The sequence below is a fragment of the Mesoplodon bidens genome (assembly GCF_964165515.1).
Source record: "Mesoplodon bidens genome assembly, chromosome: 1".
Classification (NCBI taxonomy): Eukaryota; Metazoa; Chordata; class Mammalia; order Artiodactyla; family Ziphiidae; genus Mesoplodon; species Mesoplodon bidens.
Window position 1 is genome coordinate 108,351,871 of NC_138176.1, and position 134,448 is coordinate 108,486,318.

At 44.8% G+C, this 134,448-nt stretch overlaps 1 protein-coding gene across 1 annotated transcript; it reads left to right on the forward strand.

Annotated features, from left to right (window-relative positions):
* Positions 1 to 67,017: 67,017 nt before the first annotated feature.
* On the forward strand, positions 67,018 to 120,743 carry RAB4A (RAB4A, member RAS oncogene family). Its single transcript, XM_081225599.1, has 8 exons — positions 67,018 to 67,239; positions 99,955 to 100,035; positions 102,130 to 102,244; positions 107,556 to 107,618; positions 108,752 to 108,906; positions 110,316 to 110,411; positions 114,158 to 114,292; positions 119,038 to 120,743. The coding sequence occupies exons 1-7, from the start codon at positions 67,209 to 67,211 to the stop codon at positions 114,271 to 114,273; spliced, it is 657 nt and encodes a 218-aa protein (XP_081081725.1). The 5' UTR covers positions 67,018 to 67,208; the 3' UTR covers positions 114,274 to 114,292; positions 119,038 to 120,743.
* The last annotated feature ends 13,705 nt before the right edge of the window (positions 120,744 to 134,448 follow it).

Genomic DNA, 134,448 nt, shown 5'->3' on the forward strand with positions numbered 1-134,448 from the left:
GGAGATGGGAAGCTGTGTCCAAAGGCACGTGTGCTGGGAGCGGGGTCATACAACAGTTTCCATCAGTGTTCCCAGGACAGACTCCCTAGGCTTACAGATGACAAAGTACTAGGAGGAGAGTGAGAGATGAGATCGAAATTCATCTTCAATACATTGGAGAAGCAGGAAGCATCAAAAGCAATTTGGTAGAGACAAAGGCAGGACATCATGCTTGAAGAAAGAAAACCAGCTGTAAGAAGGAAATGCCTGCTGTCCTCTCCGATACCGCAGGGAGCTGTCCGGGTCCAGCCAGTACCACAGATCTTATCAGTGTAGGGCAGATAAAATCCCCACATTTCAGGGCAGGTTCACCTGGCACATTTCTGACTTCCTGACTTCCTGCAGGCAGCCCAGTGCAGAGAACAAGGGATCAGAGTTATACATGGCCAGCATGGGCCACATGGCTGCCCGTACCTCGTGGAACTGGCAAGGGGGTGACAGCATGGTGGGGGTGGACCACATCCAGGCAGCTGACATTTGCATACACCCAGAGTTTAAATGAAAAGAAAGCCTAAGTGACCTTGACGTGAACTCCACCCTAAAGTCAAAACAATATAACCTTGAAATATATGAAACACCAACTAACAAACTGGTGAAGAGAAATCAGTAAGTCAGCAATGGGGGGTGGAGATTGAGTGCACATTTCCCAAACACTAGAGCCTCAGTAGACAAAAATCATGAACCAAAATGCACCATACACTTCAACCATCAGCTCTAAAAAGGATTCAACACCTGACAAACAGAAGACACACTCTTTCAAGCAGGCATGGAATATCTATAAAAATCAACTCTGTACCTCAATGGGGTCTAAGGAATCAATACTATATATATATATATATATATATATATATATATATATATATAATTTTATATATAATATGTTATCTCATCATATAACAAAATTAGAAATCAATATCAAATGAGTATCTCTTAAAAATCCCATATATCTGGAAACCAATTAACATAATAATAAGTAAAGTTTCGATTAAAAATAAAATCAAAAGAGAAATTACAAAATACTTAGCAACGAACTAACAATCACAATACTGCATATCAAATCCTTGTGGCTTTGGGCCCAGACTGTGCCTATGTCAGTTCTGCCAAATTTTCTTTTTTTTTCAGTGCTTTTAAATTTGTAAAAATATATGCACCACTTACAACATTAGGTTTTTAGTAGCTATTCAAATAGATATTCAGGTTATTTCATCTTATACGTGTATCACATTTTATTTAGTTAAGAATATTTAGATTGTTTTAAATTTTTTATTATTTCAAATAATGCGGCAATAAGCCACCTTTTATATATATCCAAGTATTTATGTGAGGGCAGTTCTATGTCATAGATAACTACCAGTGTAATCCTTCAGTTAAAGGTTGGGCCCATTCCATATTAATTACAAAAAATAATTACATACAATTAATTACAAAAATTAATTGATGCAGCAAAAATTTTCTACAGTATAGTTACTGATTTACACTCCCACCAAGATTGTATGCAAAAACTCATTGCCTATTCCCCATTCAACAAGTGATGTAGTTGGAATTTAACATTTAGAAATTTTGCCAATCTAAGATGCTGAAAATACTCACTGTCTCCTCTTGCCACACTGAGATGATTAAATTGTTTTCCTCCTATAACCTATTATGTAGTTACTGTGTTAAAAGATTTTCTAACCTGAAATAATGCCTGTGTTCCTGAAAGGTTCTACCAGATTTTCAAGGAATAGATAATATATTTCATAATCTGACTCTAAGAAGGTATTAAGAATAATTATAACTAACTAGGATTCATCTCAGAAAAGGTCTAGGTTTAACATTACTAGAATGAAGTAGTTCTATCATCTCAATTTTCCCAGAAAACACACTCAATAATATTCAATACCTATTTGTAACTGGAAATAAAAAAAAAACTCTTAACTAACAGAAAAAAAAAGCTGCAAATGGAAAGGAAATGCCTTTACTTAGAAAAAGTCATACACAGAACACACACAGCAAGTGTTACAGGGAATGGTTGCCTATGAAGGGAGAAAAATGGGAGTGGGAAATACCTATAAAAGGATGAGTAATGGAAATTAGAAACTAGAGTGGGATCTTCCACATGGTGATATTGTGGCCTGAGTCAAGAAGTGTGATTAGCCCAGCCCTCTGTATCTTTGGTTAAAAAAAGTCCAAAACTATGAAACACAATTAGGGACTGATAATTTGTTTTACACAACGGAATCATCTACTATAAGGTCCCAAGCTTCTCTTATCTATTTAGACTATTTTGCCTAAAAAATTAGGTTTCCAATAAAACAATTAAATAATGCATCTGTTGAATACTGCTATGCCCACAGGCCTTTGGGGAGATTTAGGGTTTTCTTTTTGAAAAACAAGTGTATATCAGACGTGTTTGCTATCTTTGTCTTGAAAAGGGACTTTAATCTAATGTTTAGAGCAGATGGTCTCCAAAGTAGGTACACATACCTTAGAACTAGTCACAGCCATCTGCTGGGGGATGGAAAGAAATCTTAGAAATTTAATATTTATCTTACAAAATGAGGAGATTAAGCTTTATGCTATTTACTCTATGGTGGAAACAGCTGCGTTTCCTTTTTCTACACTTCAGATCATCACGGGTTGGAGGCAACATGCGGGCCTCCTGAAGGACCCTGAGGGTCGGGCTTGGGCTCCTATCCACTCCCACCTTCCGATGGTGCTGCCGGGGGTGCCGGGATGTGGGCCCAGGTAGATTGTCTGGTTTTTAACTAGATTCACTCTTACAAAATGGCCTTAGAAGGTTCCTGCCAGAAGACTACAGTGAGGATAGAGACAACCATGCAGCCCAGCAAATGACCTTCTTCCTATCCCTGACACAAACCTTTCATCAGCCACATTAACAAGTAAAAACAAAGGCAATCTAATCAGACCTGATGGAAAATCAGCCACAAATATTGCAATAATCAAGAAGATGAGGGACTTCCCTGGTGGTCCAATGGTTAAGACTTCTCCTTCCAATATGGGGGGGGTGCAGCTTCCATCCCCGGTTGGGGAGCTAAGATCCCACATGCTTCATGGACTGAAAACCTAAACGTAGGGGGCTTCCCTGGTGGCGCAGTGGTTGAGAGTCCGCCTGCCGATGCAGGGGACACGGGTTCATGCCCCGGGCCTGGAAGATCCCATATGCCGCGGAGCGGCTGGGCCTGTGAGCCATGGCCGCTGAGCCTGCACGTCCAGAGCCTGTGCTCCGCAACGGGAGAGGCCACAACAGTGAGAGGCCCGCGTACCGCAAAAAAAAAAAAAAAAAAAAAAACCTAAACGTAAACAGAAGCAATGTTGTAACAAATTCAGTAAAGACTTTTAAAATGGTCCACATCAAAAAAAAATTTAAAAAGAAATCAAGAAGATGATCTGAAGAATGAATTTCCCTGAAGGGTATATTGTGCTGAGATATTGGCTAATGATCATGTGAAACCATCAGGATTAGCAAGACATTTAAAAACTGAATGAGAATATAGATGCAAGGACAGACCTCTGCCAGTTCTTCAGCAATGTTTACAGTGAGGAAATATTTAATCCACTGCCTTTGAAAACCACACTGAACTTAATGATAAATTTTAGCAGTAGACAAAAAAAAAGAATCACATTTGAAAAACACCTATTTTTCCCCTGCTGGGGAAAGAATAACTGAAATAAGATATGAAAAACAACATGGCAACAAACCAAAATGTAATCCTGTGTTACCAGATACTATTGAAAGACACAAGTTCAAATCCCGGTGAGCATTTGAAGTAGCAAAGCATTAGAACAAGTGAATTAGTCAAGGAGAATTTTTATACAATTAGATGAAAGTACAGATGTCCCTCACGTGTCTCAGCTTATAGTGTGTGTTAGATTCTGTAACAATAATAAATCAATCAATAAATAAATCTTTTAAAAATAACATATCAGAATAATTTTTCTGTGTGTGAGCTACTAAAAACCATCCTGAAAAGATGTACTAGTGTTGGAGGGTCTCCTGCAGAAGTGAGGGGTGGCTGTGCCTCATCATGGGGACAAGGGCACTGGCAACAGAAGTTCTGAGAAGTACTCCTTGGTGTGAGCCCTCCCGGAGCCACCATTAGCCCCACCAAAGGATCTGTAAGGCTCCAGTGCTGGGTTGCCTGAGGCCAAACAACCAGCAGGGAGGGAACTCGACCTCACCCTTCAGCAGACAAGTGGATTAAAGTTTTACTGAGCTCTGCCCACCAGAGCAACAGCCAGCTCTACCCCCCACCAGTTCCTCCAATCAGGAAGCTTTCACAAGCATCTTAGATAGCCTCATCCACCAGAGGGCAGACAGCAGAAACAAGAAGACCTATAATCCTGCAGCCTGTGGAATGAAAACCACATTCACAGAAAGATAGACAAAATGAAAAGGCAGAGGACTATGTCCCAGATGAAGGAACAAGATAAAACCCCAGAAAAACAACCAAATGAAGTGGAGATAGGCAACCTTCCAGAAACAGAATTCAGAACAATGATAGTGAAGATGATCCAGGACCTTGGAAAAAGAATGGAGGCAAAGATCAAGAGGATGCAAGAAATGTTTAACAAAGACCTAGAAGAATTGAGGAACAAACAAACACAGATGAAAAATACAATAGCTGAAATGAAAAATACACTAGAAGGAATCAGTAGCAGAATAACTGAGGCAGAAGACGGATAAGTTACCTGGAAAACAGAATGGTGGAATTCACTGCTGTGGAACAGAATAAAGAAAAAAGAATGAAAAGAAATGAAGACAGCCTAAGAGACCTCTGGGACAACATTAAGTGCAAAAACATTCGCATTATAGGGGTCCCAGAAGGAGAAGAGAGAGAGAGAAAAGACCCGAGAAAATATTTGAAGATATTATAGTTGAAAACTTACCTAACATGGGAAAGGAAATAGCCACCCAAGTCCAGGAAGTGCACAGAGTCTCAGGCAGGATAAAACCAAGGAGAAACATGCCGAGACACATAGTAATCAAACTGAGAAAAATTAAAGACAAAGAAAAGTTATTAAAAGCAACAAGAGAAAAATGACAAATAACATACAAGGGAACTCCCATAAGGTTAACAGCTGCTTTCTCAGTAGAAACTCTACAAGCCAGAAGAGACTGGCGTGATATATTTAAAGTGATGACAGGGAAGAACCTACAACCAAGACTACTCTACCTGGCAAGGATCTCATTCAGGTTTGACAGAGAAATCAAAAGCTTTACAGACAAGCAAAAGGTAAGAGAATTCAGCACCACCAAACCAACTCTACAACAAATGCTAAAGGTACTTCTCTAAGTGAGAAACACAAGAGAAGAAAAGGACCTACACAAACAAATGCAAAACAATTAAGAAAATAGTCATAGGAACATACATTTCAATAATTACCTTAAATGTGAATTGATTAAATGTTCCAACCAAAAGACACAGGCTTGCTGAGTGGATACAAAAACAAGACCCATATATATGCTGTCTAGGAGAAACACACTTCAGACCTAGGGACACATACAGACTGAAAGTGAGGGGATGGAAAAAGATATTCCATGCAAATGGAAATCAAAAGAAAGCTAGAGTAACAATACTCATATCAGATAAAATAGATTTTAAAATAAAGAATGTTACAAGAGACAAGAAAGGACACTACATAATGATCAAGGGATCAATCCAAGAAGAAGATATAACAATTATAAATATATATGCACCCAATAAAGGAGCACCTCAATACATAAGACAACTGCTAACAGCTATAAAAGAGGAAATCGACAGTAACACAATAATAGTGGGGGACTTTAACACCTCACTTACACCAATGGACAGATCATCCAAAAAGAAAATTAATAAGGAAACACAAGCTTTAAATGACACAATAGACCAGATAGATATTGACAGATATTTAATTGGTATTTATAGGACATTCCATCCAAAAACAGCAGATTTCACTTTCTTCTCAAGTGCACATGGAATATTCTCCAGGATAGATCACATCTTCACAAATCAAGGCTCTGCATCTATTGAGTTGATCATATGGTTTTTATTCTTCAATTTAGGAAAATTGAACTCATATCAAGCATCATTTCCAACCACAATGCTATGAGATTAGAAATAAATTACAAGGAAAAAATGTGAAAAACAAACACATGGAGGCCAAATAATACGTTACTAAATAACCAAGAGATCACTGAAGAAATCAAAGAGGAATTCAGAAAATACCTACAGACAAATGATAACGAACACACGACAATCCAAAATCTATGGGATGCAGCAAAAGCAGTTCTAAGTTTATAGCAATACAATCCTACCTCAAGAAACAAGAAAAATCTCATTGAACAATCTAAAGGAACTAGAGAAAGAAGAAGAAGAACAACAACAAAAGTTAGTAGAAAGAAAGAAATCATAAAGATCAGAGCAGAAATAAATGAAATAGAAACAAAGAAAACAATAGCAAAGATCAGTAAAACTAAAAGCTGGTTCTTTGAGAAGATAAACAACATTGATAAACCTTTAGCCAGACTCATCAGGAAAAAGAGGGAGAGGACTCAAATCAATGAAAGTAGAAATGAAAAAGGAGAAGTTACAACGGTCACTGCAGAAATACAAAGCATCCTAAAAGACTACTACAAGCAACTCTATGCCAATAAAATGGACAACCTGGAAGAAATGGACAAATTCTTAGAAAGGTATAAGCTTCTAAGACTGAACCAGGAAGAAATAGAAAGTATGAACAGACCAATCACAAGGAATGAAATTGAAACTGGGATTAAAAGTCTTCCAACAAACAAAAGTCCAGGACCAGATGGCTTCACAGGTGAATTCTATCAAACATTTAGAGAAGAGCTAACACCCATCCTTCTCAAATCTTCCCAAAAATTTGCAGAGGAAGGAACACTCCCAAACTCATTCTATGAGGCCACCATCACCCTGATACCAAAACCAGACAAAGATACTACAAAACAAGAAAATTACAGACCAATATCACTGATGAATATAGATGCAAAAATCCTCAACAAAATACTTGCAAACAGAATCCAACAACATATTAAAAGGATCATACACCACGATCAAGTGGCATTTATCCCAGGGATGCAAGGATTCTTCAATATATGCAAATCAATCAATGTGATACACCATATTAACAACTTGAAGAATAAAAAACCATGTGATCATCTCAGTAGATGCAGAAAAAGCTTTTGACAAAATTCAACACCTATTTATGATAAAAACTCTCCAGAAAGTGGGCATAGAGGGAACCTACCTCAACATACTAAAGGTCATATATGACAAACCCACAGCAAACATCATTCTCAATGGTGAAAAACTGAAAGCATTTCCTCTAAGATCAGGAAAAAGACAAGGATGTCCACTCTCACCACTATTATTCAACATAGTTTTGGAAGTCCTAGCCATGGTAATCAGAGAAGAAAAAGAAATAAAAGGAATACAAATTGGAAAAGAAGAAGTAAAACTGTCACTGTTTTCAGGTGACATGATACTATACATAGATAATCCTAAAGATGCCACCAGAAAACTACTAGAGCTAATCAATGAATTTGGTAAAGTTGCAGGATACAAAATTAATGCACAGAAATCTCTTGCATTCCTATACACTAACAACAAAAGATCAAGAAACAATCTATTTATCATTGCATCAGAAAGAAAAAATTACCTAGGAATAAACCTACCTAAGGAGGTAAAGGACCTGTACTCAGAAAACTATAAGACACTGATGAAGGAAACCAAAGATGACCCAAATAGATGGAGAGATATACCATGTTCTTGAATTGGAAGAATCAACATTGTGAAAACAACTATAATACCCAAAGCAATCTACAGATTCAATGCAATGTCTATCAAATTACCGATGGCATTTTTTACAGAACTAGAACAAAGAAATCTTAAAATTTGTATGGAGACAAAAAAGACTCCAAATAGCCAAAGCAATTTTGAGGGAAAAGAATGGAGCTGGAGGAATCAGACTCCCTGACTTCAGACTATACTACAAAGCTACAGTAATCAAGACAGTATGGTACTGGCACAAAAACAGTAATATAGATCAATGGAACAGGATAGAAAGCCCAGAGATCAACCCATGCACCCATGGTCAACTAATCTATGACAAAGGAGGCAAGGATATACAAGAGAAAAGGCAGTCCCTTCAATAAGTGGTGCTGGGAAAACTGGACAGCTACATGTAAAGGAATGAAATTAGAACACTCCCTAACACCATACACAAAAATAAACTCAAAATGGATTAAAGACTTAAATGTAAGACTGGACACTATAAAACTCTTAGAGGAAAATCATAGGAAGAACACTCTGACATAAATCACAGCAAGATCTTTTTTGACCCACCTCCTAGAGTCATGGAAATAAAAACAAAAATAAACAAATGGGACCTAATGAAACTTCAAAGCTTTTGCACAGCAAAGGAAACTATAAACAGAATGAAAGGACAACCCTCAGAATGGGAGAAAATATTTGCAAATGAGTCAACGGACAAAGGATTAATCTCTGAAATATATAAACAGCTCATGCAGCTCAATATTAAAAAAACAAACAACCCAATCAAAAAATGGGCAGAAGACCTAAATAGACATTTCTCCAAGAAGACATACAGATGGCCAAGAGGCACGTGAAAAGCTGCTCAACATTACTAATTATTAGAGAAATGCAAATCAAAACTACAATGAGGTATCACGTCACACCAGTTAGAATGGGCATCATCAGAAAATCTACAAACAACAAATGCTGGAGAGGGTGTGAAGAAAAGGGAGCCCTCTTGCATGGTTGATGGGAATGTAAATTGACACAGCCACTATGGGGAACAGTATGGAGGTTCCTTACAAAACTAAAAATAGAATTACCATATGACCCAGCAATCCCACTGCTGGGCATATACACAGAGAAAACCATAATTCAAAAGGACTCATGTACCCCAGTGTTCATTGCAGCAATAGCCAAGGTCATGGAAGCAACCTAAGTGTCCATCGACAGATGAATGGATAAAGAAGATGCGGTACATGTACACAATGGAATATACTCAGCCATAAAAAGGAATGAAATTGCATCATTTGTAGAGATGTGGATGGACCTAGAGACTGTCATACAGAGTGAAGTAAGTCAGAAAGAGAAAAATACCGTATATTAACGCATATATGTGGAATCTAGAAAAATGGTACAGACAAAGTAGTTTGCAAGGCAGAAACAGAGACACAGATGTAGAGAACAAACATATGGACACCAAGGGGAGGAAGTGCGGTGGGGGGGGATGAATTGGGAGATATGGGATTGATATATATACACTAATATGTATAAAATAGATAACTAATAAGAAACTGCTGTATAAAAAATAAATTAATTTAATTTAATTAAAAAAAAAAGAAATTCTGGGGTTAGGTTTACAAATAGCACCTCACTTGAAATTCATTTGCAGACAAGTAACTGTGGCATAGAGGTTGACATCAATTCATTAAGTTCTGCTCATGTCACCGATGTGAATAGTTTTATAAAAACAAGACCTTTAAACTTTCAATTTGAGTAACCATGAAATTTTTGTACCACAATGGCTGCCTCATGGCAAGATGCTTAAAAGCTGTGACAAAGTGAAAGAGCGGCATGGACATATATACACTACCAAACGTAAGGTAGATAGCTAGTGGGAAGCAGCCGCATAGCACAGGGAGATCAGCTCGATGCTTTGTGACCACCTGGAGGGGTGGGATAGGGAGGGTGGGAGGGAGACGCAAAAGGGAGGGGATATGGGAACATATGTATATGTATAACTGATTAAATTTGTTATAAAGCAAAAAAAAAAAAAAAACTGATGTTTGGAACTGTTTCCCTCATGACATGACGTCATTCCTGAAAACCATCTAAGTGTGATAACCACAGAAACCCTCGTATCTACATGCTTTAAAAACTCAGAAACATCAAGAAAATGAAAAGACAACCCAAAGGATGGGGGAAAATATTTGCAAATCATATATCTGATATCATATGACATACTGAGAACACTTACAACTCAACAGTAAAAAGACGAACAGCCCAATTTTAAAATGGGCAAAGGACATGAGTAGACTTTTCTCTAAAGAATATATACAAATGCCCAACAAGCCCAGGAAAACATGTTCAACATCATTAGTCACTAGGGAATTGCAAATATGTATTATGGTATCACATGATCCACAGTCGGACTATATGCAGTGTTTTGACTGCACAGGAGTCAGCATCCCCAACTCCTGTGCTGTTCAAGGGTCAACTGTATTTTGTTGAGGACTTTTTCATCTATGTTCATCAGTGATATTGGCTGTAATTTTCTTTTCTTGTGGTATCTTAGTCTGATGCTGGCCTCAGGGTGATGGTGGTTTCACAGAATGAGTTTGGGAGTGTTTCTTCCTCTGCAGTTTTTTGGAATAGTTTCAGAAGGATAGGTGTTAACTCTTCTCTAAATGTTTGGTAGAATTCACCTATGATGCCGTCTGGTCCTGGACTTTGTTGAGAGTTTTTTGTGTGTGTTTTTAAAATTGCTGATTCAATTTCATTACTGGTAATTGGTCTGTTGATATTTTTTATTTTTCCTGATTCAGTCTTGGGAGATTGTACATTTCTAGAAATTTGTCCATTTCTTCTAGGTTGTCCTTTTTTTTTTTTTTTTTTTTCGGTACATGGGCCTCTCACTGTTGTGGCCTCCCCCGTTGCGGAGCACAGGCTCCGGACAAGCAGGCTCAGCGGCCATGGCTCACAGGCCCAGCCGTTCCGCGGCATGTGGGATCTTCCCGGACCGGGGTACGAACCCACATCCCCTGCATCGGCAGGCGGACTCTCAACCACTGCACCACCAGGGAAGCCCTAGGTTGTCCTTTTTATTGACATATAATTGTTCATAATAATCTCTCATGATCTTTCATATTTCTGTGGTGTCCGTTGTAACTTATTTTTCATTTCTTAAAATGGACCCTCTCTCTTCTTTTCTTGACGAGTCTGGCTAAAGGTTTATCAATGTTCTTTATCTTTTCAAAGAACCAGCTTTTAGTTTCATTGAAATTTTCTATTGTTTTCTTAGTCTCTACTTCATTTATTCGACTCTGACATTTATGATTTCTTTCCTTCTACTAACTTTGGGTTTTGTTAGTTCTTCTTTTTCTGGTCCTTTAGGTGTAAGGTTAGGTTGTTTATTTGAGATTTTTCTTGTTTCCTGAAGTAGGCTTGTATGGCTGTAAACTTCCCTCTTAAAACTGCTTTTGCGGCATCCCATAGGTTTTGGATCATTCTGTTTTCATTTTCATAAGTCTCCAGGTGTTTTTTATCTCCTCAGTGACCCGTTGGTTGTTTGCCTGAGCATCTTCACAGGTACCACATGTGAGTTGATTGAGAACTAACTGGTAGGCCATAGGCTCCCACGAAACCAAACAGGTCAGGTTTTGGCCACACTTTGCTGCCTTAGCCAAAGACACAGCTGCAGTGCCAGCCTGGGATGGGCCTGACCGGCCCCATCCAGCTGCCCCCTCGGCCCAGCCTCACTGGGATCCCGAAGACCTTAGGGGCCTCAGTCCCCTGTGCCTCTCAACAGCAGGGCGTGTGCTTCCGGGGCATTCCTCACACCTGCTACCCTTCCAGGGGTGCCGCCTTCCACATGGGCGGAGGGGATGCGAGCCCGGGGATGGATTCAGTTCCTGAGACAGAGTGGAGGAGGTGACCCTGTACCTCCTCCTTGCTGTGGCCTTCCTGGTGCAGCAGACCGTGGGCAACAAGGGAGTTCAGCATCGCCATGGCTCACACTCCACCACACCAACTGCGAGGGAGCGTCTGTAAAGGGATTTGCTACAAATATTTCTTCAAGCAAATGCGCCACTGGCGAGGGCTTGAAAGTTCGTTGGGAATTTAAGAACTGACCTTACAATGCCAGAGTACAGACCTGCTCAGTCCTCTAGTCCAGGGGCCACAGACTATGTCTGTAAAGGGGCAGAGAGGCAACGGGACGGCTTTGCAGGCCAGAGGCCCCACCACAACTCACCTCTGCCGTGAGACAGCGGATGGGAGGTAGGCTGTGCGCCCATGAAACCACAGCCACAGGCATGGCCAGGGCCCAGGGGACCCTCTGCTGCAGGAGTCCAGCCCCATTCCAGTTCAGTCCCCTCTCATTATGGATCTGGAAACCGACCCGCAGGAGGGAAGCATGGCCAGGTCCCCCAGGAAGTGACCTCCAGGTAAGGACAGCCTTCTGAACCAGATGGATGCTCGAAGCTGGACCGAGCTTCACTCTGGGAGGCCCTGTCTCGCCCACCCCCAGGACAAGCCGTTTTACACTGGTCAGAAGCTTGGGGGTGGGTCTCAGAGGCCAGGCAACCAATGAGCCTTTGCCCCCATGATGTAATGCTTCCAATACGGAATCTGACTGGCTGCAGGACTTGTCACTGACTCACTAAGCTTTACAGGGATGAAATCTGTGGCATCCAGGGTTTTCTCCCGTAATGGGAGGCTGGGTTAAGCCCCGGATGAACTCGATTGCTGTTCTCCTGTCCTTCAGTTCACTTCTGAAATTACACACAGTTTGTGGGGTTCTTGCGCTTTCATGCATTTTACTTTCATTAGCATATATAGTCCTTCGATTGATAGATTTTCCAAAGCAGTAAATGTTTTCTGGACATTAATGTTCCATACTTTTAAGAGTCCTGCTGTTATTTTTATTACTTCCATTTTATTTTATCCATGGAAACAGACAGCCCGGAGCAGAAAAACTTCCCAATTGCACTGAGTCTAGGGGCGAGGACTCTTGGCCCCAGATTTTAAAAACAGAAAGAAAGGTAAGAAGCCACAAGTCTGAGAGTGGCTCTGGCACTATTTTCTGGGCTATCAGTCCCTCCACTCCGGCTCCACATGTCCCATTTCCTGTGTGTGCATCCACTCTGCAGCCGGCTGCCAGCCAGGGGCCTGTGTGCAGGGCAGTGCACTGGGAGACTTGGCTCCGGGGCCAGCTGGGCTGGGCTCCACCCCAGTGGCCCCGTGGCCTTGAGCAAGGCCCATGCTTGGGTGAGTATCAGCTTCCACGTTGTAAAGCGAGCCTAACAGAGTCTCCCTGACAGAACAATTGTCAAGATTCAAGGAGGGGACGTGTGCAAGTCCCTGGCACAAAGCTGGTGCTCGAAAAACAGTAGGCTGGCTTCACATGGTGTCCGCCCCAGGGAGTGGGCTTGGGGAGGGTTGGGGGGTTGGCCAGCATCCACAGGAGGCTGGGATGAGGTGACTTCCTGGGCTGGCAGGGCCAGGAGCCCGAGCAGCCTCACGCGGCGTGGAGAACCCCTTTCCAGGAACATGGGCTCAGCCTTGCCCGTGGGAACCTCTAGTGTCCCCAGGACAGAGCAGCCCCGCCTACACAGCAGCCACACTTCCCACGAAGCTGTCAGGGGTGGGGCGAGGGGACAATGCATTGTCCACCCAGGAGGGTGCCCACGGGACTCCGCTGAGCCAGGTGCTGGGCCCCTGAGACATCTCCCTGGCACATGTGGGGCTCCCTCTGCTTTGACCAAATACACTTCTGCAGTTTGGTATGACTCTAGATCTGGGATACTCAAAAACACACAGGCAGATGTGGGTTGTATGTGTATCTTTCCTACAGTATGAGGACAAGACAGGCCACAACTTTTTTTTTTTAAACCAGAGTTTAAACTTCCATTTGGCAATTTCTTATCACTTGAAATGTCAACATTTGCTAACTTTTGGATATCCTTTTGGTTACACCAAAGAAAAAGTTAATGCTATTTTTCCTTGAACTGCCTGCAGTATCATGTCCTCATTTAGAAAGATTTATCAAAATCTATTATATATTATCTTATTTTGAAGAAAACGCTGAATAGCTCTTTTTGGTCAAGAAAACTGATAAAAATTGGCAGGGCTTAGCTCTTAATTAGCCCTGGGAAATGAGTTTTTAGATTAAAAATTTTTTTCCAACAAAAAATAAAAGAACACGGAGAAGACGTGTTTGAGACAGAAGAGCCCCAACTCGGGGCCTCCTGGGAGACGGAGGGGCACCGGCAGGAGGGCACATGTCTGGGCTGGGGAGGGGTCTGGGTTCAAAGCTGGGTCCTCAGCCTTCTGTCCATCCCCCCTCCACGCCCCCTACCCAGCCACCAAGATGACAGCTGTGCTCGCCCTACACCAGCTCATGCAGCCCCAGGGAACAAAAGCGCTGCGATCACAGAATCATCTTAGCAACAGGAGCGCTGCCAGCTTTCACCCAGGCTGGAGGAGAAGCGAGGCAGAGAGGGCAGCCCGGCCCCTCCCCGCACCATCCCCCACTCAGGGCCCGGGATGTGTGAACCCCTCGCCCCGGGATCGCAGACCACAGGATGAAGCCGCAGCAGCGCGCACCACTCGGTGTCTGAAAATTCCAAGATGCTGTCTTTAACACACTCATCTGGATACGAGGAGCCTCCATAACTTCCCCGAGTGACACCCTTAGTCACGCTTCACTATAAGGCTGTTTCCAATTTCCAGCGCGGCTCACAGCCCAGCCTCCCCACATTTGGACACGCACATCTGAGAGCCTTCTGCCTCTGACAGTGTGTCTCAGAGGTTTACGACTTGGGAGGCTTCATTTCTCACTCGGGGGAGACACAATGACAGGACCAGGGTCTCTCCTGCATCCTAAAAGCCGCCCCGGTCATGCCCTGCCATTCTGAGCATGGGCGTTCATATGGGCCCCTGACAGTTGGAGAATTTCCCCAGGCTGCCAGATGGTAAGTGATGGAACCTAGATCTCAGCAATCTCCCTCCAAAGCAGAGTCTTTTTCTCCTCTGTAGCCACGAATCCAGAGGCGGAGCCCGGTCCCACGCCGGGTGGGTCCCACGGATCCTGAGCCCCTCCGCCCTCTGCCGCTGCAGGGATGCTGGGCAAACCCGCCCCCTCCACACCTCAGCACTGTCAGTGGGTGGGTGGTGGCCGTGCACTAAAAGAGAGGTAGCTGGGTGTCAAGTGGCGGCTGGCGTGTCCCCTCCCCTCTGCATCAGCAGCAGGGGAGGGGCCCAGAAGCTGGTCTGAAACGACTGCCCACTTCCTGCCCCTTCCCCCGCTTCACCTCCCCCATGTCATCTGTTGGCTGAACCCCCCTGAGGTCCGCAGTTCATCCACCCTAAGCCTGAGCCCCCTCCCCTCCTGGCCGTCTGCCACAGTGTTCAACATGCTCTGAGTCTTAGACCTACATCTGGAGTCCAGAACTCCAAACCTGGGAAGAGCCGTCCTCGGCAGCTGGCGGAAGAGGTGAGCGCCCACCGTCTTCCCCTTCACCTTGATAAGCTGAGGGGGAGCAGGGAGACAGGTCACCACACGCAGGACCAGGGATGCGAGGGCTCCCACAGGTCAGGCCCCAGCAGCAGGGCAGATTTCTTCTGGGGCCCTTTGCCCCTACCCTCTCCAGGTCCTGAGCAGGTCTTCCCCTGGACCACGTCCTGAAATCTTCCTGTGGATTCCAGCCAGGGGTCTTAGACTCTGAAACAGCAAACCCTCATCCCTTTACAGAGCATCACTCCAGTGCCCCACGCTGCATAGAATGTGCCTGGGGCCGGATGTCACACATTGCAGCGGGAACATGCAGATCGCTAAGCACGCTGGGCTGCCCTCCACACCTGCAGGCCTGGAGAGCAGGGGGTCTCCTCTGACATTTGGCTGTGACCCTGCTCCTCCCCTCATCCAGGCAGAAGGTGCTCTTGAAATGGACATTAGTCTCTGCTGCAGAGAGAAGCCATCCACTGTATGAGGTCCCCTCACGTTACAGCTTTCCCTGGGGTGAGGGCTACACCCAGCACAGAAAAGACCAGCCTCCCCTTCCCGTCATCCCAGAATTAATATGGAGCACCAACTTGTCCTCTCTTCTGCCCGGTTAATTAAGTTCTGCTCTCAAAGCCTCAGGAAGGAGCTTTATTAAAGAAGGTCAGGTCCGGCCAGCAGGCACTCGTGGTGACAGAGGATCTGGGGCAGGACTTTTTTCCAATGAAAAGGCTGAAACAGGGCTTCCCTGGTGGCGCAGTGGTTGAGAGTCCACCTGCCGATGCAGGGGACACCGGTTCGTGCCCTGGTTCGGGAAGATCCCACATGCTGCTGAGCGGCTGGGCCCGTGAGCCACAGCCGCTGAGCCTGCGCATCCGGAGCCTGTGCTCTGCAACGGGAGAGCCCACAACAGTGAGAGGCCCGCGTCCCGCAAAAAAAAAAAAAAAAAAGAAGCCTGCAGCAATTTATTCCTGGTCAGACTCCTACTAAACCCCAGGAAATGCTGCTGCCTTCGGGGTTGTAAACGGTACCCTGATGAAGACATTTTGCTGGGCCCTGCGCAGTTCTACAACAGGAATTCTAATTTATTCACGCTCTAAACTTTCCAGCAACAGGGATGGCATGTCCTGCCCCCCGTGCTGACTGCCCAGTGACTGTAAATTAAGGCTAGAGCCCAAAGAATGTCTAAAGATCAGTGAGTTCTTTCTAAAGACTTTTTCTTAAGTAAGTAGGACTTTTCAGTACTTTCCAAATCTCTTGACTGTGGCTCAGAAATGGACTCTGTCCCTTGCTATCAAGGAAGGAGAAGGTGGGGGGAGGGAAAAGGAGGAGGGAGGGCTGGTCAATACTCTCCCCCACTCTGTAGCAGGAGGACCAGCCACTCCTGGACACTGTCAGCTCCCCACTGTGGCTTAGGGACTTGGTGGCTTCTCAAATGCCCATTTTAGAGGCAAGTGAGAAAATCCCAAGGAGGCTGAAGGACTCCAAGATCAGAAAGTCACCGGGTGAGTCCAGAAATAAGCCTAGGAGTCCGAGCTCAGGCCAAGGCATCTCTCTTTCCTCCCAGGATGGATTTACTTAGAAGACCTGATTTTGCTAAGCATGCCCACGAACAGGCGGAGACTGTGTGGGTGGCGCTCAGGGCTGAGGTTCTCGGCATGAGAGGTCCAGAGACGGCCTCTTTCCTCAGACAGTGCAGAGACACACCAAGCTCCTGAGAGCTGAGCCCCACTCCCGACACCACTGCTGCCGGGAGGGGTCTGAGAACAGTCTGGGGGCCGCCCCTCTGAGGCTCAGCGCCCCTTCCTCCTCCTGGGGCCCCAGAGCTCCTGCTGGGCAGGACGTGGTCTTGGGCAGCTTCGGGGTTACCCTTCCCAAGGAAGGGGCGGCTCAAGGGTGCTTCAAGTCCACGTCTTGAAGGTAACCACAATAAGTGAAGTGAAGAAAGGGGCTGTGGCTTCCGTCCTCAGCTGGAATTAAACTGGAAACAATGGAGAGTTTTTAATAATGAGCCCGTGTCACTTCTCGGCCTCTAGATGCAGGTGCGGCAAGAAACCTGTTGCTCAGGAAAAGCAACTCTGGCAGTGATAGCTTACTGGATCTAACACCCTTGACCCCAAGCCCCAGCTCTCTCACCTGACCTGAGCACCCACCTGAAACGTGGGGTGGAGAAGTCACTTAACCCATCTGGGGTCAGCCAGGCAGAGGGAGCCCTGAGGAATTTATGCTTCCGCAGTGCTTACTAAGTTCCACGTCTCATCTCAGCACTTTACAGGCACTGATTTCCAAAACCTTGAAAGAACTCTACTGGGCAGATCCCATTATTGTCTCCATTTAAAAAGTAATGGGGGACCACCCTGGCCGTTGAGTGGTTAGGACTCATCGCTTCCACTGCAGGGGCACAGGTTTGACACCTGGTCGGGGAACTATGATCCTGCATGCCATGCGGTGTGGCCAAAAAATAAATAAAATAAATTTTAAAAATAAAGTAATGAATCCCTTCTCACCACTTGTTTTCAGTGTCGTACTAGACCTTCTCACCACTCGTTTTCAGTGTCGTACTATAAGTCCTAGCCAATGCAATAAGAAAAGGAAATAAATGATCTAAGCTTGAGAAGGAAGAAACAAAGCTGTCTTTGTTCACAGAGGGCATGACTGTCCATGTAGAAATTTAAAAGAATCAAAAACAAACAAACAAACTCCTGGACCTAAGAAGCAATTATAGCAAGATTGCAAGATATAAGGTTAATATACAAAAGTCAAACACCTTTCTACATACCAGTTATGAACAAGTGGAATTTGAAACTAAAAACCCAGTGCACCCCCAAAATGAAATACTTAGGTATAAGTCTAACAAAATATGTGCAAGACCTCTAGAAGAAAAGCTATGAAGAATGATGGAAAACTGAGTCAGAGAGAGGTTGATTAACCTACCTAAGTTCACACAGCTTATACTGGGGAAGGAAGGATATGAAACTAGGGAGCCCTGCTCTGATGTCCATGTTATAACCGCCATGCCAGGCTGTCTTGCTGGTGAGGTTTGCTGGCATCTGGGTCCAAGGTAGTGAAGATTTATACATATCCACTACTCTCTACTGAATCTAAGATGTTAAGTGTGAGAGCTGGGAAGGACACCTGGGTTCACTGAGCCCTGCACTCCCACTTAAGAGATGAGGGTGCCGAGGCCCCAGGAAGGGGCTTCCCAAGGTCACTAAGGAAGCCTCAGATCAATCTTAAACCTGGAAAGAGCACATATGCTTTTAGAGTGCCTGCAGCACTAACTACACCCTCATATTGGTGAGAATGGGCTTGGCCATACTGTCCAAACCACAGACCCTGAAATCTCAGTGGCTCACCACAACAATCCACTTCTTGATCTAGTATGGTCTGACATGGGCTGGACATAGGGTGAAGCTCCTCTGTGGAGGGAGGAGGCTGCTTTTGGGGTTCACATCCCCAGAACATCTCAACACATGATCCTGGTATTCCCCATCCCAGTCCCGACCTGAAGAAGGTCCAGCAGGTGATGCAAGGGTTGGTGCAACTTTGAATCAAGTTAGAAGCTCTCATTATTACGCAGGCCTGGACATTATAATCACCTCATTGAGATGGAGTTTTGTGATCAGAAGTCACCAAAGGACCTTTGATTATCTGAGAGAAACTAGAGAAGCTCGGGGCCTATGTAGGTGCAGAGGTGCTTTGCACGAGGCTTGGGAGGCCAGGCCTGCACCAAACTTCCGTGGCCCAGGAAGACCTTTAGCCTTCATGTGGTTGTATGCTATTGAATATCGGCAGAGATGAGATATCATTACCGCAAAGAGTTAGGACCACCATCTCTGTCCACTCTGTCTTGGAGCAGGTGGCTGTAGAATGGACTCCTATGTCCCTGAGTCAGCCACAGAACTAGCTGTAAGATATTCCTGGGAGCCGGTCATCACCAGACACCAGCAGGAACTGATTACACACTGAAGTGACTGCAAACCACTAAACCCAAATTGGATGAGTCCCAGCTCTCAGCAGGGTCCCAAAATGCACTGTCTAAACCCTGCCACATGAGTGAGCAATGTGGTAAAGGGCCTACAATGTATTTTCAAACACAGGGAAGAGACACCAGAACACACAAAAAAATGCAAAATGTTTATTAAAAGCTTATTAAAACTTAAATTTGCCATTATAACTGCCACTGAAAGCTGTTTTGGAACATAATTACAGATTTCTGATGTGCATGTATATGAAAGAGATTTTCTTTTTTCATCTTTAAATTTATCTACTCAAAAACTGAGGGAAAATCCAGATACAAATTAATGAAACATGAAATAAAAGTGACAAATAGAAGCAAAGAAATTGTACTGACATCAAGCAAATTATAGCCAAAAGAAATTTCAGAACATACCAAAAACAGTCATTAAATAAGAAGAGATCAATTTCTGGTAGAAGTAATGGATTATAATGAATAGGCTCTTCTACTGTTTGATAAATCAACTAGTGAAGAGAAGTGAATCAGAGAATTCACTGGAACAATATTTAAATTTTTTGCTGGGTTGACAAAAATACTGGCATCAATATAAATGACATAAAACCCCTGATACACCAACATAACTAGAGCTCACAAATCAGCAGCATATAACTGACAAATCAGTTAATGAGAATAGCACTCAACATTAGTCACGGGAAAACTTGAATTGACCAGTGATAGAGAAATAATTTATCCCATGAATAAATATTAGTGGGAAGAGGTAAAAAACTAGTTTCTAATGATTAAAACTCCTGCCCAATGTTTCTTATTCACTGGCAATAGGAAAATTCAGTAAGGAGACTGAATTTTAAATTAATATACAGAAATAATTAACAATATCCTTCAACATATACTAATCACAGTGAGTTACAAGGCGTATTAAAGAGTAATTTACAATAGAAAAAAGAAAAGTTACTTGGGAAACAAGCTCAAGAAATAAGTAAAAATCTCTATAAAAAATTAAAATGTTACTGTAGGACACACACAAAAATAACCTGAGCAAATAGAAAAGCCTATCATATTCTTAGAATGGGAAACATCATAAATGTCATTTCTCCCTAACCTACTATATAAATAAATAGCCCATAAGTTAACAATCCTAATAAAATACTAACAAGATTGTTTAGATAAACTGATCCTAAGGATCAAGCACAGAAATAAGAAAACAAAGCCATCTGGACCTTTTCTGAAAAAGAAGGGTGATGATGGGTGAGCCCAGGTAGATATTGACATGGTGTAATTAATCATTGGAATAGCGTGGTAACGATGAAAGGTAGGCAGATAAATGGGACAGAATTAAAAGTCCAGGGCTTCCCTGGTAGTGCAGTGGTTGAGAGTCCACCTGCCGATGCAGGGGACATGGGTTCATGCCCTGGTCGGGGAGGATCCCACATGCCGCGGAGCGGCTGAGCCCGTGAGCCATGGCCGCTGAGCTTGCACGTCCGGAGCCTGTGCTCCGCAACGGGAGAGGCCACAATGGTGAGAGGCCCGCGTACTGGAAAATAATAATAATAATAATAATTTTGATGAGCTTCCCTGGTGGCGCAGTGGTTGAGAATCTGCCTGCTAATGCAGGGGACACGGGTTCGAGCCCTGGTCTGGGAGGATCCCACATGCCACGGAGCAACTAGGCCCGTGAGCCACAACTACTGAGCCTGCGCGTCTGGAGCCTGTGCTCCGCAACAAGAGAGGCCGCGATAGTGAGAGGTCCGTGTACCGCGATGAAGAGTGGCCCCCACTTGCCACAACTAGAGAAAGTCCTTGCACAGAAACGAAGACCCAACACAACCAAAGTAAAGTAAAAATAAATACATAAATAAAATAAATGCATTTCCATTAAAAAAAAGAATTCACTTACTTTGTGGCAGTAGTTAGTATCCTGGAAACTTTAAAAAATAATAATAATAATTTTGGTATAAAGAATATCTTCCTAACCATGAAACAAAATACAGAAGCCATAAAAGAAAAAAACTGATCAACCACATACATACAAATGTTTTAGAATCTGCATGGCAAAAACCAGCATAAGTACAGCTAAAAGACAAATAACAAACTGGAAAATACATTTTGCAACTCACATCACTAATAAAGAGCTAACCTGGCCTGATATATTATAAAGAACTCCTTTTCAATAAAAAACATAAACTAATTGAAAAAGACAATGGCCAAGGGGAAGTTCTTCTAAAATAAAATGAAAATAAAGATGAAAAGATGCTCAGATCTACTTATAGTAAGAGGAATGCAGGTTAAAATATCATTGGGGCTCCATTTTTTTCACCTACAAAATTGCAAGTGTCAAAAAGTGATAATTATTATGGTGAGAAGTGTGGGGTAAAAATAGGCACTCATAAATGGTCGGTGGCCATGTCAATCGGGACTTCAATGGAAGGAAACCCGGCAGGATCCATCGATATACTTTCACTCAACAATTCTACTTTTAGGAATTTCACCTGCAGTGTATTCATATGTGAATTATAATGGGAAGAGTTTGAAAACAACCTAAACAACTATTAATGGGGAATCAATTAACTAAAACACAGGGCATGTGTATAATGGAATACAATGCAGTCAGAAAGAATGTGGGTGCTCCTCATGTAATGATGGGGCATTATCTCCAAGATATATTTTATTTTTCTATTGAAGTGTAGTTGATTTATATGTGTGTTAGTTTCAGGTGTACAGCAAAGCAATTCAACTATAAATATTTTTTTTCAGATTTTTTCCCCATATTCCAAGATATATTTTAAATAGGTGAAAGATGCAAATTACAAAACAGTATCTAAAAGGTACTAGAATTTGTTCTTAAAAATGAAGAAAAATCCATTACTTAATATAGAGAGACTATATCCGGAGAGATACACAAGAAACATGTCCTCTGGGAAGAGTGGAAGGGCAGAGCCTTTATGTTCATGTACCCTTTACACCTTTTATCTTTCAACTCTGTGAGGGCATTACCTACTCAACAAATAAATGGTAAATAAAAGTAAGTAAATAAGAACCAAACAGGGGCTTCCCTGGTGGCGCAGTGGTTGAGAGTCTGCCTGCCGATGCAGGGGACGCGGGTTCGTGCCCCGGTCCAGGAAGATCCCACGTGCCGCGGAGCGGCTAGACCCGTGAGCCGTGGCCGCTGAGCCTGCGCGTCCGGAGCCTGTGCTCCGCAACGGGAGAGGCCACAACAGTGAGAGGCCCGCATACCGCAAAAAAAAAAAAAAAAAAAAAAAAAAAGAACCAAACAAGTGCATTTCCTTCTGGAGAGGAGAGGGAGGGGGTTGAGACCTTCCCTACACGGGGCAGCCAGATGCAGCCCGGAGTCCTGAGGGCAACAGGGAGCCGGAGGGGAGGATGGGCGTCACTCACCTAGTGGAAGAGAGGGACCTCTGGGGCCCAAAGCGGGGAAGGGTCCCACGGCTCTGGATCCCCTGATGATTCCCAAGGCCACTGGTGAGAGCTGGAGATGAAAAGCTTTGAGTTTTTAAATAGTTACTATTATTGGGACACACAGTCTTTCAGGCTGATGGGACCTGAAGAAAAGTGGGTTTCCTGATATTCAGGAATTCCCTCCTCATCCCCCTCCTCTGGTGCTAAACTTCCTAAACACTACTATTTCCCACTCACTATTTCCTTTCATGGGTCACCCTTCCCGCTGTCCTAGTCCCCGCAAGCGCCAGGAGAGAGCAGGCTGTATCTGCTACTACACTCTGCGCCTCGCACAGTGCCTGGCACACACGTGGTATGCAGCCATAGAATATCTGGGGGACAAACACACTCAACCTCAAAGACGTTTTGCGCTCCACCCTCCCGCCCTGCACCTGTCTCTCCCTTTATCTGGTGTCCTTTATACCCTCACTCCCTTCTCCTTCCCTGCCCAAGCTCATCATTTACTGATGGTTCCATCACCTCCACATCAGCAGCAACACCTCCACCGCCTTTTTTTTTTTTTTTTTTTTTTTTTGCGATACACGGGCCTCTCACTCTTGTGGCCTCTCCCGTTGTGGAGCACAGGCTCCAGACGCGCAGGCTCAACGGCCATGGCTCACGGGCCCAGCCACTCCGCGGCATATGGGATCCTCCCAGATCGGGGCACGAGCCTGTGTCCCCTGCATCGGCAGGCGGACTCTCAACCACTGCGCCACCAGGGAAGCCCTCCACCGCCTTCTAAGGAGCCCTCCCTTGGTGTCAGCACTATCACCTCTGGGTTCTGGGAGGTCTGAAGGACTCTGAGACCGTCTCTAGGGACACCATGTCCACTGTGTCAGTGAAGAGACACAGGGAAGAGCAGGGCGTCCAGTCAACGTGGGACACCCCTGGGTTTGGGTGGGCGACTTAGTCCTCATGCCTCAACAGGGTGAGCTCGGAACTGGGTCTGCACGTTGCAGACACAACTCAGATGAGCCAGGGACATCAGAGGTGGGAGGAAGAAGCTCTGCAGGGCACACCTGTCCTCTGCCCACCTGGATTGTAAGCACAGCTTCCTGGAGAAGGAATGTTTCTTAAAGTGGCAGCTGCTGGCCTCAGGCTCACCCTGAACCTGCTGGAGCGGATTTCCAGGGGTGGAGCCTCTGCATCTGTACCTTAACACCCAGGGATTCTAACACAGACAGAGGAGAAACACATCCCACAACGTGGTCCTGAAGAGTTCCATACCTTCTGCTTTTTTATTTTGTAAGTTCTTATTTTGAAATAATTTCAAACTTTAGAGAAGTCATTCAGGAATAGTACAAAGGACCCTCCATACCCCTTATTCACCAGTTACTCAGATTTTGCTACATTCTCTCTCTCTCTCTCTCTCTCTCTCTCTCTCTCTCTCTCTCTATATATATATATATATATATATATATATATATATATATATATATACATATATATGTATATATATACACACACATATATGTATATATTTACATATTTAATAATTGTTATTTTCTGAACCATTTGAAAGTAAGTTGCAAAGACATCATTCCCTTTTATCCCTAAATATTTCAGCATTTTCCCCTAAGAACAAGGATAGTATCTTACATAATAACACTATAAAAAATTCAGAAAATTGAAAACTATCTATTCTTCATCCAAATACCAGCTTCTTCAAAATCGTCAAATAACGTCCTTTACAGCCATTTTCCCTGCCCCAGGATGCCATCCCCGCTACTTGTGGATTCAGCTGCACGTCCCCTCTCTCTCCACTCTCCCACATGGACCCCTGAGTACGGGCCTGGCTGCTGTCTCCCCTCTCCCTGGGCCCGGACCCTGCACCCCTGAGGACAGATGGACACTCAGGCGGGGACGGGAGTGGGACAAGCCCGGGGCCCTGAAGACGTGCCGCCATCCGGTCCTGCCTGATCTCTGCGCCTGAGCGGGCAGTGTGTCTTCTGGAGGCCAGGGGCCTGGTTCCCAGGGCTCCAGGAAGACAGACAGACGCGATTGTGCCCCGGAGAGCTGGGCTCCAAGCACCCAGCTGAGCTCACTTGAAACCACACGCTCTCATGAGTGGGATCCCATGAGTGAGCTGCCAATTTCCCCTTGGTGAATGCTGCAGCCTCCAGCCTCCTGGTCAGGGAACCAGGGAGAGTCTGAAACCGCTGATTTCTCCGTTTCTTCCCACACCAAAAAGGCAGATGCTCTGCTGCCCCCTTCCCACCCCACCAGCCACCACTCTCAGCCCCGTAAGCCCTCTCCCTCTGTCTTTCTTTCCCCTCCCACTGCTGCCACTGTCGCTGGTTTTCTCATCTTTCTACTTCAAGACCAGAGCATTTGGATTTGCGACGAAAATATGCTTTTCCTGGCAGTTGCTTAGACCGGTAAAGACAGGGAGGGGCCAGGACCCGGGGTGAGTATCCAGTTCTGGCTGCCGGTTACCATGACCAGTGCTTCGTCCCCATCAGGGAGCCTCTGATCAGGAGCCCTCACAGGGACCACACAGGCCTGGACCTGGTTTCCAGGAAGAGAGACATCAGACCTCAGGCTTCAGGCCAGAAGGGGGGGCATGGTGGGAGGGTTGAGACATGTGCTAACACAGTCATGGTTCTGGAAAATTTTGCAATGTAAGATTCTTTATGTTTTTTCTTTAAAAAAAGCCACTCAGATTTTATAAGCTACCACCCTATGAAATTGGTATTCATTCCTGTATAGACAGATAATATGTGTGTGTGCCTGCAGTAGGAGATGCAGATAAACGATGCATAGGTACGTAGACAGATACAGTATATAATAATAGTGGCCTCCAGTGAGTTCTTTTAGGGAGAATCCAAATTTAAACAAAAACCATTACTTTGGAAAAGAATATAAAAAGTATGTATATATATAACTGAATAACTTTGTTGTACAGCAGAAAATAACACAACATTGTAAATAAACTATACTTCAGCTTTTACATTTTTTAAAAGTTAGAAAAAACATTACTTTGACATTTCTGTTTTCAAGTAGGTGGGTGAGGTTCTATCGAGCTGACCAAACCATGTCTACTAAAGACCTGTGCTGAATCTTTTAAGCAAAATTCCAGATTGAAGGAAGTTTTTTATTCTTTCTCTCTCTCTCTCTTTTTTTTTTTTTTTAAGATTACTGGATTCTTTCTGGTTTTCTAATCCAAAAATCACTTCTCTGGCTTTCTCTTTACCAGACACAGTCCATGTGGTACAGAAATCTGCAGCTAAAATGCAAGGCCTTTGGTTGAAGGAGCAGAGGGCACAGCAGAACGACCCCAAGGCTGAGCTGAGGACCAGCACCCAGAGCACACTGTGGGTCCCCTCTTACCCCTCCTCCAGATGTTACAGTCATGGAAGAAATACCCCTCAAGCCAACCATCTTCCCATCTAAGCTCATATTCATTCTGTCCTTTTCTTCAATATGCAGCCTCATTCAAGAATATAAAGACCAGGGCTTCCCTGGTGGCGCAGTGGCTGGGAGTCCGCCTGCCGATGCAGGGGACGCAGGTTTGTGCCCCGGTCCAGGAAGATCCCACATACCGCGGAGCGGCTGGGCCAGTGAGCCATGGCCGCTGAGCCTGCGTGTCCGGAGCCTGTGCTCTGCAACGGGAGAGGCCACAACAGTGAAAGGCCTGCGTACCAAAAAAAAAAAAAAAGAATATAAAGACCATTTTTCATCTTACTAGTTATTCCATTTAAAATACTCTAAATAAATTGACCAAGTGTTAAATACAGTCATTTTCCAACTTTTCCATAATAAATCAAAGAAAAACCTTGTGCTTACTCACCATACCTCTTCTTGGAAGTTCATGGGACATAAGCAGGATATTCTCATTGCTCCTCTGTTTATAGAAACAGCCTGTGTTTTCTAGGCCAGGTAATAAAACCAGCAAGGCTGTGGGAACTCAGGCAAGAAAAAGACTCTAAGAAGTGACACAGAGAGGATTCCCCATTCTGGGGTGCCCTAAAAGCCACACTGCTCCCCTTGAAAACCTCAAAGCTTAACATGACCCCAAGCCCCTCAGGGCCTTTCCAGAGCAGAGGTGAATCCACCATTCCTGCCCAAAGCACACCCTTGGAGTTGGGGCCAGTGATCTGTGAGGTGACAACTAGGCATCTGGGGGGCTTCTGGGAAAGTGATCACTTACTCTGCTCCCACAGAATGAGAAGCAAAACCTGAGACACCGGGCTTCCCTGGTGGCACAGTGGTTGAGAGTCCACCTACCGATGCAGGGAACACAGGTTTGTGCCCCGGTCCGGGAAGATCCCACATGCCACGGAGCAGCTGGGCCCGTGAGCCATGGCCGCTGGGCCTGTGCATCCGGAGCCTGTGCTCCGCAACGGGAGAGGCCACAACAGTGAGAGGCCCGCATACCACAAAAAAAAAAAAAAAAAAAAAAAACCTGAGACACCAAAAGCAGTTCTGTTTTACTGAGCCAAGACTACATATGTGCTTTTCATACATTCTCTCATCTAACCCTCAAAAATAAAATTCTGGAGGGCTATTATCAAACAAAAAAGACACAGAAAATAAAAAGTGTTGTCAAGGATGTACAGAAACTGGGACCCTTGTGCATTGCTGGTTAGAATGTACAATGGTGCAGCCACTATGGAAAACAACATGATGGTTTCTCAAATAATTAAAGATAGAATTACCAGATGACCTAGGGTGTCCACTCCTGGGTATATACTCAAAAGAATTGGAAGCAGGGACTTGAACAGATATTTGTACCCTTGTGTTCATAGTAGCATTATTCACAATAGTCAAAAGAGGGAAATAACCAGATTAACGGATAAACAAAATATGGTATATACACACAATGGACCATTATTCACCTTTATAGTGGAGGGAGATGCTTTTTTTTTTTTTTTTTTTTTTTCCAGTACGCGGGCCTCTCACTGTTGTGGCCTCTCCCGTTGTGAAGCACAGGCTCCGGACGTGCAGGCTCAGTGGCCATGGCTCACGGGCCCAGCCGCTCCGTGGCATGTGGGATCTTCCCGGACCGGGGCACGAACCCGTGTCCCCTACATCGGCAGGCGGACTCTCAACCACTGCACCACCAGGGAAGCCCTGGAGGGAGATTCTGACACCTACTACAGCATGGATGAACCTTGGGGACGTTAAGCTAAAGGACATAAGCCAGTCACCAAAGGACAAATAATGGATGATTCCACTCATATAAGGTACCCAAGAGGAGTCAAATTCAGAGACAGACAGTAGAATGGTGGTTCCCAGATGCTGGGGGAGGAGAATGGGAGTTAGTGTTTAATGGGGACAGAGTTTCAGTTTTCCAAGATGAAAAGAGTTCTGGGGATGGAGTGTAGTGATGGCTACACAACATTATGCATGTATTCAATCCTGTTGAGCAGTGTACTTCAAATGGTTAAGACAGTACACTTTTTGTTGTGTATATTTTACAGCAATAAGAACAAAATCCTAAGAGTGAGGTGCTATTATTTTGCAGATGTAGCAACTGAAGCACAGAGGTGGTGAGGTAAGTAGGAGGTACAGCCAAGATCCCCAGCAGGCAGGTGGACTCCGAGGTCTGGGACCCAGCACTACCATCAGCCATTGGTCATGGACACTGACCACTGATCATGTATTTGGTAAGAAAAGAAAAGTAAAAATAATAAATAAAAAATATCCACCCTTGCTCTGGGCAATCGGGTCCAAGTGGCCTGAGGCTGTTGACGTGGTCTTCCCAACGTGGCTGGTTCCAATCAGAGACGAGCCCTCCACCCTATCAGTTATAATGTTGTCTTACTCTACACCATGAATGGCATTTGAACCCAGAACTTACAAAGCAGGAGTAAATTCAAGTCATTCTTGAGTCAATTCCCTGATTTCCCAGACTTCAGTCAAGTCATTCCCAACATGGTCCCTCCTCACACACAGCTGTGCCAGCCCCTCGGGCAGTCACGGAAGGTGCCGTGTGGGTCATCTCGAGGCTATTGAGACTTGATCATCTCCAGAAGGTCACCCAGCACTTGGTGGCTTGATCAGTTTCCCTGATTGAGGGACAGGTGGCTGGCACCCCACCTGGTCACACCTCACAGCCACGCACCTGTCTTTCCAGGTCCCAGTACTGGCTCTCCCCGCCCTCATTCCTGACAGAGGAAGGGGCCAGGGGCTGCACGTCTGCAAGCCAGCCCCTCACCCCTGCCCCAGGGCCACAGCACAGGCAGCTGATGTCAGCTGTGGAGCTTAAAACCCAATGAAAGAGGGAAGGAGTCAAGCAGAGAACCTGAAAAGTAAACATTACAAAACCTCCAAAACCAGAAGGTCAGAGGCACAGTATCTGTGGGGACAGGCCAGCTATTTGCTCTTCCTCTGGACAGTGTGATGTGTATTTAACTGGAGGACAGAGCATGACTGGATCATGTGTGTGTGCATGTGTGAGCGTGTGTATGCATGTGTGTGCACGTGTGTATGAGTGTGTGCGTGCATGCACGTGTGTGAGAGAGAGCGTGTGTGTGTGTGCGTGCACATGTGCACAGGCCCATGAAAGCCAGGAGGGCTGGGGGTCTCTGTAGCCACGCAGAACACCCACTCTTTGTGTCACAGGCGGGCCAGCGCTCTAAGGCCTGTGACTGAACACGGGTCCAGTCATGTTTCCAGAAAGAAAAGAAGGAGGGGCATAAACCACCCTGTTAAATGCCTGCTCTAACTGGGCAGATGGAGGCCACTGGCTTTAAACATTTTAAGCAACAACTCACAGAATGAAACACATTTTGCTGTAGCCCCACGTGCACACACACACACTTCATAAAAACAATGCTCGCCCTTACTACAGGTGAGGTACTCTGATATTTTCTATTCTTATTTTTATATTGAATTTTTAATTGAGGTGTAGCACACCATAATAAAGTGCACAAATCTCAAATGGACAGCTTGAGGATTTTGTAGGGCTGCCAATCTTGTTTTTTATACATAGCTTTATTGAGATATGGTTTACATATCACAAAATTCACCTGAAGTGTACAACTCGATAGTTTTTAGTATATTTTCAGTGTGTGCAACCATCACCATAATCTAACTTTAGAACTTTTAGAATTTTAGAATTTTCATCAGCTCAAAGAGAAAACTCACACTTAATATCTATTCTATTTATTTATTTTTGTAACGCTAGTCACAACTCACCAAGTTTATTTCATTAGTGGGTCACAACTGCAGGTGATAAAACCAGTGTCAGACGTTTTACTGAAATGTCTCATTTACTCTTCACAACAGCCCTGAAAGACAGGTACCACTGTGCTCATGTCGCAAGAGAACCGAGGGGTAGAGCATCACAGGAATTCCAAGCTTCCAGCACTCACTAGGGACAAAGTAAGATGTCAAAGTAAGACGTCAACGCCAGTCCGCAGGCTCTTGAGAGCTGCTGTCCATTCCTGAAGGATGGAGGCTGGCCCGGAGGGCAAACCAGCACCCTCCCCCATCACAGGGAGATACTGGACTTGGTCAGCAGGGTGACCTACTGCCCAAAATGTATCACAATCAGAAAGGTTGCCTGACAAGCTAAATTCAAACTCCACTGACGCAGAACTCTGCGATGGCCTTCATAACCTGAGCGGGGCCCGGTGACGCTTACCATAGCAGGATTTGGGAGATGAGCTTAAGAAGCAAACTAATAACATAAAAAGAAGCCTTCAGGGATGTTGCTGCCTCAAATTCCTTAAACAGGTAGCAGACGCCATGTTGCAGAAGCTGCAAACCATAAAAAGTGTATCTATTTTTATAGCATTAAACTATTATTAGTAAAATGTAGAGCAGTTTCAATCAGACATAGGTTGAAAAATCCTCCAGAACGACTGGTGTACAGCATGTTGTGAATAAGTACAAAGGACAAGTTCACGTCCTCTCTTATTACCCAGCCCCTCACCAGTGGGAGGATATGGGGTCTGAGGGATGGGGGATGGGGAGCATGTACGTGTGAGTGTGTGTTTGCATGTGTGTGTGTGCGTGTGTGTGTGTTTGCATGTGTGTGTGTGTTGAAGAAAAAGGGAGCACTCAATCCTCACCTCCACCCCAAAGGATCCAGAAACTGGAGATGTGAAGCAACAGACAGAAACATTGCAGCCCAAGATGGTGCCACGAGTTATGTGGACACAGATGCCACATACTTGCCCACTGGCCTCAGGAGAGGCTCAGCCAAACACCATGGGAAAGGAAAACCCAGAGGGCCTGGGTTCTGGATCTCTGACAAACTGAGCCAACCTGAGGCAATCAAGGCAGAGGGCTGAGGGGCAGAAGACAGGCTGGGGGCAGGGGGGAAAAGGCACTGGCCAGCCTTCCACTGCTCATATCAGAGCATCAATGAGCGTATCTTATCCTCTTCCCTTAGGGCAGTAGAGGAGAGTGGAGGTCATTAGGGGAAGGAAGGTGTGTTAAAATGAGCTTTCCCAGGGCTTCCCTGGTGGCGCAGTGGTTAAGAATCCTCCTGCCGATGCAGGGGACGTGGATTCTATCCCTGGTCCGGGAAGATCCCACATGCTGCAGAGCAGCTAAGCCCGTGAGCCACAACTACTGAGCCTGCGCTCTAGAGCCTGCAAGCCACAACTACCGAAGCCTGTGTGCCTAGAGCCCGTGCTCCGCAACAAGAGAAGCCACCGTCATGAGAAGCCTGCACACTGCAACGAAGAGTAGCCCCCCCTCGCCTCAACTAGAGAAAGCCCGCACGCAGCAATGAAGACCCAATGCAGCCAAAAATTAATTAATTAGTTAATTTTTTTTAATGTCAAGAAAGTACATAAGTGCCTGGAAGAAAGAGGGAAAATAGTATTTAAAACCCACACTGTAGCCACTTCAGCCTTCCTGTCTGAGGAAAGTAAATTTAAAAAAAAAAAGAGCTTTCCCTTCCACGCTAGCGCTATCCTGCTTCTAGATACCCATAAGTAACTAAACCAGGTTCCCTTTGGAGATCTCAGCTTCTTGTTCCATAAGTGGAGTTTATTCATCCATTCAACAAGCATTTCTTGAGCACTTTGTTCTGGGACAGAGGGCACGGAACTGTTTCACTGTCCCCTAGAAACTCTCTACTGGTCTTTAGGGTAGCATTAAAGATGTTGGTGCACAAACAGCACGAGATCCTGCAAGCCCTGCTCCCACCCGGCACACAGCTGTGCCTGGGACGCCCCATCACACCCGGGGTCCCAGGTCCCGCAGAAGAGCAGGAGTGAGGTGGGTGTAGGGCTGTGCAGGGAGCGTCTGGCCAGAGCGGGGCCCAACTGACTCGCCACGGCCCATGTGTTAGGCTCGTCACAGACCGATGGGATGTGATGCTTGACATCCCGTTGCTCTGGGATGGGACTGACATCTGTTTCACAGCCCCCGTGGCCAGGAGGGTTCCTGCTGTAAGACGCAGTGCGGGGTCAAAGGGCACAGCCTGACTCCATAAAACAGGACAGAGCTGGTCTTGGCAGGTTTGGGTTTCCCTTCCCCCAGAGCAGGGGACACTGACACCGATGGGCAGTACAGGCAGAGGGGGGCACCCAGAGTCCTCAGGACCCTCAGATCCAGGTGTCTCTACGGCCGGATATCCAAAGGATATGGGTTCTTTGAACTTTTCAAAGGTCTGGAAGAAAGCCTGGCTTTTTACAAGCTCTGCCGCTGGCTGTGTGTGGAGGGGCAGCCGATTAGAGGCAGAGGTCAGCGAGCTGCCATTCGGCTGGCCCTGTTCCTGAGGCCGGGCCATTGGGCAGAGCAGGGGCTCCCAGACAGAGGCAGGAAGCCATTGCCAGGCGCTCTCTTTGGGGACTCGTCTGTCTCTGACCCCCTCCCTGCCGTTCTCTGCTGGATGGAGGCCCAGCCCGGCTGCCCTTCACTGGGCGCTGTGAGATGCCCAGGCGAGGCAGCACCGGCTCGGGGGCTGGGGGCGGATGGCACGGCCTTCCTTCCTGGTGCCCTGTCACCCGAGAGCCACACGGCTCTCTTGCAGGGACCTCACCCGAGATGGATGCCTTATGTGCTATGTTCCACGAGGTGGCCAGGCCAGGGTGCCCTCGGATGCAGGACTTGCAGGGCTACGACCAGCACAAGTTTAGTCGCTGTACCCACAGGGACCTCATCCCTCCACACAGAGATCCAGGGTTTCAAATGGAAACAAACTAAACCTACCCTTGGTCAGAAAGCATCAAGACCAGCCCCCCAGCTGCAGGGCAGGCCTGGCCTCACTTGGGTTTAGAAGACAGGACGCTTGGAGACTTCCAGACCTGTCCCAAAGCAAACCACCAGCGTGGACCCAGACCTAAACGGTCCCCCGAGCCACGCCGAGCCTGGACGCTATGCCTGACCCTCCTCTGACCCAACTGCCACCATCAGGCGCCTGGTGCCCTCCAGCAGCCCTGCTCCTAGCTGCCTGGCTGCCCAGGCCTGGGGAGGATGGACGCCACTCAGGGTGATGACCCACTCACTGCCAGTTCTGTGCACCGGGCCGAACGGATCGCTGTCCTGGGGTTAGACTCTTGTGACATCCCCTATTCCTGGCAGGGTGGGGTGGGGATGGGAAGAGGCTTGTGGCTAATTTTGCCTTCCAAGTGACCAAAAGCGCAGAAGAGGTCTGCAGAATGCCCCTGAGGGGTGAAGCGAGAGCTGGAAGGGGTTACCTGGCCTTCCTTACAGCCCTCTGGCGGCTCGGCCCCTCCTCTAGTCCATCTGGCCCTGTGGGATGGGCCGGGGGCTTCAGCATTACTGCAGGCGGCAGCCCTAAGCCTCACACACAGGCAGGGGGAGCAGAGCCCTGGGAGAGGAAAAGGAGGTGAGGGGCCAGGAGAGAAAAGATCAGCGCCAACGGTCCGGCCCAGAAATCACCCTGGTGACTGAGATCTCTGCCAGCCACCCAGCGACTCGCACAGCTTGTCCCGCCCCACCGCCCCTGCCCCTCCAGGGCAACCTCCCCAGTACCTAGGGGGCTGCAGCCCGAGGAAGCAGAGCCGAGAAGCCTCATCACGGGGCCGTCTGCCTGCAAAACTCTCAACAGCTACAACACACAGCCTTCCTCCTCCACAGCTCTGCGTGCACAGGTGCGCAGCGGGGCCCCGAGCCAAGGGTGGGTCCAGTTCCCCCGCAGCAGGTCGGCTGGTGCCTCGGGACCCCGCCCCGGCCTGGAGCTGGGATTGGCCGCTTAGCGCCCCCTGCCGGCCCCGCCGAGCACCGCGCACGCGGGCTGAAACCGGGACGCAGCGAGGATGCTATCACAAAGCAGCAAGGACAGCCCTGCTTGACCCTAAGACGCGAATGACCTTTCAGAGTGAAAAGTCTCGAAGGCAGGTGCACTGTGTCCCCGCAGTCTGAATTCAGGACACAAAAGACCAGAAATGAGATCTAATCCTTGACTAAAAATAAAACAACAGTAAAAACCATACATCGATGGACAGGAAATGTCAACAAAAAGAGAATTTGGTCACTTTCTTGTGCCAGGCACTGTTCTAGGGCTTTGCCTTTGCTGTCCCAACCTTCACAGAGTTCCTGTGCAACGATGCTGCTCGCAATTAATTCAGCAGCTGCAGGAGCGGGGGGTGGGGGGGAAGGTGGGAAGTAACCTGTGCGAGGCCACATGGCCAGAGTGGCAGGGCAGGGCAGACACAGCGGCAAGGGCCGTGTGGGCAGAGCACCTGCTTAGGGAGCGTCGGCCCCCGGGAGTGCAGAGACCGCGACCCCACCCCAGCTGTGCGGGGACAATGACCCCGCCCTGGATGCGACCCCAGAGCGGCAGGTCCTATCTGTCTACTTCTCCTTCCTGTTCTTAGTTTCCTGGTGACCAAAACCCAACCAGCCAACGAAGCACGTGTGAGTCCACGGTCAGGTGGCCGAAGTCCGCCACAGCACACAGGAAGCCCCAGGTCCCCTCCCAGAAGGATGCTTCCTGCCCCTGCGCCATGAAGCCCAGGGAGGGGGTGAGTGGAGGACCCCGGGGCAGGCAGGGCAACTTTACTGCCATCAGTGCCTTTACGGGTTTGGGATTCGTCCTCGAGGTGCAGGGTCACCCGAATCTCCCTCTTCGGCTCCAGAGTCACTGCTGCCAGGTCTTCTTTCCCACTTGATTTTCTACTAAGAAATGAAGTTGTGCCTAACTGCCTAGCAGGAGAGGCCAATGAGTTCAGGGGGCAAAGTTCACCCCAGCTGCCCTGAGCCCAGCTCTCCATGCTGCGAGGAGGGAGAACAGGTGATCTGGGTGGAGACTAGGACAGGGAACACGTTTAAACCTTCAAACTGACAGCACCCGGGGACCCTGGCTGGGTTTCAGCCTGTCCTCTGCCCTCGGGGAAGGGAGAGGGCTGACCTTCGACGTGTCCCCATCTTACTCAAGGGCAGAGCGGAGCTTTGGCAGCTCGCTGGGGCACAGCCATGCCTGGCTGTGCCAGGGACACGCCGGGAACAAAGCACAAAGGAGAAGGAACAAACCGGGCTTGTCCCCGGTTCAGAGAGTGTCACTGTGTTTAACCAGCAGGACAGAACTGTTGCATTAAAGACACATCACCATGACCAGCAAAGTCAAATCTTCCCCGACCAGACCCTGAGCGCCAGCCTGGGCCCAGGACTCTGGGCTGGTTCCTCTAGGGGCTGCCGGAGGGCAGGCGGCCTGGGCAGTGCCCACCGACCCGAGGACTCGCCTCCTGTCCCCTGTGAGAGCGGAGTGGGCAGGGGGCCTCCAGAGACCAGCTGGAAGAGAGTCTGCGGGGTTTGTACTGATTTATGGGGGCCTTTCAGGGCCAGGATGACACCATCCACCCCCAACCTACCTTCTGCTAGTTCATATTCTCAGGGCTTTAAATCATGGTAACAGCCCTGCAGGAGCTCTGAACGCTCGGGGGCTTCCAGGACCAGCTGGGCTGCTGGCCACCTGGAGGGAGGGGCGCGACTGCACTGCACTCCTCTCCCCCACCTGCTCAAAACCACACCCGGCTCCTGCCTCTCGGGCCTCCACTCAGGCAGATTATCAGCAGAGCAAGGACCTTCTTTTCACTGACTTAGAAGCTTCCTCAACAGAAAAAAAATACAGAAGCTAGAAAAAAATGATTGACATGACGGCTCACACTTACCTCGGATTACTAGTAAGCTTCAAAGCAAACACCTGCTACTGTCAAGAGAGCAAACGCTAAAGCACTAGGATGGCTGAGTTCTTTCTTTAAACAGAATCTACCAACCACTTCAGTGTTGCTGGGCTGGAGAAATTCCTGACTGACCAGGGAATCTGAGTGCCCACCCCAGCTTTCAATGCCAGACCAAACCTTTGAAGCCTACGGCCTCTTGTAAGGGAAAGAAATAAAAACCACAGCACACTAGAAAACCTGCTTGTTTTTGAGGACTCCACAATAGCTCGCTCTCCATATGGTAGCTATAGAGTCAAGAGCACGAAAAACAAAGCAGGTAGAAGCAGAAATCAGGCAGGAAATGAAAACCAGGCTAGCTAGAAACTGGAGGAAAATTTTAGGAAGCCATGTGACAAGGAAAAGGGAAATGGGTGGATGATTTCTTCTCTGAGATCAGAACTACATTCCCCAGCTAATGTTTAAGGCGAGCCATGCAATTACCAGACAGCCAGCAGGCGTTGATTATGCTCCCACTGTGTGCTTGCCATTGTGTTTGGAATTAGAGGTTGTCTCTGAGATGATCTAGGCTCTTCTAGAAAAAGAAATCCAGCATTATAAATCTAAATCATCCAGAGATGCCCATGGAGCCCTTCCTGTCCTGCTTCTTACAACAGAAGAGATTCTCTTTCTGACACAGGGAGGCCGGGAATGAGCTGTGATCCATCAATTCAACTCAAGTGAGGCGCTCAGGAACCCGGGACTCACCCCGCTACCCCCAACTTGCTTTATGTTCGATGGACTGTCCCATCGCTGTTTTCTCCAAACCTCCAAACAGGAGGTGAGGGCCGTAATTTCCTTCCAAGGGTACAGTGGGTACCAACACCGCCCGTACAACGCGCTACTTGAGGAAAGTTTCTAAGTGCGCAGCCCCTGATAGCCGCCTGGGGAGTTTGGTTTTTGAGTTTTATTCTCTTATGATCAAAGCGGTGATTGGAAAAGGGGGACATTGTAAAATGGGGCTCTGATTAGGACTCTCTGAATTTATATTCCAGCTGGCGAAAAACACATCTGAGTCATTGACAAACTCCAAAATTCTATGATAGTACTAGCTATTGGAATGAATAAGAGACACATCATACCAAGAGTAGTGAGATGAGCAACTACAGACAGCATGGGACCCAGATGAAGCAGAGGTCAGAGTGGGCAGGGATGAGCTTGGCCTTCTTGCTGGGGGGACTGGGCTGATTTCAGACAAGAAAAGGCAAAGGCATCACTGTCATGGCACCATGGGCAAAGATGGGAAGTGAACATGAAACCAGCAGGTTTCTGAGGATGTGTGATCCACCCAGCAGGCAGGGAACGTTCACTGGAGGAGGAGACGGAGGATGAGGTCATCAGTCATACGGGGGTCACTGGGGACCTATGAGGGGAAACTAAGATATTGAAATCAGTCTTTTACAAAGTTTCATCCGGTATCAAAGGGTAGAAAGGATAGGAGAAAAGAGAGAAGAGAGACAGAGAAAGTCTCTAGGAAGCCCGTATAGTGAGGTAAGAGCCCCTGGACAACAGAAAAGGCAAGACTCAGTGTCCAGGTGACCACGGAAGGCAGAGGGGTGGTGGAGACATGTGGAGATGGTGAGCTCTGTGTTTCCAGCTAACTCGGTAGCACTTCCCTCGAAGCTCCTCTAGCTGCCGCCATTGTCACATTCAAATTCTGCCTTCAAATCAGAGTCTGATCCTGCAAGTTGGGGTCTCTCCGGGGGCTGTTTTCATTAGGAAAAGTTTCAAGTGTTCTCACAGAGACCCCAAGCCATCAGGATTCAAGGTAGACATGGATTTCTCTCTCCTGTTATCGTCCACATGTGATGGTCCCCATGTGATGGCCCATGGCCGGTACGGCAGCCGCCCACGTCTCAGACCAGGCCCCACCTCCCCAGTCGCTCTGCCATCCCTGTGGTGTTCCCTTGTTGGCATTCCCCAAACTCGCTGCTCCCCGCTCCATGGTCTGGGCGGCAGGATGGAAGAAGGGATGGAAGGAGAGAGCACTGCTTCCTTTTAAGGAAATGACCTAGAAGTTGCACCTAATAATCTCACTCACAGCCCTTTGGCCAGAGCCCAGTAAGTTGCCACACCCAGGGGCAGGGAACCTGGAAGGTGGAGTCGGGGTCCAGGGCAGCCCCGGTGAAAATCCCATCACTGTGAAAGAAGGAACGGATGGGGCTTCCCTGGGCTTCCCTGGGCTTCCCTGGTGGCGCAGTGGTTGAGAGTCCGCCTGCCGATTCAGGGGACACGGGTTCGTTCCCAGGTCCGGGAAGATCCCACATGCCGCAGAGCGGCTGGGCCCGTGAGCCATGGCTGCTGAGCCTGCGCCTCCAGAAGCTGTGCTCTGCAACGGGAGAGGCCGCAACAGTGAGAGGCCCGCGTACCACAAAAAAAAAAAAGAAGAAGAAGGAACGGATGGTTGTTGGCGGGTTGCCTGCAGCATCTGTTACAAAAGCAATTCACCTAAAGTAATAAACCGGACCTTTCTGAGCAGTGTGGAAAGAACGGTTCCAAGAAAATGATGGAAACTTTAACAGAAACAAGGGGAATGAGGACGGGTCAGCAAGTCAAGTGAGATGATTAACTCATGTGGGGATGTTGTTTGTTTGTTTGTTTGTTTGTTTTATTGAAGTATAGTTGAGTTACAAGGTTGTGTTAGTTCCTGGTGTACAGCAAAGTGATTCAGTTATACATATTTTTTTTCAGATTATTTTCCATTATAGTTTATTACAAGACATTGAGTATAGTTCCCAGTAGGTCCTTGTTGTTTATTTTATGTATAGTAGTATATACGTGTTAATCCCAGACTCCTAATTTATCCCTCCCACCACTGCACCTTTGGTAACCATAAGTTTGTTTTCTATGTTTGTAAGTCTACTTTTTGTAAATAAGTTCATTTGTATCATATTTTAGATTCCACATGTAAGTGATATCATATGATATTTGTCTTTCTCTGTCTTACATCACTTAGTATGATCATCTCTAGGTCCATCCATGTTGCTGCAAATGGCATTATCTCATTCTTTTGTATGGCTGAGTACTATTCCATTGTATACATGCACCACATCTTCTTCATCCATTCATCTGTCCGTGGACCTTTAGGTTGTTTCCATGTCTTGGCTACTGTGAATAGTGCTGCTATGAACATTGATGTGCATGTATCTTTTCTAATTAGTTTTCGTCTTTTCTGGATATATGCCCAGGATTGGGATTGCTGCATCACATGGCAACTCTATTTTTAGTTTTTTAAGCAACCTCCATACTGTTCTCCACAGTGGCTGTACCATTTACATTCCCACCACCAGTGTAGGAGGGTTCGCTTTTCTCCACATCTCTCGTGGGGATGTTCTCACGAGCCTCCCGAGAGGCACGGCTCCTCCATTTAGAGAACAGGCCCTGGAGCTCAGGGAAGAGGATGGGTTTGAAGACCCAGGTGACAGTCCTGATGGCAGAGACCAGGAATGCCCTCCCTGGGACTGAGAGATGGGCCTTATCCGGCCCTGTCCAGCAGGCTCACAGTACTGTGGGCAAGTTCCTAGATTGTCTCCAAAATGACTCTGTAAATCCCACTCTTTGTTGGTATTGCTTATTCCCAGTGGCACTGGTGATTAACCTTGGGGGGAAAAAAAGGTCTGTATTCGAACCTTTGATTGACAATGACTTCTCGTTACTAAGCAAGCTGGCACTTTCTTGATGCCAGTCCCTTGTCGCATGTGTGCACCCTGGTGGGGAGGAGAGGCAAAGACAAGAAGAACAAAAGCACTGAGAATTTTCAAGCCACCTACCACAGCGCCAGCTGCCTTTTCTTTGGCAGTTGCCAGCATTTTTAAGCATCCGGAGTGTTTCATCCGCCCCCCACACACCGGTCAGTCATCCATTTTTTAAGTGTTTGCATCAATAAGTAGGGTCGGGGTCAAGTGGATGGGTACCAGCACCTTCACCTGGTGGCAGAGATGGATCTCTGGCTGGTAAGAGTGAAGTTGGGTCCAGAATACAAAGTGGTCCCCTGTTCCAGGCTGCTTGGCAAAGCTCTAACTAAACTAGGGAGCCAGCAGCCCACCCCTCTGGAAGACAGATGTAAATGTCAAGTGCTGAAGAAATGCGGCAAATGTGGCCAAAGGGGGGACAGAGGCAGTGTTCCAACCCACAAATCTGCAGAAGGCTCTCAAAATCACAACTGTAAGAGCACTATTTTGTCTGGTGACACTCCACACATCAAAAGATAAAGTTTTATATTGAATAATTTCTGTCCTGGAGCAAGATCAGGAATGTCACACAGGATGTTTAGATGTACATGGAGTGCAGGGTAAACCAATAGTAAATGAAGTCCAGGCGATGCTTAGCAGTGTGGGTTTCCTGCCAGCCAGAGAGGTACGGTTAGCAGAGAAGTGAAGTCATGCCCACTTTTAATAGTTTTGTGAACTAATGAGGCAAATGTAACAAAGAGGCACCTGATGCCTTTGCTTCCAGCACGGAAGGAAACTAATATTTATAGAGTACGTAGTACATTTAGGACACTTTATATATCATAAGGGTTGGATTTTGTTATTCCTACTCTACAGATGGGGAGCCGGAAGTTCTGAGAGGTTAAGTCACTCACCCAAGGTCACACAGCTAGTAAGCTGTGTGGCCAAGATACGAGCCCAAGTCAGTCTTCACACTGTAACTTACATCTGAAGAAAGGAGATTTAAGAACAATCCATGCTGAATTTACTCCAGCTTAATATTGCTGCCATGTTATTTTAATAGAGCAGAATAAGACAAAACTTAAGAGTGAGGTATTGGATACTATTTTGTAGGACGAATGAGAAGTGGTTAAAAAAAAAACACTGTCAAAAAGAAATGTGCAGCATAGACACGAAGAAGAATTCTTTATAGGTAGTAGAAAAGGGTGAAAATCATCATAAAGGGACTATACCCAGAATTTTTTATTAGAAAGTGTTGTATAAAATCTTGAACATACAGTGTTTCCACAAAATGTAATAGCTATAGATTAAAAAGATTAAAATATCTATCTTAAAACTAAACTAGCTGGAGAGGGTGTGGAGAAAAGGGAATCCTCTTGCACTGTTGGTGGGAATGTAAATTGATACAGCCACTATGGAGAACAGTATGGAGGTTCCTTAAAAAACTAAAAATAGAGCTATCATATGTCCCAGCAATCCCACTACTGAGCATATACCCAGAGAAAACCATAATTCAAAAAGATATATGCACCCCAATGTTCATTGCAGCACTATTTACAATAGCCAGGTCATGGAAGCAACCTAAATGCCCATCGATAGATGAATGGATCAAGAAGATGTGGTACATAAATACAATAGAATATTATTCAGCCATAAAAAGGAATGAAATTGCGTCATTTGTAGAGATGTGGATAGACCTAGAGACTGTCATACAGAGTGAAGTAAGTCAGAAAGATAAAAATAAATATTGTATATTAATGCATATATGTGGAACCTAGAAAATGGTACAGATGAACCAGTTTGCAGGGCAGAAAGAGAGACACAGATGTAGAGAACAAATGTATGGACACTAAGGGGGGAAAGCAGCGGTGGGTGGTGGTGGTGGTGGGATGAATTGGGAGATTGGGACTGACATGTATACACTAATATGTATAAAATAGATAACTAATAAGAACCTGCTGTATTAAAAAAAAGAAAACTGAAGAAAAACAAAAAACAAAAGAAAAAAATAGTAATAAAAATAAACTAAATGAGAACAGAAAAAGTAAAAATATTATATGTGGCATCAAATTAGCTTCTTAAAAGCTATATGAAACCTACCGGAATACTTAAAATTCGAGGACTGAAAATACCAAAAGTCAGTAAAGGTCTAAAGCAGCTGAGCTCTCAGACACCACTTGGCTGGAGGTTAAACTGGGCTTTTTTGAAAACTGTTTAACATTATCTACTAAAGCTAAACATACACCTACCCTCTGGCCCAACAATTCCACTCCCAGGCAAATACCTAACACAAAGCAAGTGCGTGTGTCTGCCAAACACCTGGGCACTCATGGCAACTCTATTTACGATGGCCAATAACTGGATACAACACAAATGCTTCAGTAGGTGGAGATATCCAATCTCTTGGCTTTAAGGTCGTCCATGATTTCCTACTGTTTTACTGAACCAACTTTATCCTCCGTTCCTTTTACTTAAAAGCTCACAGTTCCAGAAAGGCAAAGTACCTCAATACCAGACCCGCACTGGGTACGGTAGGGAAATGGCGTGAATACGTTGGGACTTGTACAGTCAGGGCAGCCCGGGTCAGAGGATGAAAGATAGAGAACAAGACTTGGGAGTCAAACTACTATATCCAAAATAGATAACTAATAAGAACCTACGCTATAGCACAGGGAACTCCACTCAATACTCTGTAATGACCTACATGGGAAAAGAATCTTAAAAAGAGTGGAGAGATGTACATGTATAACTAACTGAGTCACTTTGCTGTACAGCAGAAAGTAACACAACATTGTAAATCAACTATACTCCAATAAAAATTTTTAAAAAGGCTTGGGAGTCAGAGACAGAAAATTTATTACCCTGGGAAGGTTTGCCTGTGCTTACATTTCAAAGGGTAATAAAACCTGGATACACTCACTTCCATTCCAAAGGGCTATAGCAATCCAGGGACACGAGTGTTTTGATTTAAAGAAGGAAGCAATTCACAAAAGGGCTAATAAACATATTAAAATGTCCAAGCTCATCAATACTCAAAAAAAAAATGCAACAAAACCTGGTACCATTTTTTGCTTATCAATTTAGCAAAGAGTTTTTAAAGGTTTTCATATCAAGTGTTGGTAAAGATGGAGGTAAGCCTTCTCACACGGGGGGAGCCAAAGATGTGTCGGTAATAAGTCATTAAATACCTGAACTCACACACACGCCTTGTCCCCTTTTTGAATCATCCAGGAAATGAGAGTGGATCCATGCAAATCACAGGGTTATTTCTGATAGAAAAACCTACTAGTCCAACCATAGGAAGCTGGTTAAATAAATTATGGTATATCTATCCATTTTGAAATATTTAATGACACGAAAATATTCACAATATATCATTGGCAAAGTTTATGAACCTATATGTAAATATATGCATAGACACATACGTAGACGCACACTGGAAGTCTGTATACCAAATATGGGATATTTAATTGTCCTTCCTTCTGTTTATCTGTATTTTGTAAGTTTTCTAAAATGAATTCTCATGACAGCTGGATTAAGGAAAACAATAAACCAACGTTATTATGTTTAATAATATCAAGGACTCAACTGAGAACTGGATGCAGCCTGGTGGTTCCTGGGCAGGACCCTGTCCCACACCAGCTCCCACCCACCCACTTCCTCCTGCCCCTGGGCTTCGGGGCCTTGAAAGCCACAGCCAGTCTCTCTGGGGCATTGGTTGGGAAGGGAGGGAGCTTCTGATGCTCCTGGGCGGGGATGAGCCCCCAGTGTCTCCTGAGCCCCCAATGCTCACTACACACCCGTCAGTCTTTGCAGTATTAATAGATGAGTTTACTGTGGGTTGAATAGGTATAAGTGAGCTGGCAACCAACTTATCACCATAACACAATCGTTTCTATGAAATACACTCCAGGTTCCAAAAAAACTGACTTATAAGCAACTTTTGGCAGCTAACGTACATGTAAACTGGGAACTGCCCATTGACGACTTTTGCCAATTTGGGATTCAGAATTCCTGGAGGAGAGCTGCCTCAAAGGTTCCACCGCCCATGACCACCTCTTGCTACTGGTCCCGTGGCTGTAAAGTAGATCCACGCTGAGTTACGTGGGGGCCTGTTAACTCTGCTCTCATCTCCACCTCGATGGAAACAACTTATTGCAACAATGATGACATCACGTGACCCCTTCGGGGCTGCTGTCTCGGGAGGGCTTGTGCCCTGGCCAGCAAAGCCTGCCCTAAGGTCACCGCCTGTCAGAGAGCAGGGGATCCCAGTCCCCGCCCACCTCTGCCCACCTGCAGGGCTGTGACATTCACCTCCAACTGCAGCTCTCTGAGACCGCCCCCACCTCCCCCGAGGGGCTCCTACAGGACCACTCACCCACATGAAAACAATGAAAATCTTCTTTTTTCTCCAAAGAAGGTGAATGTGGAAAGCAAAGTTGGATAGCGGTGTGAAGTGAAAAGGGCCGGAGACCAGAGGTCTGTGACTGGGAGGCTCTGCTCACTGCAAGTGTCTGGCCTGGCCCTGTGCCTTCACCACATAGGTTGTATTCTTCCCAGTTGACTGTTAGTTAGCTGATCAAACCTCGGATCTTAATTTCTGTCATTGTTTGAGAATGAATAAACCTAGACCTACCCATCGTTATCCTAAGAAAACCCCATTTTCTCCAAAGAAGGAAGAAAGTAATTATTCAGTCCCTGAAGAAGGAATCCCTGAGGACCCCCTAAGTGTGAACATGTCTCCCACACCTGGTTGACAAGGGCTCATGAAGAGGAGAGCCCAGGTCAAATCAGGGCCTAGGAACAGGCCTCTAGACCACAGAGCCGGCAAACTATGGCCCAAAGGGCCTCTCTGTAAATAAAGCTTATCAACACACAGACACCCTCATTTGTTAGCTATTGTCTATGGTTGCTTTATGTGCTACAAAGGCAGAGTTAAGTGCTACAAAGACAGAGGTCATGCAGCCTGCAAAGTCTAAAATATTTACTGCCTGGCCCTTTCCAGAAAAAGTGTGCCAACCCCTGCTCTAGGCAGTAGAGTCATCCTTTGCCCTGGGCACAGTCCCCAAAGATCCGTCCCAGTACCCACATCAGTTTAGGGGAGAAACAAGTGTGAGAAAGCCAAGGACAATTGAAGATCTTCAGTAAAAGAGAAGGCATCTCAAAAAATTACATAAATTCATAAGCATATATAATTAGATGTACAAAATTATGATCCTACCGTAAAGTTTTCGCCAGGACCTAAATCGAATACATCTGTTACAAGCCAGCAGGCATTATAAAGATTATAGTAAGAATAACAAGCCACCTTAGCTTCTAGAGTGACTCCTTGTAGCAAGTTCAGAACACTGCCTTCTACCCTTTCATCCATTGTCACAGCATATACGAGAGCTCTTAGACTTCGTTCAACAGATGAGAAAGCAGATTAAGCTACAACAAAATTGGATTTGAGGTTTCTTAACTTCAGACGACCCTATAGTTTTTCATTTAATAAGAATTTTTGTGAGTGAATGGGGGTATAATTAATGATTACATTCAGGCAACAGGTGTAAACCAGAACTGTCCCCAGCACACAATTATTCTCACTTAATAAACTGTAGTCCAGAGAGAAACTGGAATGAGGAAACTTCAGTGCATATGATTTTCAGCAAGTCAAATACCACCAACCAATTTCTTGGGACTTTGGAATGTAGAAAACAGAAAAAAGAGGTGATGATTCAGAAACCTCACAGGCCCAGAATCCTAGGAAATGTCTGAGCTGCCCAGTTCCAGGCCTGGGGCCACAAAGAAATTAGCCCATCAACTTGGCACTGGAACTTCCAAAGCAGGAAGACTTCTGAGGAGGAAAGGGTGGGGAGGCCGGGGAAGGGAAGCAATATCTATTAGCCAAAGGCACTCTGAAATCAAGCAGGGGGGCGAGGAAGGGGGCAGGTCCACAGCTGCAAGCTTATATTCTGGGGGTGGGGTGGTACCAGCCTTTGTTAGCTATTTATCCTTGTATCTCTTCCTGGCACACAGGAGATATCCCATAAATGTTTGATGAATGAATGATTGGTTGAATGTATTTCCTTGAAAGGGACTTAAGCAACAGAATTACCAGGTTCAATATTGGAACAGCATTTGTAGTCATACACCAAGGCTTCAGAAGCCTCCACAACTTGTACTAATTTCCTCTACATTAGTCCAGATAACTCTCCCAAGTCCTGTAAAATCAGGATAATAGTAATGTGTATATAATTATATTATGGAGTTGATGTGATGACTAAAAGAGTTAATATATGTAAAGTGCTTAGAATAATACCTGCCCCATAGTAAGCATTGTATAAGTGGAGGTGAAGGTGGAGGTGGCAGAGGTGGTGAAGGTGGTGGTGATGGAGGGAGTAGAGGTGATGGTGGTGGAGGTGGCATAGGTGGTGAAGGTGGTGGTGATGGAGGTGGTAAAGGTGATGGTGATGGAGGTGGTAAAGGTGATAGAGGTGGTGATGGAGGTGGTAGAGGTGATAGAGGTGCTGATGGATGTTGTAGAGGTGATGGTGATGAAAGTGGTAGAGGTGATGGAGGTGGTGAAGGTGATGGTGATGGAAGTGGTAGAGGTGATGGAGGTGGTGATGGAGGTGGTAGAGGTGATGGTGATGGAGGTGGTAAAGGTGATGGAGTTAGTGATGGAGGTGGTAGAGGTGATGGTGGTAGAGGTAGTAAAGGTGATAGAGGTGGTTATGGAGGTGATAAATGTGATGGAGGTGGTAGTGGTGATGGTGATGGAGGTGGTAGAGGTGATGGAGGTGGTGATGGAGGTGGTAGAGGTGATGGTGATGGAAGTGGTAGAGGTGATGGAGGTGGTGAAGGTGATGGTGATGGAAGTGGTAGAGGTGATGGAGGTGGTGATGGAGGTGGTAGAGGTGGTAGAGGTGACGGTAATGGAGGTGGTAGAGGTGATGGTGGTAGAGGTGGTAGAGGTGATGGTGATGGAGGTGGTAGAGGTGATTGTGGTAGAGGTGGTAGAGGAGGTGAAGGTGGTGGTGATGGAGGTGGTAGACGTGATGGTGATGGAGGTGGTAAAGGTGATGGAGGTAGTGATGGAGGTAGTAGAGGTGATGGTGATGGAGGTGGTAGAGGTGGTGGTGATGGAGGTGGTAGAGGTGGTGGTGATGGAGGTGGTAGAGGTGATGGTGGTGGAGGTGGTAGAGGAGGTGAAGGTGGTGGTGATGGAGGTGGTAGAGGTGATGGTGATGGAGGTGTTAGAGGTGATGGTGGTAGAGGTAGTAAAGGTGATAGAGGTGGTGATTCAGGTGGTAAAGCTGATGGGGGTGGTGATGGATGTGGCAGAGGTGACAGTGATGGAGGTGGCAGAGGTGATGGTGGTAGAGGTAGTAAAGGTGTTAGAGGTGGTGATGGAGGTGGTAGAGGTGATGGAGGTGGTGATGGTGGTGGTAGAGGTGACGGTGATGGAGGTGGTAGAGGTGATGGTGGTGGAGGTGGTAGAGGAGGTGATGGTGGTGGTGATGGAGGTGGTAAAGGTGTTGGAGGTGGTGATGGAGGTGGTAGAGGTGATGGTGCTGGTGCTGGATAATTTGAAACAGTCTAACATACATGCAGTCTGAGTTCCAGAAGGAGTGAATAGAAAGAATAAGATGGAAGAAATATCTGAAGACATGATGCCCAAGAATTTCTAAAATGATTGAAGAACCACAGATCCAAGAAGTCAGAGAACACCAGGCAGGATCAACACAAAGAAAAATACACCTGACACATCATAGTGAAACTGCTGAAAATTAAACCAAGCCTTTCTGTGTTCCCTGTTTCTTATTTGCCGGAAAAGGGCTTCAGACTCCTAGACCTCCCTGAATACCAAAAGGCAGATTCAAACAGTTGCTAATCAGGGATTTAAGGGGAAGCAGAAACAAAGGAGGAACAGTCAAGAAACAAAAGTGCAGGGCTTCCCTGGTGGCGCAGTGGTTGAGAGTCCGCCTGCCGATGCAGGGAACACGGGTTCGTGCCCCAGTCTGGGAAGATCCCACATGCTGCAGAGTGGCTGGGCCCGTGAGCCATGGCCACTGAGCCTGCGCGTCCGGAGCCTGTGCTCCACAACGGGAGAGGCCACAACAGTGAGAAGTCCGCGTACCGCAAAAAAAAAAAAGTGCAGCAATTAAAGCAGGATCCTGATTCCTCTTCAAGGAATATACATAACAATATTTGAGTTCTTCTGCAGGAACTAAGGCCCTCACCCAGGTGAAGGATGGTAACTTCAGGCTGAGCAAAAGATTCCTGGAGCCCCACCCTGTTACCGCATTAACAACCAATCAGAAGAAAGTCACATACCCTACAGCCTTCACCCCAAATTCTGCCTATAAAAACTTCTCTCCAAAAAGCATCAGGGAGTTCAGGTTTTTTTGAGTATGAGCCACCCATTCACCTTCCTCAGCCCTGCAATAAACCTTTCTCTGCTCCAAACTCTGATGTTTCAGTTTTTTGGCCTCACTGTGCATCAGGAACATGAACTTGCATTCAGTAACAAAAATTCAAAGATAAAGAACAAAATCGTGAAGGCAGCTAAAGAAAAAAATTACTTATATAAGGTAAGAAATGATAAAAATTATAGCTGCCTTCCTGAGAAACCATGGAAGCCAGAAGACAAAGTGTAACAGGGAAGGGCAAAATCTGATTCCATGTTGGATCTGTTTCTTTTACTTTAACCTTTGCTTTTTATTGCTTTTGTTATTATAATCACTGAAAGGTTGCTGTCTATAGCTGTAAGCATACATAATGGCCTGCCACAGGGAACCCACCTGTGAATGGCTGCAGAAAAGAAGAAATTGACACATCCCCTCCCTGATGCGGGCCAAGCAAGGAGATATCTTGCAAGATTAATGGCCTTTTTACTTTACTTCCTCACCTCCTCCCCCTGTCTGTTCTATAAGAGAAACTGGCATGCAGACCCCAATAAGATAGTTATTGGGGACACTAGTCCTCCATCTTCTTGGTCTCCTGGCTTTCTGAATAAAGCCACATTCCTTGCTTCACCACCTCGCCTGTCATGCAATGAGCAGAGTGAGCTATGACTTGGTAACAAGATGAAATACATCTTTACAAGAATGAAAGAAAAAGCTTATCAACCTAGAATTCTATACTAAGCAAAAATATCTTTCAAAAATGAAGGCAAATTAAAGATTTTTTTCAGACAAACAAAGGCTGAGATGATGTATTATTAGCATACCTGCTGTACAAGAAATGCTAAATTTCTTCAGGCAGAAGGAAAATGATACCAAAGGGAATTTGGGATCTCAAGGGAAAAAAAAAAAAAAGTAAGAAGAGTGACAGGGTAAATATGTGGGTAATTTTTAAAAATCTTCTTCTTTAAGACATAAGTTTTGACTGTTTAAAGCAGGGGTTACAAACTATAGCCCACAGGTCAAAACCTGTCTGCTGCCTGTTTTTGTAGTTGAAGTTTTACTGGAAAACAGTCACGCTCATTTATTTACTTTTTACGGTTGCTTTTGTGCTACAATGGCAGGGTTAGATAGTTGCAATAGAGACTATACAGCCCTCAAAGCTTAAAATATTTACTATCTGGCTCTTTACAGAAAAAGTTTGCCAACCCTAGTCTAAAGCAAAAAAAACTCCAAAGGATTATGGGATTTATAACATATGTGGACATAAAATACATAGCAATAATAGCAGAAAGGATGGAAGGCAGAAATGGACTGTTGTATGATTCTTATTGTAGACCCTAAAGAAACCACCAAAGAATAATAATAAAACAAACACTTGGAAACTGTGTGAGATAATACTTGTTGTTTCAAACTGCTATATCCTGGGGTAAATTGTTGCACAGCAAGATGACTAATGCAAGAGAAAGAAGGGAGAAAGCATGAGGGCTGCAGGTGGGGATTATTTTCTTTTGTCTTGACTTCAGATTCGCTTCCTCCCCTCACCCCCCAGCACCTTGCCTGTGCTCAGGGACAAGACTGAAGGGGAGAAAGAAACTCAGTGAACCGACGTAGGGAGGCCTGGGGGACACATCTCAACACAATCATGAGCCCCACCTGCTGGAAACAGGAGCCCAGGTCCTAACATTTGAGGCTGTCAGGGTAGGGAGGTCATTCATTCATTCAGTAGCATGTACTGAGCACAGGGCAGTCAGTGCCAAGCTGTCCCCTGGAGATACAGAAAGAACAGCAGACCCAGGGCCTCTCGTGACATTTCCAGGCCAGCGTGTGGAAGTCCCAGGCCTCTCCCGTGTCTAGTCATGAGCACGCAACAACCCACAGACTGGGATGCTGTTCCAGATTTAAGGATGGGCGTCTCAGCTGCTGGCTGCCTCCTGGTTCAAACAGGGCTCCACAGCAGTAGAAGGGCGAGCATGTTTTATTTTCTAGATCAGGACTTGATCACAGTATCTTTGGAGGCAGAGACATGTCCAAGGGCTTCATAGGAGGAAGCAGCAGGAAACAACTCAGCACGTGGGCTGCTGCTTGCTCCCTCGAGACCCCTCCCCAGCCCCGCTCGGGTCCACACACCTATCCCTTCGTGCTCCAGTTCAGCGTGCTGCCAGGGAGTGAAGAGGATGCTGAGCCCAAACACTGGCGGGGACGTGACAGGACACAACTGCCCGCCGGGCACCAGAAGCCAGGCCACCCCCTCTGCCCGTTAGCATCCGATCAGTGTCAAGACAAGGCTAAGTCTTGCTGAGCAAATGCTGGGCAGCCTCATGTCTGGCCCCAGCTTCTCCCACCGGCTCTGGCCTCACTGATTCCAAGTCTACCCCCATCACCCTGCGCCCTTCACTCTCTCCCTACAGACTCTCCCCAGTTCCTTCCCCATTTGCACGTGGCCCTTGGCTTCCTAGCTCCGCACGTGCTCACCTGGCTCCTCACCAATCGCGTGGGCTGCCGCATCTCCCAGCGTGTTGGTTGGCAACTCCTCAGAGGATGGAGGGCCACCAGGGCTCCAGGGAGGCTCTTGAGGTCGCCTGAGAGCCCAGGGAATGAGCAGGCGGGGATGCAGTATCTTTTGAACCGTGAGAGATGATCTCGTCACCCACACCAGGACCCATGGGTGGAGACCAGAAATGTTTGCATTGCTGTAAAGGGGTCTGTGTACCTCAGACAGCCCTTCACTGATCTTGTAGGACAACGACAGAGGAGGGGAACTCCTTGTTGCTCTTCGGATAAGAGAAGCATCTCTTTACTTCTTAGTAGTGACAGACATTGAGAGACACAGGAAGGGAAGTCTCTGGCACACCTGCTCCCTCCCACAAATCTTCAGTCTCCCGGAGACAGCTCTTGCCACCCACGCACAACCAGAGGATATTATTTGGAAGTCCTAGTAACTGTCTGCAGTAACTGTCACACAGGGATTTCTGCCATCATCCCTTATGATAAATGGAGCTTCCTATCAAAAAGTTATACACACCTCAGTGTTCATAGCAGCACTACTCACAATAGCCAAGATGTGGAAACAACCTACAAGTCCATTAACAGATCAATGAATACAGAAGATGTGGTACATACATACAATGGAATATTACTCAGCCATAAAAAAGAATGAAATAATGCCTTTTCCAGCAAGATGAATGGACATAGGGATGATCATACTAAGTGAAGTAAGTCAGAAAGAGAAAGACAAATACCACATGATATCACGTATATGTGGAATCTAAAATACGACATGAACTTATCTATGAAACAGAAACAGACTCACAGACATAGAGAACAGACTTGTGGTTGCCAAGGGGGAGGGAGGGTGAGAGAGGGAAGGACTGGAAGTTTGGGGTTAGCAGATGCAAACTATTATATAGAGAACAGATAACGAGGTCCTACTGTAGAGCACAGGGAACTATATTCAATATCCTGTGATAGACCTCAATGGAAATGAATATAAAAAAAGAATGTATATATAATATGTATAACCAAATCACTTTGCTATACAGCAGAAATTAACACAACATTATAAATCAAAAAATTTAGAACAAACAGAGCTTCCTATAGGCAAGGTCATGTGTTCTAACCGCCATGTCACTTTCACAAAGTACTACAGTATACATCCCTCTGCGCTTTTTCTTCAAGCTTCTTAAAACTACATTAGGACCAGCTTCTGTAGCCTATGCATTTAGTTAGTCAAAATGATTTGTTAAGCCCATCGATTCCTGAGAGTTCAGGTTTTATGAACAGGAGTCAACAGACATTGCACTATGGCAGCTCAGGATAAGAGCCATCCTGCCAAGTGACCTGGAAATTGGTGAGTTTGTAGGGCTCCCTCACCCGCATCTGTGAAGCAGGGAGAAATCAAGCCGAGTTTGGGGACAACACTGTCCTCCTGTCCAGGCTGTGGGGCTGCCTTACAGATGAGGGACCTCAGCAGTGGGGTCAGACCTCCCTCAGCAGCCACTCAGGCAAGTCTAGAAGGAACACCAAGAAATTAGAGGGGAAACGAAGTGCTTTTCTTCACCAAAGTGCAGCGTTATAGTTTTAGTGTATCCATTCCAAAAGCAAAAAGTATAGCGATTATCTATTCTGTGTCTGGCATTGCTGGGTGCCAGAGCTGCAGAAAAGAGTACCCTGGATTACAGCCCTGAAGGAACTGACTCTCTGTTTGGGATAAACATTACAGGACTACCAAAGACTAGGGACACCTGTTTTGTAGGGCAGAGGACATTTAAGCTGGACTTTGAAGGATGCATAGGAGTTTGCCAGGAATAGAAAAGGGCAGCAAAGCCCTGGAGAGGTGAGCAGGTGTGGCAGGTTTGGTGATTTGAGCGGAGTAACCAGAACATAATGGGGGTTGGTATCACATGAGGTGGGAAAGGGAAGGGCCAGATTATGACAGTTTTATGCACCATGCTAAGAAGCTTGTGTTTCACCCTTTTTTGATAGTCTGGCATTTAGTCTGATCACAAAATAAAGATCTCCTGATGCTTCACTAGAGCTTTGCTTCTAAGCTTCATCTGTTCTTCTCTTAAGGATGAAAAGTGGCTTTCTTCACTCATTTCTTTTCTTTCATTTTTCATTTTTTTAACCTCTAGTGAAGGTTAAAGTTTTTATACAAATCTGAATACTCATGGCTATTGTTATGCAGGGGAAGCCCAAAGGCACTGCAAAACACAGCAGAGAGGCCAGTTTCCTGGGGACAAAAGGAACTGTGTTAGATCTGACCACGGGGCTCTGGCACCAGGGGCAGCTGGGAGGGAGATAAAAGTGCAGAGTCAGAAACTGAGCTGAAATGGACGCTAATATCAGCAGGAAGCCCAGCTGCATGGTCTGCACAACGTGTCTTCCACGATGCAGAGTCTATATATCCACTCAAGGCACAGTAAGTAATGCCTTGCTTCACAACCCCCTTCTTCTCTCTCCACTCATCCCCGAACAGCTGTATATGGCAGCCTCCACATTGTATTTCTCTGACTTGACCTCACTTGACTCGTGCATCCACCTACCTACTCAGCATCCCCACTCACACTTGACAGATCCTGGTCCCCACATCCCTCATGTGGCAGATTCTGTTTCCCACAGATAAGCACCAGGGTATTCCCATTCCGTACACTCCTCTGCAATGCGATGCTGGCACCCTCCCACGGAGAGCCGGGTCCGTGTCCCCTCCCCTTGAGCCTGGCCGACCTTTGTGACTCCCTCAAACAATAGAGGACAGTAGAAATGAGCTGAGGGACTTCCGGGGCTGGGACCTTACATGCCATGTGCTTCCACCTTGTCTGGGGAGGCTCAGTCTTGGAGCCCAGCCCCCAGGATGTGAGGGAGGTGAGATGTGGGGTTTCTCGCCGAAGTTCTCAGCTGAGGGTCCTGCCGACAGCCAGTATCAACAGCAGGCACGTGCACAGAGTCTCGGATGGTCCAGCCAGCGTGTGAGCCGCAGCGCCCACGAGGTCCACTCTAAGCTCTGCCTACACGGCAGACTTGTGAGCAGAACTGACTTTGGGATGGTCTGTCCCTCAGTGATGGACAGCTGGAACCTCCAACCTGCTCCCCCCGCAGGCTCCCTTTCTCAGAGAATAGAACCGTCCTTTATCCTACAGCTCAGGCCAGTACCGGATGCACTGTTGGCTCACTTCTCACGTCTCAGATCCAGATCCAGTCGATTCTACCTTCAAAATACACCCAGAGTCCATCCACTTCCCATTACTTCATTGCCCCACCCCCAAGCCTCCATCATCTCGGGGGATGGTGGCAATAGCCCCCTCTCTCCAGCACGCGGGGCCACCCTCCCTTCTTCCACTGTACGTATCACTCCTGGCATACTCCACACTTACTTATTAATTCCCTCAAGTTCTGTCTGGAGACAGGAGGCAGGAACGTGACTTTGTCCACTGCTGCAGCCCCAGGAACAGAACGGAGCCTGGAATTGGTGGGCATACGGCGAACGTTTGCTAACCAGGTGAATGAACAGAACCGGCAGCAAAGGGCACCGTCAGCACAGATGTGAGTGAATCAGAGGAACCCACCTTTGCCTCCTTAACTCAGACTTTTTTTTTTTTTTTTTTTAACTGGACAACACAACCCAAACTGACTTCTTTCAAAGATGTGGCCTTGGACCAGCCACATCTCAGCCCCGAGATTTCCCTTTTCTCCAAAATGGGAATACTAAAACCCAGTCCTTGCAGGGGCATTTGAAGGATGAGAAAGAGTATGAAAGTCCCTGCCACACAGAAGACACTCAGTATGATGTTAGCGTTCTTGTTGTTGTTAAAAGTAAATTGGGGGGCTTCCCTGGTGGTGCAGTGGTTGAGAGTCCGCCTGCTGATGCAGGGGACACGGGTTCGTGCCCCGGTCCGGGAAGATCCCACATGCCGCGGAGCGGCTGGGCCCGTGAGCCATGGCCGCTGAGCCCGCGCACCGGGAGCCTGTGCTCCGCAAAGCGAGAGGCCACAATAGTGAGAGGCCCGCATACCGCAAAACAAAACAAAACAAAACAAAAAGTAAATTGGAGTCAGATTAGGATGTGCTGAGGGGTTTTTATCCTGGGGCACTGGGAGTCATGAAAGGATTTTAAACAGGGAGTTACACAGTTAGATTTGTGTTTCACAGAGCTCTCTGTGGACCTTGAAGCCTTCTGAAACTCTCTCTAGGGCATTCTGTGTACATGGATTATGGACCTCACTGGAGGGGGGGTCCATAGGTCTCTTTAGGTCTCAGTGAGTCTGCAGGCCCATAAAGGTCAAGAACCACTGGGAAGGGAAGAAGATGGTGAGGTAGGCAGGAAGGGGCAGTGAGAGGGATTTCCATGTCATGAAAACATTCAAGCAGACCTCCGGAGGGGACCATACTGAGGACCTGAGGCCTCTGGCCAGCAGCCGCATGAAGGCACCATCCTGGAAGTGTGCCCGCAGCCCCAGTCTAAACTTCAGATGGTGCAGCCTCACAAGAGACCCCAGACCAGAAGCACCTAGTTAAACTGCTCTGGGTTCCTGAGCCACAGAAACTGTATGCAGTAATATACAGTTACTGTATTCAGACCCTAGTTCTGGTGTAATTTGTCACAGAGCAATAAATGACAGATTCCTTCAACTTTCTCCAACTCTCCTGGGCATCACTGCCCTTGGCTCACTTGATAATCCGGTTTCCATGATATTCTCCTTTATGATATTTCCCTACATGGACCAAGGCAAACTGACATCAGAGCCTAGCTCTTAGCCTCTGCACTGCATGACATCCCAGCTTCCCTTGCATAATAATGTAACACTTGCACAGAGCTCTACAGCTTACGAAATGCAGCATCACACTTCATCCTCGTGGGAACCTTGGGGTAAGGAAACACTTTTGCATTTCTCCATTTTGTAGTTTAAAATAATGAGGCTCAAAGAAACTGAAGTGATTTGCCCAAGGTCACAGAGGTAGCGCGTGGTAGCTGGAATTCCAAACAGGTCTTCTGACTCCAAATCCCCGCCTCTCTCTATTAGTTTGCTGGGGCTGACATAACAAAATAGGGCAAGTGGAGCGACTTAAAACAGTAGAAATGCATCGCTCACAGATCCAGAGGCTGGAAGTCCAAAATCAAGGAGTCAGCAAAGTCCTTCTGGAGGCCCTGAGGGAAGATGTGCTCCACACCCTCCCCCAGCTCCTGGGTTGGTGGCAGTCTTGACCACAAGTCCCCTGGTTTGTGGCTGCACCATCTAACCTCTGCTGCCATCCTCATGTGGCCTTCTCTCCTGGTGTGTCTCTCTCCTCTTCTTATAAGGGCAGCAATGTTATTGGATTAAGAGCCCACCCTGAAGACCTTATCTTAACTTACTTCTTAGCTACATCTGCAAAGATCCTGTGTTCAAATAAGGTCCCGTTCACAGTTACCAGGAGTTACGTCTTCATCATATCTTTTGGGCGGACACAAATTAACCCAGAAAACCTTCATAAATTACATGCTTTCCTAGTAGACAATCCATAGACAATCATCCAACTGGGCCTAAACTGGGAATTCCTGGGATTGTCCTTGCTTTGCCCCAAAGTGCAGCCTGGGGCTCAAGCAGCCTGGGAGAGTCCACAAAGTGCCCACCAGGGGGCACCACTTGACCAGACAATAACTCCAATATACCTATGGGTTTATTAAATTCTTCCCTGAATTGTTTCTCAATTTTATTTCTTAAATTATGATCTTCAAATTTGCTGGTCCAGAGAGATTCAAGGATTTACTGGTTTTCCAATCACAGATTTCTGAGCAGCTTTGAAACTCATTGCACCCACGCTTGTAGCCATGGACTTGGAGCCACCCTGTGCTGGTAGGTTCTTCAGGCAGACAGTAGGTCTCCGCGGTCCTTAAACTGGGCACTCCCTTGGGATAAGCTCAGTTAGAGGAGCCAGGAGCCCCCGCTGATTCTGAGATTCAAGTGAACAGGAAAATACATGGAGGAGTAGGATGGCTGTCCCGCCAGGACTGGCTCAAGCTCCTATTTCGCTAAGGTAATTTCAACTCTCAGCAAAGTTGCCCAAGAGAAGTCTGCTTTGGCCACCACTTCCCCATGGGCCCCGTCTCTCTATCCTCCTTCCTGCTCAGACTCATGTGCCACAAACTTGCCCCCAAACCCACTGCACATTGGTTCCCAAAGAGCCCTCAAGTTCCAAGACCGCGTCTCCCACAAACAAAATCTCCAGTTCCCTGAGGGTCATTAGTTATGAAAGGTCCCTCTTTACTCACACGCAAAGTGAAACTCGTCAGCTGTCTGAGAAGGGGTGGAAGGAAAAGCCACAGAAGCAGCCTCAGAATAAGCATCCCTGAGTCCTGGGCCTGGGTGGCTCACCCATCCTGGGGATGCTGGTGTGCAGTCTCGGCACAGACTGTGGGCTCCCCTGGGACAGTTTAAAGGCTCATCATCATCTCCGTGCCCGTCGTTACTGTTTCCACACAGGTGACACCAGCCTTCACTCATCCACTCACTCATCCCACACATAGTTGGGGGCATCTGAAAAGTGCTCCAGTGCTCTGACTGGGTCAGAGGCTCCAGACTCCCTGCCAGGCTGACACTGAGTCATCACTCAATCATGGGGTCAGGAGAGTAAAAGAAAGAAAGAAACCGAAGAGATTGAGCTTTAAGAAGGAAGTGGACCATCTCAACAGAGGGGATCAGGGAAAGTCCCGAGTCAAGAGCCTCCTGAGAAAGGTGAGGGAGTGAGGAGGGGACCCTGCAACCCACCCAGTCCCCCCAGCTTTGACGGCTGGTGTTGGCTGCATCCCCTGGAGAGAAGATCTGCTGACTGGGGCAGGGGTGGGGAGCCCTGAAAGAGAGGGAGCAACCCCCAACGTGGATAGCTTGAACTTTAGCCCATGGTGGATTTCCAACCTGTCTATACCTCTAACCAGAGAACTAGCTCCCAGCAAGACGTCCTCACTGCCAGACACAAAGGCCCCGAAACCCACCGCATTTAACATTCCACTCTGCTGCCCTCCATTCCATGCCCCAGAGGCAGTCAGTGCCTGAGTCCTTTAGCAATGAAGCGCTACCCACCCCAGCCCACATCAGGATTCCTCACGTGTGGGGACCACCTGCTTCAGAAGCCTGAGATGCTTGTTAAAAAAATGCAGATCCCTGGGCCCTGACCCAGGATCGGTGAATCAGACCCTCTGGAGATGGGATCCAGAGTCTGTGCTTCTGCCAGTCTCCCAGGCGTTCACAGACTCTGCAGAAGCCTGGTCTTCACTTCTGAGAAGAGAGCAGGACCTGTACTGACACACAGCATTGCTGTACTGTATTTACAGCTCTGTGGAGCATTTGGGTGATGAAAAGTGTTGTTTATGGGTTGAATGGTGTCCCCACCCCACAGTCATATGTTGAAGTCCTAACACCCAGGTCCTCAGAAACTGACCTTTTATTTAGGATCAGGACCATTGCAGATGTAATTGGTTAAGATGAGGTCATTAGGATCATTAGGCCTTAATCCAATGTGACTGGTGTCCTTATAAAAAGGGGAAATTAGGGCCTCCCTGGTGGCGCAGTGGTTGAGAGTCCACCTGCCGATGCAGGGGATATGGGTTCGTGCCCCGGTCCGGGAGGATCCCATATGCTGCGGAGCGGCTGGGCCCGTGAGCCATGGTCGCTGAGCCTGCGCATCCGGAGCCTGTGCTCCGCAATGGGAGAGGCCACAACAGTGAGAGGCCCACGTACCGCGAAAAAAAAAAAAGGGGGGGGGAATTAAAGCACAGAAAAAGGGAGAAGACCACGTGAACACGAAGGCAGAGATCACGGGGGTGCCAGTGACCACCAGAAGCTGAGAGCAGCGGGAACAGATCCTCTTTCACAGCCTCAGAGGGAGCCAGCCCTGCCCACACCTTGATCTTGGTCGAGTTGCCTCCAAGACTGGGGGACAGTAGTCTGCTGTCTAAGCCCCCCGTTCTGTGGTCCTTTGTTACAATAGAAATGGTATTGGCTACAGTTTGGGCCCAAATAAAGATGTGGAGACCAACAGAAAGAACAGAGGACAGAATTTGGAGGAGGGAAAGCAGGCTGGAAATAGAGGATATGGTTTTTCTCACAGTAGAAAAACCCACCCCAATCTCATGGCACATATTATATTTTCCCATGGGAAAGCCAGTCATCTTCTATCAGAACTTCTTAAAAATTAGCCTAGAGAAGATTTAGGAAGAGCATGAAAGAGCTTTTGGGGTGACATGAAGGTTCCATATCATGATGATTGTGGTTGTTTGTTACACGACTGTGTAAAATTTGTCACAACTCATTGATGAATTTTGTTGCATGTAAATTATAACTCAGTAAAACTGATTAAAGTGAAAAATCAGCCCAGGAAAGAAATTTCTGGTTAATTTTGTTTGGTGGTGATTAGAGAGAAAATCCAAGAAGAAAAGAAAAACAAAAAAAAACAAAAAAACCACTTGTTTTTGCAAACCATCTTTTTTTTTTTTTTTTTTTCTTCAGTACACGGGCCTCTCACTGTTGTGGCCTCTCCCGTTGCGGAGCACAAGCTCCAGACGCACAGGCTCAGCGGCCATGGCTCACAGGCCCAGCCGCTCCGCGGCATGTGGGATCTTCCCGATCCAGGGCACGAACCTGCATCCCCTGCATCGGCAGGCAGACTCTCAACCACTGCGCCACCAGGGAAGCCCGCAAACCATCTTTTAAACAAGAAACCAGGCTAAAAATAGGCCATTTGATTTGAAACACAGTATGGAAAAGAAATAGAAAAATAGAAGAAAGATAATTCTATAGCATTTTTATCAGAAAATGAAAACATGGGTATTTTAATATCCTCAGGCAGATAGTTAATCTGATATGGAAAATATAATAAAAAGAAAACAAAAACCAGAAAATTTTCTTCTCCTTTTTTAAAAAACATTTATTTATTTATTTTTGGCTGCATTGGGTCTTCATTGCTACACGCGGGCTTTCTCTAGTTACGGCGAGCAGGGGCTACTCTTTGTTGCAGTGCGCGGGCTTATTGCGGTGGCTTCTCTTGTTGCAGAGTACGGGCTGTAGAGCGCAGGCTCAGTAGTTGTGGCGCATGGGCTTAGTTGCTCTGCGGCATGTGGGATCTTCCTGGACCAGGGCTCTAACCCGTGTCTCCTGGATTGGCAGGTGGATTCTTAACCACTGCACCACCAGGGAAGCCCTAATCTTCTTCTTCTGAATTAAGAACAAAAATTCAAAGAACTCGTGAGTAATCCCTGAATACAAATGCTGTTAAATGCAGAAATAAGCAGAGAAGTGCTCCTATTAGAATGAATGGACGGTTCACTGGTAAGTTTCAAATTAAAATACAAAGTGGGGGAATGACCACATCACTGAAGTGTACCCATAGCTCCAGCCTCGACGGAACACTATGCACTGTGTACTAACATTGAGCATTTGCGGTATGTTCCGCACACGTAAACAAATCCATGTGCTTCTAGAGGAGGTCCAAAGCCTTGAGCTTGGTCATGGAGAACAGGATGTTAATTGCAGTGTTGCTTTCTATCTCACAACCGGAAGCGCTCCCACTCACATCTCTGTACATTCAGCATTGTGGTGCCTGAGAGAACCTGGGTTTGGTGCATCCTCAGCTGTAAAGGAGGGTGAGGGGAGCTACCTGGGCAGGTGTTGTGAGGGTCAAGGGAAGGGACAGAAAGCACCCAGACAGGACATCGGTTTTCTTAGGTTCCCCTACTTTAAACAATGTAATGCCTTTTCAAGTCACACCTCTGTGTTCTGGATGTTTTTATACTGTATTATTTTTTCTCTTACATATTATAGATAAAAAGGAGACATGCCTTGTTTAGTTTGGCTCTAGAGAAAAATCCCAACATTGATACATACTAGCAGTGAGAACTGGGGCAAAATATGTAATCCATCTAGACCTTTGTTTCCTAATCTACAAAATGAGATAATACCTACCTTATGAGTTTGTTGTGGGGACTAGGTTTTATAATACATGTAAAGCACTTAGCACTATACCTACTGTTTAATTAAGTCCTCAGTAAATAGTATTAGATGATACTTTTAAATGGTTTTACTACAGCCTTTCCACAGTTACATGGTGGCATATGAAACTACTGACTTTTAAATTTCCCATAAATCAACAAGTTTAAAATTAAGTTTATTATATTAAACTAAATCCAAATTAATAAAGAGCTGCTGAGTTTTATTTCATTCATTCCTCCTTCAACAGCTCCTTAATTATTGAGGGTTTTCTATGTGCCCAGTACTATTTTAAGCATGAGGTCAGAGCAGGGAATAAGACAGATAGATAGATCCCCTTTCCTTACAGAGCTTACAGCCTAGAGGGGAGCAGATGATATACTAATAAATGATGTATGGGGTAGATGCTGGGGAGACCAAAGGAGGAAGTGTGTGAAGGGCTGGCGAGGAGAGGGATCACTATTTGATGTCTGAAAGGGAGGGCCTCATGGATGAGGTGACATATAAGCAGAAAACATGAAGGCTCTGGGGGAACAAGTCACATAGACGTCTGGGCAAGAGCATTCCAGGCAGAGGAAAGAACACGTGCAAAGTCCCTGAGGCCAGAGCCTGCTTGGTGTGTTCAAGACACAACAAGAGGGCCTATGTGATCAGAGCCGTGAGACTAGTGGGGGCCTGGGAAGTGACGAGAGGAAGGGTTCTGAGCAGAGCGTGGCCACCCCCCCCACCCCCCATCCCTGGCTGCTTCAAAGGATTGTTCTTTTTGTTTTTATCTACATTTTAATAGGTTCGCTCCAGCAGCTGTGGGAGAGCAGACAGCAGGGAGGCCAGTTAGGGGCATGAGGGTGAGGGGGCAGCACAGTGAGCAAAGGTGATTCTGAAGGTGGAGCCAGGGGGACTTGCTGAGGGCCAAACACGGCACGAGTGACAGAGCGAAGCTGAGGACTCCAGGGTTTTGTCCTGAGCAAACTGCCATTTGCTGAGATAGGAGAGCCTGCAGAGGGCACAGGTTTGCTGAGAACTTTGGATGTTTGGGCTTTATTTTGTGAGTATTAAGAAACCTAATAGGTGTTCAAGTAAGAGATACCAAGTAAGCGATTGTATACAGAAGCCCAGGCAAGAAGGAGATCTGGCAGCATCAACTTTACCAGGTAGTGAAAGCCCTGCGACTGGATGAGATCAATAATGAGGAAGTGAGTGAGGATGAGAGATCACAGCCTGAGGAGGAAGCAGCACCCCTGAGCTGGGCAGACAGAGTGGGAGTCCTCGGGGCCCAGTGAGGAGGGGGCAGAGCTGTGCAGAGAGGGGGGTCAGAGCCTCCAGGGGTCCCTTCATGCCTTCATCTATGGACCCGCACAGGCCTGCGAGGAAGCTACCTGGGGCCAGGGGAAGGGTCACCTGCGGAGAGTGGAGGGGAGAATCCCCAGCACCCACCCAGGGCCCAGGAGTGTGCCTAAGTCCAGAACCACAGTGGGTCCTCAAGTTCAAGGACACTGGGTGGAGTCGTCAGAAGGGGTTGGCCTCAGTAATGGGGCAAAATGCTGCTCTGGGCCCCCCACAAAAGCTTAAAAACAGGACCTGAAAGCATCAGACTCTTTCCAAATAGCTTAACTGTATCCCAGAACAAAGTGCAACAATACTTACATATATAAACAAAGTAAACCTCTCAATGTCTGGCATCCAATCAAAAATTACCTGGCATGGAAATCATTACTCACAACAAGGAGAAAGGCCAATCAATAGAAACTGCTTCAGAAATGACTCAGATGATAAAATCAGTAGAAAATGACATGAATACCATTATTAGAACATATTCCATAGGTTCAAGATGCCAGAGGTGAGACCAAGCACTGAACATGGTACCCACACACCACGGTGAACTTCTAGAGATGAAACTACAGTATGTGAAATGGAAAATACACCGGGTGAGGTTAACAGCGGATGAAATACTGCAGGAAAGATTAGTGACTTTAAAGGCAGGGCAATAGAAATTATCCAAATTGAAACACTGAAAGAAAGACTGGCCAGAAAGGAAACAGAGTAGCCGTTAACTGTGGACAAATTCAAGTGCCTGATACATGTGCGATGCAGTTACCAAGGCAGAAGAGAGGGGAGGGGCAGAAAGACTATCTGAAGAAATAATGGGTGAAAATTTTCCAAATCTGATAAAAACTATAAACTCACACACACATAAAACAAAACAAAGAAATGTAATGAAACTGAAGGACAAAAACCATGAAGAAAACCACACCAAGGCCCATGATAGCACATCATAATCAAACTGCTTAAATCAGAGATAAAGATAAAATCTTAAGAGCAGGCAGTGATAAAAAGACACCATGCATACAAAGGAATAAAGATAAGAATGACAGCAGACTTCTGATCAAAAACAACATAAGCCAGAAAAAATTTTATTAGGGGTAAAAAAACACATTAATTTAGAAATCAAAACTTAGCAAAAATATCATTCAAAAACAGAGATAAAAAAAGATTTTGTTAGAAATACAAAAGCTGAAAGAATTCATCACCCACAGACCTGTGCTTCTAGATCCACTGAGGGAAGTCCTTCAGGCAAAAGGGAAATGACAGCAAGTGGAGATGTGCATTCACACCAAGGGCTGAGGAGTCCTAGATATGCTACCTATGGGCTCAATATGAGATGTTGGGTCTTATTGTTTAAACCTACTGAAAAGGGAATTTGCTGGAAAATGTGGTAAAAACATACAGTGGAATATACAGGAAGGAGATTCTGACACGTGCTACAACATGGCTGAATCTGAAGGACATCATGCTCCATGAAATAAGCCAGTCACCAAGGACAACCGTGTGATTGCATTCACATGAGGTCCCCAGAGCAGTCAAATTTACAGACCGAGAAATGGAATGGTGGTTGTAGGAGGCAGGGGGTGAGGGGAACGGGAGCGGAGGGTGTAGAGTTACACTTCCGCAAGATGGAAAGAGTTGCGTGGATGGAGGGTGGTGATGGTTGTACAATGTGAATACAGGTGACCCTTGAACAGTGCAGGTTTCAACTGCGTGGGTCTAGTTATACATGGATTTTTTTTCCATAAATACACAGTGGACTCTCCATATTCATGGGTTTCGCATCCACAGATTCAGCCAACCATGGATGGAAATTTCTCTGCGTTGTTGGTTGAATCTGCGGCTGTAGAACTACGGAAACAGAGGGCCAACTGCACCATACCCTCCTATCTAAGGGACTTGAACATCCATGGATTTTGGTATCTGCAGGGGCTGCTGGGACCAGTTCCCCCACGGATGCCAAAGGGACTGAATGCCTCTGAACTGTACTCTTCAAGTCAGATGATTGAGATGGTCAGTTTTATGTGTATTTTACCACAATTTTAAAAACAGAGGAAATTGCCTGCTTAAAGCAAAAATAATAACAGCATATATGGGGCATATGAGAAATATGGGGGTAGAAGATCCACGGCACCATGGGTGGGGAGAACGGTGGTGAGCTGCTAGGAATGGAAGGTTGACAGTGGTGAGCTGAAGACCCTATTATAAACCCTAAAGCAAACATTCAGATAACCTCACAAGCAGTTATTCCTAATAAGCAAACAGCAGGTAAAATAGAATCATAAAAAAAAAATGCTTCTGTCCACCTTAAAGGCCTGGAAGCAGTGACACCCCAGTAGTAGTGACCACAGGTGTACACAGATACCAGAAATTATCAAAGCGTGCACTTTAAATGTCAGTTATACTTCAACAAAGTTGTTTAAAATAAAAGCAGGATGAGCTGCCTGCACAGGTGAGACCTCCTGGGCGGGGGGGATGTCACATCTCTCCACGTACCCCCTTCTCTCCTTCTGCAGCAGTAACGACATTGTGCGCTCTGACATTAGGTGTGGCCACGTCACTTGCTGTGTCCTGCAAAATGTCAATGAAAGGGATTCTATCAGTTCCTGAAGGGGTCCTCACGAGCTAATGCACGTGGTGCCATGTCCTCCTCCTGCCCAAGAGACAGCAGGAGCATGTATATAGCTGGGACTTGGGGCACCCTGGGTCTACCAAGGCCAAGTGGAGCTGAGCCTCTGCCAGCATGAGTGCAGCTGGCAGTCTGAGTGAGAGATGAACTGCATGTATGTTGGGACACCTTTGTTACTACAGCTAACTTAGCCCATCCTGACTGAATACCCCGACACCACACAGGTCCCATTACAGTGGAAGTTTAGTTTGGCACTAGAAGGCAAACCTGTCCAGTGGCCTCCGAGGTCTCTTCCACCTTGAAGACATGAGTTACATGTCACAGGTGTCAGCAGCCTGGGTGTCTAACTAAGGTACCCTTTCAAGCCCCCACCAACCTGTGCAGAACTTGGTGCCTTCTCACAGTATCACCCAGATATTTCTGAGTCCCCAAATATTCAAACACAAGTTAGCTCCTATTCTTCACCTCCTTCGGTTATCAAGGAAAATCACAGTGACACTGAGACTGTAACCAGTGCCCCCCCCAAGACTGGCTCTGCCAAGGATGCCACATCCCTTTGTTCCCAGTGTCACCGCTCCCCAGAATGTCAGGGTCATGCTGTATTCTCATCCCGAGCCCTTTCTAAGGCTCCCCTCCAGGGGACCAGGCTGCCGTTCTAGGTCTGACCCTTGTCTAGGAGCCCATCTGTTCCCACTGGTTCCTCCAGGGATACAACTGCCCCTACCCATGTGGGCCTCTGCTAGTCCTGGGGAACAGAACTCCTTGTGAGGCTGGCAGCCCCTGAAGCTCCTAATTGTTCGTTAAATGTGACACACTGCCAGGGAGCAAAAAGGAAAGTACCACGTGCTTCCAGGCCCCACTGACCTGAGGAGGAGTGGGCAAGACCTATTTTGGAAGAAATCCTTCTCCCTTCATTTCCATTAGACAAATTTCCGATGTGCCTAGGATTTTGGAAGGCTCCCCTGAAGAGAAAGGAGAAAATAACTGGAGAGAACACAGATTAACTTTCTAGTAAGTTTCCCTTCCACACAATGAACAGTACCTCAGAATCAAAGCAGTCTCCAAGAATATTTAGGAGAAATGTATTTTCTCTCAAAGATCCAACGTTGCTGAGATGCAAATCATCTTTCACATTATTATTCAAGGAAGTTTGGCCCCTTCCAACCTCAGCTCTTGAGTACTTCCCTTTCAAGTTGTGATATTTGGCTTTATATTTGCAAACTAAAACAAAAATGGCTTCTCTGGGTGGTTTTTCCAAAACAAATAGTCTTTTCCACAGGCTTATCTAAGCATTCGTTTTCCACAGTAAAGAAAACTGCTCTCAGCTTTGAAACAGTCACTTAATTTCTATCACCCTGTCCAGGTTTCACAAATCATGAGGTCCAGTTTTGGTAACTCAGTGGTTCCTTTCTTATTATCCACAGAAGTTCCTGACAGGAAGAAGACTTAGATGTAAAGAATGGGATCACTGTCTTTCTTCTGAAATAGCTCTAATCAGAGTCAGTCTGCTATGCTCAGGAGTGTAAATCAAACCTAACTTGCACAAAGCCAGATGAGAAAACAACAAAGTGTCCCAGCCACTGAACAAGGGATATATACAAAATAATTCCAGGAAATTACAGTTCTCACCACATTTCAGCATGGGGCCTCCTCTGTGATTTAGAAGCAAGGATATCTATTTTCTGCTAGCATCAGAGAGAAGAGTAAAATGCCGAGCCAGATAGCCTTTGGAGGGGAGGGGAAGATCTCACGGAAGTCTGATGCCAATTTGGAGGACAGAGCTAAATGGGCTTGAATAAAATGCATTTCCTGGCATTTTCCCCACCATCCAAGTCGCTTGGGAGCTTAGCCAGGACATATTTTTAGTGTTCTACTGTGTCTTTTGAACAAGGTTGGGTCTTATGAGATACCACGTGGCCCTGCTCATGCTCCGATGGAGCAAAATTCCAACCAAAAATCTCTTCTCAGTAAATGTTTATCGCTGCATTTCCAACAGAAGGGGATTCTGAATTCAGTTGTGCTCCTTAAATCAAAATATTCAAACAACGACTTGTACCCGTAGAAATGCATCCGCGGCCGAGAGCCCAGAGATGCTTCCTGCCCAAAGGCCACATTCCCTAAAGTGAGGTGCAGGGGGGCCAACGTCTACAGTCTTCTGGGGACTTTTTGGAACCGGTACGTCCTAAGCTTCTGTCAGTTTCCCCCAGACGCCAGCTCGGCCCCAGCGGCGACGGCCCCGGAAGGTCAGCCTGCCTCCCCGCCCGCAGGGCTGGCCTCCAGCTGGACACCTGGGGCCACGCACGGCCTCCTAGTTACACATTCATCCCGTCCCCGGGTTGATCATTCCAGCGTAGAGGAAGTCCTTCCCCGGCCGAGCGCCCCAGATGACGACGACCAAGCCTTTACCGAGGCGGCCAACCTGGCAAAGCGCTGCCTTCCTCGCCAGTGCAGGCACTTTACCTCTTCTGCGCGAGAAAGAACCCTGCTGTCCCAGCCCCTGCGCCCACCCCGTCACCCCCAAGCCTGCGGACCGCCCTCCCCTTGCCGCCCCCCCGCACCCCGCCCTCCCCGCGCGCCGATCCGGCTCCTGGGCGCCCATCGGCCCTCCTCGCCCCGGCCTCCCCGCGCGCACGCGCGACCACGGCGGGGGCTGGGCCTCGCGCCCCCTTCCCTCCTCCCCTGCCCCCTCCTCCGCGTCCCGACCGTTGGGGGGGCGGGGCCGTGCGCCTGCGCGGAGCGGACAGTCTGGCGGGGCCGCAGCCGCGGGGTGGCAGGCAGTTGCCGTGGGGACCGCGGCCCCTCCCTCCTCCGGTCCTCTGCCCCTGGCGTTCTCCACCGAGGCGCGGCCGACGACCCGGCTTCCCTGCCGCCTGCCCGGCGGAGCTGCAGACGGTGCCCCGCGAGAGGCGGAGCCGCTCCCAAGATGTCGCAGACGGCCATGTCCGAGACCTACGGTACGAGGCGGGGGCGCGGGCCGGGGCGCGGGGTCCCGGGCTTTCGGGCCGGGGTGGGGTGCTGAGGGCCCGGGCTTGCGGGCCGGGGTGGGGTGGGCGCGGGCGGCGGGGCGCGGATCCGAGTGCCAGGGCGCCGGCCGGCCGAGTGTGGCCAGTCTACGTGATCTGCTTCTCCGAGGGTCCTCTTGCTGGTTCTCCGCGTTCACGCTGGTAGGGTTTCCCTTTCTTAGTCTGATATCAGTAGTCAGGGTTTGGGAAGCCAGTTGGAGACTCGGCTCATCTGCGATATTGTCCCTAGCAAGGGATGTGAAGGACTTGAGGCGACGCCTGCAGTTGAGTGTGCTCCTCGGCTATTGCACTTTGAGCTTTCCTAGATTGGAAGTCTTCCTTTGCACTGAAATTACAAGGACTTATCGATAGGCAAGTTCATCCATTTCTATTTCCAGAGACTTTTCAGGCTGCGTGATGGCTCTTTATAAATGTGTGTTTTTAAGACCATAAGCATCTCCGAAGCACAGCCGAGTCTGCTTGATCTTTGCTTCCTCTGTAGCACCCACACCTGAAGGCACCCAACAGAGTTTTTTTTTTTTAATAAACGAAAGCCTTCCCAATTCATAAACTGTGTATTTGTTTTTGTCCTGCGTGGTAAAAATAAACAACATAGTACACTTCTGCTTTGTATCAAGGTTGATGAGGTGTTCACCAGTCTGGAATCACTCTCAGATGTGTGCATTCTCAGATTAAGTCTGATTTGGATTTTACAGTCCCAGGGAGGGGCTCAAGTTCAAAACCATTACTTCAAGTCAAATCAGTCATGTCTCCTCCGTGTGTCCTGACATGCTGCCCCCTTTCCCATCAACAGATAGGTGTGGACCGGCTTTATGGGCCGGTGTGGTTTCCAACACTACAAGGTACCCACCGGCACTGCTCTGCTCTCAGGGAGTTTACGGTCCAGGGGGGGATAGGATGTTAATCCAGGTATGATACTAATGAATGTTAAAAACTTCAGGCAGGAGTTCTGAAGGAATGTGGTCTCTGAAGGTGTGTTAGAAAGAAACCTGACCCAGACCCAGGCCAGGGAGGCGTTAACCAGTGCGCACATACCCAGGCCCTGAGGGATCCAGGGTCCCTGTGAGAGGAGTGTGGTTGAGGCCCCTTGGCCCCTGGGCATTTGCTCCACCTTCAGCCACTCCTGTGACTGGTACCTGCCCTGTTCTTGGTAACGCTGGGAGCAGGATGGCTGTTCCTAGAAGGCTTAGGAAGTCTGACAGGACGTCCCTGGCTTGTAAGGATCAGTGTCGTGGGAGCTTCTGATGCTACAGCACCTGTCACATCCACGTGGTCTGCCTCTGTCTGTAGAGAACCACAGTCAGATTTTCTAAAGAAAATCCATTTCTCCAGCAAGTTTTGGTTATGCTTTTGCTTTTTCTTTATTTTCAAGTGCTTCTTTCCCCACAGTTTGTATTTTTCCTCTGACCCGGAGAAGGAGCACATGGGAGGGGTGGAAAGTCCAAGTAAGAAACCAAGTGGGGTTATGAGTTAGGAGGAATATGGGAAGATGGAGATTTTGTTATTCAGTTGTCTCATATGAAACAATAACCTTGGTAAAATCTGGCATCTCCACTTCAGACAGAGCTCATCAAGCATCACAGGTTAACTGATCAGATTCTGTTCATCAGGCTTTCACCTTTAGTGTTCTTATTTCATGGTACCTTCCAAATATGTTTTTTACTTTTTTTTTTTTTTTTTTTTTTTTGCGGTACGCGGGCCTCTCCCGTTGTGGAGCACAGGCTCCGGACGCGCAGGCTCAGCGGCCATGACTCACGGGCCCAGCCGCTCCGCGGCATGTGGGATCTTCCCGGACCGGGGCACGAACCCGTGTCCCCTGCATCGGCAGGCGTTCTCTCAACCACTGCGCCACCAGGGAAGCCCTGTTTTTTACTTTTAACTAACTGAATTTAATCCTTCCCTCTAGTAGAAGAAACTCATAGAAAATTAGTTTTAGGAAGAGCAAGTGTGGCACTTGAAAGTGCCAACCCAAAATAAAAGTCACCCAAAGCCAAGTCCTAATCTGTCACCTTCACTTATCATTGGTAGACTGGCACAGCATTGGTTCCTAAAAGGAAAACAGTCAGGTTCCCTGCTTCTGGCCGTTTGCCTGTTAGGTAGCTGGTAAAGGAATGTTTGCCTAATCTTTAAACTCCTTTGTACTCTGTGCTCATTTTCTCCCTTCTGGAAAAGGAGTCTCTGTAGCTTGACAGGTATATGATGAAAAATAAAGAACCACTGTTTATCAGTGTACTGTTAATGAGCTCTATCTACTTGCCTTTTCGCTTATTAAGGCAGTATTTCACCCGCCAGTGACTGAAAAGTGTTCAGTATTTTGCTGCTCTGAAAGCACCAACCACATGAATAACGTATGTTATGTAATACTTAACTTAATAGTGTAATACAACATTGAAATCTCGAGCACATAGGTTTCTGATTGAAATCCTCCCTCTGAGTATCCCTAAACCAAAACAGTGTTTCCCACACATTGTTAGAGCCACAGCATTCCTAATGCTCTGGCCACTTAGTATGGCTTGGGGCTTCCCAAGGAGCTCCAGACTGGCTGATCACAAATTGGCTTTAATTTCTGATACCAAGATTTGTGAGACAAAACAAACGAATCGAATAGGTAGTATCAAGCAGTGATGTTCAGAAAGGAGCTGAGAAGTGTAAGTGGTTTAGAACAGCGGTCCCCGACCTTTTTGGCACCAGGGTCCGGTTTTGTGGAAGACAGTTGTTCCATGGAGGAGGGGGCGGGGAGGGTTCAGGTGGTAATGCCAGCGACGGGGAGCGACAGGGAGGGACGGGGAGCGGTGGGGAGCGGCGGATGAAGCTTTGTTTGCTTGCCGCTGCTCACTTCCTGCTGTGCCGCCCAGTTCCCAACAGGCCATGGACGGTAATGGTCCGCAGCCCTGGGGTTGGGGACCCCTGGTGTAGAAGATGCTAGAAATTTAAAAAAAAAAAAAAATGTAAGGGCTGAGGCAGTTTGAGAGTGAGGAAAAGTCTAAGCCAAATCTCTATATACACTGGACTTTATGCATTCTACAGTGACAACAATTTATGAAGCCGGAACACAAATTGTTGGCCGCATACTAGTTTTACTATTGATACAGTATACTCAATATTTTTATTTTGTGCTTTATTTTGAAAGTATTACAACATTTGACATATAACTGTGAGAATTATCAGGACATGTTCTTTTTAGAGTGTTATCACTATAGGCTGCTGTGGGTTGAATTGTGTCCCCTAAAAGGTATGTTCAAGTTCAGGTCCTAAGCCCAGGCAACCTGTGGATGTGACCTTATTTGGATATAGGGTCTTTACTGATGTAATCAGGTTCAGATGAGGTCATGTTGGATTAGGGTGAGCTCTCATTCAATGACTGGCATCCTTATAAGTTGAGAGGAATTTGATATAGACACATGGAGGGAAAATATGATGTAAAGACAGGCTGAAGTCAAAGTGATGTAACTACAAGCCCAGGACCACCAAGGATGGCCGGCAGCCACCAGAAGCTAGGAAGAGGCAAGGAGGGGTCCTTCCCTGGCATCCTCAGAGAGAGCCTGGCCCTGCCAGCACCTTGACTTTGGACTTCTAACCTAGAACTACAAGACTACCAAATAAGCCATCCAGTTTGTGGCATTTTGTTATAGCAGCCGTAGGAAACTAATACATAGGCGTTGGTAGTCAAAATATGATTCAGGGAGAAATTCAGCCTTGATAAAGCAAAGTGGAGTGAGGAGAACATTCTAGGCAAAGGAAATAACGTCTTCAGAGTCATCTGGTTCCAATGAAGTGTAAAAAAACTTGCTGTTAGGGAAATCACCTAAATTGCCATTACTGTGTTTTGTTAGACAGGGCATGTAAAAAATGTCAACAAAGGAAGCATATAACATCAGAATAAAGGACATTTCTCTAAACTGAATACATTTATCATTTTAAATGTTTGTATTTTTCTTTTTCTCACCATTGAAAATTGGTGAACAAGAACCAAAGTTTGGGGAACACTACAACCGTGGTTCTCAACTGCATGTGCCCCGAGCCCCCTGGTGTGTTAAGATGCAGATTCTGGTTTTGCATATTCACTTCTGCACCTGCCCAGCTCCCAGGCTGTGCATGCACTATTGGTCCAAGGACCACAACTGCATATCAGGACACTATTCTGTACAGTGCCTCCAGGCCCTAGAACTTTGAAAACATTGTTCTTTGGAAAATCAGAAGTTTATGAGAATTTTTCATGGTCATTTGAACTATAAAGCATTCCAATCCTTGCCTGTCATTTGCCTTTCTCTGAAGTCTCCTAAATATTTCTAGCCACATCAGTCCCTCAAGCTAAATATCTTGTTTTCAACTCCCTACCTATCTGTTGCATGTGGATGGCCTAGAGGTAGCCTACCCCATGTCCCAAACCCAGCTAATTACCCATTGCTATTCCCCAGGTACCCATTTCCCTAAGAGATGATCTTTGCTCTGAATATTTTTTTGGAATGAGAAGAAAGCTGAAGTTTCTTTGATTTTTTTTTCTCCTAAACCATCCATTAGAGATTGCTCAGACTGATGTAATAGATTTTCCCCCCCATTTCTAACAAATCCATTAGAATACTCGCCAGTGGAAATAGTTTGAGGGAAAACCTTTGATTCCTCTGTGTCCTGTAACACTTGTCTTTGGACGTCACAGCTTTCTCTGCCAGTCTCATCTTGGTAATGGACTGAGTTCCATGTGTTTAAAGAAGACTTTTGCTTCTCTGTAGCTGTGAATATGAATCAAAAGCTAAAATGATGTGCAGGATACTATTGTTTAAAGGCGGATCAAGCAAGGCAGATGTAAAGGATAGGGTACTACAGCACAACATGTAAGTCAAACGAACACTGTCTACAAATTGTCTTCCTTTGTAATCCCCACTAAGCTTTCTAAACAAAAATAAGTTTACATTGAGAGAGATTTGGCCAATAAATAAACCCCTGATGATGACGGTTGTGATACCTGGAGGAATCATGCTTGATTACTCTGCCATAGCTAGATGCAACCCTACACTACACTACAGAACAGTAATTGCTTATATGATAACATTTAGTGACCTTGGCTTTCTAATTCTTCCTATTTCTCTTATATGCTGTGTTGTGGGCAGTTAAGAAGCCGTAAAAAGCAGCTAATATTTAGAAATGGGGGGAGGGACACCATTCATAAAGCGCTGATACTTTATGAATGAGACGGATGTATTTTAGAGGGAGGTTTATCATTTTTCAAATGTGAAGTTTTAATCTTCCAGAAGAGACTGCGGACTTAAAAACACAGCATCTTTCCCTTCTTTGTTGTAATTTAAAATATTGTTACGTGCCACGTGCTCGCTTCATTACAGAAGTTTCTCTGGTTCACTTGCTTACACGGGTTATGATAGGAGTCCTCATAAAATAAACACCCAGCTTTGCTGCCTGTGGGGACTGGCAGATCTATTTTGCAATTCAGTCAACTCTTGATGGTGGCAAAGCACATCTCTTTCCAGACTAGACCGTAAGCTCTTTGAAAGTAGGGGACTGCTTGCATGACTTTCTGTCCCCCATGCTGTGACACCATCAGGGAATGCTGAATGAGCCTTCACTTTGATTCCACTGGGGAGGTGGTATATTTTCCTCTCAGTTGCAGGATGTGAATCAAAATGTCAGGATGAATAGAAAAGCTGACTGGAGATGTAGTTTAATTCTTTTCTTTATGGTAGAAGTCTACCCATTTTTTACCTTGTATGTAATATAAATGCAATTCTAATTAAAACCTCTCCAAAGAGGTCACACAGGCATCCTTTTTGAGAATGGACTTCCCTTGGGAAGTCACATCTGAAATCAGCTCCCAGCGGTTGGAGCTGACGGCTGCAGAGGCACCATTGCTTTGCTTCTGGGGCAGCAGCCCTTGACCACTGCCCAGTTGAACGTAACTGCACCTGCAGAGAGAACATGATGGTCATATGGCAGCTGGCTGGCCTCAGTGTGTCCATCGGGCACTTCAGGGAGGCTGGCATCCTGCCCTGGGGCCTGCAGCACCCGGGCAGACTTCTTCCCACCCTGGGGACAGACACCAGGTGACCGGAATCTGTGTTCACCCAACATTCAAACGCCCGGCTGTTGGTAGTTATTAAATACACTCGTTGAATGCACTCACCTGATTCTAAATCCATGTTTACTTAACCACCTTCTGATTATAAATTGACTCTACATGATCAAAAATAAAATTTTTTAGAAATTATGCTTAAAAGAAAACTTCTGTTCAATAGATAATAGATTGTTAGCTCTTTTGGTCATTTTCTCAGGTGGAAGGTTTCCAACTGCAAGTGGCATAGGTAATATGAAAATGTATTTTTTTTCATTTTAGAGTACTTTATTCAAGTATTGGTCTGTTGGAATTCATTCTAGTGCACTCTTCTTGTTGAGTTTGAACATGTATTTTTGAAAATAGCTATAGATGAGGTTTCAGGGCTGGTTGATCCAGAAGCTCAGCCATGTCAGCAAGGACCTAAATTTTTAACATCTCTCTCCTCTGGCTGTATTATCCTCATCCCCTGAGTCATAAAACAGCTACTGTTTGTAATCTGGGTACACTTCCTTGTTTACATCCATAGAAAAGAGGAATGCTTTCCCATGTTTATGAAATAAAGTGCATCATCCCCATCTGATTGGGCCAAGTTAGATCAAGTGCCTGCCCTGGACCAGTTACAGGCAGGGTAATGCCTTGCCCTCTTTAGCTGAAACCTCTGTTTCCAATCCAGTCTCAGGAAGGGAGGAGGGGCCTGGGAATCGGTTTATAAAAACAGCGCCTGTCCTGGAGTTCTGGGGTCCTGTTTCCCCAGGTTACTGTGGCTCCTTGGGGGAAGGCTGTTAGGCAGACAACATCTACCGCAGCGGTGCCTCCTAGTCTCCAAAAAATGTCAGCTGTGGTTCAGTTTGAACTTGTTTCTTCCAGTTAGTGATCTTCCTGAAGTAGAGGACAGACTTAGATGTCCCTTCTCCAATGGGGAGGACGCAGCAGAGTTGTGGAAAGAGCACGGACCTCCACCGTGGGCGAGCACAGATGGGAATCCCTGATCTTCTTAGGAAGAGCGAAATTTCTCGTGTTATTTTGCAGACACAGTATACTTGCCTTTGATCTTAGTTCTCATTGGCTTTGTGAAGCTGATAAAAATATTTGGTGTTTTGAAGACTAACATTTACCTTCAGAACCACTTTGACCACACTAATACTTTGGGGGGGGGACGGAGAATGGAAGTCAATTATTTGGTGGCCATTGCTATTTCCCCACTTTTCATAAATCAGCACCTTGAGTAATTTTGTCATAAATTTGTACGTAAACTAGGATATTGTACCTGTCACATACCTTTATAAAAATGAAGTCCTTACTTTGGATTGTCTTTTTAATATTAAAATCCGTAGGGACCTTCATAGCCTAGACATTGATAAAATTTTGTTGGTAAAATTGATATTAAAGTGTGTTTTGTTATTACCTAAATAAGTTCAATAAATGTTCACAACTACAAAAGCATTGAGTTAAAAGTGACCTTCTCTGTATTCCTTCTGGTGTATATCATTTACTAACAACGTTAATTTTCCCTAGTTACATTTCCCAAGAACAGTGTTATTTCTAGCTGTTATGTGACTAAAGATGCTTTCAGGTCAATATCCTTGAATGAGATTCTTCTGGTGTTGACCTATTACTCTGTTTCCATTGTACCAGGAAATCTTTCCTTACTGAGAAACCATTGGTGTGTCAGCCTGAATTATAACCCTAATCTCAATATCCTTTTTTTTTTTTTTTTTGGTGTGGTACGCGGGCCTCTCACTGCCGTGGCCCCTCCCGCCGCAGAGCACAGGCTCCGGACGCGCAGGCTCAGCGGCCATGGCTCACGGGCCCAGCCGCTCCACGGCATGTGGGATCCTCCTGGACCGGGGCACGAACCCGTGTCCCCTGCATCGGCAGGCAGACTCCCAACCACTGCACCACCAGGGAAGCCCCCTCAGTATCCTTAAATGAGATTCTTCTGGTATTGACCTATTATTCTGTTTCCATTGTACCAGGAAATCTTTCCTTATTGAGAAACCATCGGTGTGTCAGCCTGAATTATAACCCTAATCTCTAGATGAAGGGTGAAGTTAGAATAATCTACACAAGGTGCTTTGTATCCAGTGTCTAATCCTCACCAGGACAGGGTAAGGTAAACACTGGGATGCACTTCAGGATGAGGAAACTCTCTGAGAGGCTAGGTGTCTGCTCAGGGTCCCAGAGCTAGGGTGGTGGGGCTGGCATTTGAGCTCATTCTCAAGGGTAATCAAGTCCTTACTCTCCTTTCCTTTCCCGAACAGAAATCTTTCTCTTCCATTTAGTCTCTGATCAGTGATGACCCCCTGGATCTCATTGCTCTAGTGCATGTGCTAGACACACACTGGATGTTTGATACGAGTCAGAATCTATCTCTAACTCAGGACACAATTGGGAGGTGGGCGCTGAAGCCTGTACCTTCTCAACTAATGCTGGAGGCCTTTCCCATTCGCGTGGGGTGCTTTCATTTCTGCCTAATCTCTAAAATTGCAGATATTATTATGGTACTCGAGGCTTGCTCCAAAGTTGTAGTTCAGAAAGACACGCTTTCTGTGTGAATCCTCAAATACAAAAATTACTGTTCAACTGTTCTCTTTTTATTACCCTAGTTGGAGTGTTCTCTGAAACATTTTGACAAACAACTTGCCCTTATTTCTTCATATAATTTTATCCTCTCGTATACCTCAATCAGATTTAACATTCTACTCTTTAAAGTATTCAAACTTGTTTCCTGGTTAAGGATAATTGGTTTTTTTTATTAGGTCTCTTTATTTCTGTCTGCTTCGCTGGCCGCCAACTTCCTTTTCTGGGCAGTTTCTACTTTAGGAGGAGAATTCCTTTTCTTTTTTTTGTTCATATTATTACATCAAGTAGGTATCACCTAAGAACTTGCGGTTTTGATGCTGGGTCGCTGGCCAGGCTCACTCACCTGTGAAGGAACCTCTGGCCCCCAGTGGGTCTGACCCACACGAGCGTGTCTGCACAGTCTCAGAGCCTGTCCGTGACCTTGAGCAGCCCCTGGGGTCTGTGCTGAGAATGTTAAACCCACGATGTCACAGCTCCTTTCTGCCGTCGTTTAACTCAGGCTCAGGCAAAGCCCCAGTGCCGCTGCCACCAGCCAGGCTGCTCGCCACCTGTCCCGCCGCCATCCATAGGTCACTGCTCTCCAGCCACCCAGACCGGCCGCCTCGCCTAAGCCAACGCTCCACCAAGGGTTTTGCTGCTTGATTCCCCCTGCCCAGTAAACCAGAACTAGTTTTTTTGGAAGCACTACATGTCATCTGATGTTCTGTGCGGTACTTTGTCCTCTTTGTTGCTGTTCCCTGGTGTCCTCGGGGCTGTTCCTTACCCCCCAAGGTCCCCTGGTCTGGGGTCCCGCTCTCTAGTACAGCCCCTCGTCCACCCTAGGCGACAGCGGGGTCCCCGCTTGGATTCTCAGTTCCTCGATGTCGTTGCGTGTCCCCTTCTCCTCCTTCTCTTCTGCTCCCCCTGTGAGGCCCTCACATCCCCGGCTGCTCTCTGGACGTCACATGCCCCGTCCCGGTCACCCTCACCTTCGGAGCTGCGGGCTCCCGGCCCCTCCAGCCCCTTCTGTTCGGGTGATGAGCTGCCCATCACCCACGTGCCGCCCACGGCCTTTCCTTCGCCTCTTCCTTCCTCAGCTGCGCTCGCGCTGTGCCCCCGGCCCTGGCTCCCCACCATCTGCCCTGCCCGCTGCCCTGTGGACAGAGCTCTTCTCCGATTGAGATCTCTGTAGACGGATGGCCTGTGCATCCGGCTGGGTGCTCGGGGTGCCTGGCCACCCTTCCCTCTCTCCTGGCCGGCTCGCTTTTCCTCTGCATCTGCTGTTTTAAACCTTCATTGGTCTCAAGCCCTCAGCTCACCTCCACTAGGCGACAGGAAGAGAACGGTGCCGTGCTGAGAAGACTCCCTGCCCTGCCGCCCCTTCTGCGCCTGTCTTCACCTCCACGCCTCACCTTAGCCCTCGTCCTGCTGTCTCTAGAAAGGAAGTCTCTGTCGCAGCGGACACTAAGCCCTGCCCCACACCTCATCTCTCAAGCCTTAGGGACGTGTGTCACCAGTCATCCCTTTTCTGCTGGTCACTTCCCACCTGCTGGCATCCACACTGCACTCTCCCTTCACTGCCCTGGCCCTTCTTTCCATCCCAGCCAAGCTTCTGGTCAGAGCTGTCAGCGCTTTTTACCTGCAGCCTCTCGCATCCCCCGTCCTTCAGCAGCCCACCCTCGGCCCCAGCTCCAGTGACCTGGTTCCCTTTGGGGTGCTGGGGGTTGACCTTACCGAGCTTCCGTTCACAGCGCTTAGAGGAGCCACCTGCCCAGATCTCCTCCATGGTCGTGGGCATTTGGAGTGTGATCTCTGAATCTGCACCCACAACATGGATACGTCCTCAGAGCCTTCAGGCTTTCTTACCTCAGTTGTTGGTATCACTGACCAGCTGGTCCCTAAGCCGGAAACCCAGAACCCCTTCTCAGATGACCCACTGTCCCAGCGCCTTTTCTGCCAGGAAGTGGAATACATGGAATGAATCCTGCAGTCAAGGCCGTCATCCACTTTTGCTTCCTTTCTGACCTCTGGAAACCTTAAAAGCAGAACCAGTGCTTGGAGAAACGAGGAAGGCAGAGGCCATCTGGTCTACTCACTGTGACTTAATTTTCTTGAAGGCTGAAGGTCAGTGGTGGAGCAGATGTGCGGTGCTCTAGTGCCCCTTTCTGGCCTGGTGCCCGGTTCCCCGTCACTCGTTATTGTCCCTGTAGCCGCAGTCATACTGTAGCGTGTGCTAACGATCTGCTATGGTCCGGGAAATGGGAGGTTGCTTGAAATGAGTGTAAAAACAAGTCTGTAGGTTCCAAATGAGGTTTCCCCCATGGAGTTAATCCTTTGGCTTTGTGTTAGCTGCTTCAGTGGAGGCCATTTTTTCCTGATCCAATTTTGTCCGTGTTCCTCAATGACTGACTTTTGCCCAAGACTGGTTTCTAATTATTCAGTACCTTTCCTGTTACCTCATTTAATTCACATTTCTCATGCAAAATTAAAAATACATTAGTAGCGTATATACCTTTTAGGTTTTCTATTTTGGGATATGGTCTTTCCCCCACCCTCAAGCTTAGCTCATTCTGAGGAGACCCTCATAATGATCATAAGTTGGATGCAAAAAATTTCTTTGTGATTTTGAGCAAAGTGACATCCACTGTAATAAAACAACATCAAATCCAACTGAAGTAGACATAATTATTTAGCTCCCAATTAGTTATCTTATACAACCTAACAATGTGCCCTACACATCCCTCCATAAATTACTCTGTAACATGCCTAGTGACCGGCTCCTGGTAAGCCTTTTTTGTAGCTGTTAAGCACTGTACACTTGTCATATAAAACATACATGATATGCAATGTGTATGTCATCCACCTTCCAGCAAGGAAAGGGGTGGGGGGGAAAACCACAGATCATAAAAACAAAAGAAATCAGTAAAGCCAGCGAGCACACTTTCTACCAAACCCATGGATATGGGCCTCGTGAGTGAAAGCCTCACTGCTGTGAAAAAACAGACACCCTCCTGCCCCGAGGAGAGAGTGCCAGGTTTTGTAGCTGATGCCACTCAGCTCCGAGGAAGCCTGTGAAATCCAGAGCCCCTCGTCAACAGGAGGAGTTTAACGGAAACTCTTCGTAAGGTGGATCCTTGTCACCTACAGGGAATAAGTCATTGCCGGTTGTGGTGCTTGGTCGTGTTTGTGTCAACCAGACACATGTATCTCCAGACAGAAAATAACAGGACACACAGACTCGCATCTCACCTGCCGGTCCCTCCCTCTGGGTACCACGTCCTCCTTGAAGCACACCCTTCAGTGGTCCTTTCAGTGTGGGATGTGCAGAGTCAACTTACAGAGTCACTGTCTGATACTACCACCTATTCTTTCATTTTTTTATAGAACTTTTTATTTTGAGATCATGATAGATTCATAGGTTTAAGAAAAAATAGAGATCTCACAGACCCTTTCCCCTGTTGCCCACAGTGGGAACATTGCAAAACGGTCTTTTGATGTTGCCATGGCTACCACAGATCACTTTTATCAGCACAAAGATCTCTCCTGCATGCACCCTTTAAAGGCAAATCCTCTTCCTCCCTGCCCCCACCCCTCCCTAGGCCCTGGCAACCGCTCATCTGTTCATCTGATTCAGGAGTGTTCTGTAAGTGGAATCATGCAGTGTGTAATCTTTGGGGATTGACTTTTTCACACAGCAAAATTCTTCGTGGAGATCCGTCCAGCTTATCGCATGTGTGAACGGTTCACTCCTTTTTATTGCTGAGTACTGTTCCTTGGTCTGAATGTACTAATTTGTTTAACCAGTCACCTGTTGAAGAACATCTGGGTTCTTTCCAGTTTTTAGCAATTACAAATAAAGCTGCTACAAACATTCATGTGCAGGGTTTTGTGTGAACATAAGTTCATTTTTCTGGGATAAATGCCTGGAAGTGCAGTTGCTGAGTCATCCTGTGGTTGCTTGTTTAGTTTTTGTGAGAAACTGTCAAGCTATTTTCCAGTTCACTGTACCATTTTATATTTCTACCAGCAATGTATGAGTGATCTAGTTTCTGCACATCCTGGGCAGCATTTGGTGTTGTCACTACTTTTTATTTTAGCCTTTCTGTTAATGTGTAGTGATACCTTATTATGGTTTTATTTACATTTTTCTAATTATTGGCTAATGACCTAAAACATGTTTTTTGGGGGTTTTTTTGGTTTTTTTTGTTTTTTTGCGGTACGTGGGCCTCTCACTGTTGTGGCCTCTCCCACTGCAGAGCACAGGCTCCGGACGCGCAGGCTCAGTGGCCATGGCTCACTCCGCGACATGTGGTATCTTCCCGGACCGGGGCACGAACCCGTGTCCCCTGCATCGGCAGGCAGACTCTCCACCACTGCGCCACCAGGGAAGCCCCTAAAACATATTTTCATGTGTTTATTTGCCACTTGTATATCCTTTTCAGTGAAATGCCTCTTCATGTCTTATGCCCATTTTCTAATTGGGGTGTTTGATTTTTTAATTAATTTAATTATTGAATTATAATTGATTTACAATATTGTATTAGTTTCAGGTGTATAGAAAAGTGATTCATTTATATATTTTTTCAGATTCTTTTCCATTATATGTTATTACAAGATATTGAATATAGTTCCCTGTGCTATAGAGTAAATCCTTGTGGCTTATCTATTTTACATATAGTAGTTTGTATCTGTTAAGCCCCACTTCCTAATTTATCCCTCTCCCTCCCTCTTTCCCCTTTGGTAACCATAAGTTTGTTTCCTATGTCTGTGAGCCTGTTTCTGTTTTGTATATAGATTCATTTGTACTATTCTTTAGGTTCCACAGACAAGTGATATCACAATAATATTTGTCTGACTTACTTCACTAAGTGTAATATTCTCTATGTTGCTGCAAATGGCAATATTTCATTCTTTTTTATGGCTGAGGAATATTCTATTGTACGTATATACCGCATCTTCTTAATCCAGTTGTCTGTTGATGGGCACTTGGGTTGCTTCCATATCATGGCTATTGTACATAATGCTTCCATGAACATTGGGGTGCATGTATCTTTTCAAATTAGAGTTTTTTTGTGTTTTCTGGATATATACCCAGGAGAGGGATTGCTGAATCATATGGTAGCCCTATTTTTAGTTTGTGAGGAACCCCCCATACTTTTTTCCATAGTGGCTGCACAGATTTACATTCCCATCAACAGTGTAGGAGGGTTTCATTTTTTCCACACCCTCTCTAGCATTTGTTATTTGTAGACTTTTTTTTTAACATCTTTATTGGAGTATAATTGCTTTACAATGGTGTATTAGTTTCTGCTTTATAACAAACTGAATCAGTTATACATATACATATGTTCCCATATCTCTTCCCTCTTGCATCTCCCTCCTTCCCACTCTCCCTATCCCACCCCTCTAGGTGGTCACAAAGCACTGAGCTGATCTCCCTGTGCTATGTGGCTGCTTCCCACTAGCTATCTATTTTACGTTTGGTAGTGTATATATGTCCATGCCACTCTCTCACTTCGTCCCAGCTTACCCTTCCCCCAACCCCCTGTATCCTCAAGTCCATTCTCTAGTAGGTCTGCATCTTTATTCCCATCTTGCCCCTAGGTTCTTCTGACCATATTTCTTTTCTTTTCTTCTTTTTTTAGATTCCATATATATGTGTTAGCATACGGTATTTGTTTTTCTCTTTCTGACTTACTTCAGTCTGTATGACAGTCTCTAAGTCCACCCACCTCATTACAAATAACTCAGTTTCGCTCCTTTTTATGGCTGAGTATTATTTCATTGTGTATATGTGCCACATCTTCTTTATCCATTCATCTGTTGATGGACACTTAGGTTGCTTCCATGTCCTGACTATTGTAAAAGTAGCTGCAATGAACATTTTAGTACATGACTCTTTTTGAATTATGGTTTTCTTAGTGTATATGCCCAGTAGTGGGATTGCTGGGTCGTATGGTAGTTCTATTTTTAGTTTTTGAAGGAACCTCCATACTATTCTCCATAGTGGCTGTATCAATTTACATTCCCACCAACAGTGCAAGAGGGTTCCCTTTTCCTCACACCCTCTCCAACATTTATTTTATTCATTTATTTATTTATTTATCCAGCATTTATTGTTTGTAGATTTTTTGATGATGGCCATTCTGACCGGTGTGAGATGATATCTCATTGTGCTTTTGATTTGCATTTATCTAATGATTAATGATGTTGAGCATTCTTTCATGTGTTTGTTGGCAATCTGTATATCTTCTTTGGAGAAATGTCTATTTAGGGCTTCTGCCCATTTTTTGATTCGGTTGTTTGTTTTTTTGATATTGAGCTGCATGAGTTGCTTGTATGTTTTGGAGATTAATCCTTTGTCAGTTACTTCATTTGCAAATATATTCTCCCATTCTGAGGGTTGTCTTTTTGTCTTGTTTATGGTTTCCTTTGCTGTGCAAAAGCTTTTAACTTTCATTAGGTCCCATTTGTTTATTTTTGTTTTTATTTCCATTTCTCTAGGAGATGGATCAAAAAGGATCTTGCTGTGATTTATGTCACAGAGTGTTCTGCCTCTGTTTTCCTCTAAGAGTTTGTTTTGATGGTGTCTGGCCTTACAATTAGGTCTTTAATCCATTTTGAGTTTATTTTTGTGTATGGTGTCAGAGAGTGTTCTAATTTCATTCTTTTACATGTAGCTGTCCAGTTTTCCCAGCACCACTTATTGAAGAGGCTGTCTTTTCTCCACTGTATATTCTTGCCTCCTTTATCAAAGATAAGGTGACCATATGTGTGTGGGTTTATCTCTGGGCTTTCTGTCTTGTTCCACTGATCTATATTTCTGTTTTTGTGCCAGTACCATACTGTCTTGATTACTGTAGCTTTGTAGTATAATATGAAGTCAGGGAGCCTGATTCCTCCAGCTCCGTTTTTCTTTCTCAAGATTGCTTTGGCTATTCAGGGTCTTTTGTGTTTCCGTAAAAATTGTGTAATTATTTGTTCTAGTTCTGTGAAAAATGCCAGTGGTAGTTTGATAGGGAGTGCATTGAATCTGTAGATTGCTTTGGGTAGTATAGTCATTTTCACAATATTGATTCTTCCAATCTAAGAACATGGTACATCTCTCCATCTATTTGTATCATCTTTAATTTCTTTCATCAGTGTCTTATAATTTTCTGCATACAGGTCTTTTGTCTCCTTAGGTAGGTTTATTCCTAGATATTTTATTCTCTTTGTTGCAATGGTAAATGGGAGTGTTTTCTTAATTTCACTTTCAGATTTTTCATCATTAGTGTATAGGAATGCAAGAGATCTCTATGCATTAATTTTGTATCCTGCTACTTTACCAAATTCATTGATTAGCTCTAGTAGTTTTCTGGTAGCATCTTTAGGATTCTCTATGTATAGTATCATGTCATCTGCAAACAGTGACAGCTTTACTTCTTCTTTTACAATTTGGATTCCTTTTATTTCTTTTTCTTCTCTGATTGCTGTGGCTAAAACTTCCAAAAGTATGTTGAATAATAGTGGTGAGAGTGGGCAGACTTGTCTTGTTCCTGATCTTAGTGGAAATGGTTTCAGTTTTTCACCACTGAGGATGATGTTGGCTGTGGGTTTGTCATATATGGCCTTTATTATGTTGAGGAAAGTTCCCTCTATGCCTACTGTCTGGAGGGTTTTTATCATGAATGGGTGTTGAATATTGTCAAAAGCTTTCTCTGCATCTATTGAGATGATCATATGGTTTTTCTCCTTCAGTTTGTTAATATGGTGTATCATGTTGATTGATTTGCGTATATTGAAGAATCCTTGCATTCCTGGGATAAACCCCACTTGATCATAGTGTATGATCCTTTTAATGTGCTGTTGGATTCTGTTTGGTAGTATTTTGTTGAGGATTTTTGCATCTATGTTCATCATTGATATTGGCCTGTAGTTTTCTTTTTTGTGACATCTTTGTCTGGTTTTGGTATCAGAGTGATGGTGGCCTCGTAGAATGAGTTTGGGTGTGTTCCTCCCTCTGCTATATTTTGGAAGAGTTTGAGAAGGATAGGTGTTAGCTCTTCTCTAAATGTTTGATAGAATTCGCCTGTGAAGCCATCTAGTCCTGGGCTTTTGTTTGTTGGAAGATTTTTAATCACAGTTTGAATTTCATTGCTTGTGGTTGGTCTCTTCATATTTTCTGTTTCTTCCTGGTTCAGTCTTGGAAGGTTGTGCATTTCTAAGAATTTGTCCATTTCTTCCAGGTTGTCCATTTTATTGGCATATAGTTGCTTGTAGTAATCTCTCATGATCCTTTGTATTTCTGCAGTGTCAGTTGTTACTTCTCCTGTTTCATTTCTAATTCTATTGATTTGAGTCTTCTCCCTTTTTTTCTTGATGAGTCTGGCTAATGGTTTATCAATTTTGTTTATCTTCTCAAAGAACCAGCTTTTAGTTTTATTGATCTTTGCTATCGTTTCCTTCATTTCTTTTTCATTTATTTCTGATCTGATCTTCATGATTTCTTTCCTTCTGCTAACTTTGATGGTTTTTTGTTCTTCTTTCTCTAATTGCTTTAGGTGTAAGGTTAGGTTGTTTATTTGAGATGTTTCTTGTTTCTTAAGGTAGGACTGTATTGCTATAAACTTCCCTCTTAGAACTGCTTTTGCTGCATCCCATAGGTTTTGGGTCATTGTGTTTTCATTGTCATTTGTTTCTAGGTATTTTTTGATTTCCTCTTTGATTTCTTCAGTGATTTCTTGGTTATTAAGTAGTGTGTTGTTTAGCCTCCATGTTTTTGTATTTCTTACAGATTTTTCCCTGTAATTGATATCTAATCTCATAGCGTTGTGGTCGGAAAAGATACTTGATACGATTTCAATTTTCTTAAATTTACCACAGCATGATTTGTGACCCGAGATATGATCTATCCTGGAGAATGTTCCATGAGCACTTGAGAAGATTGTGTATTCTGTTGTTTTTGGATGGAATGTCCTATAAATATCAGTTAAGTCCATCTTGTTTAATGTATCATTTAAAGCTTGTTTTTCCTTATTTATTTTCATTTTGGATGATGTGTCCATTGGTGAACGTGGGGTGTTAAAGTCCCCTACTATGATTGTGTTATGTCGATTTCCCCTTTTATGGCTGTTAGTATTCACCTTATGTATGGCTGTTAGTATTCACCCTTTCTTTTTCTCTTCTTCTTCTGGGACCCCTATAATTCGAATGTTGGTGCATTTAATGTTGTCCCAGAGGTCTCTGAGACTGTGCTCAATTCTTTTCTTTTTTCTTTATTCTGCTCTGCAGTAGTTATGCTTCTATGTTGGGTGCATAAATATTTACAATTGTTATATCTTCTTGGATTGATCCCTTGATCATTATGTAGTGTCCTTCTTTGTCTCTTGTAATAGTCTTTGTTTTAAAGTCTATTTTGTCTGATATGAGAATTGCTCCTCCACCTTTCTTTTGATTTTCATTTGCATGGAATATCTTTTTCCATCCCCTCACCATCAGTCTTTATGTGTCCCTAGGTCTGAAGTGGGTCTCTTGTAGACAGCATATATACGGGTCTTTTTTTGTATCCATTCAGCCAGTCTGTGTCTTTTGGTTGGAGCATTTAATCCTTTTACATTTAAGGTAATTATCGATATGTATGTTCCTGTTACCATTTTCTTAATTGTTTTGGGTTTATTATTGTAAAGACCTTAAAGAACGTCTTTTCCTTCTCTTGTGTTTCCTGCCTAAAGAAGTTCCTTTAACATCTTTTGTAAAGCTGGTTTGGTGGTGCTTAATTCTCTTAGCTTTTGTGTGCCTGTAAAGGTTTTAATTTCTCCGTCAAATCTGAATGAGATCCTTGCTGGGTAGAGTAATCTTGGTTGTAGGTTTTTCTCCTTCATCACTTTAAATATGTCTTGACACTCCCTTCTGGCTTGCAGAGTTTCTAATGAAAGATCAGCTGTTAACCTTATGGGGATTCCCTTATGTGTTATTTGTTGTTTTTCCCTTGCTGCTTTTAATATTTGTTCTTTGTATTTAATTTTTGACAGTTTGATTAATATGTGTCTTGTCGTGTTTCTCCTTGGATTTATCCTGTATGGGACTCTCTGTGCTTCCTGGACTTGATTAACTATTTCCTTTCCCATATTAGGGAAGTTTTCAATTATAATCTCCAAATATTTTCTCCATGCCTTTCTTTTTCTCTTCTTCTTCTGGGACCCCTATAATTCAAATGTTGGTGCATTTAATGTTGTCCCAGAGGTCTCTGAGACTGTGCTCAATTCTTTTCTTTTTTCTTTATTCTGCTCTGCAGTAGTTATTTCCACTATTTTATCTTCCAGGTCCCTTATCTGTTCTTCTGCCTCAGTTATTCTGCTATTGATCCCTTCTAGAGAATTTTTAATTTCATTTATTGTGTTGTTCATCACTGTTTGTTTGCCCTTTAGTTCTTCTAGGTCCTTGTTAAACGTTTCTTGTATTTTCTCCATTCTATTTCCAAGATTTTGGATCATCTTTACTATCATTATTCTGAATTCTTTTTCAGGTAGACTTCCTATTTCCTCTTCATTTGTTAGCTCTGGTGGGTTTTTGCCTTGCTCCTTCATCTGCTGTGTGTTTCTCTGTCTTCTCATTTTGCTAATCTTACTGTGTTTGGGGGTCTCCTTTTCGCAGGCTGCAGGTTCGCAGTTCCCGTTGTTTTTGGTGTCTGTACCCAGTGGCTGAGGTTGGTTCAGTGGGTTGTGTAGGCTTTCTGGTGGAGGGGACTAGTGCCTGTGTTCTGGTGGATGAGGCTGGATCTTCCCCTTCTGGTGGGCAGATCCACGTCTGGTGGTGTGTTTTTGGGTGTCTGTGGTCTTATTATGATTTTAGGCAGCCTCTGTGCTAATGGATGGGGTGTGTTCCTGTCTTGCTAGTTGTTTGGCCTAGGGTGTCCAGCACTGTAGCTTGCTGGTCGTTGAGTGAAGCTGGGTGTTGGTGTTGAGATGGAGATCTCTGGGAGATTTTTGCCGTTTGATATTACATGGAGCTGGGAGGTCTCTTGTGGACCAGTGTCCTGAAGTTGGCTCTCCCACCTCAGAGGCACAGCACTGGTTCTTGGCTGGAGCACCAAGAGCCTGTTCTCCACACGGCTCAGAATAAAAGGGAGAAAAAGAAAGAAAGAAACAAAGAAGATAAAATAAGATAAAATGAAATAAAATAAAGTAAAATAAAGTTATTAAAATAAAAAATAATTATTAAGAAAAAAAATTTTTTAAGTAATAAAAAGAAAAAAACGGACAGACAGAACCCTAGGACAAACGGACAGACAGAACCCTAGGACAAAGCAAAGCTCTACAGACAAAGTCACACACAGAAGCATACACACTCACAAAAAGATCATTGCTCTCAAAGTCCGCCTCCTCAATTTGGGATGATTTGTTGTCTATTCAGGTGTTCCACAGATGCAGGGTACATCAAGTTGGTTGTGGAGATTTAATCTGCTGCTCCTGAGGCTGCTGGGAGAGATTTCCCTTTCTCTTTGTTCACACAGCTCCCGGGGTTCAGCTTTGGGTCTGAGAGCGTCTGTTCTTCGCTCAGACAGGACGGGGTTAAAGGAGCGGCTGATTCGGGGGCTCTGGCTCACTCAGCCCGGGGGAAGGGAGGGGCACTGAGTGCGGGGTGAGCCTGCGGTGGCAGAGGCCAGCGTGAGGTTCGTTGCACCTGCCTGAGGCGTGCCGTGCGTTCTCCCAGGGAAGTTGTGCCTGGATCCCGGCACCCTGGCAGTGGTGGGCTGCACAGGCTCCCGGGAGGGGAGGTGTGGATAGTGACCTGTGCTTGCACACAGGCTTCTTGGTGGTGGCAGCAGCAGCCTTAGCGTCTTATGCCCGTCTCTGGGGTCCGCACTGATAGCCGCGGCTCGCGCCCATCTCTGGAGCTCCTTTAGGCGGCGCTCTGAATCCCCTCTCCTCACTCATCAGGAAACAAAGAGGGAAGAAAAAGTCTCTTGTCTCTTCGGCAACTCCAGACTTTTTCCCGGGCTCCCTCCCGACGAGCTGGGGCGCACTGACCCCTTCACACAGCCAACGCCAGTCCTCTCCCTGGGATCCGACCTCCACAGCCTGAGCCTCAGCTCCCAGCCCCCACCCTTCCCAGCGGGTGAGCAGATAAGCCTCTCGGGCTGGTTGAGTGCAGGTCAGCACCGATCCTCTGTGCGGGAATCTCTCCGCTTTGCTTTCCGCACCCCTGTTGCTGCACTCTCCTCCGCGGCTCTGAAGCTTCCCCCTTCCACCACCCGCAGTCTCCACCCGCGAAGGGACTTCCTAGTGTGTGGAAACCTTTCCTCCTTCACGGCTCCCTCCCACTGGTGCAGGTCCCGTCCTTATCCTTTTGTCTCTGTTTATTCTGTTTTCTTTTGCCCTACCCAGGTACGTGGGGAGTTTCTTGTCTTTTAGGAGGTCTGAGGTCTTCTGCCAGTGTTCAGTGGGTGTTCTGTAGGAGCAGTTCCTCGTGTAGAAGTATTTCCGATGTAGTTGTGGGGTGGAAGGTGATCTCTGTGTCTTACTCTTCCACCATCTTGAAGCTCCTCCTGTAGACTTTTTGATGATGGCCATTCTGACCAGTGTGAGGTGGTACCTCATTGTGGTTTTGATTTGCATTTTCCTGATGATCAGTGATGCTGAGCATCTTTGCATGTGCCTGTTGGCCATCTGTATATCTTCTTGGAGAAACGTCTATCTAGATCTTTCATCCATTTTTTGATTGTTTTTTGTTGTTTTTTTTTTTGATATTAAGCTGCATGAGCTGTTTGTATATTTTAGAGATTAACCCCTTGTTGGTCTCATCATTGGCAAATCTTTTCTCTCAGTCCGTAGGTTTATCTTTTCATTTCATTGATGGTTTCCTTTGCTGTTCAAAAGCTTTTAAGATAGATTAGGTCCCATTTGTTTATTTTTGCTTTTATTTCTTATTTCTAAGAAAATATTGCAACCGTTTATGTCCAAGAATGTCTTGCCTGTGTTCTCATCTAGGAGTTTTATGGTGTCATGTCTTATATTTAGGTCTTTAAACCATTTTGAGTTTATTTTTGTATATGGTGTGAGGGAGTGTTCTAATTTCATTTACATGTAGTTGTCCAGCTTTCTCAACCCCATTTGTTGAAGAGACTGTGTTTTCTCTACTGTATATTTTTGTCTCCTTTGTCTTAGATTAATTTACTGTGGGTTTATTTCTGGGCTCTCTGTTCTATTCCATTGGGCTATATGTCTGTTTTTGTGCCAGTACCACAGTTTTGATTGCTATAGCTTTATAGTATAGTCTGAAGTCTGGAAGGGTTATTCCTCCAGCTTTGTTCTTTTTCCTTGGGATTACTTTGGCAATTATGGGTCTTTTTTGGTTCCATATAAATCTCAGGATTGTTGTTCTTGTTCTGTGAAAAATGTCATGGGTATTTGATAGGGATTGCACTAAATTTGTAGATTGCTTTGGGTAGTATGGACATTTTAACAATATTAATTCTTCCAATCCAAGAGCGTGGGATATCTTTTCATTTCTTTGCATCATCTTCAATTTCCTTTATCAATGTTTTATATTTTTCAGTGTATACGTCTTTCACCTCCTTGGTTAAGTTTATTCCTAAATATTTTTTTGATGAAATTTTAAATGAGATTGGTTTTTTTTTTTACTTTCTCTTTCTGATATTTCATCGTTAGTATAAAGAAATGCAACAGATTTATGTATATTAATCTTGTATCCTGCTACCTTACCGAATTCATTTATTAGTTCTAATGGTGAGTTGTTTGAATTTTTTTACTGTGGAGTTTTGAGAGGGTATTTTTTCAATTGATGAATATATTCTAGATGCTAGTCCTTTGTTGGATATTTTGCAGATCTTTTCATCCAGTCTGTAGCTTGTTTTTTCATTCTCTTAACAAGGTTTTCTACAAAGCAAATGTTTTCAATTTTGGTGAAGTCAGATTTATCAGTTTTTCCTTTTCTGGATTTTGTGTGTGTGTGTGTGTGTGTGTGTGTGTGGTGTCCAGCCTAAGAGCTCTTTGCTTAGCCATAGATCCTGAAGCTCTTCTCCTATTTTTTCTAAAAGTTTCATAGTAATGTTTTACCTTTTAAGTCCGTGATCTATTTTCAGTTAATTTTGCATAAGATATGAAGCTTAGGTCAAAGTTCTTTTTCCCCCCCGATGGATGTCCAGCTGCTTCAGCACCATTTGTTGAAAAGGCTCACTTTCTTCTGTGAAATGAGTTTTGCACTTCCAAAAGCAGTTGGACGTATTAATATAGGTCTACTTCTTAGTTCTGGTCTGTTCCATTGATCTATGTGTCTCCCCCATCAGTCCCTCACAGTGTGATTGCTGTAGCTACATAATAACTCAGGTAAGGTGATTGCTTCCACTTTGTTTTTCTTTTTCAAAATTGTTTTTGCTATGCTAGCTCCTTTGTCTTTTCATATGAATTTTAGAATAATCTTGTCTATATGTACCAAAAAGTCTTGCTAGAAATAGGAATGAATTGGTGTCTTTACTTTGTCTATTCTTTAATCCATGAACACAGTATGTCTATTTATTTAGATTGCCTTTTGTTTCTTTCATCAGCATTGTGCAGTATTTTTTATCATAGAAACCCTTTACATGTTTTTGTTAGACTTATGCCAGAGTTTTTTTTTCAGTGATTGCAAGTGGTGTTATATTTTAAATTTTGACGTTCATGTGTTTGTCATTAGTATGTAGAGATACGATTGATTTTTATATCCTACAATCTGGACCTTGCTGAATTCACTTATCAGTTATAGGAGGGTTTGGGGGTGGTTTTTTTTTTTGATTCCTTGGATTTTCTATGTAGACAATCATATTGTCTGCCAATAGGAACAGTTTTATTTTTTCCTTTTTGATCTGTGTGCCTTTGTTTCCTTATGCCTCACTGCACTGGCTAGAACTTCCTGTATGATATTGAATAGAGTGGTGAGAGCAGACATTCTTACTTTGTTCTTGATCTTAGGGGGAAAGCAGTCTTTCACTGTTCAGTGTAAGGTTAGCTGTAGAATTTTTTAAACGCTCTTTATCAGTTGAGGGAGTTCCTCTCTGGGTTGCTGTCTTTTTTTGTTTTTTGAGTGTTTTTATCATGAATGAGTGTTGACTTTGACAAAATGCTTCTGCTGCATCAATTGATATAATTGTGTGATTTTTCATTTTAACCTGTTAGTAGAGAAATTACATTGATTGATTTTCAAATATTGAACAGCCTTTTGTCCCTGAAACAAAGCCCACTTGGTCATAGTGTATAATTTTTATATATGTAAAACTGAATTCTTTTTGCTAATATTTTGTTAATGTTCATAAGAGATACTGCTCTGTCATTTGTGTTGTTTTAAGGCTGTCTTTTTCTGGCTTTGGTATCAGGGAAATACTAGCTTCATAAAATAACTAGGGAAGGGTTCCCTCCTCTTCAGTTTTCTCAAAGATGTTATATAGAGTTGGTGTTGCTTCTTTTTTTAAATGTTCATAGAATTCTCTAGTAAAACCATCCAGCCTAAATGTTTCTTTTATTGTTAGTTTTAAAATTACACATTCAGTTTCCTTAAGTTATATGGCTATTTAAGTTATCTATTTTATTGGGTGAGTTGTACTACTTCGTGTTTTTGAAGAATTGGTCCATCTCATCTAAGTTGTCAAATTAAAGTATGTGGAGCTGTTCTTGTTACTCCTTTGTTACCCTGCTGAGTCTGTATTGCTGTGACCTGAAATTGGCTATGTGTGTCCTCCCTTTGTTGTTGTTGTGAGTCTTTGTTACATAAATGAGTTAAAGATGGCCCTGCATGTTGGCCTCTCTGTGGTGTTCTTCTTCACAGCAAGCTGAGACGTTAGTTCAAAGCCTTGCCAACACCAAATTCCATTCTTACCCACTCAGTTGCTTTAAATATAGCCCCAATATGCATATTTTTAGCCATTTAGAGGCTACCTGCTTTGAATACCCTGTGAAGCCTCACTCTCATCTGCAGACTTTTGCTTAGACACACTCTGGGGCTGTGACAGGCCTCTAGCAGGTGCTGTCTGGCTTCCCTCCCATGCAGCCAGCCACAGTGCTACCCAAACGAAGGTGGTATGTGCTGTGACCATCTCAAGGTCCTGTCTTTTTCCTTGATCTGCCCCCAGACCTTGATCTCATGAGTTTTGCTAGAGGTTTATCAATTTTAATGATCCTTTCAAGGAACCAGTTTTTTGTTTTATGGATTTTCTTTGTTTTTCTGTTTTCAGTTTCATTGATGTCTGCTCTTTATTTCCTTTCTTCTGCTTGCTTTATTTATTTTACCCTTCTTTCTCTGTGTTCTTGAGGGCAGGAGCTTAGATAATTGATTGAGACTTTTCCTATTTTCTAATATATGCATTTAGTGTTCTGAATTTTCCTTTCAGCATTCCTTTAGTTGTAACCCACAAATCTTGATAAGTTATATTTTCATTTCCATTCAGCTCAGTGTGTTTTTCTATTTCCCAGGAGACTTCTTCTTTAAATCAAGGGTTATTTAGACGTAGATTGGTTACTTTCCAAGTATTTGGAGATATTCCTATTGTCTTTATATTATGAATTTCTACTTTGATTCCCTTGTGGTTGGAGAACATATTTTATATGATTTCAATTCTTTTAAATTTGTTGAGGTTTGTTTTATGGCCAAGGGTATAGTCCATCTTGATTTATGTTCCATCATCCCTTGGAAAGAATATGTGTCCCTCTCTTGTTGGGCAGAGTGTTCTGTAAATGTTGACTCCATTCTCCTGGTCGACTAAGCTGAGTTCTTCTGTGTCTTTGCTGATTTTCTGTCTAGTTGCTCTATCAGTGTTGAGAGAGGGGTGTTGAAGTCTCAGCCATAATCGTGGGTTTGTTTTTCCTTTCAGTTCTGTCAAGCTTTAGTTTGATGTATTTTGTAGCTCTGTTTTTTGGTGCACACATTGAGGCTTCCTATGTCTTATTGGTGGAATACCCTTTTTTCATTATATAGTGACACTTTCTTTCTTTGGTCATTTCCTTTGCCCTGAAGACTGTTTTAGCTAATGATAATGATTTACTTCGATTAATATTTGTGTGATATACCTTTTTCCATCCTTTCACTTTCACCCTGCCTGAACATCATAATTGAAGGGAGTTTCTTGTAGGCAGCTTGTAGTTGGGTCATGTTTTTTCAACTAATCTGCCAATCTTTGTCTTTTACTTGATATATTTATATAGTTTACATTTAATATAATTATCTGTTAGAATTTATTTTTGCCATTTTATATTTTTGCTTTCTGTTCTGTTTTTCATTTTCCTCTTTTCTTTTTCTAGTCTTTCTGCGGTTTATGTGAACATTTTTTAGAACTCCATTTGATTTACCTATAATGTTTTTGAGTATATCTCTTTGCATTGCTTTTTTAGTGGTTGCTCTAGGTATCACATTATATATACATACCACAGTCTACTGGTGTCATCATTTTACATTCGAGTGAAATATAAAACCTTGCTTTCTCTTACAGGCATACCTTGTTTTACTGTGCTTCACAGAGACTGCGTTTTTTACAAATTGAAGTTTGTGGCAACTCTACATTGAGCAAGTCTATTGGCATCATTTTTCCAACAGCATTTGCTCACTTTGTGTCTCTGGGTCACATTTTGGTAATAATCAAAATATTTTAGACATTTTCATTATTATTATATTTGTTATGGTGATCAGTGATCTTTGATGTTCCTGTGGCAAAAAGATTATGACTTGCTGAAGGTTCAGATGATGGTTAGCGTTTTTTACCAATAAAGTATTTTTTAATTAAAGTATGTACATTGTTTTTTTAGAATGCTATTGCACACTTAATAGACTACAGGATAGTGTAAACATAACTTTATACACACTGGGAAACCAAAACATTTGTGTCACTCACTTTATTGCGATTTTTGCTTTATTGCAGTGGTCTAGAACTGAACCCACAGTATCTCTGGGGTAGACCTGTGCATCCGTTCACCCTCCTCCACTTGTAATATAGTCATCTTAAATATTTCCTCTTCTTATATTTAGTCACATCAAACAGTGTTACCATTTTTGCTTAAACATCCAAACATACTTCAGAATACTCAAGAAGAGAAGAAGAAAAGCCTATTGTAATTGCCCATATTTTTTTTTTTTTTTTTTTTTTTTTTTTTTTGCTGTACGCGGGCCTCTCACTGCTGTGACCTCTCCTGTTGCGGAGCACAGGCTCCGGACGTGCAGGCTCAGTGGCCATGGCCCACGGGCCCAGCCGCTCCGTGGCACGTGGGATCCTCCCAGACCGGGGCATGAACCCGTGTCCCCTGCATCGGCAGGCGGACTCTCAACCACTGCGCCACCAGGGAAGCCCAACTGCCCATATTTTTATTTACCATGTTCTTCCTTCCTTCATGATGTTCCATGATTCCTTTTATCACTTCCTTTCAGGTTTTTTTGTTTGTTTGTTTTTTGCCGCGCTGCACAGCTTGATCTTAGTTCCCTGACTAGGGGTTGAACCCGGGCCCCAGCAGTGAAAGGCCAGAATCCTAACCACTGGACCACCAGGGAACACCTTTCCTTTTGGTTTAGACAGCTTCCTTTAGCCATCTTTTAGGGTAGATCTGTTGGTAACAAATTGTTAGTTCTTTTTTTCCTTTAAGAATGTCTTGATCTCTCCTTCATTCTAGGATATTTTTAGGATATAAGGATATAAGATTCTGGATTGAGAATTCTTTTCTTTCAGCCCTTGAAAAGTATTGGTGCCACTTCTGGCCTCAGTGGTTTCTGATGAGAAATCTGTTGTCTTTTGGATTGTTTTTTTTCCTGTAGGTAAGGTTATCATTTCTCTCTGGCTGCTTTCAAGATTTTTTTTATTTGTTTTTAGTTTTTAGAAATTTAATTCTGTGTCTTGGCATGGATGTATTTGGACTTTTGTTTGGAGGAATCTAGCTGTTTGAATTCAGTAAGCTTTGGGAATCTGGATTTATGTGTCTTGCCAAATTTAGGAAGTTTTCAGCCATTATTTCTTTGAATACTTTTTCAAACCCATCCTCTTTTTTCTCTCCTTCTGAGACTCATGAAAGTTAGATTTGTTTTTTGTTTTTTATAATAATCTCAAAACTCCATGAGGCTCTATTAATATATTTTTGGGCTATTTTCTGTTTCTTGTTCAGATTAGATATTTTCTATCATTTTGAAGCCCAGTTCACTGATTGTTTCCTGTGTCCCATTTTGTTTTGAGCCCATCCACTGAGCTACATACATCAGTTATTGTATCTTTCAATTCCAGAATGTCCATTTGGTTCTTCTTTATACCTTCTTTTTCTTTATTAAGCCTTTCTTTTTGCTGAAGATTTCTCCTTTTCATTTGTTTCAGTCATGGTGTTGTTGCTTGTTGAAGCATTCATGATGGCTGCTTTACAATCTTTGTCACATTTTTCAGACATCTCTATCATCTTGGCACTGGAATCTGTTGATAATATTTTTTCTTTCTGTTTGAGTTCTTCCTGGTTCTTGATATAATGAAGGATTTCCGTTTGAATTCTGGGCATTGTTGCATTGTGTTATGAGACCTTAGATTATTATCTAAATCTCTTGTTTAACTCTTCTCTGCTCTTGGGCGCTGCTCCGTGACTGCTGGGTGAGGTGGAAGCCCAGGCTGCCCGCCGAGCTCCTGTGGACACCCAGGGCCAGGCCTGTTCCTTGTACTGCTGGGCCAGGGTGAGAGCCCCAGTGTCCGGCCTCCCACACCCCATGACCACATGTCCCCACGGGCACTGTGGCTCCGTACCTGGCCTTGGGACACCACCCTGCTGGGGGCGTCAGGGAACCTCACTGCAGCCTCGGAAGGGTGGCAGTCTGGGCTCCCCACTCAGCCTTTGCTAGCATTGGTGGCGTGAGGCCACAGTTTGTCCTGTAGTGTTTGTCTGGAGTAGAGCAGTCTTGTGTAAAAGGTTTCTCTCTTGCTAGGTTGCCCTTTCCTGGTTCGATGACTTGAGAGAGCAGGCTTTTGTTGGGGCTTCTTAAAATCTGCCTCCATTGGCATTTCCAGGCTGCCAGCTTGTTCGGCTCCAAGTCTGGGAAATACGAGGGAAAAGGAAAAACCCAAGGGACTCATCCCTGTGTCATTCCTCAGGCCCCAAGATCTCTGGCCAGTTTGCCACCTTCTCTACACTTTTCCAAGTCTTCTTATGTTTCTTTTATATGTAGTGTCTAGGGTTCTAAGTTGTCCTGAGCAGGCGGAATGGGGAAAAGTACTTCTACTCCATCTTCTTGGAAGCAGAAGTCCACCTTGGTGTTGAGGATCATTTTTTGCACATTGAATTCCACATTAGACAGTTCCTTGTTTTTGTGCTCCTGCCCCAGCACTGTGAAGATGGTGACCTTTGGGGTTAAGGAACCTCATTTCTTAATAGGGAGTTTTTCCTTTCTTGCTGATTGCTTTTACAGTTTAATATTGACTCTACCTCATTCTCTGTTTTGTGTTTTTTTTTTCCTTTCCAGAATATGTACTAGACCTATATGTTGGACCTTTTCCCTCAATTCTGCATTTTTCTTAAACTCTCATGTTTTCTCTCTCTTCATTTCTCTGTTCTGCCTCCTAGTAATTTTCTCCAGTCTGGATTGCAGTTCACTAATTTTCTCCTTAGTTTTGTTGTTTCTACTCTTTAACTCATCCATTGACTATTTATTTTTAATGACTGCAGTTTTTATTTCTAGACAGACACATTCTGGAAATCTACCTTTTCTTTTATATCATTTTTTATGGATTCATCTTTTCTTATGGATTCAGTTCCTTTTTTATGGTATTAATCATCCTGAGTATACTTTGTCAGGTTCTTTTTTTTATCAAATTCTTGAAATTGTAATGTCTTTGGATTGCTGACTCACTCATGATGGATTGTTTGAATGTTTTGTAATTTTAGATTGTGAGGATTGCTCTTCTTCAGAGGAGCTGTAAGCATGGGACTCCTATGTATCCTGGTTTGAGGATGTGTCCTTCCAGAGTGATCTGCATTTGCATCTTCCAGGCATCCTATTGATACCACTTTCTAAGGCCCTTTTTATTGTTTTAAATTTCTTGACTTGGAGGTTCATTGTCGACATGTTTTTTAAGTTTGAATTTCACACTCACCTGTGGAGCCAGCCCATGATAAATCTTCAGAGGGTTATGTTTTTCTGCTGATCCTGCTGAGAGGTTGGGCAGAGTCAGAGAAGGTTCCTTGTCCTCCTGAGCTGGTGAGAGGATTTTTCCAGCCTGTCCTTCACTTGTTTAGATTCAGCTCTCCACTCCTTCCTTCACGTGGGCACAAGCTCTTGAATCCTGTCCCACAGTTGTTAAAACTCAATACTGACAACCCTCCATCTGGGGCCCCTACTGCTTTTTCCAGTTCCAAGCATCTACAGATTTCCTTTTCTTTCCTGAAAGGTCAGCTATGTGGTTTTTTTTTAATATGATATATTTTTTCCAGCATTTCTAGTTGTTTAACCCAAGAGGGTTTTCAAAAATAGGGTTTTCTATTTAAGTATGAAAACTTACCTCTTGGAGCTGCAAGACTCAGAGTGTGAAGAGTTTTTTGGAGGAATTAAATATTTTTACATATGGAAATTACACATCTTACTTGTCTTTGTCCAGCAAGGTGCAAGTCAGTTGATATGTTACCCTTTTACCTGTTGAGGTTGTGGTATAATCTGGAAAGCGATTACCATAATAGAATCCATTTAAGCAAAACTTCCAAAGCAGAAAATAATAATGGAACAAGCATTAAGCCAAAGTCTGTGCTTAGATCTATGAGTTTTTGTTTCAGGATTAGATGGATTTGTGAAACTCCTTTTACTATGTGCATATAAAACATGAGAAACATTCACATTTGTATATATAAATTATTTTTGCTCTCAAGACTTACTTTTGCCTATATATTGGCAGCATCTTTAGCTGGTTCTCATCTTCCAATGTTTACAACCTATGTAATGTATTGGGCTTTATTTCTTAAATAGAAGAGGATATTAAACAAGATTGAGAAATTTCAGTATTTTCATTTTAACCTGGCAATCTTAATTTCTTGGGCTGTAATAGCTGTTCAATGACAATGATGAGACTTGCGTATTTTATTTTGTATGTGTGGTAAAATATACATAGCATGAGATTTGTCATTTTAAAATCAACAGTTCAGCGGCTTTAAGTACATTCACATTGTTGTACAACTATCGCCACCATCCATCTCCAGAACTTTTTCATCTTCTCAAACCGATACGCATATCCGTTGAACCCTGACTCCCCATGTCCCCTCTCCCAGCCTCCTCGCAACCAGCCTTCTACGTTCTGTCTCTGTGAGTTTGACCACCCTGGGTACCTCATATAAATGGAATCTTCTGGGATTTCTCCTTTAGTGACTGGCTTAGTTCACTTAGCACAATCAAAGTTCATCCATGTTGTAGCATGTATCAGAATTTCCTTCCTTTTTAAGGCTGAATAATATCCCAATGTATGTATGTATGTACCACATTTTGTTTATCGTTGATCCGTCAATGGATATTTGGGTTGCTTCCATCTTCTGGCGACTGTGACTAGTGCTGTTATGAACACTGGTGTGGCATGCTTTTAAAACAGGCAGTGAGATGCATAAAACTGTAGGTATTTTTAAATGCTAACAATTGTTAATAGCACTATCCTATAAGTTTAATTGCCTGTAACTATTTGAAAAGCATGAGAGGTTGAATAGGCTTGACCTTTGGGTGATAAGGAATGTAGTTCTTAGGAACAGGGCTGGACCAAGCACCAGCAAGCAAATTGACCCTTTGTGCTTCGCTGGGTGGACGGGGGGAGAAGGAACCAGGGCTGGAGTGCGTGGTCGGGTCTGAAACAGGAGTGTGGAGGTGACACCTTCAGAGGTGCCCCCGACAGAACCAGGAATGTGGAGCAGGCCCTTCAGGGCCACAGGCTAAGCCTGGCAGGCGGGGTCAGGAGACGTGGGTCGAGGTCAAAGTGTGAGGGTGGAGAGGGGCTTGGTGCCTGCAGCACTAGGCTGAACAGAACGGGAGTTCTTCGCCAACAGAAAAAGCAAAAGGAATCACCAAGCCAGTGTCAGGCTACCGATGCCCCATCATTCCGATTCACAGATTCCATTCTAGAAAGCCTCTATTTCCAGTTGATGGAAAGTAGGATCCCAAACTAAATCTATTCCCCCGTGTAAAGAAGAAGTGAAGAGCTCTCTCTATATTGAATGGGACAGATATCACACGTGGAGTACTGACCCAAACCCCTGGGCTTAGGCCGGCCTTCCCAAAGGTCATAGACACAGGAATAAAGGCAAGGCCACAGAAGTCTGCAAGTGCAGGAAGAACTTACACCTGTTTTTTTATTTATTTTTTTAATTAGTTTCTGCTTTATAACAAAGTGAATCAGTCATACATATACATCTGTTCCCACATCCCTTCCCTCATGCATCTCCCTCCCTCCCACCCTCCCCATCCCACCCCTCCAGGCGGTCACAAAGCACCGAGCTGATCTCCCTGTGCTCTGCGGCTGCTTCCCACTATCTATCTACCTTACGTTTGGTAGTGTATACACGTCCATGCCTCTCTTTCGCCTTGTCACAGCCCACCCTTCCCCCTCCCCATATCCTCAAGTCCATTCTCAAGTAGGTCTGCGTCTTCATTCCCGTTTTGCCCCTAGTCACCTGTTTTTAAAAGAAGAAAGGAGTGGACTTCTCAAAGCCTGTAAGTCTACCAGGTTTTTTCTTTTGTACAGAAAAATTGCAATTTCTAGGCGATTTTTGCTTGTCACTGTGTGTGTATTTATTTGAATAGCAAAGAGATTTCAGTCATTACAAGAGGAGTTTTCAAACTTCCAGTATCAAAAGAAATTGTCCCCAGAGCAGTTTGAAAAGGCACTGGGTTAGCATATAAGCCATATATCAAAAATGTGGAAAGGTAAGTCAGTGTGTTTATTGCCATTTTCACAAAATATTCAGTTACCTTTTTTTTATATTAACTGAGATTTCATTAAATTTTATGATTATAGTCTAAGTTCACAGCACCTGCTCTGAAGTTATGTTTCACAGTCTCTTTTTGTTTTTCAGATTTTTTGTTTAAATTCTTGGTTATTGGGAATGCGGGAACTGGCAAGTCTTGCTTGCTTCATCAGTTTATTGAAAAAAAATGTAAGTGACGTCACATGGTCAGTGTTTCTTGCATGTCTTCTCCTGAGAGTGCGCTCTCGTGCAGATTTGTTTAGGACAAAATTTCCGAATATGTTTTCAGGGAAAAAGTCATAGTTTAAAAATATTTTTAAATGACATAAAAAGTTTATGTTATTAAACATTTAGTAATCTGATTTTTTATTTAGCATTTCAGTTTGGTAGTGGGTCAGTGTTCATTATGTAGTGAATTGTCCTGTACATTTTCCAGACACTAAAATACAGTATGATGCTGTGGAATTCTATTTGCTGGCAGGAGTGGCCCGAGAACCCTAGTTGTACATTTTGGATAAGATAGCATTTGGTCCCCAGCGGCCTTGTATTGTCCTTAAGGCAGCTATTGTCATCAGTCCTGTTTTACAGGTAAATAAACAGAGGTTTACAGGACTTGGTGTATGCACTTGGGATGGTCACCTAGTAACAGTGCACGTTAGACTCAAACCCAGGCCTTTCGACCACAGAAAATATCTTGTGCTGTTGACTTGCCTTGTGTTGGTGAGAGAGGTTGAATTTTGTATTCCAAGCTACTGTAAAAGATGGTAGGTTTGAAAGGCCCTTAAAATAAGCCGTGCTTATATAGTAATGGAAAGAATTGTGGAGAATGACCTGTGTATCTAGAGGTAGTCAGGTAAAGGCCCGAACACAGAAAATTAATCTCACTTAATGAAGTGCCTCTTAAGTAAGAATGCATGAGATGCATTAGATGGCGGGCGGTGGAGACAGAGGCAGCAAAGGGTGTCCTGGGAAAGAGCTCTGAAGAATAAGATTCTAGAAGTGTTTTCTGCTGCTTCCATTTCCATCGACCAGGAGCTTGTTGGAGCCTTCATGTAGTGACATGGACCCAGCGTGGCTCAGTCCCTCTTGAATTTGACAGGCGCTCACTCGCTGGGCGCCCTGGGGTTCTGTACGAGTTACCCAGACTTTGCATTGTTCCATCTCAGAAGAGGGGACGCTGGGCCAGGTGCCCGGCCTTGGCGGACACTCTCCCTTCACATCCTCCCCTCACCCCTCACGACCACAGTAATGATGTAATGAGGCTTCACTGTATTGCTCTTGTAGCTGTGTCTTAATCAGGATGCCCTTGGCCTTTTGTTACTGCCTTTGAAGGCTTTTCCTGCCAGGCTGGCCCAGTAGCTGGACACCAGCAGATGTCCATGCCGGTCTGCGCTGTCTGGGCCTGAGACAAGCTGCTGGAATCAGACCCTTTCCTCCCCCAGGGAGCAATGAACACAACTGTCAGATGGCACCCTGGTTTCTGGTACAATTAAACTTTATAGTTATAAAATATAAACCAGTCAATGGACTGTGTAGCCAGGATATTTGTTTTTTCTTTTCCTTTCACATCACAGAAATTTTCTTTTATAAGACAGCTTATTCCTGTTGGGTTTAGCAAACTACTTATTTTGCCAACCTCCCTGCCCATTGAGACAGTATTGATTTCTCCAGCAAATTCATTCCAAATGATTGCCACACACAATACTCAAGTTCATGAAACTCAACAGCTGTAATGTGCATAGAGGTCTTGGTTTGGGGTGTGTTTGTTCTGAGTTTTTTACTCTATCTTTTCTTCTTTTTCCCTTAATCTTTGGTGAGCATCAAGTTTCTTTCTTGGGCTACGGTGCTTTTCCTTCCCTTTACTTTTATTTCTTTAGAATGTTTATCCGAATAGTTGAAACTATCGTTGGCCAAGTTGCAGTCTGTCACTGGGCAGTAAGCCCTTCAAGGTGGTACCCAGTATTTTGTGCAGTTGCCATTCATGAGAACCTTAGCAGTGGTCAGGTAGATATGGTCTTATATGGCGTGGCCACCAAGCCTCAGCTTTAAATATATGGCTTGTTCAGGTGTTTTGAGAAAAAGCTTTGTTGCCTTTGAGAACAGGAACTGTGTGTATTCTGTTTAAAACAGTGAGTGCTTATTATCATCTGACTGTTGGAGAAATGAATGGCGACAGTAAATTACATTTTCCATTGACAGAACCCTTGATTTTAATGTTACTTGTATAAATCTATAAGCCTGTTTCCCTAATGTTCTAAAATTAAATTTCTTTTTCTTTTTCAGTCAAGGATGACTCAAATCACACAATAGGAGTGGAATTTGGCTCAAAGATAATAAATGTTGGTGGTAAATATGTAAAGTTACAGATATGGGACACAGCAGGCCAAGAGCGATTCAGGTAGCTTTTTCTCTAACTTAATAAAAATATTGGAAAATTGGGTTTGAAATAATCAATTATATTCTCTTAATGTACGTGGTCCCCTCCTCCCTCCCCCCACCCTCACAGATTTTAGAAAGTTCACCTCTGGAAGCTTTAAGACAAGCTAAAAGTCAGTTTTTCTCTACACAGCATTGATTTACGAAAGAATACATTAGAATCTCTTCCGAGTGCACGCGTCCTAATTTGGAGGCTAATTTATTCTTTGGGACCTAATGGTCCATTAGGAGGTTGTGGCATTGCATATTCCACAATTTACTTTTAGATTAAAATCAAGGCAAAGTAGTAGCACAAACAATTTTTCTCTGTATTTCACTTTAAAAGGAGAATTTTTTAAAACCTCTTTGGGGGTTGGTTTTGCTTTACATTAAAACATTCCACAGAATATTCTCTCCTCAGCACTTGCATTACACTGAAGTCATAATCGACATTTGGAATGATGACCGCAGTCCACAGCAGATAGGTTCCATGTTTGATATTCTTAACTACTAAAGCAGGAAAGTAGATTAATACTTTAGTTGTGTTTTTTTGAATAGATAAAGTCAAACAGAACAGATATTCACAGCTTCAAAATTCAGTTAAATAAAACTCAATCCCAGTGCAAGCATTTCACTTAAAGTCAGGTATAATATTTTAAATGCTTAATAATTGTTTGCTTCAAAAATATCATAACTAGACTTCAGACAATATTACTATAAAGCTATAGTAATCAGAACAGCGTGGTAGGACTTCCCTGGTGGCGCAGTGGTTAAGAATCTGCCTGCCAATGAAGGGGACACGGGTTCGAGCCCTGGTCTGGGAAGATCCCACATGCCGCGGAGCAACTGGGCCCGTGAGCCACAACTGCTGAGCCTGTGCATCTGGAGCCTGTGCTCTGCAACAAGAGAGGCTGCGATAGTGAGAGGCCTGCGCACCGCGATGAAAAGTGGCCCCCGCTCGCCACAACTAGAGAAAGCCCTCACACAGAAACGAAGACCCAACGCAGCCAAAAAATAAACAAATAAATAAATTTTAAAAAATTTAAAAAAAAAAAGAATCTGCCTGCCAATGCAGGCGACGTGGGTTTGATCCCTGGTCTGGGAAGATCCCACATGCCATGGAGCAACTAAGCCCATGTGCCACCAACTACTGAGCCTGCGCTCTAGAGCCTGCAAGCCACAACTACTGAGCCCACGTGCCACAACTACTGAAGCCTGCACGCCTAGAGCCTGTGTTCTGCCACAAGAGAAGCCACTGCAATGAGAAGCCCACACACCACAACGAAGAGTAGCCCCCGCTTGCCGCAACTAGAGAAGGCCCACGCGCAGCAACGAAGACCCAACACAGCCAAAAATAAATACATAAATTTATTTTTAAAAAAAGAGAAAGTACCTTGGACAGACTTAGAAGGACTTTCTTATTAAAAAAAAAAAAAGAACAGCGTGGTACTGGCAGAAAAATGGACATATGGGTGAGTGGAACAGAATAGAGAGCCCAGAAATAAACCCACACACCGATGGTCAATTAATCTTCCACAGAGGAGGCAAGAATATACAATGGAGAAAAGACAGTCTCTTCGATAAGTGGTGCTGGGAAAACTGGACACCTACATGTAAAAGAATGAAATTAGAACACTCCCTCACACCATACACAAAAATAAACTCAAAATGGATTGAAGACCTAAATGTAAGAGCAGGTACTGTAAAACTCCTGCAGGAAAAGCAGAGGCAAAATGCTCATTGACATAAATGGCAGCAATATCTATTTTGATCCGTCTCCTTAAATAATGAAAATAAAAGCAAAAATAAACAACTGGGACCTAATTAAACTTAAAAGCTTTTGCACAGCAAAGGAGAAACCATAAACAAGACAAAAAGACCACCCTCAGAATGGGAGAAAATATTTGCAAACGAACCAACTGACAAAAGATTAATCTCCAAAATATACAAACAGCATGCAGCTCAATATCAAAAACAACCAAACAGGGCTTCCCTGGTGGCGCAGTGGTTGAGAGTCCGCCTGCCGATGCAGGGGATACGGGTTTGAGCCCCGGTCTGGGAAGATCCCACATGCCGCGGAGTGGCTGGGCCTGTGAGCCATGGCCGCTGAGCCTGCGCGTCTGGAGCCTGTGCTCCGCAACGGGAGAGGCCACAACAGTGAGAGGCCCACATACCACAAAAAAAAAAAAAACCAAACAACCCAATCAAATAATGGGCAGGAGACCTAAATAGACATTTCTCCAAAGAAGACATACAGATGGCCAACAGGCACATGAAAAGATTCTCAACGTCACTAATTATTAGAGAAATGCAAATCAGGGCTACAGTGAGGTACCACCTCACACTGGTCAGAATGGCCAACATCAAAAAGTCTACAAACAATAAATGCTGTAGAGGGTGTGGAGAAAAGGGAACCCCTCCTGTGCTGTTGGTGAGAATGTAAGCTGATGCAGCCACTATGGAGAACAGTATGGAGGTTCCTCTAAAAACTAAAAGTAGAGGCCCAGCCGAGGTCAGGGATGAGTGAGGCAAGGACTGAAAAGACAGAAATTAAGTGAAAGTCTGCTGACCCTCACCCTCTTCCCCCACCTCTTCCTTAGCTGCTGGCAGCCAAGTGTGTATGTCTCAGGCAGGAGAAACGATTCTTATCTGCAGAAAAATAGCCCCAAAGAAAAGGCTTAAAGATACTAACATTTTGGTTTCCCCAATGAAATAGCCCAATTTCTGTCCAGCCATCTCACAGTGAATAGCCCACACATAAAGAGCATCTTTTAGAGTTTGGCATTCCTTGTTCTTGAATATAAATGATCAACCAAGGATCACCAGACACTTGATGAAAATTTTTAAGATAAGAGAAAGAGCCCAAAATAAAATAGAAACTTTCAGGGAATAGACAAAAACTAAAACTACAGTATCCTCACAAATAAGAGTAGATATTGCATTCAGGGAATAAGAACAAAATTATAATTTAAAAAGAGCAATTAAAATAATATATTAGGGCTTCCCTGGTGGCGCAGTGGTTGAGAGTCCGCCTGCCGATGCAGGGGACACGGGTTCGTGCCCCAGTCCGGGAGGATCCCACATGCCGCAGAGTGGCTGGGCCCGTGAGCCATGGCTGCTGAGCCTGTGGGCCCGGAGCCTGTGCTCTGCAATGAGAGAGGCCACAACAGTGAGAGGCCCGCGTACCGCAAAAAAAAAAAAAATATATATATATATATATATATATATATATTAAATAGAGTAGTGCTCTTCCAGACAGTTAAGCAGTAAACTTGAGATGAGAAAGGGAAGAGACAACATAAAAAATCATACAGAGTTAGTCCAGGAAGCTCAAGGCCTGACCAGTTAAGCCTTCCTGAAGACAGAAGAGCAGAAGAAACAGTAAAAGAAACAATTGAAGAAAATTTTCCACTAGAGGAATGAGACTCTGTAAGATTCCACCTTACACCAAACACAGATGAGGGGGGAAAATCCAGACCAGGGTCTGCCATGAAAAATTTCAGAACACCAGGGATGAAGTGAAGATACCAAAAGATTCCAAGAGGGAAAAGCAAATCACATATTAAGAATCGAAAATGAGAATTGCACTGGACTATTCAGCAGCAACGCTTGGAAGCTAGAAGATAATTAAAGCCTTGCCTTCAAAACTCAACGTGAAAAATTTTTTTTCCAACCTAAAATTCTAAACTCAGCCAAACTATCCATTAAGTGTGAGAATAAAATCAAAATACCTTCAGTTATACAAGAATGGAGGGAAACAAAGCTTCTCTTTCATATATACTCTCTTAGAAACTTCAAGAGGATATACTTCACCAGCACAAGGGAGGAACCAAGAGAGGAAGATGGAGCCACCGGGACCCCAGCCTGGGGAACAGGGAGGTGGCGGGAGCTGTCTGAGCCCCATTTCTTAGGGGTCCTTAGGGAGGTTCCAGTCTGTAGGCACGATCGATTAGATCACTGACCACTGGGGGTTGAACTTGAGCCCCAGTCCCTGAGCACCAGGGCCTTGTAGGCCTCGAGGAGGACCTGGAGGAGGGACTGAGGGCCACAGGTGATAGAGGGGACGCACGTGGCAGGGGTCCAGGCAGAGCTGGTGGTTCGGATCAGGACGGTGCTGGTGAAGGTGTAGAGACGTGCATGGTGTAGGACCTGACCAGTTGGTGAGACGGGTCCTGACTGATGTGTCCACTGTGGGACACATTGCGTCACATCACTTTGTGATGGGCACAGAGTGGGTGGAGAGATTTCTGGCTGTGTAAACAGAGTGGGTGGTGGGGCCCTCTCCAGGAGGGGCCTGTAGGCCGGGAGCCAAAGAGTTCTGCCTGACAGATGTTGGCTGTGGCGCGTTCATTGTGGTCACACGGAGTTGCCGGGCTGGCGGATGGCTCTTACGGAAGTAGGCTGAGCTGAGGATTAAACCGGAGTTGAGAGCGTTGGGAGAAAAGAGAGCCCAGGACCCAGCCTGGGGGAAGGAGCTCCAGGACCAGCGGGGCAGATTCAGAGGAATGGTCCAGAGTAGCTGGTGTGAGAGGAGACCGGGAGGGAGTGGGGCTGCGGCCTGGGGGCAGGGGGAGGGGTCCAGGCAGCGGGGGAGGGCAGGTGCCGAGGGGTCGGTGGAGCTGCTGTGTCCCCGGGGCAGGAGGAGGCGGTGCTGGCGAAGCAGCTCCTGAGAAGTCTGGGTGCGACAAGGGGCCCACGATGGGACGGCAGCGGGAGCGTCGCCCCGCCTGCCTGGCTCTCATCCAAGATGGGAGGTGCCGGGGCCCGTTGCATTCTGCGAGTGGGGAAATCTTAACACGCTGGGAGAGAGTCGAGATGCAGGGGAGAAGGTGTGTTACCATAGGAGAAATCCCGGAGCTTGTGGGAACGGGCGAGATGCGCTCGGGTGGGGGGCTCGCTGAAGACAGGTGAGGCCACGCGGCCCCTCATCCGCAGGAAGGCACGGACCCCGGGCAAGCAGAGGGGCTGCCGAGGGCTTCGTGCCCTGGGACTCTGTGATGCCCCCTTCCTGCCCCTCCCCCGACGTTCTCAAAGGCAGCCTCACGCCCTCCAGGGAGGATGACACTCATCCCACGTCCTCACCTCCCTGTCGCTCCTGTGACACGATTTCAGGCAGGACAGCCCTTCATGCCCATGTTCAGATAACTTTGAATCATTTCTCTTTAAAGCCACCTCCGTCCCTGTGTTGTGGTTTCCAAGGTTTCCAAGGCAAAAATGTGTGTTTTGTGTGGGAAGATGGTGCTCAGGGGTACGGGCTCTGCGTGGTGGAAAGTGAAAGCCTGTAACTCTTGCAGGTCTGTGACGAGAAGCTACTACAGGGGTGCGGCAGGGGCGCTGCTTGTCTATGACATCACCAGGTAATGACACCCCTCACCGGCCTGTGCTCCCCGAGGTCCGAGCCTCCCCACGGGTGTGCTGGGCATGTCGGTGGCAGGGCTGTGGGTGGGGAAGCCCCTCAGCCCTTTCCCTGGGGGTCTTGGGGTTTTTTGAAGCAGCCCCTTCCACCACTTTACCATGTAAAGCAGCATGTTCCCAAGCTTCAGATAGATAAGCATCCCTGGTGTCCTTATGTTTCTTAACATGATGTTTTGATACTTTCCTTAGGGTTTGCAAAGTGAAGCTTTGCGTGTGGTAAATTATTAGAAGTAACGGACCTCCATCAAGCACAGGCTCTAGGCTGGGATGGCCTGGGTTCAAATCCCAGTTCCCGTCACCAGCGGTGTGAGTCCTCCGGTGAGGTGCTCCGCTGTCTGGACTTTAGTTTCCTTGTCCGTTCCATGGAGTAATGACCACGTAATACGCATGAGGTTGTTGGGCGGTTGATCTGATCCATACAGAGCTCCTGGCCCATCGTAAGGATCCGAGTGCACTGTCCTGCGTGTAGCTATCACCCAGGTCTCACAATTAAATTAAATTTAAAATTCAGTTCCTTAGAATACACGAGGATTTTATCCTTAGATAGATGGAGGCTGAAAACAGTCCTGAAGGTGGGTGCACCTGATCAAGTCCTGGCTCTGCCACTGGCTGCTTGTGTGACTTTGGGCAGCTTAGTCTCTCTGGGCCTCAGGTTTCTTGTGGAAACAGGAGGATAATGAGAGCCTGTGTCACAGGGACCTTACAGAGAATCAGTGTGTTAAATCCCTGTGAAGCAAAGTACCAGTGTGTCACACGGATCCGTGGAGTGGCAGCAGTTAGCCTTAGGTCTTGCTCACATGTTGCATGAACCCAGAGCCCAATAAACACTGCACCCTGCTTGGGCAAACGACCGACAGCAAGCTGCCTGACTTGTTGCCTCATTTTCATGGAAACAAGATGAAATGCACCCTGTGGGTGTGGTGTACACCTGGGGCATCCAGGTCATCTGAGTGACCTTAAAGGTTGTGGGCATTGCCCTGCGTGTGCAGAAGCGCTGTGAGTGGTGTGAGTGACTGGAAAGAGTTGCTAGCTTTATAAAATACATGTACTATTTTCACAATCTTATATTACGCAGCCGAGAAACCTACAATGCGCTTACTAATTGGTTAACAGATGCCAGAATGCTCGCGAGTCAGAGCATCGTCATCATCCTCTGCGGGAACAAGAAGGACCTGGACACCGATCGGGAAGTCACTTTCCTAGAAGCCTCCCGATTTGCTCAGGAAAATGGCAAGTGGCCTTTCACCTGTCACACCTGCTGGAGGTTTAAGGTGCAGCTGTAGTTAGGAAGTGTGGAACTTCCTATTGTTTTTACTGTACCTTAGACTCATTTAACATAGTTTCACCCTATTGCATTCTGCCTACGAAGGTTACTATGATGAGGGACTTCCCTGGTGGTCCAGCGGTTCATACTCTGTGCTTCCACTGCAGGGAGCGCAGGTTCCATCCTTGGTCAGGGAACTAAGATCCCGCATGCCGCGTGGTGTGGCAAAAAAGAAAAAAAAAAAGGTTACTATGATGATAAAAGCTAATCTCTTAGCATTCTCTGGTGACTTTTCAGTCTAGGATCTTTGAATATCACAGGTCTTGGTTTAAAGTGAAATTTATAACAATCTTTAAAGGCCCTAATCAGATTATGTCATCTTTTATAAAATGTAATTTGAAGCTAAGTTAGTGAAATATTAGACGTAAATAGAAAGGGAAGCAGTAGAAGACATACTGGACTAATTGGCTGTATTTCACTTACATTAAGTTTAAGTCATTTGGCTCAAGATGCCTTTGAAACTTCTCTGAATTTCCATATAGAATACATAAGGATGACATGTAAAATTAACGGTTGCTTATAGACAGCTGAATGAGAAGAATTCAGACATTTTAAAATAACTTTAATTTTTAGAAGCAATCAATAACTAAAATATCCTAATACCAACTTTCAGTTGGACTCCAGGACTACCAACTTACACTCTCACAAACGAGCAGGTTTTCTGCTAAGAAAATAAACATGCGATAAAAACATAAGCCTTCATGAGTTTGTAAAGAAGCTGTTTAGAAATATGCACGCTTAGAATGTTAAAGCTCGAAAGGAATTTATCTGTCATTTAAATGAAACTCATTTTTACAAGGAAGGAAACAAGGGTCTGGAGAGGTTGTGGTTTGCTCACAAAAGAAAGGAGAGCAGCCTTCTGCTGCATGAGTCACCAGCTGGTGAATAAGAAGAGGGCTCATTCGTGTAAGGTCCCCTCACTGTCGGCGGCACACCAAGTGTCAGCGCTTGTAGGTTGTATTTGTGGTGATGTGAAGACTATTGGAAAGGCAATTGCTACTTTGTCTTATATCAACAGCCGGGTGCCTTCAGCCAGCCTGCTTCCTTACCAGCGTCCTGCTTGCTTAGCTTCTTCAACACATTTAAGTGCTAGCACAAAATACTAGTTACTTTTCATAAAAAGTTAGATTTCTTCTAATATTTAAAAAAATATTTTGACATATATTGATTTCATATTTGCAGAAATACCTGGTTTTAAGTACTAAATTCTATTTTGTCTACTATTCTAAGAGTGTACTAAGCTGGCGGTTATGAATCGAATAATTGTGATTGTCTTCTAAATACGGCTTCGTGTTTTGTTTGATGTCGATTTTAGAGCTGATGTTTCTGGAAACGAGCGCACTAACCGGGGAGAACGTGGAAGAGGCCTTTGTACAGTGTGCGAGAAAAATACTTAACAAAATTGAATCAGGTAAAAGGGCTTTCCGTTAATAAACTTTCCTTTAGCATAGTTTCCTCTCTAGCTCAATAGTGTCACTTTTGAGTACTTCTAGGAGTGATTTGGTCAGAGTGGCCTCTCTCCCTGTGCCGACCTGCAGTCGCCGCTCACGGGCTTGAAGGTCTTGTCCGCGGCTGAGGTGGGAGCCCACGCCTCCTTCACAGCGGCCTCCTTGGCCCCAGTGACGGAAGGGACAGAGTGAGGGTGTCAGGGCGTGTTTGCTTTTAAAACCACAGCCTTTGTCGGAGCCATCGCTTCAGGAAGAACGGACCTTTGTCCGCGCTCCATCAGCACCTCGGACTCTGCCGGGCCAGTGGTCGTGTGTGGTGGAGAGGCACCAGCCATGTGCCTTGACGTGATCTATGGGCACCTTGCGGGGTGCCGCTGGTTTAGCTCAGGCATCGGGGAGAATTTACTCCCGAAGCTCACTGAGCCTGCCTCAGTAGTAACCTGTCTCATCAGTGTTCTGTTTGTTGCTTCAGTAAAAATAAATTTACAATACCCCTCATTTAGGCAGCTAACAAACTAATATGTAGTTGTCATTTATTAGAGTTCCTTTTTATTTAAATATCACCACAATTATATGTGGACATTCAGTTTTTAATTGATTCGTTCAAATATCTGAATGCCTATTCTTTGTCAGGTGCTGGGATACAGAAATAAATTAATCACAACCCTTGCCCTCAAGAAACTGTCTTTCATGGGAAGCAGTCAAAAGATAATTATACTACGGTGTGGTCGATACAGTAACTGAGAAGCGCACAGGATCTTGAGGCACACGAAGAAGGAGAGCCTACCTGTTCAGGAGGTGATACCAGGAAGGGCTTCCCGGAGGAGGTGGTGACTGAGCTCAGGCTGTCAGTGTGAGGAGGAGGAGGCGGGCAGGGGAGTGGGGAGGAGGGGAGGCCAGCAGGGACAGCGCGAGTGGACACTGGGGGAGAAGTTGAAGTTACTAGAACAGAAGGACCACAGCGGGGAATGGCAGGAGAGAAGGCTGAGGAGAGGCAGCAGCCAGGCCAGGGATCACGATCCGGGACCTAGAACTTTACCCTGTGGTGACCGAGTCTCCACCCTGCCTGTATGCTAGAGTCTCCTGGGATGCATAAAAGTTTGAATTCCAAGACCCACCTCTAGAGATGCTGAATTAAGCCCTCAGCATCAGATTTTAAAAAGCTCTCTCGTGTGATTAATTCTGATGTTCGTCCAAGATTGAGGACCACTGCGGTAGGGGTAAGTGGCCGTTCAGGGGCGGGGGCAGTGAATGATGTGGTCAGATTGTGGCTGGAGGCAGATCGTGTGTGTGGGTGGTCACATCAGGGACATACTGGAGGGAGCCCAGGGCCGATGGCCAGGATAGCAACTAAGGCATGTTTGAGTAATCCGCAAAAAGATGCCTGATTAAAGCTTTATCGAGGATGTGGAAGCGGAGATGAAGAGACGTAGATGAATCCAAGAAACCTTTCGGCAGTGGCGTCACGACTCAGATGCTAACTAGCGGGGCGGGGCCGTTGCCTCGGTAGGGGGCTGAGAGGTGGGGTCAGGAAGGGAGGAGGGGCTGAGGGCAACTAGATGTCACACCTGGGTAACTCGGGGACCCAGAGGGTCATGGCAGAGCCAGAGGGTAAGCCGGTTCAAAGGAATCAAGATGCTTCTGTTTTGGAGTGTTCCCTGGGCAGCGTCCTGGAACAAACGCGGGGAGGCATGCAGGAGTCTGTGGGGAGAATCCCTGGCTGGCGGTGTCTGCTTGGGAGCCATCAGGCTGTAGGAGTAGTGGCGACTCTGGAAGGAGCGAGACCATGCAGCTATCAGTGGAGAGAGTGGGAAGGGCAGTGGCCCAGAGCGAAGCCCTGGAGACCAGAGGATGCGAGAGAGGAGGAGGGGGAAGTCAGAGGTATATGAAGAGACCCGGGAACGTGGGTTTCACTTTAGCCGAGCTTCAGCCGAAGCGTTGTTCATTGTCAAGTGCATCAGAGGAAAGTCTCGTAAGCCAAGACGTGAGCTGAAAAGTGTCCCGTGGGGCGGGCAGTAGGAAGTCACAGGTCATCTTTACCAGCAGAATGACAGGTAGAAGACGGGGCAGCTGAGTAGCAAGAGGAGGTGAAAAGGGAGAGCCTGGCACCTCCCTGGAGGAGGGTTAATTTAACGAGAGGTTTCAGTGACAGAAGTCTTAGCGTATGTAAATGACATGAGAGGAGAGAGAGGAACGGAAAGGAGAGAAGGCGGGAGGGGAGCTGACAGAGAAGGTAGGGGTGGGCGAGGTAGTGGGAGAGCATCAGAGCCCCAGACGGAGGGCTGGTCTCAGCAGGAACAGGGCTGCTTCCTCCTCCTGTGGTCTTTTGATCTGAAAACAGCAGCAAAAAGTTACTCAACCTGGTACAGAACTGTTATTTTTAAAGACTAGAGCATAAATAGTTATCATGAAAATTGGTGTGATGTTGAGTATTGGCAAGCTCAACATGAGCTTTTATTTAGATTACCTTCCCCCTTTGGTATCCACCCATGAATACATTGTGTGTGAGTTAATTCATATAAAGCTTTCAGGATCTTTTTCTTCTGAGATCATCCAAATCATAGTTACATCAGATGAAAAACTATAAGGATATGTTAGAATTCTTCAGCAGTACTTTTTTTTTTAGATTTTATTGAAGGATAGTTGATTTACAATGTTGTGTTAATTTCTGTTGTACAGCAAAGTGATTCAGTTATGCATATATATATATTTTTTCATATTCTTTTCCATTATGGTTTGTCACAGGATATTGAATATAGTTCCCTGTGCTATACAGTAGGACCTTGTTGTTTATCCATTTCAGCAGTACTTTTTAATTTTAGTTTTCTAAAGAGGCAGTACATTCATATGGTTCAAAAACCATTATTTTCTCTCTTCCTTTTTACATTAAAGTTAGCATACTGTGAACTCTGCACTTACTATACCTACCAGTGATGACAAATCAGTATTTAGGGACTTCCTTATACATATATATGCTAATGTACATGTACACACATAATGTATGTGTGTATGTAGTGTTCAATTTTGTGTATTGCCATAATTTATTTAACCAGTCTACTTTGGACATTTGAGTTGCCGCCAGTATTTTGCTATAACAAAAAATGTTGCAGTAAATAACCTTTTGTATATCATTTCACATGTGTATGAGTGTATGTATAGGATAAATTCCCAGAAGTGGATTTGCTGAGTCAAAGAACACAAGCATTTGGAAGTTAGGTGGAGGCTGTCAAATTCCTCCATCGGGGTTGTAGCAGTTTATCATCCCACTAGTAGTGAATGAAGGTGTTTATTTCACTAAAGCCACACCCACAGGGTGTATTATCATATGTGGGTTTTTACCAGTCTCATAAGTGAAAAATGGTATCTTTGTGGTTTAATTTTAAATTAAATCTTTGTATACATAGTATATTCACATAATTCCAAATTCAGAAAGTGCAGAAGAGGATACAGTGAGTCACCCTCTGTTACCCCGTCTCCTGTCCCCTAGCTATCTAGAGCTCTTTCTTGAAGTCAACCATTATTACCAGTTCTTTATGTATCCATCCGAAGAGGTTTTTATGCCCATACAAGCAAACGTGTGTATTTTTTCCTGTTTATTCAAAATTGTGTTCTATGTACACAGTGTTCTGCACTTTGCTTTTTTCACTTAATATATTGTGGGGATCACAGAAACATGAAAACTTTTTCTAAAGCCTTGCTTGGTCCTCAGGTGAGCTGGACCCAGAAAGAATGGGCTCAGGTATTCAGTATGGAGATGCTGCCTTGAGACAGCTGCGGTCTCCACGCCGCGCACAAGCCCCGAGCGCACAGGAGTGTGGCTGCTGAAGCAGCGCAGGGTTCACAGGTAGGTGCCTGCGTTGTGGCAGCCCTGCCGCCTTCGGCCTCACCCTCTGTTTGCTACCCATAGCCCCGCACAGGCTTAGAGGTGGAGGCCGTCGCTGCTTTTTGCAGCCGCGTTATGAAAAGGAGAGGTGATTGCATAATTAAAAGTTAGAGATTCTCAGCAGTGAGAATCTCTGCTCACACATTCTTCTCAGGCTCACACGGAACACTCACCAAAATAGACCACATCCTGGCCCATAAAACACACCTGAACACATTTAAAAGAATAGAAATCATCCAGTGTCTGCTCTCAGACCACAGTGGAATTAAACTAGAAATCAGTAACAGAAAGATAACTGGAAAATCCAAAATACGTGGGGATTAAATAACACATTTCTAAATAACACATGAGTGAAAGAAGAAATCTCAAGAGAAACTTAAGAATATTTTGAACTAAATGAAAAAGCACAACTTATCAAAATTTGGGAAGATTCAACACAAACAGTACTTAGAGTGAAATTTATAGCGTTGAATGCATGTATTAGAAAAGAAGAAAGGTCTAAATACCATCATATAAGTGTCCACCATAGAAAACCAGAAAAAGAAGAGCAAATTAAAGCCAGAGTAGGCAGAAGAAAAGAAATAATAAAAATTAGAGCAGGAAATCAATAGAGAAAAATCAACAAAACCAAAGCTGGTTCTTTGAAAAAGACCAGTAAAATCAGTGACTCTAGCCAGGCTAAGGAAAAAAAAGAAAAAAAAAATATATATATATATTTATTTATATTTATATTTATATATATATATAAATTACTAATATCAGAAATGAAAGAGGGGACATCACTGCAAATTCTGTGGACATTAAAAGGGTAATAAAGGAATGCTATGAACAACTCTGTGCCCACAAATTTGATAACCTATATGAAATAAACCAATTCTATCAAAGACACAATTTGCCAAAACTTATACAAGAACAAATACACAATTTGAATAAGCCTATATCTATTAAAGAAATTGAACCAATAATTAATAATCTTCCAAAACAGAAAGCACCAGGCCCACAAGGGTTCACTGGTAAATTCCACCAAACATTTAAGGAAGAAACTATACCAATTCTCTTCAGTCTCTTTCACAGAACAAAAGCAGACAGAATACTTCCTAACTCATTCTATGAGACCAGCATTACCCTAATTCCAAAACCAGACAAAGACATTACAAGAAAAGAAAACTACACACTAGTATCTCCTGTGAACATAGATGCAAAAATTCTCAACAAAATGCTAGATTGAATCCAACAATGTATAAAAAGAATTACATCCTTCCAAGTGGGATTTATCCCAGGTATGCAGGGCTGGTTCAACATTCCAAAATCAATTAATGTAATCGTCACATCAACAGGGAACAAAAATCACATGATTTCATCAAGAGATGCAGAAAAATCATTTGACAAAATCCAATATCCATTCACAATGAAAGCTCTCAGTAAAGTAGGAATACAGGGGAATCTCCTCAACTTAATAAAGAAAATCTACCCAAAACCTACTGCTAACATCCTGCTTAATGGTGAGAAAGTTGAAGCTTTCCTATTAATATCAAGGCAAGGAGGTCCCCTCTCACCATCATACTGGAAGTCCTAGCTAATGCAATAAGAAAAGGAAATAAAAGGTATACAGACTGGGAAGGAAGAAATTAGCTAACTTTGTTGGCTGATGATAATCTGTGTAGAAAATCCAAAAAATCCACAAACTCTATATAAATGATTATATAGCACAGTTGCAAGATACAAGGTTAATATACAAAAGTCCATCACTTTTCTCTATGCCAGCAATGAACAAGTGCAATTAGAAATGAAAAACACAATACCATTTACATTAGCATCCCCCCAAAAAGGAAATAGGTAGAACTCTAACAACATCTATATGAGGAAAACCAAACTGATTCTGAAGTTTATGTGGAAAAGAGACAAAAGACCCATAATAGCCAACACAGTATTGAGGGAGAAGAACAAAGTTGAAGGACTGTTACTACCCAACTTCAAAACACTATAAAGCCACAGTAGTCAAGACAGTATGGTATTGGTGAAATAATAGACAGGTAGATCGATGGAACAGAATAGAGAGCCCATAAATACACCCACATACTGATGTTTGATAAAGGAGCAAAGGCAGTACAATGGAGCAAAAATAGTCTTTTCAACAAGTGGTGCTAGAACAACTGGACATCCATGCAAAAAAATGAATCTACATACCAGACATTGTACCCTGCACAAAAATTAACTCAAAATGGATCATAGACCTAAATGTAAAATGCAAAACTATAAAGCTCCTAGAAGATAAAAGAAAATGTAGATGACCTAGGGTATGGTGATGACTTTTTAGACACAGCACTAAAGACACAATCCATGAAAGAAATAATTGGTAAGCTGGACTTCATGAAAAATAAAAACTTCTGCTCTGCAAAAGACAATGTCAAGAGAATTAGTAGACAAGCTATAGACCAGGAGAAAATATTTGTGAAACACATACCTGATAAAGGACTGTTATCCTAAATACACAAAGACCTCTTAAAATGCAACAGTAAGAAAACAAACAACCCAATTTAAAAACGGGCCAAAGACCTTAACAGACACCTCACCAAAGAAGATATCCAGATGGCAATAAGTATACGAAAACATACTCCATATCATATGCCATCAAGGAAGAAGCAAAGTAAAACAATGAGATATCACTACAAGCCTATTAGAATGGCCACAATCCAAGACACTGACAGCATCAAATGCTGGTGAGGATGTAGAACAACAGGAATTCTTGTTCATTGTTGGTGGGAATGCAAAATGGTGCAGCCACTTTGGAAGACAGCTTGGCGTTTTCTTATAAAACTAACCTTAGGACTTCCCTGGTGGTGCAGTGCTTAAGAATCCACCTGCCAGTGCAGGGGACACGGATTCAATCCCTGGTCTAGGAAGATCCCACATGCCGCGGAGCAACTAAGCCCATGTGCCACAACTACTGAGCTTGCGCTCTAGAGCCCGCGAGCCACAGCTACTGAGCCCACGTGCTGCAACTACTGAAGCCCACGCACCTAGAGCCCATGTGCCACAACTACTGAGCCCGAATGCTACAACTACTGAAGCCCGTTCTCCTAGAGCCCGTGCTCCGCAACAAGAGAAGCCACCGCAATGAGAAGCCCGCGTACTGCAACAAAGACCCAGCGCAGCCAAAAATAAAAATTAAATTTAAAAAAAAGTAATGCTTAAAAATAAACATAAATTAGCAAGACATGCTTATAATCAATGTTTAAACTGTCATTCGTATAACACGGGTAAAACCATTAGGTAGGTAGATAGGTAGATAGATGGATGAAACTAAACATACTCTTACTGTACGATCCAGCAGTCTCCTTGCTATTAACCCAAAGGAGTTGAAAACTTATGTCCACACAAAAACCTGCACATGGATGTTTATAGCAGCATTATTCATAATTGCCAAAGCTTGCAACCAAACAGGATGTCCTTCGGAAGGCAGATGGGTAAACTGCAGTCTATCCAGACAATGGAATATTATTCAGCACTAAAAAGAAATGAGCTGTCAAGCCTTCAAGGCATATAAGTAAGTGAAAGAAGCCATTCTGGGGATTTCCCTGGCGGTGCAGTGGTTAAGACTCTGTGCTTCCAATGCAGGGGGCACAGGTTCAATCCTTGGTCGGGGAACTAAGATCCCACATGCCATGCGGTGTGGCCAAAAAAAAAAAAAGAAGCCAACCTGAAAAGGCTACATACTGCATGATTCCAACTATGTGACATCCTGGGAAAGGCAAAACTATGGAGACAGGAAAAAGATCAGGGGCTGGGGATGGGAGGGATGAGTAGGCAGAGCACAGAGGATTTTTGGGAGAGTGACACTACTCTGTATAATACCATGTGATGGCTACGTGTCATCATGTATTTGTCCAAACCCCTAGAACATAGAACACCAAGAGTGAACTGTAATTTAACTATGGATTTGGGGTGGTTATGAATTGTCAGTGTAGGCTCATCAGCTGTAACAAATGTACCATCTGGTGGGGACGTTGATAATGGGGGAGGCTGTGTATGTGTGAAGGCAGGGGGTCTTTGGGAACTCTACATACTTTTCCCGCCTCAATTTTGCTTCAAAGCTAAAACTGCTCTAAAAAAATAAAATCTTAAGAAAAAAATCCTAAAGCAACCACTGAAATAACACAATGAAGTTTTGGCTAATAAGCCAACATGGGAATTAAAATGGAATAAATACATAACTAATCTAAATAAATCCAAAAGAAGGCAGGAAAAGAGGAAAAAAGGAAGTGAAGAACAGATGGGGAAAATATAAAACAAATAGCAAAATGCTAGATTAAACCCAGCCTTATCAATTAAAAAAAATTAGATTCTCTGCTTGAAAGAATTTGTAAGAAATCCTTAATGCTCTTGCTCAGAAAGGAAAGTTGTTGGGAGTGATTGAGTTAGAGGTTCTTCTCCCTTTATGTCAGTGACGATTCTTTTCCTGGGTTCATTGAAGTCTAAATGAATGTGCCTGTAGCTAAGGCTCGTTTATAAAATTTGCAAGTAGAGATTTTAACTTTCTAAAGCTTCCTCTTTTTTATGTATAGTCAACATTATCTAATATGCCTAGGTAAGTTTAAATAAAAATTGTAAGTATTCATTCACTAGTTCCCTTTGTGACTTTAATCGATGTTTGTTTGTACATTTTTAGTTATGCATGTTTCTAAATTGTTCTTAATATTTTTTAGGTGTTCATACAGTGGTATTTGGGACACAATTGTTGGAGCTTGAAGAAGTTTTTTTTTTTTTAACCACCATCCTTTTCTACTTTAAATGGAAGTAGATCTTTGTGCAAAAAAAAATAATTTGGGTTGTTATGCAAGCTAGTAGATGTGGCACAGCAAATGTATAATAAATCCAATTCAGTGGACAAGACCATTAAATGTACACATGTATGTAAAAATGTTCTGTTCCATATTCGCCCTTTCACCCTGGTTTGAATCCTGGCTGTGTACTGTATATATGCTAGTCCAGTACGTCTCCACAGCATGGTATGTGATGTATGGTATGATTGATAGAGCGTTGCACTAAATGCAGTCTAATACTTTATTTTTTTTTAATCGTCTGAACTAAAATCTGTTTATCGTGAGGTGTACTTTGATCATTGTGTCAGTTATATTGCACAGTTGGTTATGTTTATGACCTGATATTCAGAGACTCTGGCATTAATCGCCAATGCAGTGCTTAGTTAATCCCATTTACCACAGTCCACAAGGTGTTATGTGAGCCACACTCGAAATACTAGATCAGTAGTTACTCACATACCAAAACAAAATGAAAAATTGAGTTTTTCCATGAACTTTACACTGTCCAGCATCCTGTTGATTTTAAAGCATCTTCATCAGATCCGTTCAGGAAGCGGAGCTGAGCACCTGCTCTGTCTCAGGCACTGTGATCAGTACTAAAGATGCTGGTACCTTTAACCAAACTTCCTAGGCAACCGATCTACTCTCAGCATCTGGTCAGTGCAATAGATGAACCACGTACCAGGGGCTGCTCACCGGGTCCCAGTTTGCTGAACCACCCGGTCTCCCTGTTAGAAAACACATCGTTTGCTACTGTGCTTTTTCTGGGATTCAGTATTAGAGCATCACTGCCTCTTTTTTAGTCTTTTATTGTTTTGTGTTCATTTTAAGGCAACCCACTAAATCAAGTTAATTTTAAAGGGACACCACTAAGAAGTTTCTGTACAGCTTTTGCCTTATGACAGTTATCAAGTTAACATGTTTTTAATTCACATGAGTTATATTGAAGTCTAATATATATTGTATTACAAAGACTTGTTCTAATATTTTTAAATGTTTATGCAAAAAATATATAATAGAACTTCTCTTTAAAGTTAAAATACAGTACTACTTAAAGCTGAAAGGTTTAAAAGCATTCTTCACCTTATATGTGTTCTTCCACTGTGACTTTTAGCTGCAAACTGGTAAATTTCATTACCTTTAAGTTGGAAGCTGCCTACTGTTTTTGTTGTTTTATTTTAACCAACAGAGCACAGCAGCACTACAAACTCTGGGAAGTGACTCGGATAAAAATATCAGGATATAGCTGTTTTAGGTACTTTAATTTTGCTTCTTTTATGTCTTGAATATTTGATTTTGAGAAGTCAGAATATGAAACAAATTATCAGACCGAACTGCTTCTTGGACCTCGCTAGAAGAACGTTTCATTCAGTATCTCATTTACAGTGGGTTTGCAAGCTGCTCGTTTTTGAACAGCTTTTTGCATGGGGTAGGAGCATGTCTGTTTGACCACATCAGTTTATTCAAAAGCAAAATTTTTTTTGATAAGATAAATGTTAAGTTGATTTATAAGTGAGCCTGTTAATTAAACCCCAGGTACTGCATATAATTCCACATCCCTTGACCAATAAAAGTTGCTGGAGAACCAAACCATGGTGGTTCTTAATAGAGGCCTTTAGGAAAAATGAAGAGGGGAGAAAATGTGGTATTTGGTCCATGGAGTGTTTTCCAACACCACCAACCAATCCTCTGATTCTTCACACACTAGATGGGTTCTGTTCTGACCCTGTCTACCCGGAGATGGCATCAGATCCCATAGGTTAAGGGCTGAGTCGGCATCACCACCACTACCACCACCCGCCCCCAGACACACACTGCAGATGCCAGTCACAGGTCCAGGTTGTTACCTGTGCTTCTGACCTACCAGCACAGGTTAAGTGCTGAGGTTAAGTCAGCACTAAGTCTGAGGTTCCCACGACCCCCTCCTTGGGTTTGATTAACTTCTAGAGCAGCTCACAGGACTGAGAGAAACAGTTTCCGTACGAGATTACTGGTTTATTGCAAAGGATATATTAAAGGATAAAAATGAACAGCAGACGAGGAGATAACATAGGGCCAGGTCTGGCCAGGGACAGGAGCTTCTGTCCCTGTGGAGTTTGGGCTGCACCACCCTCGCAGCACATGGATGTCTTCCTGTTCACCAACCCGGAAGCTCAGAAGCTCCTCAAATCTTGCTGTTCAAGAATTTTTCTAGAGCTTAATCTCCAGCCCCCCTTCCCTGAGGCCAGTGGGTGGAGGTAAAAGTTCCTTCGACCTTTCTGGTGACCAGCCCCACACTGAGGCTCTCTAGGGGACACACCTGAAGTCAATTCATTAGCATAAACTCTGCTCACAAGGGACCCCTAAAACTCAGGAAATTCTAAGGGTTTTAGGAGCTTTGTGTCGGGAACCAGAGATAAAGACCAAATATATCTAGTTACAAAGGTTATGTATGTATTTCCCACAACTTACTAAGTTTTCAGGATGCTCTTAATTTACATATCTAGAAAAGCATTTTCTCAGTCTTCCTAGAAAAAGATTCTATACTCCATCTGGACTTGAGATTATAATTTATTCTTTCACAGTCCAGCATTTAAGTGAAAATGAAAACATCACAGTTTGGGATACTATAACGTTTTTTTTGAAAACATATTACTTGTGACTTATGTAAGAGTTTTTGAAACCTTTAAGAACATTGATTCCTAGCAGATCAGTCTCATTCAGAGTGAAGAAAGTGCTAAAATTAGTAATTTAAATGATTTGTAATTCATACTGTGACACAGAAGATGGTTCTTTATTTTCTGTCAAATTTGTCTTTTTTTTTTTTTTTTTTTTTGCTTTTTTTGGAGGGGAGAATTAGAGGGACTTTAAAACACCTGTAAAGTTTAAAATAATTTTTTGTGCTAGTTGTAAAATGATTTCTCTTTACTAATCAGTCTACCTGTGCACCTACAAACAATCTGAGTTTATCTCAGTTGTTGCTTGGTTGCTTCCTGATTGTATTTACTTCTTTAAGGAGTTGCTTTTAGAATTGTAGAGGGATTTATCTGAGAACACTCAACTTGCCAGCTTCAGGAAGAGGAGTCATTTGTCGGCCATCACCGTCTAAGGTTAGCAACTGACTTATGGGAGTTTTTGAACATAAACAAGTATGGAGAAAATAGCACGTAGAACCACTATGTCAGCTAGCTTCCACAATTGTCCGCATTATGCCCATCTTGTTTTATCTACTGTATACCTTTGCCCCACTTTTTTTATGCTGTAATATTTGGAAACACCCCAAACATCTGTCATTTCACCCAAAAATAGTTCAGTATGCATTTCTGACAAGAATATATTTTTTTAATTTTATATAATCAACATACCATTGGGAGCTTCATAAAAGATACTGTTACAAGCCAAGAATGGCTATGGTTTTTTTCTTGCAATTATATAAAGTTGTCTTTCTGGCATGCATTGAAGAAGCAAGATGCACATCTTTAATCCAGTATTACAGGAGGTCATTTCCCAACATGTGGCTAATTGTACTGGAAGTTCTGTCCCCGAGCCCAGGGGACAGTTGCACCTTCAGCAGGGACACGGGGCAGCCAGCCTGCCACCCACAGCCCGCGCGGCTTCAGAGTGGTGGGACCCCTCGCCCAACTGGTTGTTAGACCTTCTTAGTATCACACTTGCCACTGTAGTAATGTGAGGCACACCTAGTTTAATCACCTCAGCGTGTCTACATGAAGGATGTACTGAACTTGACCCATGCATCTCCGGAAGTTACTCTAACCAGGTATGAAGTGGGTCGAGCTTGCAGTGATGTCAGCATGCTCCTTCATCCTCGAGGATGTTGTCCTTCGCCTGTGGGAATCGGATGGAAAACAGATAAGCCTGTGCTCTGACAGCTCCTGTCTCCAACTTCTTGATGTCATGTGTAAATTTCATTTTAAAGAAGAACTAGCATTTTAAGAAAAACACTAAATTTCTGAGTATGTCACGTTCCAAAATGCCATAGAAATAATTACGTTCACTAAATATTGAAGGGCCAACTAACTCTGTATGAGAGTAAAGTGCTAAGTTCTGTATGTGGGTGGGGTGGGGAGCTGTCAAATCATTTTACATTGACTAGGAAAATTTGTGCTGTGATTAATTTGGGGTAAGTCCACCACACCATTCTCCTTTCCAGAAAAGTCACCATGTTGGTTTCTGTGGCCATAAACATCTGTCACATGCCCTCACGCTATGCCTATTTCCTGGGGAAAATGGTGCTTTTATAGGACACTCTTGTGTTTCTCCGAATGCCCCTTGCTTTCTCATCGCCTCTCTGCCTTTGCATGGACTGTGTTTCGCTGCCCTCACCTGTAATGCACCCTGCAGACGGTCCAGGTCCGTCAGGCTGCAGCCCCCTTGTCCTGACGGGTGCAGCTGGGAGCCCTCCGTAACCCTCTCCCACTCCTGACACGTGCAGACACACCACTCCAGTCCTGCGCTGTCCTGACCTTGCTTTTGGTATTGGTCACGTTGGGCCGTAGATTGTCTTTATTTGTCTTCTCTACTGGGCTGAGACTTCCCTAGGAAAGGGCTGCCTTCTGTGTGCCTAGGGCCTGGCAAATAGAAGGGACTCCAGTGCTTGTGGAAAGGACAAATGGTCAGAGTCAGTTGTGTCCCGAAGTCCTTCTAAAGTACCTGGATGTCAAGCCTATCCACTGCAAGATACCTGTTTTGCAAAATCTCCCAAAAGGTGGTTATATGATCCTGCTCAGTCCCTTCCTTTCTGGGAGGGAGTTTCATAACTCCTAGAGCTCACTTTCAAATGACATCACCAAGATGGCGAAGTAGGGAGGCCCCGGCCTCCATCCCCTCCGACTCCCAACAAAGATCAGCAATTAGCTATCCATAGAGAAAAACAGCTCCGGGAGAACTCGGGAGTCCACTTAAGAAACTTCAGCTGCTCAGTGGAACAAAAACCTGAAAATAATCACACAGAAAGGGAAGAACAGCTTCATTCTGTCTGCACCATCCCATCCCCCAGGCCAGCACTGCACAGCACCAAGAGGGAACTCCCCAGCTAGAAAGAGTTCTCCCCAGGAAAGCGGGGTGGGGGTGAGGGGTGAGCGACTAGCTTCCCCAGCCTTTTGGGGCACCACACAAAGGGCCTGTTCAGTTTCACCCCACCTAGAGACCAGCAAAGCAAAGTGTCAGCCATGCAGCTGGAACAACCGTGGTTCCTAATACCCTGCTCCGCAGAGGAGCCCACCAGCTTTCAGTAGTTATCACCCCATGGGTACTCCCGTTCCTGGGCACCTGCTGCCTGAGTCCCTCCCCATCCTTCCCGGCCTCACCAGCGCCCAGGATCTGCACTGGCAGCCTGCCCAGGCCTCTGCAGCTACATAGGTGCAAGATGCCCGCCTAGGCCCCTGCGGCTGACCCCCGTTGCCAGGTGTGCAGTGTGGCCAGCCCCTCCCAGCTGTGCACCTGCACACCCCCAGGCTGATCCCCGTCACCAACCTCCGCTGTTGTGTACACACCTGTGGGGAGATTCTGCAGCTCTAGGAAAGTACACCACCTGCCAGGGCCGCAGCTGCTGTGGGCCCACGCTTGGCCCGAGCCCTTGCGACTGGCCCTGTTCCCCACTGCTACGTGTGAGTCTGTGACCAGCCCCTGCCACTACACAGGCACCTGCAGCTGGTCTCCACAGCCAGGTGTGTGCACACCTCCAACTCTGGCCATCACTGCTTCCTGCCCTGTGCCCGAGCAGCTGAACCTGGACGTGCCACTGAGGAACCCACCGGCCCTTGCAGCCACTGCAGAGCCTGCACAGTGCTTGCCAGGAAGCACACAGTTGATGCTGTGACCCTCAGTGGCCTGAGCCAATGGCACAGTATCCCTCCCACCCAGACTACCCCCTGACCCTGCACTTGGAACCCTACACCACTAGGCCTGGGATCACAGCACACTCCGGCATGCCCCCGCCTGCAGGTGAAGGTCTTATACCAAAGTCAGCCCATAAAGTCTGGAAGAGATGGCTGCTGCTTCAAGTGCACAGATACCTATTAATAGCAAGACTTCAGGGATCACAAAGAATCAGGGAATCGTGAGACCACCAAAGGAACATGGCAAACTTCCAGTAACTCTCCCCAAAGAAATGGGGACACATGAGTTGGCCAACAAAGAATTCAAAATAATTGTTCCAAAAATGCTCAGAGAGCTACAAGAGAACACAGATAAAACAACTTAACAAAATCAGGAAAACAATACAAGAACAAAATGAGAAGTTCAACAAAGAGATAGAAAACATAAAAAAGAACCAAACAGACATTTTGGAGCTGAAGAATACAACGACTGAACCGAAGAATTTAATACAGAGCTTCAACAGCAACAGAAGAAAGAAACAGTGAGCTTGAAGACATATCACTTGAAATTATTCAAACAGAGAAGCAAAGGGGCGGGGGGAGAATGAAAAGCCTCCGGGACTTACAGGACACCGTTAAGAGACAGTCTACACATCACTGGAGCCCCGGGAGGAGAAGAGAGGGAGGGAGGGCGGGAAGCCTGTTTAAAAAATGATGGCTGGGCTTCCCTGGTGGCGCAGTGGTTGAGAGTCCGCCTGCCGATGCAGGGGACACGGGTTCGTGCCCCGGTCCGGGAAGATCCCACATGCCGTGGAGCAGCTGGGCCCGTGAGCCATGGCCGCTGAGCCTGCGCATCCAGAGCCTGTGCTCTGCAACGGGAGAGGCCACAACAGTGAGAGGCCCGCGTACCACAAAAAAAAAAAAAAAAAAAAATGATGGCTGAGAACTTCCCAAACCTTGGGAGGCATTTGGAGTCCAAGTTTCAGTCCACAACTCTCTTTCCAAGACACATGGTAATGAAACTGTCTAAAATCGTAACTCTCAGAGCAGCCTCTTTGTTTGCAACTGTTGACTTCAGTGCCTAGTTACCCAGTTGTCTTGTTTTACATTCTAAGGTTAAGAGCTTTGCTGTTTAGGTTGAAGGTTTTGTTGTTTGGATCAGTATTTCTTGGGAACGCTGTCTGTGCACTCTTAGTTGGCCTCTTGGTACCTGACGGTACAGCCTGTGGGCAAGCAGGCGTCCAGACTGCTGTGCTATCCGTGTGCACTGACCGGTAACTTGAGGCTGTGAGAAGCAATGGAACAGACGATTTGTCGATAAACGTCTGCTTTCAGGGCTAGGCCTGCTCAGCTGTCCAAGACTTGTAGGATGGGCCATAAATGCTTGGGGTGAAATGTGTCCAATCTCTCAATTCTGTTAATTACACACACTCTGTTACAGTTGACAGGTCCTCACATTGAAGCAGAAGCCAGAGGTATAAAAACTCAGTAACTGCCACCTTTTCAAAGCAGTAGGAGAGGAATGGCAAATAACAGTTTTCCTACTCTAATTTTAAGATGAAATGATTTCACCTGAAGCTTTTAAGTTTGGCTTTCTCTTTAGGTTGTTTATACGTGTTTTTACCTGATTCTTCAAACTTTAGCCCTATCTGAGCCATGAGAAATATACTTCTGCACTTGGAGAAATCCAGTACCCAAGTGCTGCATTGGTTGTTCAGTGTGTCTCCGATTAAAGTATAGGATTTCATGCCCACTTTTCTTTTCTTCTTTTAAAAGAAAACATAGTTTATTGAGAAATTACTGGAGAATTTTTGTTTAACAGATTCCTCATTTTTAATTCTGTCATTTGAAATGTCTATCATAAAGCCTTGAAGGGGCATAGCACTTTTTTACAACTTAAAGGTGTTCTCACATTTAACATCTGATTTAACCTTCAAAATAGCCCTTTGGAGTGGCTCAGAGTACAGGGGCCTGAGATGCAGAGGCCAGGGCTGCCACTCCCAGGAAGTGGACGGCAGGCCCCAGGGGACAGCCCTGTGGTCTCCACAGCAAGGCACAGTAGGACAAGGCACCGGGGTTTCTGTTGACTGGCACCTTTTTTCTTCAAAATTCATGGAAATTTCAAACACACGTGTTTACTGGAATTTCAAGGACTATAAAGCGTTCTTATTTTAACTGTTAAGAGTATTTTCCATGTTTAACATACCTTTAGTGCCAAGTTGTTGGAGGTGGGAAATAAGTTGATTTCATCACTGTGAAACCATACTTTGATTTAAAAAGAAAAGAAAAAGAAACCTGCAAGCTTGATAACTTGCCTCTTTGTCCCTGCCTTCAGTACACTGAAAATACTATCAATTAAAAATGCATGACTCAAATGCATGCCAACTGGTTTTCGAATGCTTGTCACAGTCGTTTTGTATTTGGTGGTTAAAGCTGTACCGAAGTCGCTTGTGAGTCGGATATTTATTGCTCTGTGAAGGTGAGGCAGTGCCTGGGGGCCTGTGCCGTGGCTGTCGCCCTTCGCCCGCAGGAGGGTGGTCTCTGCCTGACGCCCCTCGCCCAGCAGCATCTAACGTCTGCAGTTACTGTGGCAACACTCCTGTGCTCTCTGCCAATAAACTCCTGACCCGGCTGGCCCTCGCCTGTGCTGCTTCTCTTCTCTGTTTATTTGACTGAGTCCTTGAGCAAGAATAGAAGAAAAATGTCCTTAGGTACTCGGATTTTTTTACTTGATCTGCAACTATCCGATTACTGTACTCTGGCCTTCCTGTCTTCCTCTTTGTTTCCGGGAGTAATGTTGGCTTTAAGCACTAGCCCGTGACTTCAGACTTTTACCCAATGTAGTTAGTTTTGGGATCCATGTAGCGGCCTCAGCTTTAGGCTGGGTCTGGTGTTTGTCCCCGGGGATGTCGCGGTGAGATGGTGTCTCACCCATTGTCAGAGCCGTTCTCACAGGGTGACGCCACACAGCAGAGCACTCGGCTGGGCGTGGGTACGAGTCGAGTCCACAGAAAACGTAGAAAGCACAGCGGGCAGTGTCGGGATCCATCCATGAGGAAGGGGTGTGTGGTGCCAGGCCGGGGCCCCCAGCAAGGTGGGCTGTTGGAGGGGGCTCTTGGCAGGAAGAAGGCATTTGATCCTGACCCCCAGGATTCCTCTCAAGGAGCAGAAGGCAGCACAGAGACAGAAGAACCTCCAGTTCCCTTGAAATCCTCCAGTGAAACAGGCTGTCTGTCTCGGGCCCTAGCCAACACCTAGGTCGTAAAACTAGTAAAAGATGGATTAATGGCGATGTTAGCTGTCAGAAGCAGTCACTCTTAACTGGTTCACACTACCAGTCACAGTCAACACGGCCAGTGTTTTGGGTTTAAGTTGAAGCCACACTCACAGCAAGATCCCAGGCAGCAGGCGTGGTGTCCCCTGCCCGTGGGCCACCGGGCTTCCTGAACCTGTGCAAGCATGAGCAGAGAGCGTCGGCTGGGTCTTCCAGATGCTCAGGGCTGCCCACACTTCCCTTTCCTCATTCCCCACCACCGTAGGAGCTCCCATGGGGGCAGCGGGCAGATGTGCCCCATCTGCCCGGGTAGTCACCTCCCTGGGCCCACGTGGGTATGTGGGGAAACGCTTAGGGGCGGAATTGCCAAGTCAAAGATGTGCTCCTTTTTTTTTTTTTTTTTTTTTTTTTGGTGTATGTGGGCCTCTCACTGCTGTGGCCTCTCCCGTCGCGGAGCACAGGCTCCGGACGCACAGGCTCAGCGGCCATGGCTCACGGGCCCAGCCGCTCCGCGGCATGTGGGATCTTCCCGGACCGGGGCACGAACCTGTGTCCCCTGCATCGGCAGGCGGACTCCCAACCACTGCGCCACCAGGGAAGCCCAAAGATGTGCTCCTTTTTAAGAGCCGTAAAGCCAAACTGCCCTCCAGAGAACTTGTGCCAATTTACCCTCCCACTAGTCGTGCAGGAGGCCCAAACTTAAATCCATGCTGTACGTAAGAAAAAGCCATTTTTTAAAAAAATTAAGGTTTATATTTTGTATTATTAAATTTTAACCTTTGCCATACATACTGTGGCAGTCATGAAGCAGGTGTCCTTTAATCCATAAACAGCAGTCACAGGCTACAGGAGCACTGTTGTTATGAAGGGCACACCGCGGGCATCCCTGGGAAATCAGTCCTGCTGTGGAGGAAAGTGGAACAGAGTCTGTGTCCCAATCAGAACACATGGAAAAGCGAGCAGCCTGGACCACCTAAGCAAGCCCTGGTCCTTCTGAAAAACTCGATAAGCTTCTATTGTTGGTGTAATCAAGTTCAAATGTTATTCCTAGGACAGGTTAGTTTTTTTGGTGGAAATACAGGATTTACACCTCACTATCCAAAAATCTATGTGTTTTGAATATGGTAAGGTTCAAAGTACCCTTCCAGCCAGGTTCAGGCCCGGGGTGGGGGGCGGGGGGGGGTGCTGCAATTGCTGGCCCTACAGGCCCCTAGCTGGCTCTGTCAGCCTAGCTTAACCACACACAGCTTGGAGTTTTCAGGGGGAGACATACCTTCAAAGAGTGGGTATTCAGTTTTGGGGTTTTTTTTCCTGTTTTCTCTAGGATTTTAAAAAATAGCTAATACATTCTTACATGTCAAAAATCAAAGCAGTATGCAAGGTCACCCTGGGGCCTCCCTGCCTCTCCCTCACTCCCTCCTCACCCCACACCTACAGTAACCACTGGCTAGTGTGTGTATCCTTCCAGAGTTCCTTGATGTGGATACAGGTATTATTCCTCCTCCCTTCCTCAAACAAAAGGCAACATGTTACACACAGTCTTTTTCCATCTGTACTGCATCTTGGAGCTCTTGGCACGTCTGGGTGCATTGAGAGCTTTCTCCTTCTTATCAAAGGCTGAATAATGTTCCATTGTGTGAATATGCCATGTTTTCTTTAACCACTTCCTTGCTGATAAACAATTGGGTCCTTTCCAATTCCCTGGAGGTAATTCCAAAATACATGATTAATGACAGCATCGTCAACTTCTGTCTTCACCCACATTTCTGTTTCCTTCCTTCATTCATTAGAAAAAGTAACAGCATTCCTCCCAGTTCAGCCCCTTTCCTATGCAGAGGCAAGAAGTATTTACAAAATTTGATGGAAGGAGGAAAAAAATCCAGAAAAAATGTGAAAGACCTTTTTGATGAAAACTTTATTGAAATAAATATAAGAAGACCAACTTAAATGGAGACATACTCTATTTGGGGATAGAAAGAGTCAATATTATAAAGATGTCAGTCCTCCAAAATTAGTAAGTTCAATGCAGTTTAATAAAATTCCCAAATGGAATGTTAAAATAGAAATCGACAAGCTCATTCTAAAGTTCATATAAAAAAGAAAATTGCCAAGGAAAGCAAAGAACAAGGTGGGGTAGGGAAACTTGCCATACAAAATACTAAAATGCACTGCAAAATTAAGTTAAAACAATGCTATGAGCTCAGGTGTAGACCAGTTGATCCACAGAAGAGCAGCGTCTAGAAACTTTCCCTTGTATCTGTGGCAATTTATGAAAAAGTATGATGTGACATTTTACATCAGTAAGGGCTCTTCACTGGATGGTGTTAGGAACTTTTTCTACCCATTTAATTGAATTTTTTTAAAAAAAGGTTGGATCCCTAATTCATATTCACCAAAAAAGTTAATTCCAGTTGGATTAAAGATCTAAAAGCAAAAGGTAAGATTTTTTTAAAGGCATTGGGAGAACATAAGAATTTTTTTATGACCAAACGGTGAATCTTTCTGTAGGTGACTCAAAATACCCCATAAAGAAAGGGTTTGAGGTTTGACTCTGCGTATTAGTATTTTCTATACAAAAGAAAGCATACAGTTAGCAACGGGCTATGACAAAGCATTTGCAACACGTTTGACACAAGATTGGGGTCAGATAGATAATACAGAGATCCTAGCTAGTTAAACAGACAGATACCCACGGTGGAGGGAGGGAGGGGGAAGGCAGTGTGCTTTTCTAGTTTTCCCAAAATAATTTTAAGCTTGGCAAAGCACATAAATAGGCCACTCATCAAAGAAATAGACGATTCATCAACATGAAAAAGAAGGTAACCCTCACTAATAGTCAGTGAAATGCAAATTCAGATAATCACGTTTTATTCCTGATATTGCTAACGTATGGTTTGTTCTTTTTTGTCAAGCTTGCTAGAGGCTTATCAATTTTACTAATCTTTTCAAAGAACCAGCTTTTGGCTTCATTTGTTTTTGTTATCAATTTTATTGATTTCTGCTCTTTTTCCTTCATTCTGGAAGATGTGGGCTTACTTTTGTCTCTTAAGATGGAAGCTTAGATTATTGATCTGAGGCCTGCTTTCCTAATATAAGCTCTCAATGCTATAAATTCCTTCTAAGTACTACTTCCTTTAACTGTGCCCACAAATTTTAATATACTGTATTTTCTTCCATTTAAAATATCTTCTAATTCCTCTTGAGACCATGTTTTTGGTGGATTATTTATGAGCAGGTTGTTTAATTTCCGACTGATTTGAGATTTTCCTACCTTTACTGATTTCTAGTTTAATTCCATTATAGTCAGAAACATACTTTGTATGATTTTAAATTTTAGGTTATTTTAATAACCAGGATCTGAACTGTCTTGATGAATGTTCCATGTGAACATGAAAACTTTGTGTTCTGCTTTTGCTGGGTAGAGTGTTCTATATATGTCAGAATGATTTGGTTATTAATGGTGCTGTTTAGTTCTTCTGTGTCTTCACCAATCTTTTGTCTACTAGTTCTGTTACTGATAGGCATGTTGATGTCTCTAACTATAGTTGTACATTTGTCTAGTTCTCCTTTCGGGGGTCAGATGTTCCTTCATATATCGTATTTTGCCTCAGGACAGTCTTCTTTGTAGTTTTAGCCTTTTTCCCAGAAGATCAGCTTAATCTGCCCTCTGTAGCCACTCTACTTTCGTAGTGCAGCTTTCCCTGTGCATGCAGAGAACCCTTGTTGGTCTTGCATTCTGTCATTTGTAGGGATGATGTCTGCCGTGCTTCCCATAGGAGCCTGCCAGGTTTTAGGAACGTTCACGCGCTCACACTCATTCACTGTGGGCTCAGACACTTATGTGTTTGGAAGCTCTTTTTAGGTTCTCAGGAAAAATCCGCTGCTGTGTCTCCTCCATGACAGCACTCTTCCACCTCTGACCCCAGGTGAGTGGGAGCTTCCCACACATCAAGCAATCCTTTGACACCAGCTGGGTGTCCTACAATTCAGCTCCGTGCTGACACGGTCTACCTGGAAACAGTGGCAGGTCCCACGGGTTAAGGGCTCAGCCCAAGATTGCCCCCCCCCCACCTTCAGACGCCAATCACAGGTCCAGGTTGTTACCTGTGCTTCTGACCAACCAGCTGTAAATTGGAAGGTCCCGGGACCCCCTCCCTTGGGTTCAATTAATTTGCTAGAGCAGCTCACAGAAATCAGGAAAACAGTTTACTTACTGGATTACTGCTTTACTACAGAAGATATAACTCAAGAACAGCAGGATGGAAGAGATGCATGGGGCACGGTACAGGGAAAGAGTGCAGTGTACATGCTCTGTGGGTACCACTTTCCTCACATCTCCCATCTGTTCGCCACTCGAACCCCGTCCTTCTGGGTTTTACGGAGGCTTCATCACATAGGTGTGAGTGATTAAGTCACTGGCCATTGGTGATTGACTCAATCTCCAGCCCCTCTGTCCTCCCCAGAGGTCAGGGATGGGTCTGAAAGTTCCAACCCTCTCCTCCCAGTTGGTTTCCCTGGCAACCAGCCCCCATTCTTAGGAGCTGACCAGAAGTCATCTCAAAAGGTGTGTTGGGAAGGGGCTTGTTATGAATAACAAGGCACTCCTTTCACCTTTCTGGCTCTGGAGCTGTTTCAGGAAACGAGAACAAAAGACCAAATTCTAGAACTGTTGTTCTCATTCTCCGTGTTCCCAGTTTCCTTTTGGTATCACTTCTCCTCTGTCTGAAGCACATCCTTTGACTATTCCTTTAAAGCAGGTCTCCTGGCTATCAATTCTTAGTTTTCCTGCATATGAGTATATCCTTATTTCTCTCTCATTCCTGAGGGATATTTCACTGGATACAGAATTCTGAGTTGAGTTTTCTTTCAGCACTTTAAGAAACGTGCCACTTCCTTCTGGCCTCTGTAGTTTCTGATGAAAAAACGCATGGGCATTTGAATTGTTGTTCCCTTGTAGGTTATCTTTCATTTTTCTCTGGCTGCTTTCAAGGTGTCTGTTAGTTTTCAACAGTTTTCAATGTATCTAGGCTTGGATTTCCTGGTTTATCCTGTTTCAGCTTCACTCAGCTTACTTGGGAGGTTTTTAGCCATCATTTCCACACGTTTTTAAAGCACTACATTCTTCCTCTTATCCTTCTAGGACTCCTATAACACAACCCAGAAACTTTTTCTTCAGCCCTTTTTTCCTCTCTGTTGTTCAGACTGGATGATTTGTATTGATTATCTTTATTTTGTCATCTTCAATCTTCTGTTGAGTCTATCCAGTAAGGTTTTTTTTAATTTCATTTGGAGTATTTTTCAGTTCTAATATTTTCATTTAGTTCCCCTATCATCTGTTTCTCTACTGATAATTTCTATTTCAATGCTTATTTCAAGAGGGTGATTTCTCATTTGAACTTTTCAATAATAGCTTCCATCAAGCCTATGAGGGCAGCTACTGATTTTCTTTTTCCATGAGAGCCATTTTCATGGTTTTCATATGCTGAGTAACTTGGGATTGAATCTTAGGCATCTGAATATTACACGATAAGACATGACCAAGTCCTGTGGAGAATGCTGGTATTTTTGTTTTAGCAAGTAATCAACCTATTTAGGCTCAGGCCCCAAGTCCTGTGGGTGTTGGTTCCAATGTCAGTTCAGTCTTCAAAGCTTTGGCAGTGCTATTTGGACCTACCCCATGTGTACACCATCTTGTGGTCAGTCTGAGACCCGAGGAGGGGGTCTGCCAGTCAGGCCAGTCTCAAGGGTGCTTGGTAGGCTAATTAGGATCAGCTCCATGGGGGGACGTGTGAACAAGGGAGCAGGTGGGGGAAAGCTGGGGAGTTACAGAATGTGTATAACATTATTCCATGTTTGTGCAAAAAAAAAAGAAAAAGTGTGTATGTACCTCCAAGTGCCTGGAAAAAAGGTCTGGAAGTTTAAACACCAAACTTAACACTGGTTTCCTCTAAGGAGGGGTGTAGAATTTTGGTAAGGGGGTGGTACTGAAAGGAACCTGCACTTTTTACTCTATAACTTCTCTTTGAGTTACTTTACCCATGCCCTATCACTTTTGTCATTTTCAAAACAATAAGAAGGTGTGAGGGAAAGACTGAGGAAAATGTGGCATTAAAGGCAAAGTATATACACAGAACGTGTCTTTTCCTGGATGTATCTAACGTATCTTGTTAAACATTTATCTAATGAAAAATCCATTTAGGGATC

Bases quoted from the DNA above. Each gene is read 5' to 3' on its own strand.
- RAB4A (XM_081225599.1), top strand. From the start codon at position 67,209: ATGTCGCAGACGGCCATGTCCGAGACCTACG. The intron at 108,907-110,315 runs GCAAGTGGCCTT...TGTCGATTTTAG, and splicing joins CCGATTTGCTCAGGAAAATG to AGCTGATGTTTCTGGAAACG. The intron at 110,412-114,157 runs GTAAAAGGGCTT...CTTGGTCCTCAG, and splicing joins ACTTAACAAAATTGAATCAG to GTGAGCTGGACCCAGAAAGA.